The 141,615-nt window shown below is 40.6% G+C and overlaps 4 protein-coding genes across 6 annotated transcripts; 2 read left to right on the plus strand and 2 right to left on the minus strand.

Annotated features, from left to right (window-relative positions):
* Positions 1–44,357: 44,357 nt before the first annotated feature.
* Positions 44,358–46,654, minus strand: LOC133789414 (calcium-transporting ATPase 9, plasma membrane-type-like). The gene is made up of 6 exons (XM_062227293.1): positions 46,577–46,654; positions 46,270–46,380; positions 45,771–45,938; positions 45,282–45,341; positions 44,869–45,033; positions 44,358–44,629 (listed from the first exon to the last, which is right to left on the minus strand). The coding sequence occupies exons 1-6, from the start codon at positions 46,652–46,654 to the stop codon at positions 44,396–44,398; spliced, it is 816 nt and encodes a 271-aa protein (XP_062083277.1). The 3' UTR covers positions 44,358–44,395.
* A 5,973-nt stretch (positions 46,655–52,627) lies between these two features.
* On the plus strand, positions 52,628–55,582 carry LOC133787645 (probable polyamine transporter At1g31830). 3 transcript variants are annotated; one of them, XM_062225562.1, is made up of 3 exons: positions 52,628–53,002; positions 53,660–55,109; positions 55,192–55,582. In XM_062225562.1, exon 2 carries the CDS (start codon positions 53,702–53,704, stop codon positions 55,091–55,093), a length of 1,392 nt encoding a protein of 463 aa, XP_062081546.1. In that variant the 5' UTR covers positions 52,628–53,002; positions 53,660–53,701; the 3' UTR covers positions 55,094–55,109; positions 55,192–55,582. The 3 variants fall into 3 exon arrangements, with proteins under 3 accessions (XP_062081546.1, XP_062081545.1, XP_062081544.1); XM_062225561.1 differs by having other exon boundaries at positions 52,628–52,843; XM_062225560.1 differs by lacking the exon at positions 52,628–53,002 and having other exon boundaries at positions 53,025–55,109.
* A 21,851-nt stretch (positions 55,583–77,433) lies between these two features.
* On the plus strand, positions 77,434–80,145 carry LOC133787681 (pentatricopeptide repeat-containing protein At4g35130, chloroplastic). The gene has a single exon (XM_062225563.1). The coding sequence runs from the start codon at positions 77,603–77,605 to the stop codon at positions 80,072–80,074; it is 2,472 nt and encodes an 823-aa protein (XP_062081547.1). The 5' UTR covers positions 77,434–77,602; the 3' UTR covers positions 80,075–80,145.
* A 1,934-nt stretch (positions 80,146–82,079) lies between these two features.
* On the minus strand, positions 82,080–82,974 carry LOC133787698 (uncharacterized). Its single transcript, XM_062225564.1, has one exon. The coding sequence runs from the start codon at positions 82,820–82,822 to the stop codon at positions 82,310–82,312; it is 513 nt and encodes a 170-aa protein (XP_062081548.1). The 5' UTR covers positions 82,823–82,974; the 3' UTR covers positions 82,080–82,309.
* Positions 82,975–141,615: the final 58,641 nt, after the last annotated feature.

Genomic DNA, 141,615 nt, shown 5'->3' on the forward strand with positions numbered 1-141,615 from the left:
AAATACCCATTCAATACAATCAGTAATAACAACTTGTAAATACAATCATTTAGGTTGAAGAAAATGATCATTGGATCAACCTGGGGCCGCTGCCCTAACCAATTAGCCTTAAAGCCAATTCTCGGGGCCTACGCCCTAGCTACGTGACTGTAAAGTCACCTTGGGCCCTCGCCCTTAGCTCTCTCTCACTAGCCATAGAGCTAGCCCAACCCCATTGGTTCAATATCGACCTTAGAGTTGATCAACGTAATAGTACATTACTTGTTTAGGCCTACGCCTTTCGACCAACGCGCAGCACGCTATTATCGTCCTTGACTCATAAGTCAAGCCCTGATCCAGGATTACATACCTCAATATAGAAAACAGATGTGGATAGGCACATTCCAATATCTAAGCATACATGTACATTAATCATCTAATACCACTGAATAATCATTTTCCACAACACTAAACATATCCATTTAACGGGGCCACATGCCCTAACCACAGAGTTCATGCAACGATCATAAAACACTTAAGCATTTATCAGCAAACATGTGAAACAATAGCCTAGCATAAACATCCTGGGACCCAAGCCTTGATCATGATAATGTACAACAGTCGGGCCAAGCCCTAATCACATATAACACGTATTGGGTGCAGTTTTCTTACCTCAGGTCCGAGTAAGTGTAAACAAGAAGGACCCTCGAGCACGATCTCGGGTTCCGAGCCCCTAACGATATCCTAAGTCACAACCATAAAATAGGATTCTATTAATAACGAACGATCAAAGGCTTTTGGACTAAGTCCTAGGCGCCGAGGCCTCGGGTTCCACCAAACCGAGTAGTGGAAACAATCCCGAGCCCTAAGGAAAAAGTTCCATTTTAAAATAAACTCCCCAAGGCAAAAATGCCCAGGCGGGCTGCGACTTGCCCCCCTGTGGATCGCAACGCGCCCCTCAAACAAGCCTCCTCCTCTCCTTTGTCCAGAGGCACGAGCCGCGACTTGGCCTAACAAGTCGCGGTGCGCCCCCCTGGCAGAGGCCTCCCAAAGTGCCTGGGCTCAGGCTGAGTCACGACTTATCAAGAACAAAGTCGCAACTTGGCCCCTCAAACCCATAAATTCCTCCATTTTCAGCCGCCAAATCCACTCCTAACTATACCAAAATCACCCTAATATCATAATTCAACCACCCCAACAGTTCCAATACCTTCCCAACAACAAAACCCAACATAAATTCAGTCCTAAAACTCATTAAAATCACACTTCCAATCTTTGAACCTAAAGGTTCAAGACTCTTCAAACCAGCCAAGAAAAATACAGAATTTAAATGCCAAAATCATAATTCAAAGCTTACCTCTACTAAAGGTTGAATCCACAAGCTGTTACTGAATTAATCCCCAAGATTTTAGCTTCAATTCTTATGATCCTAGCCCAAAATCTCCCTTAGTTTCAATGGTTCAAGCTTAGAAGTTCTTGAGAGAGAAAAAAAAGAGTGAATAGAGAGAGAGAGTCGGTCTAGGCAGTGAGCTTCTAAGTTTATATGCTGTTTTGTCTTTTGTTTAATTAAGCTTATCTAACTTAAGCTAATCTCAAGGCTCGAGGTACCAAAAATGTCCACGAGGGAAAAATGGTAAATTTTCCCAATATTCTCTCCTAAACTTTCTAACTTCAAATATATCTCCAACTATTTATTTTCATAACCCAATTAAATGCCTAATACCCAAAATACCCCTTGACTCGCCCCGAGTCAAGTATTGGGTCCCGTTGTAACTTTCCCGCTAACTTGCTCCCTAGGATTGCCTCTTGCCGAGTAACCCAAATAAACCCACATAATAATGTGGTCTCTCACATATATGCACATAAATACACATTTATGCCCGCAATGGGCCAAATTACCAAAATCGTCATTCTAATCAGAAACGGGCCCACATGCATATTTAATACCCCTAAATATGCGCAACTAGTCATACTATCAAATAATTCACATAATTACAATTAATATAAAAAGTAAACACATAATTTCATATATTGTCATCCTAGTCCCCTAATCAAGGCCCTAAGCCTTATTAGGTAATTTTGGGATGTTACAACTATCCCCTCCTTACAGAAATTTCGTCCTTGAAATTTTACCTGAACAGCTCGGGAAACTGAGCTCACACATCTGCCTCCAGCTCCCAGGTCACTTCCTCGACCTTGCTGTTCCTCCATAATACCTTAACTAAAGGTATAGTCTTGTTCCTTAGGACCTTGTCCTTCTTGTCAAGAATCTGAACTTGTTGTTCTTCATAAGACAAGTTTGCCTCCAATCCTAGATCCTAATAACTCAGTACATGTGTTCCATCTGACACATACTTCCTCATGGAAATATGGAATACATTATGCACACTAGACAGTGCAGGGGTAAGGCCAATATGTAGGCCATCTGCTCGATCCTCTCCAGGATCTCAAACGGTCCCACAAACCTGGGGCTCAACTTGCCCTTCTTTCTGAACCTCTTCACCCCTCTCAGAGTTGAAACCCTAAGGAAGACATAGTCTCCCACCTGGAACTCTACGTTCCTCTGCCTTGGGTCAGAATAACTCTTCTACCTACTCTGAGACGTGAACATTTAAGCTCTAATCTTCTCGATAACCTCGGTGGTCCTCTGAACTGCATCTAGACCTAAATATTTCCTCTCACCCATCTCATCTCAGTGAATAGGATATCTACACTTCCTACCATACATCATCTCATAAGGTGCCACCCCGATGGTAGACTAGTAACTGTTGTTATAAGAAAATTCTATTAGAGGGAAATATTTAGTCCAGAACCCTTCAAAGTCCAACACACACACTGTAATGCCCCAAATTTCTTAATAAGGTTTAGGACCTTGATTAGGAGGCCGGGAGGGCCATAATTGATTTATTATGATATTTAATGATCATATGCGTGTTAATGTGAATTATATTATTATATGATGATAAATGCATGCATATGGGTGTATTTATAATTATAAGGGCATTTTGGTAATTTGGCCTGTTGAGGGCATATTTGTAAATTGGGTGCATATTGTAATTTGTGAATGAGATTTAATTATTATGGAGATATATTCGAGCTATTCGACATGAGACGGTCATATATAATGGATTAGCGGTTTTGTCATAACGGGGTCAATTTTGGGGTAATAGAAATGTTTATTTGGTGATAGATTGGGAATATTTGAGATCAGGGTGAAATTCTGGAAGTTTCGACTATAGTGTCCCCGGGGGTGTTTTCAGGACCCCAAGCACTAGGTTTTATTTTAGGTTACTTAAGCTTGAAGTAGCTTGACAGATAAGAACATACGTTAGAAACTTCTCGTTCTCTCTCAAAACAGTTCGTTTTACCGTTTGAGCCTTTTTGAGGAAATATTGAGTTCTAGGAGTCGGAATCAAGCGAGGGTCGGGGCATAGCGATCCTAGGAAATATTAGAAGCTTCTTAACCGAAGGATTTGACGGAAAACAACCCAATCAAAGGTAATCTAAGTTTGAAGTTTTAAGTTTTTACAGTTTTAAAGCTTAGAATTGGACTTTGTTGATTGTTGAGTTTTTGGTCGGTTTGAGCTTTGGGTTTTGAGGGTTTTGGAGTATTGGGAAGCTTGGGAACTTTTATTTGATGATTGGGGAATGTTTGGGTATGTTTTTGGAGGATTTGGAGTGCTTGAAACACGTTTGGGAATGGCCCAAGGTTGGGGGTCGCGGCCCTGTTCTTGTGCGCCGCGGCCCTAGTTCGATGAAGCAGGTGTCAGGAATTTGTGCTTGCTGGGCGCCGCGGCCCTTGATGGAGGGCACTGCGGCCCTTGCCTCAGAGAACCCTGGGGGCCGCGGCCCAAGGTGCTAGGGCCGCAGCCCTTGCCCTGTTTTCACCCTGTTTGCTCGTTTTGACCCCGGGAACTTAGCTATGGGCCTCGGGAGTGTCCCTACTACTTGGATTAGTTTGGATTGATCTCTTGGGGGCTATATGTTGGTGTGAAACCTTTGATTATCATGTCATTGATGGTGTTCCATATATGGTTATGATTAGGTGACCGCTAAGGACTTAAAGGTTGATCGTTCTCAAGGATCGTTCTTATATTGGTACTAGCTCGAATCTGAGGTAAGAAAACTGCACCCTGTGTATATGTGACATGCATGGCTATTATGGATGCATGTTGGTTGGTTATTGAGCATGACATGCATGGCTATTATGATGCATGTTGATTGGCTAATGAGTATGACATGCATGGCTATGATTGATGCATGTTGGATGTTTAAATGTAAACATTGTTAGCATAATGAATGCTTGGCAAATCTTGCCCATTTGCATATGACTATTGTTGAGGCATGCTGGATAATTAAGTGTGATGCATGTAATGCACGAGAAACATGTGATAGGGCATGCCATGAACGATGAATATGAGATTGGTCAGAGCTTGAGTCTCTGAGTTTGTGCATGATCATGACTGTGCTAGAAACTGTTTAGTAAGCATGCTGAATGCCCAATTCTTGGATAACTGGCATATGATACATATTGATAGCATTGCTTACTTGTGTATGGTACTGACTAACTAGTCAGATCGACAAAAGTGTTAGTATCAGCTGTGAAGCTGTGACTTACTTGTCAGGTTCGGCAGTGATACTGGACACAGGTCAGGAAGCGCTGACTTACTTGTCAGAACGGCCTTAGCGTGAATCACACAAGCCAACAGAGATTAGATCTAATCGACCACTAGCATTGAATGACTCAAGGAGCATTAATGCCTGACCGACCTAGAGGGTCGATGAACAAATAGAGCTTGGAGGCTAGTGGCTTCCTTAGCAGCCACTCTCCCGCTAGAATCATGTGATGTGCACCCATTGGTTTGAAAGCTTTATATTCAGTGTGATTATAATGATAATCATTTGATAATGTTTATGAAAAGTGTTATGTTTTCTTGCTGGGCTTCGACTCACGGGTGCTATGTGGTGCAGGTAAAGGCAAGAGGAAGCTAGACCATCCTTGAGTTGGAGGGCTTAGGTGATGACGTGTACATATGCAGCTGCTCGTCCGTCACGGCCGATGTTTAAAGTGGAACTAAGGTTGAACCCTATTTTGCCGCTTAGAACGGCCTGTTGTAAATATTTTCTGTAATAAACTCTGAATTGTATTTTCGGGATCCCAATGTATATGTTAAACGTTCTAGTGAAACGTTATATCTTAACCAAAATGTTTAATCCCTAAACCGCTAATCATACTTAGATCACGATTTTGGCCAAATGACTCGATTAGCGAGTTTAGCACTATTTACAAGGCACACCGTAACGGTCCCAGGAGTTGGGGCGTTACACACGCTCTTAGCATGTCCTCCAATATATGGATAGTCCTCTCAGACTGACCATCGGTCTGAGGATGATAAGTTGTGCTGAATTTCAGCTGTGTACCCATCGCCCTCTGCAAACTCCCCAAAACTTGGAAGTAAAGATAAGGTCTCTATCAAACATGATAGACCTCAGAGTCCTATGAAGGCAAACTATCTCTCTCACATAGAGTTCTACATACCGATCAACTATGTAATTCGTCATCACTGGTAGAAAATGAGTTGATTTCGTGTACCGATCCACAATGACCCAAATAAAATCATGCTGGCCTACTGTCATGGGCAAGCCTACCATGAAATTCATCATGATATCCTCCCACTTCCACTCTGGGATATCCAGAGGCTGCAACAGCCCTGCTGACCTGCTAACAGGTCAGGCACCTTGCCACATACTTGGTCACATCCCTCTTTATGCCAAGTCACCAATATAAGGCTCTCAAATCTTGATACATCTTCGTGGTTCCTGGATGAAGAAAATAAGTGGTAGTGTGAGATTCATAAAAAATCTCTCATCTGACCTCGGTATCCATCGGAACGCAAATCAGATCCTTATATCTCAGTAAGCCCATACTCGACATCGTATATTCCTTAACTACTCCAACTAGGACGTCCTCCCTAACCTACCCCAACTGTGGATCTTCTAACTGTCACCGCTTGATTCTCTCCAAGAGAGTAGAGTGTAAAGTGATGTTGGCCAACCGACCCACCACTAACTCAATCCCTGATCTAGTCATGTCATTAGCCAGCTTCCTCGATATCTGTCTGGCACTATACAGCTGTCCCGACCTCTTCCGGCTTAAGGCATCTGCTACCACGTTGGCCTTCCCAGGATGATAGAGGATCTCACAATCATAATCATTTACCAACTCTAACCAATGTCTCTACCTCATGTTCAGATCCTTCTGAGTGAAAAAGTATTTCAGGCTCTTGTGATCAGTGTATATCTCGCACTTCTCACCATACAATAATGCCACACCTTCAGTGCAAAAATAACTGTTGTTAGCTCTATATCATGCGTGGGGTATCTCTGCTCATAGTCCTTCAACTAACGTGATGCATAGGCAATCACCTTTCCTGTCTGCATTAGGGGTGTTCGTGGTGTGGGTGGTGCGGTTTTTCTCTAATTTTTTGGACTGCACTGCATATGTGGTTTGAACAATTTTCCAAACCATAATTCACACCACATAGACCTCAAACTGCATAAACTGCACCGCAAAAATGCGGTGTAGTGCGGTGCGGTGTGGGCGGTTTATACCTATCGCCAAATAATTTAACAAAATAATTAAATGTACAACAACCTAAAAAACTTTAAGCAAAACAATAAAAATATAACAAACTAATAACAAAGAAAAAATGTAATATAAAAGTAAATATTATTTTAATTAAGGAGGAATATATTTAGATTGAAGTAGAATATGTGTTCGCATCCCATGAAACATTATATTTTTTTTCTAGATAATGAGTATATTATATTATACTAAATAAATATTTATGCATTAACTTTAAATGTAGTAAAATTGAAAAAAATATATATAAAAAAGTCAATATATATAATGATGCGGTACGGTGTGGTTTGAACCGCATTTATAAAATTTAAAACCGCAAACCGCATCGCACCATGCGGTTTGGCAAAAATACAAACCGCAACCGCACCTTGAGGCTTAATTATTCCAGAAAGCATTTCCTATAATCTGTGAGAGATCCCTTAGTGCTTGAGTTAGGGGGAAATAAGCTTTTGGACAAAGATTTCAAACCTTGTTCAAGTTGGTGATCCCCAACACTCTTCGCTTTGGTTGTGTGAGTGAGAGTATCTTATTATTTTGTTCTTGTTCTTATTTTCTTCTATTGTTTTTCTTCTTATCATTCTTGTTATATTTACTTGTATCTTTGCTTAAGAGTTTAATCTCATCTACATCTTTCTTTTTACTACCTCAAGTTTATTTATATCTTTTTGTCAAAAGTTGTATTTTCTATTTCAATCCTCTTCTTCTTCTTTCTCTATATTTATTTGTATTTTCAGTTATAGAGTTGTAACACTCTTTTTAATCAATTTTTATTTATTTGTAATATTATTGCATTGAGTTGTATTTTCTTACTATTTCCATTGAGGCAAACACTATTTTTCCTAACATTCAAAAGTTTATCCCTTGTTTGTTTCAATGGAAGGTGAGACCATCAAGATAATGAATCAAGACCTAATGAGGTTAGATAGGCTTGATGGGTCAAATTTCACTAGGTGGCAAGACAAGGTGAGATTCCTTTTGACCACTCTCAAAATCGCCTACATTCTAGAATCCACTCTAGAACCTCTCCCAACGCCATCCGACAAGGACACTCCCGAGGAGGTGGAGAAAAGAAGGAAGAGGGAGTAGGACAATCTTCTTTGTAGGGGTCATATCCTCAACGCCCTTTCTGGTAGGCTCTATGACCTCTACACCGAGACCAAATTGGCCAATGAGATATGGGATGCACTTGAGACAAAGTTCAAGGCGGAAGAGGAAGGTACCAAAATTTTTTTGATATCTCAATACTTTGATTTCAAATTTTTTGGTGATAAATCTATTCTTCTCAAATTCTTGAATTGCAAATAATTGTTAACAAATTGAAAGTGTTAAATATTGAGCTTCCCGAGGCCTTTCATGTTGGTGCTATGGTGGCTAAATTACCACCAACTTAGAATAGCTATTAAAAAGAATCCTTCATAAAAATAAGGATTATTCTTTGGAGGAAATCCAAAAACATATTCGAATCGAGGAGGAATCGATATGTAGAGATAAACTTGTGGAGGGGTCTAATGGAGAGAATTCCAAAGCAAATCCGGTGTCACAACCAAAACATCCCAAAAAACAAAGGGAAAAAGGGTAACGAGAAACATTTGTGTCCAAAAACCAACCCAAACAAGTTTAAGGGTGAGAAAGGTCCTTGCTTTGTGTGTGGGAAAAAGGGTCACTATACTAGAGAGTGTAGGCATAGAAAAGACCAACAAGGACCTAAGGTGAATGCAATTCAAGAGGAAAACATAGTTGCTACCCTTAGTGAGGTGAATGCGGTCCAAGGCAAGGTGAAAGGGTGGTGGTATGATACATATGCCACCGTCCATGTCACCTATGACAAATCATTGTTCAAGACCTTTGAAGAGTCAAAGGGCAACCATGAGATTCAAATGGGCAATGAGGGCAAATCCAAGGTACTTGGCAAAGGTACCATTGAAGTCTTTTTCACCTCCGGCAAGAAAGTTACATTAGTGAATGTACTTTATGTTCCCGAAATGTGTAGAAACTTGGTAAGTGGTGATTTGCTTGGCAAGCCCAGCATTAAAGTCGTTTTTGAGTCCGGTAAACTTATACTTACCAAATCAAATGTATTTTTGGGAAAGGGGTACTCTTGTGAGTGTATGGTTAAATTGTGCACCAATGATGTAACTTTCAATGTTATCAATACACATGTTAATTCCACCGATATTGTTGAGTATGATTCTTTATTTTTGTGGCATCTTAGACTATCGCATATAGGTTTTTCAACCATGAAAAGAGTAGTAAAATGTGGTATCATTGCATGCAATATTAAAAACTATGGTAAATGTGAAACATGTGTTAAGGCAAAAATGATTAAGAAACCATTTCCTAGTGTAGAAAGATCATCTAATTTACTAGATTTAATCCATAGTGATCTTTGTGAATTAAATGGTGTTTTAACTAGAGGTGGTAAAAGGTATTTTCTTACTTTTATAGATGATTTTAGTAGATATACCTATGTGTTTCTTTTAAAGCATAAATATGAAACTTTTGATGCTTTTAAGTTATATAAATTAGAAGTTGAAAATCAACTAAATAAAAAGATTAAGGTGCTAATAAGTGATAGAGGAGGATAGTACTTCTCTAATGAATTCAATACATTTTGTGAAGAAAATGGTATAATTCATGAGTGCACTGCACCTTATACACCATAACACAATGGCCTTGCCGAAAGGAAAAATAGGACTTATCTAGAGATGATAAATTCTATGTTGGTGTTTTCCAAGTTGAACTTCAACTTATGGGGTGAAGCGCTTTTAACCGCTTGTCACATTCTTAATAGAATACCGATGAAGAAAAATGAGATATCTCCATATGAGTTATGGAAAGGAAGAAAACCCAACATAGGGTACTTCAAAGTGTGGGGGTGTCTTGCATATTGCAAGAAAAACAAACCTAATAGAACAAAGTTAGGTTCAAGAGCCATAAAGGGTGCTTTTGTTGGTTATGCCAACAATAGTAAAGCTTATAGGCTATTAGACTTAGAGTCTAATATTGTGATTGAATCTAGAGAAGTTGAATTTTTTTAGAATATGTTATGTGACAACAATTCTCAAGATTCAACATCTCTAAAGGAGAATTTGTTATATGAAAACAATTCTCAAGCTTCTACATCCAAAGTTGATTCTCAAGAGGAGAACTCTCAAAAGGATGTAAAGCAACCCTTTGAACTTAGAAGAAGTCAAAGGCTAAAAAATCATAAAAGTCTAGTAGTGTATGAGATAGATTCTCAACGAATGTCATTCTACATGGTAGAAGGAAATAGAGAGGAAGTCATTAGGAAAATTCCTATTGTACTTCTCGTTGAGGATGATCCTAAGACTTATAGGGAAGCTATACAATCGAGAGATAGTGCATTTTGGAAAAAATCCATCAATGATGAGATGGGTTCCATTCTTTCCAACAACAATTGGGAATTGGTAGATCTTCCACCGGGATCTAAGCCAATTGGGTGTAAGTGGGTATTTAGGAGAAAATACCACACTGACGGCACTATCCAAACCTTTAAAGCTAGATTAGTAGCTAAAGGGTTTAGGCAAAAAGAGGGTATCGATTATTTCGATACCTATGCGCCTGTTGCAAGAACAACTTCTATAAGAATTTTGTTCACATTAGCTTCTATACACAACTTGTATGTTCATCAAATGGATGTCAAAACGACATTCCTTAATGGTGACCTCAATGAGGAGGTCTATATGGAATAACCTAAAGGGTTTGTCCTACCAAAATAAGAACATAAAGTATGTAGACTTGTAAAATCCTTATATGGATTGAAATAATCTCCTAAGCAATGACATGAGAAATTTTATCAAGCCATCATGTCTAATGGGTTTAGACATAACAATGGAGACAAGTGTTTGTAATCCAAAACTTGTAAGGGATATGTGATCATTGTTTGCTTATATGTGGATGACATGCTTATTATAAGTAATAGCATGAAAGGGATAGAAGAAACGAAGAGGTTTCTATCATCAACCTTCAAGATGAAAGATCTTGGAGAAGTTGACACCATACTTGGTATCAAAGTAAAGAAACATAGTGGGGGTTTTGCATTAGGGCAAGCCCACTATGTTGAGAAAGTATTGAACAAATTTAACCATCTCAAGGTTAAAGATGTCTAATGTACGCTTGCCAATGTACTAGACCTGATATAGCATTTGCGGTAAGTAAACTTAGTAGGTTTATAAGTAATCCAAGTGTAGATCACTGGAAGGCAATTGGAAGAGTCCTAGGTTATCTCAAGAAAACCAAAGGACTAAGCATTCACTACTCCAAATTTCCTTCAATTTTAGAAGAATATACAGATGCAAGTTGGATATCCAATCTTGGGGACAACCTGTCCACAAATGGTTGCGTATTTACACTTGGTGGATGTGCAATTTCTTGGGGTTCCAAGAAACAAACCTGTATTTCTCATTCCACTATGGAAGCAGAGTTTATAACTCTAGCTGCTACCGGCCAAGAGGCCGAATGGTTAAGGGATATGTTGATAGAGATTCCCCTAATCAAAGAGAATGTATCTACTATATCGATACATTGTGATAGCCAAGCGACATTGGCTAGAGCATACAGCGGAGTGTATAATGGGAAGTCTAGAAAAATTAGTCTAAGACATGGATATGTAAGAGAATTGATTCAAAGAGGAGTCATCTCAATATCCTATGTGACAACAAATGAAAATCTGGCGGATCCTTTCACTAAGCCACTAACGAGAGATTTAGTGGCTACATCATCTCGAGGGATGGGACTTAAACTCCTTAAAGAGACTCACGATTGATGGTAACCTATCTTAACACTAGTTAATCAACTAGTGTTAGGTTCATTAGGTAACAACAAGTCAATCAAGTGAATATTAGTTGTACTCAAAACATGTCCCATCTGAGATATTGAGTACTTATGTGTTACCAAAGTTAAGGGTTAAAAACGAAATGTTTTTAATAGAATTCAGTCTTATGAAGACAAGTATTTTTGGTAACAAAATACTGTAAGAATTCTACCTATATGGACCTAGAGGTTGTGCCGCCTCTCATGAGAAGTGGGAGTATTCCCAAGAACGACCATGAATGGAAAGTGCACATGGCCATTAACGATGCAAAGCGAGACATAGAGGTCTCAAGTAAACATCGCAAGGTGTGTGTTATCACCGATTTGTTATTATGAAAAGATGGTTCAATGCATAATGCAACCAAATTTTTGACAAATTTTGTGATAATTACACTATAGTAAAGTTCAAGTTGAAAGATACTTTACTTTATGCACTATTGCAATGAATCCTATAAGAGAGAGTTCTTATTTAATTAAGTGGGGGAGATGTTATATTTTAAAATATAATGATTGATTAAATAAGTGTTACAATAGATAACTATTTAATCTAGTGGGGGAATGTTATATTATTTTATAATATAATGTAATATTATATTATATTATATTATAATATAATATAATGTTTTAGATTAAATAAATGTGACAAAGAGTGTCACATATTGTAACATATGATAGAGAGTTACAATATTTAGATATATGTGATATATCCAAATATGTAACATATTTGGTGTTACAAATTTGTAACTTCCAAATATTACCATTTATTGTGTAAATTTGGTGTTACACAATATTGAGATGAATTTCATAAAGCCATTTGAGAAATGACTGTTAGAGATATGATTTTAACCCCAATAATATGTTTTGGGGGTTACAAAATCATTTGGGAGGGTTTGGAATCGTTTGGAAAAACAGCACAAAATTTTGTGCTGAAAATGGTCAGTGGCCGCGGCCAGTGGGACAGAGAGTAGTGGCCGATGCCACTAATGTCTCTGGCCGCGACCACAGGCCAAAACTGACTATTTTTTCAGTTTTTTCAATCCTTGTTGAACGGCTCAAATAACTCCCAAATCTCATTTTTAATTCCATATTAATCCAATTAAACATTGGTAACAGCCATGTGGGTTGGTGGAATTTGAAATTCAAAGGATGTCTCTAAACTCTATAAATAGGAGCCTATAGCTCACTTGAAAGACACAACTTTTCTATCCACTAGAGCACTTGGCTAGAAACACCGTGAGGCTTGATTATTCCAAAAAACATTTCCTATAATCTGTGAGAGATCCCATAGTGCTTGAGTTAGGGGGAAATAATCTTTTGGACAAAGGTTTTGTGGATGCTCAAAATTCGCCACCGGTAAAGAACCCACACCTAATGCCTAAGGTCTCCGAAAGGTCCAAGGCAACCATGTTTGAAGTTCATTTGAACCCTCAAATTATTGCTCAAAATGACCCTGCTCAAATTGACCAAAATGACCCAAGCGTCCCGCGCATGCCGCCCGCGCGCCCCGCCCCCGCGCGCCCGGGCCCCCCGCGCGCCCGCGCCCCCCGCGCGCCCCTCGCGCCGCGCGCCTCGCCCCCGCGCGCCCCATGTCACGGGCTGACATTTTGACAGCGGAAATGCCCGTGCAGCACCTTGACTCCTTTGAGCCAAGGTCAACCTTCCAACTATTCGAATAACAATGGGCACATTTTTCGCGCGACCGTGTGTCTGTGCACACTTCTGTCTCTCGAACAACTCTCGCTGAGTCATGCTCTCAAGCATCTATGAGTGCAATCATGCATCAAGGCTATCTAGCCAAGACACCACACTGTCCATAGGTTCTCACTATGGCAAGGCAAATCCCAACACCAATGCTCACCCAGACATTCGCAAGTCAAGGTAGCATGTGTGGCTAAGAGCCAACACCAAGCTGACGTGCCAACACCTCCCATCATGTCCCATTCGATACTATCCGATTAGTTCACGTCACAGACCAAGGACTCCCATACGTCCATGGTCCAATCCTCAAGGCACCATACCATCATGCATGTTGGCAGGCCCTCGAGACTGGCTGCCAGACTAGTAGCACACACTGGACCTCTGTCCTACTCAAGCATAGTGCACCCTCCAATGCTTGCATGCTAACAAGTCCCACGAATGACTTCCCGTGCCATCTCGTGTCGAGATTCGTGGCCATGGCGCACCACGACATCTCTCGAAGGTTTGGGCCACGTTCCATGCAAGCGGCATCCCGGCAAGCCAAGGGAACCGTACCCTTAAACCTCTGGCAGCACACTTCGACGCACTACCGGGGCGGCCCGGTAATGTCCATGAGTACTCCTACTCATGGAGACCTATGAGTCCCCTCGTGGTCCTCATATGCCCGCCCTACTAGTCCTACCAACTAGTAGTAGCTCACTTGACGCACCTGCGCCAGGGGGTGGTGGAGAGCTGACACCAGGTGCTCCCCCTACAAAGAGCCTTTTAAGCTTTTAGCCTTCTACCAGGAACATATATGATTTTCGCTTGGGAGACATATTTGGCTTCCAGCTCGCCAATTCTCCGGATCTCCCAAATCCGATCATACCATTGCGTTCATTGACCCTTCAATATGGAACCTACCAAGTCTCGTCCATTTCCGGGCAATATTGAGGATATTTACGAAAATGCCACTGCCATACAAACTAGGCATCAGCATGCTCACCAGCCTGCACCCTCGCGTGCGCATCTGACCGAGCGCCATCCTAGCTTGTAACGTGCCCTCATGGCCGACACGTTACACTCTCCCACACTTCAATTTTCGATGCCCTCATCGACAGACCGCTGCCCAATCTTCCTGCCTCGACTCCTAAGCTCACTCCATGCTTCTTCCGAATCTTGAGTCTACACTAGTCCCACTACCACTGTAGAACCACCAACTTGGTGATGATCTCCCACGTCCACCCTTGGACTCGATCAAGGACCCCATGCTATCTTCGCTATTCAGAATGCTCCCATGAAGTAGTGTCGCTGCACTCGAATACTCCTTGCATACATGAACTCCTCCGAGTCCATCACGATGTCCCTCCAGTCAACCAAGCAGCCCTTGGAACACTGACCCCAATGCCAACACATCTTTTGATTGTTGATTTCCCGCCAATTTTCCAATGCCTACTCTTATTGACAAGGACGAAATTAAGGTGCACCCCTCAGGGTGAGGTTCGCAAACCAACCGTTCCCAACGGCACCTACGAAACATCCTTCCATTGAAGGCATGTCTCTCTTCAACGTGGCACTCGTGCCAACTATAACCTTATGCAGTATCTAGTATATCCTTGCACACAGACTTCGCGAAGTATTCTCCCAGACTTTTGGCCCTCCGGCCTTACTGCATACCCAAGGCTTGATGCGAAATGGCCACTCCTGACCATAACCATAACTGCTACTCTGAGCTTCTACAATGTGGTCACTGATCTGACATCATTCGAAACCACTGCATTGCCTTCTAGCTCGAGCTCATGCTGACTCTCAGCATCGTGCCTCAAGTTCTGCACCCAAATCAACCTTGCCTAACTCTAGTTGGCCTGTTGAATCTTGACCAACTTGACTGCACTTTACCTCACCCTTGAGGTCTGAAGTTGTCCCAATCCGCTATCTCCCTTCGGCCTATGTTCTCTGAATCATTTGGCTTGTGTTCCCATAAACACGTGTCTCCATAAAACACTAAGCATGTCCCATAACATGCTGCAACACCTGCCCAATCTTGGTCTCAACCTAGCCCTTGCATACTGTCTATCTGCAGTTTCAATTGGTCACCTGACCTACTCGCATCAGTCATGCATGTCTGCGCACTGTAAAACCCATCTGTTGTTGTGTTTCTCTCTAGATTCACACACCAAAACTGAACAAGTACCCTGACCCTTCGAACATATGAATTAGTGGGCTCGCCCACTTCAACTTGGGAATAAATTCTCTTCTCGAGGTGTACCTCTTAAGGTATAGCTCGCAAGCTAACCGCTTTCTCTCGTGCGGTCCCTCGTTCCATTTATCACTTTTGAAGATGATGTTGAACTAATGTCTCGGCCATTCTGACGCTTCGCTTATCGACATCTCTACGTTGCCTTAGTACCTGAGTCCTGTTGACTTTCACCTTAGGCAAACGTTGCACTGATGTTACCTTAGTACCTGAGTCCTGACAGCTTTCACCCTAGGTAACTGGCTCTGTCTCTGTCTCTGAGTCTCCTTGACTTTACATTCTGAACAACTAACGATCTCCATGATAACTCATCTCGATGCTTTTGTAATGAAACATTGGTCTGCTATTTGGATGTTTGAACCGTGAAGGTCTCTCCCCCACTTCAACTGTTGGCGTCCTCGACAACTTGCCCACGCGCAAGAACGTCTGACCGCCCCAAATTTTCATGCACACAACAAATCTAGAAGTGCCCCCCGTAGGATGTGACTCTCGAGTCAACTACTTCGTGTAGCACCACTGTCGATTCCCCTATACATGCACCGTCCACATAGTTATCCAACTGCTCTATACTAGCATCTCGCCCCTCCGGACAGCTTCTCTCGGCTTCTATGATCACTAAGTCCCAATAGCAAGGCCCTCCGGCCCACATTTAAACCCAAGCACCATCTCTGCCTCCTTAAGCCTTCTTGTAGCACTAAGTTTCCTTGACGCGGCCCTCCGGCGCTCTCGAGACTCTAGTACTATTCTGACCACTGCGCGCGGTCTACTCGGCCCTGCTGGCCTTTGATGCATATATTTCACAACATAGCATATCTTACAATGCCTTAGTGTTGCTCACACAAGATAACATCTCTGTGAGCCAACACATCCCACTCAATTGTCTCAGCGCCTCCCCTCCGGACCAGAACAAGTAAACATGCAAACACTTCCAAGTACGACTGCCCTTTGACGATCGCGGCCACGACCACCTTGGTCTCCCTGTGATGCCATTTGGCACACAAGTAGCAACTGAAGCATTCCATGCTCAACTTTATCTAGATCCCCAAAGCTGTCCACTCTCGACTTCTGTCGTGACTGACAAGCGTCTGACGGCCACTATTATGCTCACTCACTCTTGCGTACAAGTTCCCTTTTCAACAATAGCGCTTCACGCGACGTACACTGTCACTTAGGCAAACCTGAACTAGTGAACCAAGCATAAAACCTTTACCTCTCGATCAAACCTTGTCTCATGTCAATGAGTTCCAACTCTTTTGTAGCACCTCTCACAATTGCACGTGGTTGTTGTCTTTCTAGCATCTCTAAACTTTGATTTGAAGCAGCCATAACTTGTCCCCTCTCTAGGATGTCCAGTATTCCCACGAAGAAGAGCAACCAAATCTCATCCCGTCTCAGCCTACTGATCCTTTCTAGGTGACTAAAAGGCTCAATGACATCTGTCCAAGCATCCAGACCTTTATGGTCCTTCAGCACGCTTACATCCTTTCTAGGATGGGCCAACCAGGTTCACCCCAACTTGAGATGAACCTGGCTCGGATACCAACTGTCACGGGCTGACATTTTGACAGCGAAAATGCCCGTGCGGCACCTTGACTCCTCTGAGCCAAGGTCAGCCTTCCAACTATTCGAATAACAATGGGCACATTTTTCGCGCGACCGTGTGCCTCTGCACACTTCCGTCTCTCGAACAACTCTCGCTGAGTCATGCTCTCAAGCATCTATGAGTGCAATCATACATCAAGGCTATCTAGCCAAGACACTCACACTGTCCATAGGTTCTCACTATGGCAAGGCAAATCCCAACACCAATGCTCACCCAGACATTCGCAAGTCAAGGTAGCATGTGTGGCCAAGAGCCAACACCAAGCTGACGTGCCAACACCTCCCATCATGTCCCATTCAATACTATCCGATTAGTTCACGTCACAGACCAAGGACTCCTATATGTCCATGGTCCAATCCTCAAGGCACCATACCATCATGCATGTTGGCAAGCCTTCGAGACTGGCTGCCAGACTAGTAGCACACACTGGACCTCTGTCCTACTCAAGCATAGTGCACCCTCCAATGCTTGCATGCTAACAAGTCCCACGAATGACTTCCCGTGCCATCTCGTGTCGAGATTCGTGGCCATGGCGCACCACAACATCTCTCGAAGGTTTGGGCCATGTTCCATGCAAGCGGCATCCGGGCAAGCCAAGGGAACCGTACCCTTAAACCTCTGGCAGCACACTTCGACGCACTACCGGGGCGGCCCGGTAATGTCCATGAGTACTCCTACTCATGGAGACCTATGAGTCCCCTCGTGGTCCTCATATGCCCGCCCTACTAGTCCTACCAACTAGTAGTAGCTCACTTGATGCACCTGCGCCAGGGGGTGGTGGAGAGCTGACACCAGGTGCTCCCCCTTCAAGGAGCCTTTTGAGCTTTTAGCCTTCTACCAGGAACATATATGATTTTCGCTTGGGAGACATATTTGGCTTCCAGCTCGCCAATTCTCCGAATCTCCCAAATCTGATCATACCATTGCGTTCATTGACCCTTCAATATGGAACCTACCAAGTCTCGTCCATTTCCGGGCAATATTGAAGATATTTACGAAAATGCCACTGCCGTACAAACTAGGCATCAGCATGCTCACCAGCCTGCACCCTCGCGTGCGCATCTGACCGAGCGCCATCCTAGCTTGTAACGTGCCCTCAAGGCCGGCACGTTACACCCCGCGCCTCGCGCACCCCGCGCGCACCTCGAGACACCACCAGGAGGCAAGCATCTAGCGGTCCCCAAAAAAAGCCTCACACAACAGTCATGCCGTGGTCCTCGTGATGGCTTCCTCTCACATATCAGGCTCGTCCTTAAGGGTGTCCACGTGGTGACCATGGAGCAAGGAGAGTTTGAATACGGTTGGTACGGTGTCCACACCAGACTGGTAGCTGGAGTACAAGGATGGTACATGGTCAGGTTTTCGTCAGCACGCTTATGAGGTCAGTTCCTGACAAGTCGTGGAGGCATAATATGGTACCAAGACAAGAGCACTTTTGCAGGCCCTGACACGTACTAGAGCAGACCACCACTCTCCCAACACCACTACCACCTGTACTGATATCCTGACAGTGTACTCATGTACTATTTTGTCCTGGGGGACCACTATGTACAAAGGAGCCATTATGTCTCCAATATAAATAGATGATCACTCCTCCAGAGGAGGGGTTGGAAAATTGATTGTATGCAGAGGCTATTAAGCAATATACATTTTTCACTCCATTGTTCATCTGTGTTCATCCTTCCATGAGTTCATTCTAAGTTTTTATTTAAACATCGGTGCATTTACCTTTGAGGTTTCCGACTTAATTTCGTTGACGAGGTTTCACCGTCAACAGTTTGGCGCCGTCTGTGGGAAGAACAAGCATCAAGCCAGTGTTCTTCCATCACTTCCAACAAAGAAAGATGCTAAGACGTTCAAAATGCCTATGGCAAGTACAAGAGGTTGAGGTTCGCCGAGACGGAGTAGAGCGGAGGGCTTCCAAGAAAGACCCCCCTCTGCTCGAGCATGGAGGTGGACCGGAAGAACCTCTTCCCCCAGGGGAGGAGAGGGAAGCATCGTCCCCAGCTATCCAGCCAAACGGAGGTCATTCAGAGCCACTAGTGTATCCACTTAATCGGCCCCGGTTGACCCCACGCTAAGGCCACCAGGACCCCGATCCCTCGACGCACTGGCCAGGCAAGGGTTCCGGGGTACGCCCGGTAAGTTCCTGCTCAAGGACGAGATTCACGAGTTGCGTAAAAAGACTCGAAGGCTGGAAACCATGATAGAGAACATGCAGGAGGTTTTAAATGACCTACTGCAAGGGAAGTCAAGCATACCCCTCCCTAAGCGTAAAGGGAAGGAGTATGAAAAAGGGGAAAGCACTGTCCCCGTAGACGATGGGGGAACCAAACTTTCCACCAGTAAAACCCCCCAGACAAAGTACCAGGAGGGACCTAGGCCAATGAAATGTCCCCAAGAGCCAAGACGGAGGGAAGATGATGGTCGTAGGAACGAGGCCGAAGTCCCCTCAAAAGAAGCACCCCCTGGCCTAAGAAAAGAGCCCCATGGAGAGAGGTCAGAAGTAAGAGGCGTACCCCCCGCGGTGCCCCCGAGGGACACAACCAAGGCAAGGGATCAGCCCGAGAACACGCAAAACTCCTTATGCAAAAAGAGGAGGGGACTAGACACCAAAATGCGAAGCCCTCGGGGCAAGATCACCACTGCACTTGGGGGGCACATGGATGATGAAGAATTTGACCGTGAGTCACCCTTCACAAGGGAGATTCAGGTTGAGTGAATGCCCACTGGCTTCAGAAAGCCTCGCATGACTCCGTACGAGGGTACTACTGACCCTAAATATCATTTAGACTCCTTCAATAGTCTGATGAGGTTAAGGGGGGTCAATAACAGGGCAAAGTGTCATTGCTTCGTCGTTACGCTTAAAGGAGTGGCGTATAAGTGGTTCAAGAGGCTAAGGCCAGGAACAATCAAATCATGGCAACAATTCTCTGATGAATTTCTCCAACAACACCATGCAGCCTGTGATTACGTCATGCCAACTACCAGCCTCGCTAACATAAAACAAGGCGAGAATGAAAGTCTGAAGGACTACATCCATAGGTTCAGTATAGAAGCTACAAAGGTGAGAGGTTTAACCAAAGCGGAGCACAAGATGGCTATTACAGCCGGAGTTCGTCCAGGAAGCAAGTTGTGGGGTAGCATGCTCAAAAGAGAAGTTTCAAATTTGGAAGACTTCGAGAGAGAGCACAGAAGTACATACGTGTGGAAGAGGGCCATAAGAACTTATATGTGGAAGAAAGCGAACCTTCCTTCAGTTGTCCTACTACCAATACGTCTGAAGATTCCATATAGAAGGGGGCGTCGTGCTAGAGGGGTCGCTAACCAAGCTTGAGATTGAACGAAGACCATCTAGCCATGAAAAGTCCCGACCCGAGGGGAGATCACCTCAAAAATTGAAAAAGGGTCTCCAAAGTAGACGCCTGCAAAAAGGGTCTCCAAAGTAGACGCTTGCAAAAAGGGTCTCCAAAGTAGACGCTTGCAAAAAGGGTCTCCAAAGTAGACGCCTGCAAAAAGGGTCTCCAAAGTAGATGCCTGCAAAAATGGCCTCCAAAGTAGACGCCTACAAAAATGGTCTCAAAGAAGATGCTTGCAAAAAGGGTCTCAAAGAAGACGCTTGGAAAAATAGTACTATGCCTAATGACGAGAAGGACGCTTCGCGCAAGATATAACAAGCGCGCGCAAAAAACATATAAAAGGATAACTAGAACCCAAGGGGTCAATATATCCTTATAGATACGATCAAGGTCCACCAAAGAGAGACCTATCGAACCACCTTTCTCATGGCCTCCAAAGGACCTCGAGCATGACAAATATAAAAAATAAAAATAAATAAAAAAATCTCCAGTGCATGGTTAAAATACAAGACTAAAGGTCACTTAGTCACATTATCAGGCTCTAACATGTAAGTCTTGTGAAACCGGAAGATTGTCCCAAGGAAAGCATCACCTTACGAGCCGTGAAGTATGGCCTGGCTAGGCTAAGAGGCCAAGCTACGCGTCACGAGAGGACAGGTGCACGAGGCCCTCCCATGGCGAGGCCCCGCTTATCTTGACGCTAAGAGATGTCGAGGGCACCAGAGCTGTGAATGTAGGAATTCTTCTTTTGTGAATTCCATCCAAGAGAGCAACCCTCGCTACGCGAGGCTCACGACTGGCCTCCTACGCACCTCGTCTCTATGCGAGACATCGCGTCCTGCCTCCAAGTGATCGCATGGGGTGCGGTCTCGCTAAACTTCTCGTGTCCGACATGCATAGACTCATGCATCCGAACATAGATCCCAAAGGGTCGCCTAGCTTTGCGAGACATTCTAAGGACCCTGAGTTCGGCACCCTGGAGTTCGGCTGCTAGGCTGGTGACCTATTCCAGCAACATCGTGGCCTTGGCAATTGCCCTCTTCTGCTTTTTCGATGAGGAAGAAATTTTCGCCAAGGCCCTTTCTAACATAGATCTGGTTTCAGCAAGCTCCTAGACCTGAACCGCAAGACAATCCCTCTAGGCATTAGACATGGAAAGGATATGAGCTGAGTCGACAAATCGCTGAGCCACAGTATAGGCCTCGCATGGAGATATAAGAATTAAAGAGAATAGTCTACCAGAGAACCTAAAGGTCCTCTCCTAGACTGGGGGGCAAGTGTGGATGCTCAAAATTCGCCACCGGTAAAGAACCCACACCTAATGCCTAAGGACTCTGGAAGGTCCAAGGCAACCATGTTTGAAGTCCATTTGAACCCTCAAATTATTGCTCAAAATGACCCTGCTCAAATTGACCAAAATGACCCAAGCGTCCCGCGCATGCCGCCCACGCGCGCACCCTGTGCGCACGCCGCCCGTGCCAGCGCGCCTCGCGCCTGTGCGCCCCGCGCGCCTCGTGTCACGGGCTGACATTTTGACAGCGAAAATGCCCGTACGGCACCTTGACTCCTCTGAGCCAAGGTCAGCCTTCCAGCCATTCGAATAACAATGGGCACATTTTTCGCGCGACCGTGTGCCTCTGCACACTTCCGTCTCTTGAACAACTCTCGCTGAGTCATGCTCTCAAGCATCTATGAGTGCAATCATGCATCAAGGCTATCTAGCCAAGACACTCACACTGCCCATAGGTTCTCACTATGGCAAGGCAAATCCCAACACCGATGCTCACCCAGACATTCGCAAGTCAAGGTAGCATGTGTGGCCAAGAGCCAACACCAAGCTGACGTGCCAACACCTCTCATCATCCTCCATTCGATACTATCCGATTAGCTCACGTCACAGACCAAGTACTCCCATACGTCCATGGTCCAATCCTCAAGGCACCATACCATCATGCATGTTGGCAGGCCCTCGAGATTGGCTGCCAGACTAGTAGCATACACTGGACCTCTGTCCTACTCAAGCATAGTGCACCCTCCAATGCTTGCATGCTAACAAGTCCCACGAATGACTTCCCGTGCCATCTCGTGTCGAGATTCGTGGCCATGGCGCACCACGACATCTCTCAAAGGTTTGGGCCACGTTCCATGCAAGCGGCATCCCGGCAAGCCAAGGGAACCGTACCCTTAAACCTCTGGCAGCACACTTCGACGCACTACCGGGGCGGCCCGATAATGTCCATGAGTACTCCTACTCATGGAGACCTATGAGTCCCCTCGTGGTCCTCATATGCCCGCCCTACTAGTCCTACCAACTAGTAGTAGCTCACTTGACGCACCTGCGCCAGGGGGTGGTGGAGAGCTGACACCAGGGGCTCCCCCTACAAAGAGCCTTCGGAGCTTTTAGCCTTCTACCAGGAACATATATGATTTTCGCTTGGGAGACATATTTGGCTTCCAGCTCGTCAATTCTCCGAATCTCCCAAATCCGATCATACCACTGCGTTCATTGACCCTTCAATATGGAACCTACCAAGTCCCGTCCATTTCCGGGCAATATTGAAGATATTTACGAAAATGCCACTGGCGTACAAACTAGGCATCAGCATGCTCACCAGCTTGCACCCTCGCGTGCGCATCTGACCGTGCGCCATCCTAGCTTGTAACATGCCATCAAGGCCGGCATGTTACACTCTCCCACATTTCAATTTTCGATGCCCTCATCGACAGACCGCTGGCTAATCTTCCTGCCTCGACTCCTAAGCTCACTCTATGCTTCTTCTGAATCTTGAGTCTGCACTAGTCCCTCTACTACTGTAGAACCACTAACTTGGTGATGATCTCCCACGTCCACCCTTGGACTCGATCAAGGACCCCATGCCACCGTCGCTATTCAGAATTCTCTCATGAAGTAGTGTCGCTGCACTCGAATACTCCATGTATACATGAACTCCTCCGATTCCATCTCGATGTCCCTCCAGTCAACCAAGTAGCCCTTGCAACACTGACCCCAAAGCAAACACATCATTTGATTGAAGCTTCCCCGCCAACTGTCCAATGCATACTCTTATTGACAAGGACAAAATTAAGGTGCACCCCTCAGGGTGAGGTTCGCAAACCAACCGTTCCCAACGGCACCTACGAAACATCCTTCCATTGAAGGCATGACTCCCTTCACGTGGCACTCATGCCAACTATAGCCTTATGCAGTATCTAGTGCATCCTTGCACACAGACTTCGCGAAGTAGTCTCTCATACTTTTAGCCCTCCGGCCTGCCACTCCTGACCATAAGCATAACTGCTACTCTGAGCTTCTACAATGTGGTCAATGATCTGACATCATTCGAAACCACTGCATTGCCTTCTGGCTCGTGCTCATGCTGACTCTCAGCATCGTGCCTCAAGTTTTGCACCCAAATCAACCTTGCCTAACCCTATACGACATGTTGAATCTTGACCAACTTGATTGCACTCTACCTCACCCTTGAGGTCTGAAGTTGTCCCAATCCGCTATCTCCCTTCGGCATATGTTCTCTGAATCATTCGGCTTGTGTTCCCATAAACACGTGTCGCCATAAAACACTAAGCATATCCCATAACATGCTGCAAAACCTGCCCAATCTTGGTTCTCAGCCTACGCCCATGCATACAGTCTATCTGCAGTTTCAATTGGTCACCTGACCTACTCGCATCAGTCATCCATGTCTGCGCACTGTACAACCCATCTGTTGTTGTGTTTCTCTCTAGATTCACACACCAAAACTGAACAAGTACCCTGACCCTTCGAACATATGAATTAGTGGGCTCCCCCACTTCAACTTGGGAATAAATTCTCTTCTCGAGGTGTACCTCTCAAGGTATAGCTCGCAAGCTAACCGCTTTCTCTCGTGCGGTCCCTCGTTCCATTTATCACTTTTGAAGATGATGTTGAACTAATGTCTCGGCCATTCTGACGCTTCTCTTATCGACATCTCTACGTTGCCTTAGTATCTGAGTCCTGTTGACTTTCACCTTAGGCAAACGTTGCACTGATGTTACCTTAGTACCTGAGTCCTGACAGCTTTCACCCTAGGTAACTGGCTCTGTCTTTGTCTCTGAGTCTCCTTGACTTTACATTCTGAACAACTAAAGATCTCCATGATAACTCATCTCGATGCTTTTGTAATGGAACATTGGTCTGCTATTTGGATGTTTGAACCGTGAAGGTCTCTCCCCCACTTCAACTGTTGGCGTCCTCGACAACTTGCCCACGCGCAAGAACATCTGACCGCCCCAAATTTTCATGCACACAACAAATCTAGAAGTGCCCCCCTTAGGATGTGACTCTCGAGTCAACTACTTCATGTAGCACCACTGTCGATTCCCTTATGCATGCACCGTCCACATAGCTATCCAACTGCTCTATACTAGCATCTCGCCCCTCCGGGCAGCTTCTCTCGGCTTCTATGGTCACTAAGTCCCAATAGCAAGGCCCTCCGGCCCACATTTAAACTCAAGCACCATCTCTGCCTCCTTAAGCCTTCTTGCAGTACTAAGTTTCCCTGACGCAGCCCTCCAGCGCTCTCGAAACTCTAGTACTATTCTGATCACTCCACGCAGTCTACTCGGCCCTGCTGGCCTTTGATGCATATATTCCACAACATAGCATATCTTACAATGCCTTAGTGTTGCTCACCCAAGATAACATCTTTGTGAGCCAACACGTCCCACTCAATTGTCTCGGCGCCTCTCTTCCGGACCAGAACAAGTAAACATGCCAACACTTCCAAGTACGACTATCCTCTGACGATTGCGGCCACTGCCACCTTGGTCTCCATGTGATGCCCTTTGGCACACAAGTAGCAACTGAAGCATTCCATGCTCAACTTTATCTAGTTCCCCAAAGCTATCAACTCTCGACTTCTGTCGTGACTGACAAGCATCTGACGGCCACTATTATGCTCACCCACTCTTGCGTACAAGCTCCCTTTTCAACAACAGCGCTCCACGCGACTTACACTGTCACTCAGGCAAACCTAAACTAGTGAACCAAGCATAAAACCTTTACCTCTCGATCAAACCTTGTCTCATGTCAATGAGTTCCAACTCTTTTGTAGCACCTCTCCACAATTGCACGTGGTTGTTGTCTTTCTAGCATCACTGAACTTTGATTCGAAGCAACCATAACTTGTCCCCTCTCTAAGATGTCCAGTATTCCCACGAAGAAGAATAACCAAGTCTCATCCTGTCTCAGCCTACTGATCCTTTCTAGGTGACTAAAGGGCTCAACGACATCTGTCCAAGCATCCAGACCTTTATGGTCCTTCAGCACGCTTACATCCTTTCTAGGATGGGCCAACCAGGTTCACCCCAACTTGAGATGAACCTGGCTCTGATACCAACTGTCACGGGCTGACATTTTGATAGCGGAAATTCCCGTGCGGCACCTTGACTCCTCTGAGCCAAGGTCAGCCTTCCAGCCATTCGAATAACAATGGGCACATTTTTCGTGCGACCGTGTGCCTCTGCACACTTCCGTCTCTTGAACAGCTCTCGCTGAGTCATGCTCTCAAGCATCTATGAGTGCAATCATGCATCAAGGCTATCTAGCCAAGACACTCACACTGCCCATAGGTTCTCACTATGGCAAGGCAAATCCCAACACCGATGCTCACCCAGACATTCGCAAGTCAAGGTAGCATGTGTGGCCAAGAGCCAACACCAAGCTGACGTGCCAACACCTCTCATCATGCCCCATTCGATACTATCCGATTAGCTCACGTCACAGACCAAGGACTCATATACGTCCATGGTCCAATCCTCAAGGCACCATACCATCATGCATGTTGGCAGGCCCTCGAGACTGGCTGTCAGACTAGTAGCATACACTGGACCTCTATCCTACTCAAGCATAGTGCACCCTCCAATGCTTGCATGCTAACAAGTCCCACGAATGACTTCCCGTGCCATCTCATGTCGAGATTAGTGGCCATGGCGCACCACGACATCTCTCGAAGGTTTGGGCCACGTTCCATGCAAGCGGCATCCCGGCAAGCCAAGGGAACCGTACCCTTAAACCTCTGGCAGCACACTTCGACGCACTACCGGGGCGGCCCGATAATGTCCATGAGTACTCCTACTCATGGAGACCTATGAGTCCCCTCGTGGTCCTCATATGCCCGCCCTACTAGTCCTACCAACTAGTAGTAGCTCACTTGATGCACCTGCGCCAGGGGGTGGTGGAGAGCTGACACCAGGTGCTCCCCCTACAAAGAGCATTCTGAGCTTTTAGCCTTCTACCAAGAACATATATGATTTTCGCTTGGGAGACATATTTGGCTTCCAGCTCGTCAATTCTCCGAATCTCCCAAATCTGATCATACCACTGCGTTCATTGACCCTTCAATATGGAACCTACCAAGTCCCGTCCATTTCCGGGCAATATTGAAGATATTTACGAAAATGCCACTGCCGTACAAACTAGGCATCAGCATGCTCACCAGCCTGCACCCTCGCGTGCGCATCTGACCGAGCGCCATCCTAGCTTGTAACATGCCATCAAGGCCGGCATGTTACACCTCGCGCCCGCGCGCCTCGCGCCCGCGCCCCTCGCGCCCGCGAGACACCACCAGGAGGCAAGCATCTAGCGATCCCCAAAAAAAGCCTCACACAACAGTCATGCCGTGGTCCTCGTGATGGCTTCCTCTCACATATCAGCCTCGTCCTTAAGGGTGTCCACGTGGTGACCATGGAGCAAGGAGAGTTTGAATACGGTTGGTACGGTGTCCACGCCAGACTGGTAGCTGCAGTACAAGGATGGTACATGGTCAGGACTTCCTCAACACGCTTATGAGGTCAGTACCTGACAAGTCGTGGAGGCATAATATGGTACCAAGACAAGAGCACTTTTGCAGGCCCTGACACGTACTAGAGCAGACCACCACTCTCCCAACACCACTACCACCTGTACTGATATCCTGACAGTGTACTCATGTACTATTTTGTCCTGAGGGACCACTATGTACAAAGGGGCCATTATGTCTCCAATTTAAATAGATGATCACTCCTCCAGAGGAGGGGTTGGAAAATTGATTGTATGCAGAGGCTATTAAGCAATATACATTTTTCACTCCATTGTTCATCTGTGTTCATCCTTCCATGAGTTCATCCTAAGTTTTTATTTAAACATTGTTGCATTTACCTTTGAGTTTTCCGACTTAATTTCGTTGACGAGGTTTCACCGTCAACAAGTTTCAAACCTTGTTCAAGTTGGTGATCCCCAACACTCTTCGCTTTGGTTGTGTGAGTGAGAGTATCTTATTATTTTGTTCTTGTTCTTATTTTCTTCTATTGTATTTCTTCTTATCATTCTTGTTTTATTTACTTGTATCTTTGCTTAAGAGTTTAATCTCATCTACATCTTTCTTTTTACTACCTCAAGTTTATTTGTATCTTTTTGTCAAAAGTTGTATTTTCTATTTCAATCCTCTTCTTCTTCTTTCTCTATATTTATTTGTATTTTCAGTTATAGAGTTGTAACACTCTTTTTAATCAATCATTATTTATTTGTAATATTATTGCATAGAGTTGTATTTTCTTACCATTTCCATTGAGGCAAACACTATTTTTCCTAACACACAACCCAGACCCTGTCTCGAAGTGTCACAGTAAACCACAAACTTACCTTGATCTGTAGGAAGGCTCAAAACTAGTGCAGTTGTAATGCCCCAAAATCCCTAATGCTGCTTAATGGTTGGATTAGTAGGCCGGGAGGGCCTTAATGGATTTATTATGTCATTAAACTATTATGTGCATGTTTATGTGAATTATATTATTATATGATCACATCTCATCATAAGGGCATTTTGGTAATTTGGCTTGTTGATGGCGTAATTGTATATTTGTATGCATGTCAGTGAACTATTGTTGACTCCACATTATAATGTGGATTTGTTCGAGCTATTCGGCATGAGATGATCTTTGAATACAAATTTTCGGTTTGGTCATAACTGGGTTGAATTCGGGGCTCGAGGTGAGTCTCGAGATGATTTGATGATTAGAGCATTACCGGAATTAAATGGTAATGGGATATGATTTTATTAGTATTTGAGAGTAACGGGAATTGGAGGGCGTTAATTATCATTAACGAGATAGGTGGGAAAGGACGGTTTTTCCCTTGGGGGCTATTAAGAGATGAATTAAGCATGGGGGTATTTTGGTCATTTGACCTAGGCTATATATAAGCTGAAGGCTGTAGAAAATAGAACCAAAATAGAGACTCCTTTCTACCTTTCTCACGATCATCATTTCTCTTCTCCTTCCTTGGAATTTTTGAAGCAAGTTTGGGGATTCAAACTTGGAGATTGAAGCTTGAGGTCTTAGGCTAGTGTTCATCCATTCAAGAGGATTCAACCTAAGCTTAAGGTAAGGTTTTATTTCAAGTTTATGGTTCCTTGCTCTATTTTTGGGTTGGTTTTAAGATTTGGATTTTTTATCATGGAAATGGGAATTTGATGAAGTTTTGATTGGTGTAAGGCTTAGGTTTTGATGGTTAGATGGTAGATAAGTTATGGTAATAGTTGGTGGCTTTGCTTTGTGATATTGGGAGTGTTTTAATAAGGTTTTGAAATGAGTTCGAAGGGGAAAAATAGGGGGTTTTGGCTGAGTTTCAGGTGGGGCCGCGACTCTGTTCTAGAGCACCGCGGCCCAGGCTTGCTGAAGAAGAAAGGAGGAGCTGCAGGGCCGTGACATGGTGAAGGAAGGTTGCGACCCGTGTTGGGGTTTGGAAGGTTTGCCGCTTCTGTTTGAGGAGCCGGGCCGTGACATGGTGGTGTAGGGCCGTGACCCTTAGTGGAATTTTGGCCAAAATTGAGTTTTTGGCTTGGGGAATTAAACCTTAGGCCTCGGGATCGTTCCTACTACCCGGTTTAGTAGGATTCGATGTCCCGGAGGCTAGGTTTTGGTTCGGGAACCTTTTGTAATTCATTTTATTGATGGAATCCCATAATTGGTTATGACTAGGTGACCATCAAGGAACTAAAAGGTTGATCGTTCTTAAGAGTCGTTCTTTTACTAATTCTCGCTCGAACTAGAGGTAAGAAAACTACACCCTATATATGACATGCATGGTTATAATTGAGGCATGTTGACTGTTTAAATGGACAATGATTGCATATCAAATGCTTATCAAATCTTACTTACTTATGAATGGCACTGACTTACTATTCAGAATCAGCAATGGTGTCAGATCCGTCTGTGAAGTTGTGACTTACTAGTCAAGTTCGACAGCGGTACTAAGCACTGGTCGTATGTTACTGACCTATGAGTCAGGAGCGGCTAAGTGTCATGAACGCAGAGCCGATAAATATTAGAACTAATCGACAACAACATTGAATGACTCATCATGAGCATTAATGCCGGACTGACCCCAAGTTCGATGAAAACTAAAAGTGCTTGCCTAGTTCCATGACTAGTTACTCGGAACCAGGGCAAGAAGGCCCAGGTGACTGTATCGTCACATGGCTAAGGGTGTGGAACCCACATTAGTGACTCCATGGTTACTCAGTTGGTTTACATTGGTGACTTTCTCATTAGTCACTTATCATGTTTAAGCTAGTGACTCGATCTCTCATTTGTAAAGGGTACGGAACCCAATTTAGTGACTTTTACAACTATCACTCCTCTATTTAGGGCTATAAGTCCTGGATGATTATTATGATCATCATTTGATATTATATTCATGCAGTAATGAGTTTCTTGCTGGGCTTTGGCTCATGGGTGCTATGTGGTGTAGGTAAAGGGAAAGAAAAGCTCACCCAGCCTTGAGTGGAGAACTTAGGTGGCGATGTGTACATATGTGGTCGCTTGACCACCACGGCCAAGGAGTTTCTCAAAGGGACTAGAGGTTAACCCTATTTTTGCCGCTTAGGTCAGCGGGTTGTAAATGTTACACTGTAATGACCATTTTGTATTATAAATAACTTGTAAACGTTTTTATGGGCCCATGAACAGTTTTATGTTTTAAATAAAATATATCCTGGCCTTCAATGGAAAAAGATGCAAGCAACTTTGCCAAGAAATGCGACAAATGCCAGAAACACGCTAACTACACTCGGAGGCCCCCAAATGAGTTAATTAGCCTGACCAGCCCCTGGCCCTTCGCTATCTGGGGGATAAACTTGATCGGCGCCCTTCCTGCGGGTAGGGGATGGGCGAAGTACGCAGTGGTAGCTGTGGACTATTTCACCAAGTGGGTTGAAGCGGAGCCACTTGTGAAGATAACTGCCAAGCACATCACCTTATTCGTCAACAAATTCATTGTCTGCAGATACGGAGTGCCCTACAAAATCATTTCTGACAACGGCACCCAATTTGAGGGGGGGCCTTTGAGGAATATTGTAGGGAAAGGGGGATAAAGAGAAGTTTTTCAGCAGTAGTACACCCACAAGCCAATGAGCAAGTGGAGGCCATTAACAGGGCTCTTAAAAAGAACCTGAAAACCAAGTTAGAAAATATGAAAGGAGCCTGGGTGGAAGAGCTGCCGAATGTGCTATGGGCATACAGAACCACCCCTCACACGACCACTGGAGAGTCCCCATTCTCCTTAGCATATGGGTGCGAGGCCGTCCTCCCAGTTGAGATGCAGGTGAGTTCCTTCAGGGTACAGGCGTATGGAGACAAGGCCAATTGCGTAGCTCTGGCTGAGACCTTGGACATGCTAGAAGAGAGAAAGGAAAAAGTACAAATGAGGGTGGCGGTATACCAACAGCGCGCAGCAAGGTACTACAACTCGAGGGTGCAAGAGAGAACTTTCAGAGTTGGCGACTTGGTGCTGAGGAAGGTACTCCCCAACAGGCGAGACCCAGGAGCAGGAGTGCTTAGGGCGAACTGGGAGGGGCCCTACCAGGTTGCTTAGTACATACCCCCAAACACTTATAAGCTGGCACGCATGGACGACACCATCGTACCTTGAGCATGGAATGCGGAGCACCTTAGGAAGTACTACCAGTAAGGCGCCCACGCCCGGTGCTAAAAGGACAGGTTCTCAAAAGTGTTGCATGTTATCTTAGTATGGTAGAGAAGAATCAAAGACGTTACTTAGATAACCTCCTGAGTAGGTGTGAGTTTTTTTTTATTTTCTATGAGAATCTTATATGTATCGCTGTAGCCAGAATTCTATGAATGAAACTGTTTGCAACTTCATGTGTTACTTTCCTTCGCTACGCAAGCATCAGCCAAAGTGCTCGCCGAAATAAATTTCACCAAACACTTGGAGGGCAGGACAGGAGGCAAAAACATGCAGCTAGCAAGGGGAACCTAAAAAGGGCTCCTAAAAAGGACCCTCTAACGGAGGATCCTAAAAAGGACCCCTTGCCCTCCTAAAAAGGAGGCTCCTAAAAAGGACCCTCTACCAAGAGGATCCTAAAAAAGACCCCTTATCAGGAGGACCCTATGCACCAGAAGGATCCTAAAAAGGGCCCTCCATTAGGAAGACCCAAAAGGGACCGTGCCCCTAAAAAGGACCCTTTAACGGGGATCCTAGAGGGACCCCCTATATCAGGGCCTTAAGCGAAGTCCTTACAAGGCATCCCCTGGGATCACAAGGATTAACTACCCTTGTGAACATCAACGAGGCCATAGGGACTTACAAAAAATATATATATATGGTAACGACAATAATAAGTCTAGAGCGGTCACCAAGCCGTCTAGCCAAAAAGGGTCCTAAAAGAGACCCTTGCAAAAATAGTACTATGAATAACGACGAGAAGGACGCTCCTCACAAAAAAAAAATAAGCGCGCGCAAGAATATATAAAAGGATAGCTAGAACCCAAGGGGTCAAAATATCCTTATAAAAGTAATCAAGAGGCACCAAAAGAGGTCCCAGTGAACCCTTTCACATGGGTTCCAAAGGACCTCCAGCCTGGTAAATAAAAGAGGGGAACCAACCAAACCCCATCATACAGGCTCAAAAGGACCTCAAATGCAGTAGAATAAGAGATAAATAGCAACACATATATACATACATTGAAAAAGAAATTTTTGAAGACATTACAAGAGTTACAAAAGAAAAGTAGTAATGACAATCATATTACAAAGGCTCAAAATACAAAAAAAAAAAAAAAAAAAAAGAACGTACACCCATGGTGGGCTAGCTGACAAAAGTTATGAAATAAATACTTCAGGGCCTCCTACCACGAGCAATCCACATGGCCGCTCGAGCGACGGCGTGCTCACCAAAAGAAGAGAAATCAAAATTGGGATCCTGCCTCCACACGTTGTAAAGGGCACGATCTATGGACCTATGCTCAATGGCAGTCTTCTCCGCCTCCAAGGAAGCATTTCTCTCCTGGAACGTGGCGATGTCGGCCCTAGCAGCCTGGAGTTCGGCCCTGATAGCCTCGACTTCGGCCTCCAACTGAGTAACTCTCTGCTGCGACGCGGCCGCGATGGTCTTGGCCCCCTGGAGTTCACTCTCCAAGCTGGTAACTTGGCCCTGTAGCTCCTTGGCTTTGGCAACCACTTTCTTTCTCTTTAGTAACAAGTTGGCAAGTTTGGTCTGAACCCTTGATAACTTAGCCTTGGTTTCATTAATCTCTCTCTCAAGCTTCTAAGCCCGTGTTGCAAGACGGTCCCTCTCGGTGTACGACGCGGAAAGATTGCCAGCCGAGTCGGCAAACCGTAAAGCCACAGTATAGGCCTACACAAGAAAGTTAACAACAACAACAATAAGTGACAAAAACAAAAAAATATATGCATAAACACCTATACATAATAGGGCCAACACGAGGTGCGGGAACTCACCCAAGTCATGGCGCACCTTAGGTTTTGGCCAAGGTCCGACTGAGCCACATTCCCAAGGCCATTCCAGTCAGATACAGGGAGGCTCGAGTCAAGTTAGGTGTATCGCTGCCCGTAAGACGCTGCCATCCGAGTCACCCAGGGCTCCCCATCCGCACCAGGGGCGCCTGGCTGGATGAGGACAGACGACCTGCTCACCGAAGCGGGAGGGGACGCGGTGAAAGTGGAAAACTGAGGCTCTGGTAGATCAGAGGGAGGTTCCGGAAGGTCGGCATAGTAAGTCCCCGATGATCCAGGGTCGAGATGAGCCTGAGGGAAGGCGTCGTAGCCCTCAGGGTCAGGGCAAACATAACACCTCGGTGCGACACTCTGGTCTCGAGATTGGAAGGCCATGTCTTGGTCATAGGAGTCATAAGGAGGGGCTCCCCCGGGGGACAAGGATCGCTGGTCAGGTCCCCCGCGTTCAAGGGGGGCTTCCCCCGGCTCCTCCTCAGCCTCACCATCGTCTGGGAAAGGCTCAGCCGGCGCAGCCATTGTCTTCTTAGACCCAGAAATCGACCACAGGAACTTGGGGTTCGAAACCGGGGACAACTGGTGGAGGTTGAGATTTTCCATGGTGAATAAGAATATTGCCTTCTTCATGGCGGGGTCAACATTAATGAGGTCCTTCACGGCGTCCGCCTCCGACCCAACGACCGCAGGAACAGAAAATTGCTCTGCATGATCCACGCCATTGTCAATGCGAACATAAGTACAAAACAGTTAGTTCTAACAAAAAGAAAAAGAGGACCAGGGTACTTACTAGGGGTGGCGCGGAAGTGCTCACAGACAGAGAGAGGGCCCTCTACGAAGAAAAATTCTTGTTTCCAAGACCCCGTATTGGACACTGAGCCCTCTATCAAGGGGAGCTCATTATTGGCATTTTTCAAATAGTAGAAGCCCTTGGACTTGGGAGAGGCCATGAGGTTGTACAAGAAGTGGACCTCTTGCGTCGTAGGAGCACGTTTAGCCAGTTCCTTGAACACCACAAAAAGGCAGCTCAAGGTCAACCAACTGTTGGGTGACAGCTGAAGGGGGGCCAGGTCGAAATAATTAAGGACCGCTACGAAAAATGGGTGCAAGGGGATGGTGCCACCCGCCTTCAAAATGTGCTCGCTCAAAGCCACAAGGCCGGCCCTAGGGCGGTCAGCCCGGCATGTCTCCAGAGGAGCGTATAAGGCGTATTCTGGGGGAACACGATAGTGCTTCACAATTTCTTTCAATTTATTCTCGGACACATGCGACACCAGCTCGGACGCCAGTAAAGGAGCGCTGTCCTGTTCCTGGATAGATACCTGTCGTCGTGCCCTTGGCATATCTACAAAATCAAAAGAAAAATGTGAGGAAGAGACAGAACACTTGACCCTCCATTTTTTCTTCCTAGCAAGAGCCTTCCATCGAGGGAGCGACTGCGGAAGCGCTGAGCTACGAAAAACCGAGACTAGGGGCTGAGGAGAAGCGGAGGCAGCCTTATGACAGTCATCAGGCGAGGATGGGCTGGAAGGCTCGGGTGGAAGGTGTCCCTCCATAAACTCCAACTCCCTCTGCAACTTTAAAAGGGTCACCCTAAGGCTCGCTACATGGTCACTAAGGTCTGGGGGGAAAGGTGCTCTGTCTCCTCCCGACACCGAGTCAATTTCGATCTCCACCACCCAAATTTTACGCCTAAGTTCAGCCATGTACTCAAGATGACGGATACGGGCCTTCCTTAAGGAGTCATAGTCCTGGTAGGGGTTTTCCTCAGGGGACTCTGAGTCTGAGGACAGGTCAATAAATTCAACCCCCGGAGGTATGTCGGACGGGCCGTCACTGGCCATGAGACCTCGTCCCAAAAGCAAAAAGGGGTTCACGTATAAACAAGGGGATGGCTACAAAACACAAAGGAATGGGCTTAATACCTCTAGATGCAAACGCCATAAATGACCCACTACAAAGTATAAAAAAGAGGGGCATGCAACTGGGCAAACTCACTGCGAGCTCAAGCCATGGTACCCCATCCCGAGTGACGCTAATTTGGACCCAATGAAGACCAGGGAAAAAGAGAATATACCTCAAGATGTAGAAATTAGAGGCTGTCGAGGCTAAAAAAGGAGGTCGAGGGCCAAAAGCACCAAATGGTCGAAAATACACGTCTGCAAAAATAGACAAAAATGATGTGTTAGCCTCCAAATAGACATACCAAGAAATTGGCTCATATATATATATATATATATATATATATAAAAAAAAAAAGAGATGAAAAAATAAATAGAGGGAAACTATGGCAAAAATGTGGGAGTGGGGGATTGAACCCCTTACCTCTTGGAAGGGGAAGGATTCTCAAAACCACTAAGCCAAAGAAGTAAGGTGAAAATAATGAGACATGGATGAAGGCCTATTTATAAGAATCAAGGAGAATAGTCTACAAGAGCACCTAAAGGTCCTCTCCTAGACTGGGGGGCAAGTGTGGATGCTCAATATTCCACGCCCTTAAAAGACTCAAAGTGTATGCTCAGGTCCCATAAACATCCAAAAATATGGTTGAGTTGGGGTGACCCCGAGCCACCATCGCCTCTCATGCGGCAGCCCAGATGGCCTCACGCCCCTAAGCGCCTCACGCACCAGCGCCTCGCAAGGCCCTTCCCCTTCGCGTGCCAGCATCAGGCGAGGCCGCCCAGCGTCTCGCGAGGCCCTTCCCCTTCGCGTGCCAGCATCAGGCGAGGCTGCCCAGCATCTCGCGAGGCCACCTCCGCCTCGCGCGCGAAGCACTCGCCTCGCGTCTCATGCACCTAAGCACCTCCGGAGCTACGCCTCCAAGGGACTCACGAGACATGGCCATGTCTCGCCTCGCCACGGTCATGCCATGAGGGCCTCGCGAGAGAGCATCCAGCACCCTTCATCCCGAGATGGAATCTCCCATGGAGACCTATGGAAACCCCACCGTCTAGATGGGAAGGTCCAAGTATGATTCTGAAGGGTCATGATGGTACAATCTCGTACGGGGTACGGCTTGTAAGGTCCCGTACGTCTGACCGTGGCACTCATGCTAATCAGGTAGTGGGAGCACTAGAAGAAAGGACATGGCCTGCATACTCCCAATCAGATGTCAGAGTCGACACCACTACCACCTGCACCACTCCTCTGACATGGGTACGGACAAGTGGTGGAGACGTCCTCCTGGCACTCGTCCCTGTACTGGTTGTACGACCACAACCTCTGAAACCACTCTCCAGACAGTGTACCTATGTGCTGCCTGGTCCCCTGGACCACCTTGTATCAGGGGCCATTAGAGCCTACTATAAAATACACCCCAATTCCACATGGGAGGGGGTTAGAAATTTTACTGTAGCAAGGCCACCATATTGAATGCAAATTGAGTTCATCATTGCTCTTTGGAAATTGTTCTTCGAGTTTACACTTAGATTTCTAAAACTTTTCTTTTGATAATCTTGACTTTGCGATTTTTCTTACTTAACTTAGTTGACGAGTTCTCACCGTCAACAGTTGGTACTGTGCATGGACCTCGTATACCTATTATTTCTGTTTTGAGGGCTAGAGATCTATTGCAAGGAAGTTGCATTGGATTCTTAGCCAGTGTGGTTGACACCACTTAGGTCGTGCCAGTAAGACCAGAAGAGACCAGATTAGTCTGTGAATTCCTGGATGTGTTTCCAAAAGATTTACCAGGGTTGCCACCACACAGAGAGATTGAGTTCATGATAGAATTGGCACCAGGGATAGAGCCAGTGTCTAGAGCACCTTACAGAATGGCCCCAGCTGAGTTAAAAGAATTGAAGGTACAGTTGCAAGAGCTGTTGGATTTGGGTTTTATTAGACCTAGTTTCTCACCTTGGGGAGTGCCAGTTTTGTTTGTAAAGAAGAAAGGTGGTTCTCTGAGGATGTGCATTGATTACAGAGAACTGAATAAGTTAACAATCAAGAACAAGTATCATTTGCCAATGATAGATGATCTATTTGATCAGTTGCAAGGTAAAAAGGTATTCTCAAAGATAGACCTTCGTTCTGGTTATCATCAGTTGAGGGTCAAGGAGGGAGACATACGGAAAACTGCTTTTCATACCAGGTATGAGAATTATGAGTTCTTAGTCATGTCTTTTGGATTGACTAATGCCCCACCTAATTTTATGGATCTGATGAACAGAGTGTTCAAGGATTATCTGGACCAGTTTATGATCGTCTTCATCGATTATATCCTAATTTATTCTCAGTCTGAGTCAGAGCATGAAAAGCATTTGAGATTGGTTCTACAGAGATTGAGGGAACACAGACTGTTTGCAAAGTTCAAGAAATATGAGTTCTGGTTATCTCAGCTATCTTTTCTTGGGCATATTGTCAGTAAGGAAGGGATTAAGGTAGATCCAGCAAAGATCGAGGCAGTCAAAGATTGGCCAAGGCCAAAGAATGCTTCTGAGGTTAGAAGTTTCCTTGGATTGGCAGGTTATTATAGGCGTTTCATGGAAGGGTTCTCAAAGATTTCTATTTCACTGACTGAGCTGACACGCAAGAATCAGAAGTTTGTGTGGTCAGACAAGTGTGAGAATAGCTTCCAGGAACTGAAGCAGAGGTTGATTACAGCTCCAGTTCTGAGTCTTCCAACAGATCAAGAGAAGTTTGTGATTTACTGCGATGCTTCACATCAAGGTTTGAGTTGTGTTCTGATGCAGTCAGGGAAGGTGATTGGTTATGCCTCACGTCAACTGAAGGAGTATGAAAAGAGATATCCCACTCATGATTTAGAGTTGGCAGCTGTGGTCTTTGCTTTAAAGGTATGGAGGCATTACCTTTATGGGGAGAAGTGTGAGATCTACACAGACCACAAGAGCCCAAAAAACTTCTTCACGCAGAAAGACTTGAATATGAGACAAAAGTGTTGGCTGGAATTAGTAAAAGATTATGACTATGAGATTTTGTATCATCCAGGAAAACCCAACGTGGTAGCTGATGATTTAAGCCAGAAGGGTCCAGGGCAGATTTATGGTGCGAGGCTGATAGCAAGAGAATTAGTAGATGATATGACTGTTGGGTTTTATGCCCTTATAAAACCATGTCGGACATGTAGCATGATTTCATATTATCAATAAAAGTAGTAGAAATCATTTAGTTTGACAACCGTATTGCTTGCTTGTTTTATTACATGATTATTGAAATAATACAAACATTTATAAAATCCCGAACATATGGATAGTTACAATTATAGTGACTAGGTCACAGTGGATTATAGTTGTAATTATATGTTCAAAAGAACGAGTCCTAAGATTAGATCAGTGCATTGGATTTTCACTGATTAGGCAATCTACGATATGATCTACTTACACATTCAGGGTGTGATGTCTTGTCCAAGGCATCGACCAAGTAGATAAGATCGGATGTATTTAGTTACATCGGACTAGGACCGATATTGATTATTGATTGATAAATAAGTATCGTTGTTATCAAATCTAATCAATGTCACAACGTTGACCATATATTAAGCCGATCTTAATTCTGAGTGATAATATTCTGCTAATTATATTATTTAAATCTTTTGACTTGTTCGTTACCAGCTTACCCTACGGTCTAGCCTATACTTACATCTTGAAGATTTATTAGTGTAATTGAGTGGGAGTATTATTCATAGATACGAAATCTATAACTTCTGTATGAGAAGTGAAAAGATGATTTCCTTAATTGCTTTGTTCAAAAGGTTAAATGATTGAGATCTCATTTCTGTGATTAAGTTCACGGAAATATCATTTATAAGGAACTTAGTGGGAGTTAAGGATAAAATACTGATGAGGGGTAAAACGGTAATTTGCACCCAGCTCGTTAGTAAGTCATCGATAGAGGATTGACTGATTGTAATGGTTATAACAATGGATAACGTATTTATGGTTTTGAAAATACGTTCTATGAATTCAAGAGTTCAATTCCGAGTCTATAGTGGAGTCACGATGAATTAATAAGGTAGTGAAATTATTCGTAAATAAATTCACGGTAACTTGTTGGAGCTTGATTTCATGGATACATGGTCCCCGCATCACCTTTGAGTAAATCATCTAGAATGTCTCAATTAATTGATTTAATTATCAATTAGGATTTTTAAAGTTGACTAGGTCAATTTTGGAAAATTTACAAAGATATGAGATTTAGAGAATAAAAGAGAATATTTGGGTAAATTTATTAATATTGATAAATTGGTATCAATATAAATAAATAATATTAAATCAAGTTTCAAATTATAATTAGTTAATTTGAATAAGGATTTAATTAATTAATTAAAAAAATAAATAAATAAAAGGTTTTGAATTTAGGCCCAGTTGGGATTTAAATTCAAAATAAAGAGATTGGGCCCAAGTTCATTTATGGCAGCCCAAGGCTTTTAGTTTTGTTTATTATTTTTAATTAATTTAAATTTAAATAAATCTCATTAAGTTGCCTATATAAGGAATATGATATCTAGGGTTTTTAGTAGCAAGTCAGTCTCAGTTGATTTGGGTAAGTGAAAACCTAGACACTCTAATCCTTTCTTAGCCACAATCTCTTCTTCTTTTCTAGATCTCTATCTCATGTGTTGAGAGCCAGCCCACACTAGTTCTAGGTTGATCAAAGGCTTGGTGAGGAAGATTGTGTTGCTGATCTTGTTCAATCTCTTGATAATACTCTGCTACAGAATGGAATCAAGGGTTAGAGAGATTGAAGGATGGAGTTGTTCCAGTTCCGCTGCGTAATGTAAGTTTTTACTTTACTTTGTATTTGTATCAATTTCATAGGAGCATGTTCTAGGAATTTGCATGTTTGTGTTGATAATATGTAAATTGCATGAAACTAAATAAAGATCCTGCAATTAGTTTTTCCTACAATGACCAGAGCTGGTATAGAGTTGCTGGTGGGTCAGTTGGCCAATATTACGCTACAGTCTACGCTGTTGGAAAGAATCAAGGAAAGTCAATTGGGTGATCCACAACTGATCAAGATTAGAGATGATGTTTTGGCTGGAGTGTCCAGAGATTATACAGTGTCTGATTTGGGCTTGCTGAGATACAAGGGTCAGATATGTGTTCCGTTAGACACTGCATTGAGGCGAGAGATTCTGGATGAATCTCATACTGCACCTTACTCTTTGCATCCAAGCACCACAAAGATGTACCAGGATGTGAGATCATTGTATTGGTGGCCTGGGATGAAGATGGATGTAGTGGAATATGTGGCTAAGTGCTTGACATGTCAACAGGTCAAGGCTGAGCATCAAAGGCTGGTAGAGTTATTGCAGCCTCTGGATATCCCATAGTGGAAATGGGAGGACATCACGATGGATTTCGTGGTGGGGTTACCCAGGACTATTGGACAACATGACTCTATTTGGGTTATTGTGGATCGCTACACCAAGTCAGCTCACTTCTTGCCAGTGAGGACTACATATACAGTTGATCAGTATGCAGATCTCTATGTGAGAGATATCATGCGCCTCCATGGAGCACTGAGGCCGATCGTGTCAGATCGGGACCCCACTTTTACTTCCAAGTTTTGGGGGGAGTTTACAGAAGGCTATGGGAACACAATTGAAGTTCAGTATTGTTTATCATCCTCAGACAGATGGATAATCTGAAAGGATGATTCAGATATTAGAAGACATGCTGCGAGCATGTGTGCTAGACTTTGGTGGATCCTGGAGTAAGTATCTACCTTTGATAGAGTTTTCCTACAACAACAGTTATCAGTATACCATTGGAGTTTCACCTTATGAGATGTTTTATGGTAGGAAATGCAAATTTCCCATTCATTGGGATGAGACAGGGGAAAGGAGATACTTGGGTCCTGAGGTAGTTCAGAGGACCAATGAGGCCATTGAGAAGATTAGAGCTTGGATGCTCGCTTCTCAGAGTAGACAGAAGAGTTATGTAGATCCCAAGCGCATGAATGTGGAGTTTCAAGTGGGAGACTACATTTTCCTTAGAGTCTCACAATGGAAAGGGGTGAGGAGATTTGGGAAGAAGGACAAGCTAAGCCCTAGATTTGTAGGTCTATTTGAGATCCTAGAAAGGATTGGTTAGGTGGCTTACAGGTTGGCCTTACCTCCGGCATTGTCAGCCGTGCATAATGTGTTTCACGTTTCAGTTCTTCGGAGGTATGTATCTGATGTGACTCATGTTTTGAGTTATGAAGATCTGGAGCTTGAGGCAAATCTCTCCTATGGGAAACAGGCACTTTAGATACTTGACAGGAAGGACAAGGTCCTCAGAAATAAGACGATACATTTGGTTAATGTATTGTGGAGGAACAGCTAGGTCGAGCAAGCGACCTAGTAACTAGAGTCAGATATGCAGAATCAGTATCCTGAGCTGTTCAGGTAAATTTCGAGGACAAAATTTCTGTAAGGAGGGGATAGTTGTAATGCCCCAAAATCCCTAATGCAGTTTAATGGTTGGATTAGTAGGCCGGGAGGGCCATAATGGATTTATTATGTCATTAAACTATTATGTGCATGTGCATGTTTGTGTGAATTATATTATTATATGATGATAAATGCATGCATGTGGGTCCACATCTTTGGTAATTTGGCCAGTTGAGGGCGTAATTGTATATTTGTATGCATGTTGGTGAACTATTGTTGAGGCCACATTATAATGTGGATTTGTTTGAGCTATTTGGCATGAGACGATCATTGAATACAAATTATCACTTTGGTCATAACTGGGTTGAATTCGGAGCTCGGCGTGAGTCTCGGGATGATTTGATGATTAGAGTATTACTGGGAATTAAATGGTAATGGGATATGATTTTATTAGTATTTGAGAGTAACGGGAATTGGAGGGTGTTAATTATCATTAACGGGATAGATGGGAAATGACGGTTTTGCCCTTGGGGGCTAATAAGAGATGAATTAAGCATGGGGGTATTTTGGTCATTTGACCTAGGCTATATATAAGTTAAAGGTTGTAGAAAATAAAACCAAAACAGAGACTCCTTTCTACCTTCCTCACGATCCACTACAAGAAAATGGGGTATTTACCTACCAATTGTAAGTGTAGGCAAAACTAACCTAATGGTGGGTAATATGGTTTACCTACCAATATTGAATTGGTAGAGACTGGTAGGTAAAGGTTAGTAGGGAAAGAGTATTTACCTACACTTATGGATACTAGTAGGTAAAAGAATCAGTGGACCCCACTAAGTTATTTGATGAGTCATCAGATGACGTGTTTGATAACTTGTCATCCTACGTGTCTGCTGACATGGTTTCCATAGTAGCATACACATGGCATACGTCAATACCGCCACTTGGCATCTTGTGGTTACTCCATGTGTCAAACAATAATTTGTCCACGTGTCATTTGATAATTAGTACATATGTCATCATTTGATATTGACCACGTGGGATCATTTTATTAGTCCACGTGGCATCATTATTATTGGTCTACGTGGCACAATATTATTGGACCACATGGGGTCATTTTATTAGCCACATAGCATGATTTTATTGGTTTGTTACATAATTTATATTTTGGTCAAATTTAATGGTTGTGTAAGTAAAAGATAATAACAGTTATTTATAAATATTCTATATTAAAAATAAACTAGAAAAAAACCATACAATCATCTTGTGACTACGGAATCGAACTCAAATAAATTATTTAACATTAATAATAAAATAAACATACACATATTATAAAATATTCATTGCTTATTAAAGATGAGTGTTAAAGTAATTACATTTCATAAAAAATATCAACAAGTCTATTACAAGTCTATTCTTCACTTTGAGATTATTACGCGAGAGCATCCTTTTTCTCGAACTTATGAATGTCGATGATGGCTTTGTGAGGTGGACAACGACGATGGTTGGAGGTGGGGTTCGGGTTGGCAACAATGGGAAAATATAATTAATCTCAACACAATAATTATCCCCAATTTAATCATCATAAGAATTTCAGAAAATATGACTTGTTATTATGGGCATTTATGACACTTGATATACCAGCATATATTAAAAACAAATACATGAGCACATCAAGTCCCATAATCACTAACATAAAATAAAATCATTTATCAACATCACAAGCAAAAAAAAATCAAAGTAGCATAATGATCCAAATCAGAAAAAGAAAATATAAGTCAACATTCAAAACTACTTTTAATAGGCAATATGCATCGAAAACTAGAATTCATGTGATAAAACAAAGAATTTCATATGCAGTATATATGAACATGTAAACAATGATGAAGATAATACAAACTAGATTCAAAGTTTAACATAAAAAAACTCAAAATAAAAAGTAGATGTCTCTTCTCCTTTTTAAAAAGAAACATAGATTCATGTATATAATCAATGGACAATTGCTAAACTCTGTTTCAAACAAAAGTAATTACTTGACAGATTTAAATTTAGGATGGAAAAGTGGTGAAGAAACTGAAATGGACAATGCACTATTAAGTGAAGAGTCTCTGGCTGGCTAAATACTCCTGGCATCTCAAGCAAATCAACCAAATATTCCCTGGAAGATTACACAAATATGTCCAATGCTATTTATCATTCATGAAGAAACATATAACATTTCTAAAGTTTCTTTTAAGATCATAATAAACAAAGCAAACAGTTTTCTATGTAGCCAAAAGATAATCGGCCTTTCATAATACACTTTTTCTTGACCTTGCATGCCTAGACATGAAATAGCCTTTAACTGGCCGTATAATGTAGACCATCCTAAATTCATGCTTAACTAACCATGCAGCTCTTTCACCAGCTTCCAACCCCATATTTAGTTTCTTATGCCTAACGTTTTGCTTCAAATTATAATAGCACAGACATGTACATTGTAGGTCATGAGTAACAAAATAGTGTCAAGTTTTATGCCACCATTGACAATAATAAATAAAAGAACACCCACTAGAGAATAAACTACAAAACGTTCAGCCACTAGAGAATTTTTGTTTTCTTTCCCTTTTCACAAGGAAACACCAAACAAATCAGGACATAGAATTGATAAGGTGCATTACTCCAACATGTATATTGAGTGTGGATAACGTTTGTACCCATTGAATAACTTGTAATAATTGTTCTGATACATTGAGAATGTAGTGTGCAAACTTATGACAAGTTTATATATATGCATGTATGTATAATTTTAAAAAGATGTAAGCAGTAAGCAGACTTGGGATACAACATACAAATATAGCATTCAATAGAGGTAATGATCCATGATGAAGTTAAAAAACCACACATGCATTATTTGTGAGTTATGAATATTAATTATCAATCTTCCATTAAATTTAGCACATTGTCAAGACATTTCATATCCTGGAAAATACAAGCACCAAATATCCTATTAAGAAAATACAACAAACTTCTTTTTGCACAAAGACAACAAACCTCATGAAGTGCAGGAGCATCATTAGTGCCATCTCCAGTTACAGCAACAACTTCTCCTCCCTTCCCTAATGCTTGGAAAAGCAAAAGCTTATCATTTGGGGAAGACCTTCCCATTACCTGTACGATTTCCTTACATTTAATCACAATTCATAATTGGTGTAATATTTTTCCAAATTTTCTTGTATTTATTAAATATCTTATTAGTAATACAAGTAGTTTTGTTTAAAATAAAAATCATAATTTGTCCAAGCAAGCAGAAGCATACAATTCATGTTGCAACAAGTTGATTAATAAGAAAAATTCAGTTGAAGATGCAAAACTACAAAGCTCGGATTTTCTTTATTTTGAAACCATACCGTTATTTTCTTGGCAATTTGTTCCCTCTCCCTTTCAGATAATGCACGGAAATCCTTTCCTTCAATGAGTGTAGGATGAGTAGCATCTTTTATCGAATCAAGTATCCCACACTCCAAAGCAATTGCCTTGGCTGTTTGAAGATTGTCTCCTGTAACCATGCGTACCTAGACAGTGACAAACATGCAATTCCCATTAAATTTTTTAATCAACTTACTAGGTACAGCAGTAAATACACTAGCAAACTTGACTCTCAAATCATATATTTGTGTACTAGCATTGGAAGAAATCTCTATAGTAATTTGCTTCCATGTCCACTATTCTTATTTAGATCAAGTAATCAATAAAAAGAAAATGACAATACATATATCATTAAAGTTGGGGAAGCTATTGTTGAGAATATGCAATAAACTACCTTAACACCGGCAGCCATGCATGTTTTCACTACATCACTGACACCATCACGACAAGGATCCTACATACAGACATGGTATTAGCTTACATACCAAAAGATAATATAATCATTAAAATTTGAAAGTTAGCATTGGAATCCAACCCAATATCTAGGAATTGTACGTTTTTATTATGAGATAAGATAAAACACAACCTTGACCAATTTGAAGATGGAGAAAAGGCTTGCATTTGATATTTACGTAAAGTTTGCATATATAACCCTGTGCTGCTTTCCTCACAAAACAAAATAATTAAATCCTAATTCACACACTCATAATGACCTGGTTACTGCTGCACTACCTTTTTGAGAAATGAACATTTTCAAACTCACAAAAAAGGGATGAACCCTTTCCACATACCACAAACAAGATAATCCTTTTCACATAAATTTAGAAAGAAGAAAGAAAAGGTGTGTTTGCAGTTGAATTAAAAAAATTGCTTTTGTGCATACTTTTATACCGACAATAGCAAGCAAGGTAAGTTCTTCTTCAGGTAAAGCCCAATGACTCAATTGTTCTTCCTCTGAAGGTACTTTGTCCAACTCGTAGGACCTGTATGCAATGGCAATACATCGCAGACTATTTGCAGCCATGTTATCAATAGCTGTCTTGAAAAACTCCTGCAATAATAACATAAAAAAAAATTGATCCAAATCGTTTGGAGACGAATTTGAGTATAAATTAATTTAATTTTCAATCAGGTAATTATCAAGGTGACAGCATTTTGTTTAATTTCCAATTTTGATTCTACAAAATATTTCAAAGTGATCTGATAAGTATAAGATATCAAATCAAAATATGCATTGAACTACCGAAAATGATATATCCATTATGAACTTTAATTTAAGGCAACATATGGCTTATTGGTATTCATAGATTCCATTGTTTCCCTTTCAATTTCACATCTCAATACATCCTTATTTCATTTAAAAGAAAATCACTATTCCTAACCTTTTCTTCATCAATGGACTGCACACAACCATTTGAATCAAGATACCCTGTACACGAGGCCAAGACTATCTCCGCTGCTCCCTTCCAATGTATATGCACTTTTGAGTCCGCCTACCATGAAAATAAAACATAATATTGTTAGTAATCTCAGGTGGTAAGATAAGCAGAAATAATTAGAAATTAAAAAATCTCATCTGCTATCTAAGAACGACAAGAACATTTATACCCCACAGCTCAAACTACATGACTCCAGAAATTTTATCATAGCATTCCTCCTATCTACCCCAACAGAGAGAAAAAAACTTACCCAACACTCATGGACGCCCCACGCCTTACAGTCGATTGAGCCAATGATGTTGAGTCCCTGGCTTGCGCCTGCATCCATGATGCCGAGCCCAGCCACATTGTCGCGCCGCTACCTACACCGCCACCCACGACCCCTCTGCGAGACTGAGCCACCCACGACCCCTCCACGAGACCGAACCACCCAAGACCCCCGAGCCCCAATCATATGCGACGTTTTCCCATGACCGGCCCCCAAGCCCCCCACCGTTTGCCCAATACCCACGATCGTTGGCCGTTGGCCCTTCATCGTTCGACGTTCGTGTTGTTCGCCGAGCGTGAGGGAAAGGGAGTTGAGAGAGTGAGTGTTGCGGCTGAGAAGTGAGAAAGATAGAGAGATAGGGTTTAGGGGAAAAGAAAAAAAACGTGGGTAGGTAGAATTTTTAGTTTTTATTTTAATTTTAAATACAAATTTATTATAAATATATTTTATTTATATTTTTTCCAACTATGTACACACGTGGCATGCCACATGTTATACAATGTGTACACATCATATTATTTACTCCATATAAGCTTCCAAATAAGCATTTATAATAATAAAATAATATACTGAAAATAAAAAATGGGGGAAAATTGAGCGGGAATGGTTAAAAAATTTCCCTCCATAATATACGTAGGTAAAGATCATTACCTACTGATATTAGTGGTAGGTAAAGCTATGTTCCAAAATATAATATAATGGACTAGCATTTACCTACTAATATTATCTACCAATAAATATTGGTAGGCAAAACATTACTTTCCCTACCAATATATATTGGTAGGTAAAATATTGGTAGGTAAATATCAGATTTCTTGTAGTGATCATCATTTCTCTTCTCCTTCCTTGGAATTTTTGAAGCAAGTTTGGGGATTCAAACTTGGAGATTGAAGCTTGAGGTCTTAGGCTAGTGTTCAGCCATTCAAGAGGATTCAACCTAAGCTTAAGGTAAAGTTTTAGTTCAATTTTATGGTTCCTTGCTCTGTTTTTGGGTTGGTTTTAAGATTTGGAGTTTTGATCATGGAAATGGGAATTTGATGAAGTTTTGATTGGTGTAAGGCTTAGGTTTTGATGGTTAGATGGTAGATAAGTTATGGTAATAGTTGGTGGCTTTGCTTTGTGATATTGGGAGTGTTTTAATAAGGTTGTGAAATGAGTTCAAAGGGGAAAAATAGAGGTTTTTGGCAGAGTTTCAGGTGGGGCCGCAGCTTTGTTCTAGAGTGTTGCGGCCCAAGCTTGCTGAAGAAGAAAGGAGGAGCTGCAGGGTCGCAGCATGGTGAAGGAGGGCCGCGACCTATGTTGGGGTTTGGAAGGTTGGCCGCTTCTGTTTGAGGAGGCGGGCCGCGGCATGGTGGTGTAGGGCTGCAACCCTTAGTGGAATTTTGGCCAAAATTGAGTTTTTGGCTTGGGGAATTAAACCTTAGGCCTCGGGATCGTTCCTATTACCTGGTTTAGTAGGATTCGATGTCCCAGAGGCTAGGTTTTGGTCCGGGAACCTTTTGTAATTCATTTTATTGATGGAATCCCATAATTGGTTATGACTAGGTGACCGTCAAGGAACTAAAAGGTTGATCATTCTCAAGGGTCGTTCTTTTACTAATTCTCGCTCGAACCAGAGGTAAGAAAATTGCACCCTATATGTGACATGCATGGTTATAATTGAGGCATGTTGAGTGTTTAAATGTGGACAGTGATTGCATATCAAATGCTTCAAAAATCTTGCTTACTTGTGAATGGCACTGACTTACTAGTCAGAATCGGCAATGGTGTCAGATCCGTCTGTGAAGCTGTGACTTATGAGTCAAGTTTGACAGCGGTACTGAGCACTGGTCGTATGTTACCGACCTATGAGTCAAGAGCGGCATAAGCGTCATGAACGCAGAGCTGATAAAGATTAGATCTAATCGACAACAACATTGAATGACTCATCATGAGCATTAATGTCGGACTGACCCCAAGTTCGATGAAAACTAAAAGCGCTTATCTAGTTCCATAACTAGTTACTCGAAGCCAGGGCTAGAAGGCCCAGGTGACCGTATCGTCACATGGCTAAGGGTACGGAACCCACATTAGTGACTCCATGGTCAGTCAGTTGGTTTACATTGGTGACTTGCTCATCAGTCACTTATCCTATTTAAGCTAGTGACTCGATCACTCATTTGTAAAGGGTACGGAACCCATATTAGTGACTTTTACAACTGTCACTCCTCTATTTAGGGCTATAAGTCCTGGATGATTATTATGATCATCATTTGATATTATATTCATGCAGTATTGAGTTTTCTTGCTGGGCTTTGGCTCATGGGTGCTATATGGTGTAGGTAAATGGACAGAAAAACTCACCCAGCCTTAAGTGGAGAACTTAGGTTGCGATGTGTACATATGCGGCTGCTTGACCACCACGGCGAAGGAGTTTCTCAAAGGGACTGGGGTTAACCCTATTTTTGACGCTTAGGTCGGCGGGTTGTAATTGTTACACTGTAATGACCATTTTGTATTATAAATAACTTGTAAACGTTTTTATGGGCCCATGAATAGTATTATGTTTTAAATAAAATATATCATTTCCTTTTGATTGGTTTTCACCTTAGCCTATTAACAACACCTAGATGCACGTTTATAACCAAAGAACTCGATTAACGAGTTAAGCACGGTTCAAAGCTAACAATAACGGTCTTGGAGTAAACAGGGCGTTACAGCGGTGATCAAACTCTCCTTGAGCTTCTGAAAATTGTCTTCACTCTTGTCCGATCAAACAAATTTCTGATTCTTGCATGTCAACTCTGTCAATGATGACGCAATCTTAGAGAACCCTTCCACAAAGCGTCTGTAATATCCCGCCAAACCCAAGAAACTCCTGATCTCTGAAGCATTCTTCGGTCTTGGCTAATCTCTGACCACTTCAATCTTCACTGGATCCACCTTAATACCATCTTTATTGACTATATGACCCAAGAAAGTCACCTGTGGTAACCAAAACTCGCATTTCTTGAACTTCGCATACAGTCTGTGCTCCCTCAACCTCTGTAATACCAATCTGAGGTGATGCTCGTGCTCTGTCTCCGTCCGAGAGTATATCAATATACGTCAATAAAGACGATCACAAACTGATCCAGGTATTCCTTGAACACTCTGTTCATTAAATCCATAACTGTTGTCGGGGAATTAGTCAATCTAAATGACATCACCAAAGACTCATATGCCCATACCTAGTGCGAAAAGCTGTCTTCGGTATATCTTCCTCCTTGATCCTCAGCTACTGATAACCAAATCGAAGACCTATCTTAGAGAATACCATTCTACCCTACAACTTGTCAAACAGATCATCAATCTTTGGCAAAGGATATATGTTCTTGATAGTCAACTTATTCATTTCTTTGGAATGATTGCACATCCTCAGAAAACCATATTTTTTCTTCACAAATAAAATCAATGCGCCCCATGGCGAGAAGCTGGGCCTGATAAAACCTAAGTCCAGTAACTCATGTAGTTGAACCTTCAGTTCCTTCAGCTCTACTGGAGCCATCCTGTAAGGTGCCCTAAACACTGGATCTGCCCCTAGCCCTAATTCAATTACAAACTCAATCTCCCTATGTGGAGATAATCCTGACAGGTCCTCTAGAAACACATCCAGAAACTCACAGACTAACCGAGTCTGTTCTGGTCCCACTAACACGACCTGAGTGGTATCCACCACACTAGCTAAGAACCCTATACATCCCCCCTGTAATAGGTCTCTAGCTCTAAATACTAATATCATAGGTATACGGGATCCATGCAAAGTGCCAACAAAAACAAAGGGTTCTTCACCCTCTGGCTTAAAGGTTACCATTTTCTTCTTACAGTCTATCTATGCCCCATACTTCTCTAACCAATCCATACAAAGAATTATATCAAAATCGGTCATCTCCAACTCCACCAAGTCAACTGATAACTCACTGCCATCCACAGTAACTGATAGTGACCTAATCCATCTCCTGGATACCACTAACTCCCTAGTAGGCAATATCGTACCAAACCCCACAGTATAAAAATCACAAGGTCTACACAACTCATCTATAATCCTACTAGCAACAAAAGAATGCGTAGCACCTGAATCAATAAAAACAGTATAAAAGGTTCCAGCTCTAAAAAGTTGACTTGTAACTACCGAGGAACTAGCCTCAGCACTATAATTATTTTATATTAAGTGAAATTAGTAACAAGTCAAAAGTTAATTATACTTAATTTATTTAAATTGTAATTATTATTTTTTCTTCTCACAATACTTTTAATTATAGACTGATAGTTAGATAAATATTTGAAATGAATAAAAAAATATAATATTTAAATATTGTCAAGAAAATATATTTTATTTATAAATTTGGATTAATTAAAAATAGAGTATAATTACATTTGACATTATATATACATAAATATTGTAAACATTAAAAGATATATAAATATTACTGTAAGATATAGAGATATTATTGAAAGTGAGAGCAAATATTTAAAATGAATGGAAATATAATATTTAAAGGAGAAATTACATTTTATATGGGATTTTTAATAGAGTGTGCAAAAATATGGCTTTTTTTCAAAAAAAAAAGTTAATCTATGGCTTTTTTTAATAATTTTCACTTTTATGAGTTTATTTTCCCATATATTTCTATAAAAGTTGGTTTATGCCATAGTTTTACTCTTAATCAAGTTTTATTAATTTGGAAGGGTATGTTTGTAATTTGATTATTATTTTTTTAGCTTATTTGTTTTTATTATATTGTTTTTATATTACGAATTTTATATTAAATTTTTCTTTGGTTGTTTTGCAATTTTTTTTGTAATATGAATTGTTTTTAAAATTAATTTTTATTTATTATAAACATGTTTTTTTTTATATTGTACGTTTTTTTTTTCAAATCCGTGAAGGTAACCAGTTACCCTCATGAATATACACACAAAGAACACAAGGGTAACCAGTTACCCATTCACGTTTTCATATTTTTATTAATTTTCTTTCCAAATTTTGGTATTCCTATAAGTGTTACAGTAAAAAGAAAATACTGAAAAAATTTATTTGAATTTTTTACATATAGTGAAAAAAACTATAAAAAAAATTACAATAATAAAAGATAATAAAGAAAAAAATAGTAAAATAATTATGTAATGTTAAAATATATGTGTGAAAAAATGAAAAAAAAAATTGAATGAGAAAAGAATAAGTACAAAAATGAAAAAAAATATATGAAAAAAAACAAAAGAAATGATGAATGAAAAAAAGTAGATGAATAAATACAAATGAAAAGAAGAAGAAGAAAAATAATGAAAAAAAGAAAAGAAAAAAATATGAATGAAAAAATTGGTAGAAAAAAAGTGAAAAAATGGAAGAAGAAAAAAAGCTCATATGTGTGAAAAAAGGAAAAAAAAAATAGAAGGAGAAAATAATAAATACAAAAATGAAGATAAAATATAATGAAAAAAAGAAAGAAAACTAAAAAAAATATGAGAAAAAAATAATACAAATGGAAGAAAAAAATAGATAAATGAATAAAAATGAAAAGAAGAGAATAATAATGGAAAAATTGAAAGAAAAAAAAGGATGAAGGAAAAAATTAGTAAAAAAAAAAGGAAAAAATAGAAGAAAAAAAATAATAACTAAAAATATAATAAAAAAATGAAGGAAAAAATTAAAAATTAAAAAATAAAATAAAATTATCTTCAAAATTAAAAAAAATATAACTATAATAAAAAAAATATAGTATTTTTATATTTTAGTTAGCTACTAATTGTGATTCCAATAATTTAACTTTTTCTTTAATAAATATTTCCATACAAATTAAAAATATATATATAATTCTCATATTTTTACACATTAATAATATAAAAATTATATTTTAAAAAAATTTCCAATATTTAAATGATATTATAATGGAAAAGTTAAAAGTTTTGACTATGAATTGTAAATGATAGTGTAAAACAATGGTTAGGAGTGCTCTGAACATACTTAGTTAAAAAATTAAATTGTAGTTTCAACAAGAGAGACAAAAAAGAAAAAAACGTGGCGAATTATGAGTGAGAGGCTATGCTGTCTGTGACTGGAAAAAGTGAGAAGAAACCAAAATGGATCGATAGGAGACAACTTTCGGAGGAAGGAGTTGCGTTTGTAAAATGGGGACGCGTGGTGGAGTACTTCTCGAACTCACTTCCCTCGCTTTCTGACTCATCACTCTTCCATCATCTCGCAACTCACGCCCTCCCCTGCTTTTAATGGTTTCTATCTTCCCAATTTCTTCTTCTTCTTCATAACTTTGAAACAATTCTGTCTGTGTTTACATCTCTATTATACGACATCGTTTTCTCCTTTTTTTGCTTCTTGGGTGTCAATCTTTGGGTTCAAATTGGTGCTTAATCTTCGACCCAAATAGAAAGGTACCATTTTTATTAATCTTGAGTGTTGCCGATATGACAAGTGATTGTTAATAATCTACTCTCACTGATGTTTACTTCGTTTCTTTGTGCTGTTTTGGGGAAAACCCACGTTTCTGTTTCATTCAATTTCGCTTGCTGTCATTCATCTGTGCCAGGAAATGCCCACATTTGATTGAAATTTGCGAGAGAAATTAGATTGTTGTTGTGTGATAGTTATTTTCTTACAAAGAATTCTGAGGATTTTTCTGAATCTTTCACCATGCAAAAAAGCTTAAACATACGCCTTTTTTTGCAGATTGATATTACAAAATGTTTAGTTCTCTTAATTTCTCTTTTGGGGTTTCACATGCCTAACTGTTTGCTTGCTTAGCTATTTGTCATGATATGTATACCTGCTTTGTTCATTTTATTGATAATCGTTTTGGTATCCTCTAATATGCTTTTGTATGGGCTTGAGCTTGCGTAGAATCAGTGGGGGTTATAAACTTAGGATGTCTTTACATTGTTAAAACTAATGGTTGATTCTCACTTTGAGAGCCTACCATTTTGTGTAATTGTCCTTGTAGGCCTGAGAAACAGGTTGTATACTTGCATTGTATGTTTTACTCTATTATTCCCCCATATATGTTATGGTTCAATTTATGATTTTACATGCAGAAGCAGAGAAGTGCATTGACTTGGCAAACTTCCTCTCCAACGATGGAGTACAATAGTGATGTATACGTTCATTTAGGAGAAGGCTCTTCTCCTAAACTAGAGAGAATTCAAAAGGTTTCAATGTTGCCTCTTGTGTTCTTGATCTTCTATGAGGTCTCAGGGGGTCCATTTGGAGTTGAAGACAGTGTGCAGGCTGCTGGTCCCCTCTTAGCCCTTCTTGGTTTTCTGGTTTTTGCACTCATATGGAGTGTTCCTGAGGCCTTAATAACTGCTGAAATGGCGACCATGTTTCCGGAAAATGGTGGATATGTTGTTTGGGTTTCATCAGCGTTGGGTCCTTATTGGGGCTTCCAGCAAGGTTGGATGAAATGGCTGAGTGGGGTCATTGACAATGCTCTATACCCCGTTTTATTCCTAGACTATCTAAAATCGGGAGTCCCCGAGTTGGAAACTGGATTATACAGAGTAATTGCCATATTGTGTTTGACTGCATTTTTCACTTATTTGAACTATAGGGGCTTGAGCTTAGTGGGCTGGGTTGCTATTTTACTTGGAATATTTTCTCTACTTCCTTTCATATTTATGGGACTTGTTGCAATTCCTAAGTTACAACCCTCAAGATGGCTTGTGGTGGATATGCAAAATGTGAACTGGGCATTGTACTTGAACGTTTTGTTCTGGAATCTCAATTACTGGGATTCAATTAGTACTCTGGCGGGGGAGGTAGAAACCCCGAGCAAAACGCTTCCAAGAGCTCTCTTTTATGCTCTTATTTTGGTTGTATCAGGATACATTTTTCCACTTCTGGTAGGAACAGGAGCTATCCCGGTGGATCGTGAACTCTGGTCTGATGGCTACTTCTCAGAAATTGCTAAAATACTAGGTGGTGTATGGTTAAGATTTTGGGTCCAAGCTGCATCTGCTTTGTCAAACATGGGGATGTTTGTAGCTGAGATGAGCAGTGATGCTTATCAGCTTCAGGGGATGGCATACCGTGGGATGCTTCCAGCATTCTTTGGCAAGAAGTCTCGGCATGGGACTCCTATTATAGGAATTTTATTTTCTGCATCTGGTGTGATTCTACTTTCATGGATGAGTTTTCAAGAGATTGTAGCAGCGGAGAACTATTTATACTGTTTTGGAATGATAATGGAGTTCATAGCATTTGTCAAGTTAAGGATGAAATATCCAGCTGCATCTCGGCCTTATAAGATCCCCGTCGGTACAACAGGTGCAATTATGCTTTGTATTCCCCCGACCCTACTGATTGTTGTGGTCTTAGCTCTTGCTTCTTTGAAGGTTATGGTATTAAGCATCTTTGCTGTGATAATTGGGCTGGTTATGTATCCTTGTCTCAAGTACACTGAGAAGAAGAGATGGTTAAGATTCTGTGTGGCCCCTGACCTTCCTGATATCGGATCAGTACTGCAATAACCGGCGGCGAAATCTGGTAAACCATTTTTAAGATTTTCTTTACCTCTGAGATTGGTTGCTATCTCATATACATGATCATCGTTATCTCCTTCTTGTAGATATCAGGAGAATCTTTTATGTAAAAAGCATGTGGACAAGAGTTGAGTCTTATTCAAGAGTGTTGTGGTGGTGAGAGAAAGTGAGCTGTGTAGATTAAGCAAATGGATAAGATGATATTATGCTAAAACACAATGATGGCAACTTCAAGAGATATCAACATAAGAAATGCTCTTACCATTGCCACGAAACGAAATAACGATGTAATGGTTTCCATGAGGAGCTCAGCTTAATGTTGTTACCGTTGAATGACTCTTGTTCAGGCTCCTCTAAAGGGAAACTGTGTAACTTTTTGGCTTTATTTTATACTATTCTGTTAAGTTGATGAGGCTGAAATGCTGGTAGACTTTGATCAAGCTTTTACATGTTAATGCCATGCCATTGTTGATTTCACCAACTGACTTATGAATAATGTTTTTCACTTTATTCTTTTTAAAGATACTCTTTGAAAAAAAAATTAAAAAAACGATGACACCTTTTTCTTTTGTCTCTTAATTGGAAAAATCAACTGTTTTTTAAACATTAATTGTTTCAACTTTCAGGGGAAAATGAACATCTAACTGCTCCTGATAAAACTTCAATTGCTGTAAAGATGTTGATGGTCGTATATTTGAAAAAACAAATCAACACTATAAACGTTTTTTTCCCCTTCTAGTTGTGGATATATATTGAAAAAATCCCAAAAAAAATTAGGTAGAGATGTATTGCTAGTTTCATAAAGGATTAATTATTGAAAATATATATTTTTTAATGTCATTTTCCAAAATAATATTTTTTAGTAATTTTTTTGTAGTAAACTTTCAGATAAGTGTTGCTTATATTTGAAAGGTATTAAGAGCATCTCCAACCCATTACCTTATTATGGTGTTGTACCAACACCAAAACTAAAGAATCTTAACACCATATTTTTTTTCTATTCCAACCACAATACTAAAAGTTACACAAAAAAATATATTATTTATTATTATATTATTATTTAATAATAAATTAAATTATATGTGTATTTATAATTTAAAAAACTCAAAATAAAATATAAACCCAAATAATACTCATATGTTTATATATATAAATATATTTATCTTAATAAAAAAAAAATGTCGTGTGAACAGTGCACGACATATATGTTGTGACACTGTTCATAAACGGGTAAGTGCGGGTATTTTTGGAGTTGGGTTGGGGCTGGATTTGTGCTCTCCACGGCATATATTGCCGTAATCCCGTGTGATTGCAGTTGGCCTAAGTGTGTTGAAGGCTTCGAGTATGTCTGACAAGTCACTTTGTAAGAAATTATGAAAAAATAAATAATGCACAAAGTGATTAAAAACTCATTTTACTAAGCGTTTCTATTTAAAAATTATTGAATAATTAATATTTTAGGTTATATACTATTTTACCTTTATATTTCATGTGTTTTCACCTTAGGAATTTTTCAAAAATATAGTTTTTATACCATTAATGTTCAAAAATATAAGAATTATACTTTCTTTGGGAAAATTTATTAAAAAAAAAATTAAATAATGAGAATCATAATTAGTAGCTAACTAAAATATGAAAATGTCATATTTTTATCATAGTTATGTTTTCTTTTATTTTGAAAGTAATTTTATTTTATTATTTTCAATTTTTTATTTTTTTTTTCATTTTTAATTATTTTTTCAGTTATTTTTTTTCATTACTGATTTTTCTTCCATTTTTTCATTTTTCTTTTTTTATTCTACCAATTTTTTCCTTTATCATTTTTTTTCTTTCCATTTTTCTATTATTATTTTTCTTCTTCTCCTTCTTATTATTATTTTCATTTTTATTCATTTATTTGTTTTTTTCTTTCATTTGTATTTTTTTTCTTCATATTTTTTCAGTTTTCTTTCCCCCTTTTTTTTTTCATTTTTTCCTTATATTTTTCTTCATTTTTGTATTTATTATTTTCTCCTTCTATTTTTTTTTTCTTTTTTCACACATTTGACCTTTTTTTTCTTTCTTTATGTCTTCTTCCATTTTTCTTTTTCTTTTTTTTTTTTCATTTTGTTCTACCAATTTTTTCATTCATATTTTTATTATTTCTACTTTTCCATTATTTTTCCTCTTCTTCTTTTTATTTTTATTCATTCAACTGTTTTTTTTCCTTCATCATTTTCTTTTGTTTTGTTTTTTTTTTTTCATATTTTTTTAGTTTTCTTTCTAATTTGTTTTCCTTCATTTTTCTTCATTTTTTGTATTTATTCTTTTCTCAATCCATTTTTTTCCCCTTTTTTTCACACATATTTTAACATTACATAATTATTTTACTATTTTTTTATTTATTCTTCTATTATTGTAATTTTTTTATTGTTTTTTCCACTATATGTAAAAAAATTCAACTCAATTTTTTCAGCATTTTATTTTTACTGTAACCTTTATAGGAACACCGAAATTTGGAAAGAAAACTAATAAAAATATGAAAACGTGAATGGGTAACCAGTTACCCTAATGGGAACATTCAAATCTAGAAAAAAAAAATTATATGAAAAAGATGGGAGAGAAGGGAAAAAGGGTGGATCTGATTTTTTTTCTTTCTATCTTCATATATGTGGTAACTATTTACCTTCACATTCTGATATGTGTATATTTATGGTTCTTTATGGTAACTGGTTACTCATGTTACTATAATCATAGTTACTTCTTCTTCCTTTTTTTAATGAAGTGTTCTCCCTCTTTTTCCTTCAAATTTGATGTTTGTTTTCATATTTAATATGAGTAACCCGTCACCCCTCTCATGGTAACTGGTTACCCCTCTTATGGCAGAAAGTTACTCCTTGCAAGATAACTGATTACCCCTCCTAATACATCTTATTTAACCTAGCTCTATAATTTTTTTTTACAAATCTGTCAAAGATCAATCAAGCAATTGTTTACCTTACCCAAAATTTGAAAAAAGAAACGTACAATCTAAAAAAAAAAGGAAAAAATGTTTATAATAAATAAAAAATAATTTTAAACACAATTCATATAACAAAAAAAATTGCAAAACAACCAAAGAAAAATTTAATATAAAATTAGTAATTGTTGACGCCATTTTTCGTCAACTTAAAATGTAGAGCACGTAAACAGTAAAAACTATGGCAAGAATAACACAGTAAAATAATGAGAGTTTTTTACGTGGTTCAGCAGTTAACTCTGCCTAGTCCACGAGTCTTTTTTATTAGAACTTAGGAAATTTCTGGAAATTCTTCAGGGATGAATTCTCCAGATCACAAAATTTCGGTCATTTACAAAGGTACATGACTTCTCTATTTATAGAGGAGATCTCATAATACAATCTCACACGTTTCAGGAAGTTATTCTGTTCATTAATAAACTTAATGACTTTAAAGTTTGTAACTCCTATATACAAGGAAACATCCCCTGAAGACCAGGGGCGCATAACCGACTAGTTAATATCCCTTTATTGTAGGGAAGTTACAACAATAAATATCTCTTGAATGCATGGACTGCGTCTCCTCAGGTGGCCTATTAAGCCGTTCGAGATCAGCAATCAACATCATGCCAGTCTGGGTCTCTGATTGAATTACGAGTTGTATTACTTTCCCAAGACCAGCTCGAAGTGGGTAAATACCACTGAGGCCACCTTACTCCGAGCTCGTACTCATGCCAAGCTCGATCCACTTGATCCGAGGCTGCCCAACAATGGATACACTTCGATGTTCCGTTTTCGAGCTTATATCGACTTCGAGGCTACCTATCTTCGAGGTTGCCACCTGCCTCGAGGAGTTGGCGTCTAGATTACGAACATGTATTTTAGCTATCGCGAGCTCACACCTGACGGATCCAGCTTTCGAGGTCACAATCTCAAGTCTCGAAATCTGGGTGTAACATTTTGCCCCCTCAAAAGTATTAGTTTGAATCCTATGAGAAGAAAACTTTTGAACTACTTTCTTCAGGAACCGCACCGTCACACATACTCGAGTATGGACACGCGTTAGTTGAGTATTGCCTATTCAAGGTACTTGAGTACCTTGTAAACCTGCCCACGATCGTTCACCTGCCACCTTTACAGTACCATCATATCACTTATCCCTGACCGTCGGATTTGGCACGGAATCTGGCCAATGGCTTAGATTGGGTCGACTTTCAACATCTCCATGGGCCTATAAATAAGCTTCCAGTCGTCTTCTTCATTTTTCCCTTACATTCGAAAATATTTTAGAGAGAAAATACCAGAGCCATTCTTGTCCGATTCTTGCATGTTCTCCAAGCCGAGAAGACAAAACACGGTTGGACTTTTTGAATCGGTGAGATCGTACTTGCAACCGCTCGTTCAGTCATCCATTTCTCTATTCCCACTGATTACATTGTGTAAGTATCTGATCTTGGCTTTATATATTTTTTGCTCTTTTACGTGTGTTTCTGCCTCTATTGCATCTTAGTCACTAGACCTGTGTTGGTTCATTCTTTAGTTTAATGCACTAGGATGCTTTGATCAATAGATATTAGGTTTAGGTTTCCACATTACTGGTTCTAAATCCAGTTCATATGTAGGAAGACTCAAATATGGTCTTTTTCTGAGTTTTTAAATTTTTGAGGACCTATCTTGCACACCAAGATATTGGGTACAAAATCTGGGTTTTAAAGAATGCACGATTCTAAAAAATATCATCTTTTTAATAACCGCCATGTTTTTTCCCTGATATTTCGGGATTTCCCACAACATGTCCACCTTCTTTCCTTTCGGTAAAAGACACGCTCTGAGATTGGCCTCATCCTTTGGATCGAGCTTGCCTTGTAGCCTCGATCATTCGAGCTTAGGTATTATTTCTCATTATTTCTTGCTCGCTTGGCCCTCACCCTTTTGCTTTCTTGTTAGATGCTGCAGAATTCGGGAAAGTGGTGGGGGTCAAAGCTCGCGATTCCTTATTCACCAATAACTCCAAGCCCGGAGTCTCCTTTTACTCGGAACCAGTGTTTAATTCGACAGCACAAACTGAGGCGTGAGCAAGAGGACACTCAAGATCACTTCCGACGTCAGATAAACGAGGTCGAAGAAGGGAAAAGGAAAATACTAAGGGTCGCCCTTCACCCGGATCCTGATACCGAGCCTAGACCGATTCCCCTCGACCCTAAGCTTAGAGTGACAGTTGCCTTCAAACCAGGTGATCTGTAGTTTTCACTGATGGGGGAACCCTCCACTTCGCAGCTGAGGAGGGAATTCTTCGAGGCCAAGCACTACTGGAGCTCGGTCACGTCGCTAGGACAGATATCTGATATTCTGGCCCTTCACGGCTTAGGGATGTCGGGCTTGCTTAGGTGCCGAGCTCCGACTGCCCACGAGCGGAGCTGCCGTGCTCCGGGAGATGGAAACCCTGACAGCAGACTGAGGTATGCGGCTTGGAGCCAGGAGCACATGAAGGCAGGAGTTATCCTTCTGTTGAAGTCCTTCTTTAAAGGCTTCTTGGACTATGTTGGGCTAGCTCCCTTCTAGCTCAATACCAACTCTTATAGGGTTCTGTCGGCCCTAAGGTCGCTTTACCACGAGCTGAAGTGGGAAGGGCCCTCGCCTGTAGAGATCTTATATCTCTTTTGTTTGAAAAGTAATCCCTCCCGAGCTCGGGGAGGAGATGGCATCTACTATCTCTCGAGATATCCCAAGGAGAAGAAGATGTTCGAGGATCTTCCTAATCATCCTCCTGACTTCAAGAAGGCCTTCTTCTGGAGAGATGGCCTAGCCCCGTCTCGATACTACTCGTTCAGACGGATTCGTAAGTACCTCAACCTATTTCTTTTATGTGCTCAAACTTTGTTTTTAGTCCCGTACTTAGTTGAAATGCATTTGCTTTTCCAGCCAACTATCATCGCCCTGCTCCCACCGATGAGATGAAGGAGCATAGAGAGACTCTGCTCCAACTCCCTTACGGCAGGAGATCCTTCTCCTATCTCCTGGACGAAGACAAGCTTCGAGCATGTGAGCTCTTAGGGGAAGATCAGTTTACATCGGATTGGTCCAATAAGAAATACACCCGATGGGTGCTCGTTCCTTTGCCAACCGACAACCTCCCCCCGAGAAGAGATGCGAGGCCCCCATCTCTAGCCCGTCATAGAAGTCCACAATCGGGGAATGAGGCCAACGATGAGGCCTCGAGCTCGGGCTCCGATGAGTAAGGTACAGTCATCCTTAGCTCGAATATGTGGTCTCCGTCACTGCTAAAACATAAACCCGATAGGTTAGTTTTGTGTAAAGACGATAGGAACCATTTCTATGTATGGTCTTGGGTAGATGATAAGGTTCATAGGTTTGATAGTTGGCTCGGGACATACGACACCATGTATAGCTTGAATGAGGTGTGGGATGGAGTAGTCGTTCATTATGGAACTAATGACTATAGGGACCTTTCGAGATTGACTTCCACCTATAGGGAAGGCACTCCCCCAGCCTCTTCTGAAGATAGAGGGATTTCTTGGTCGCCGAGCACGAGCTCAGGGGAGAGTTCCAGTTAGGTTTTTCTTTACTTGTTCTTTATTCTTTGTCTGTTAGTACCATGCTAAATCTTTATTTGTGTAGGTGCCATGGATTCCGACCTTGATGCCGTGCTCGCTAGTGGCGAGGGGGACTCAAAAGAGTAAGCGCCCAAGAGGCTCGCGGAGGTCGGACCGACCCTCCAAAGTCCTCAAGCGCACTAAGAAGACTCCACCAGCTCCGACTACTGCGAGCACAGCCGAGGACCCGACTGCCCAGGTCAACGCATTCATCTCAACCGCTTCTTTCGCGCTTCCCCCGGTCAAAGTCCACCCAGTACTCGGCCCACCCCCGAAGAAGCCCTCAACTTCCAAGTCACATATGTTGTCGATCCGACCTCATGTTGATGAGTTCGCGATTGACAATGCTGCTGGTGCCCACGGGGCTATACTTGGTTCGGACATCCTGTCTCGGGTGGGTCAGAGCCTTGGTGGTTTCGACGCTGAGCATTGGGAGTTTTTGAATAAAGCTCGGGACTGCAATACTCTTTATGACAAGAGTATTGAGCTTATTGCCGAGGTAAATTTTCACAACTTACTTTTAATTGTTTATGTGCCTTAGCGTATGTTCTAATTCAATCTCTTTGTGTGTCAGGCTCTTGTTGTCTCAGCTCAGCTTAATTATAAGCTGACCAACGAGGTGCACTCGAGCATGTCTTTGGCCCAAGGGTCGAAGGATCTTCAGCTTAAGATGGCTGATGAGCTCAAGGCTGCGAAGATAGAGGTCGAGGCTAAGACAGCCGAGCTTGAAAAGGCGAATGCTCGGCTTGCCGAGCTGGAGAAGGCTAATGCCAAGCTTGAGGAGGAGAAGGCCGCCACTTTCAAGATAATCGAGAATTAAAAGGCTCGTCTCCTTGCCGAGTTCAAAGAGAAGAAGGACAAGGCGGTTGATCTAGCCATGTATAGGATCTGGGCCAGCAACGCTGACCTCGACACTAGCTTCCTAGGCTCTTTCGAGGCAGGATTTGTGGCCAAATGGCAGGCTCGGCTTGAAGTGGAGGAGGCTCCTCGGGAGACTCAGAAGGGTAGTCATGCTATTCGTTCTGGAGAGTTTAGTGTTGCTGATGCTGAGAAGGCTAAGGAGACTGCTCCTTCATAAATCTTACCTCGGGGCTGCGTCCCTTTATTTTTGTAATTGTTTTAATTTATGCCCGTAGGGCCAATTTCTCTTTCTTTTAATATATATGCTTTACATTTCTCGGTACGAAATATTTTGCACATCTTATATTAAAGAGTCGTATATGCTTGTTTAATCATACAAACATAGTTTGGATTTAAGCTCGAGGTTCAATGCATTCATGCACAGTTTGCTCGAATTATCCGCTTCCAATCTCGTTATTTATCAAGGTCGAATATTACTTTAACCATGCACCCGAAAGTACTTGTATGGTGTGTAATGCAAACGGTTTAGTTATACCTTACTTTTTAGCTACTTTTTCTCGTCCTCGGTTATCTCTCCGAGGTTATGAGGTCGAAACTATTGTTTTGCAAGATACTCCAGCCTCGGTCTCGGCTTATCCGAAGTGGGTTATGCTCCAACTTACTGCCGATTAGTTTTAGCTGGTTTGTTCCAAACCTATTAAGGTTGTGTTAGGTTTGTAATCCACACACTTACATTTTAATATAGTTTGGTTATATCCAAACTGTCTTAGCTCGCGTATTTGGTTATGTCCAAATACTTGTATGTTTTTTTTTATGTTTGATAGCTTGGTTACATCCAAACTGTCTTAGCTCGCGCATTTGGTTATATCCAAACACTTGTACGTTTTTTTTTTATGCTTAATAGCTTGGTTACATCCAAACTATCTTAGCTCGTGCATTTGGTTATATCCAAACACTTGTACGTTTTTTTTTATGCTTGATAGCTTGGTTACATCCAAACTATCTTAGCTCGCACATTTGGTTATATCCAAACACTTGCATGTATTTCGTATATGTTATTTTATTTTTCAAGCTGATGGTATATATACCAATGATGCCCCCTTAATATCCTATGAATGTGACCATAGGTTATTAAATTAAGAGAGATTGCAAAAAAAAAATGAAAAAACATAACATATTAAACGAAATAAATCTTTATTTGGAAAAATCCAAAAATAGACAAAACAGTACAGATAAACAAGCATGGTTATAGGCAACATCCTTCCTATACTATTGATAGTAAGGTCATAGGTGTTAGCCATTCCATGCTCGCAGTACTAGACTTCCATCCAATCTCGCCAACTTGTAAACACCGGGTTGGATGACTAACTCTATCTGGTAAGGTCCTTCCCAATTTGGCCCAAGCACACCAGCTGCTGGATCTCGCGTTGCCAAGAATACACGCCTTAGCACTAAGTCTCCCACACCGAATTTTCAATCCCGAACCCTTTTGTTGAAGTACTTGGTAGCTCGCTGTTGGTATGCAGCATTTTTTAGCTGAGCTTCATTCCTTCTTTCTTCAATCAGGTCAAGAGTTTCTTCGAGCTGAGTGTGGTTCGAGGCTTGATCTTAAGCGAGGGCTTGAATTGTGGGAATTTCAACCTCAACTGGCAACATAGCCTCGCAACCGTATGCCAGAGAGAACGGGGTATGTCCTGTCGATGTTCGGGCCGTAGTCCTATATCCCCATAGGACTTGGGGCAAATCTTCGGGCCATCGTCCTTTTGCTTCTTCCAACTTTTTCTTCAGCGAACTCTTTAGAGTTTTGTTTACAGCTTCAACTTGGCCATTCGCCTGGGGATGGGCTACTGACGAAAAACTCTTTATTATTCCATTTTTTTTGAAAAAGTTGGTAAACAGATCGCTGTCGAACTACGTTTCGTTGTCGGATACAATTTTCCTCGGCATCCTGTATCGACATATGATATTCTTCACTACAATGTCAAGGACTATTTTGGAGGTTATAGTTGCTAACGGTTCAGCTTCTGTCCACTTCGTGAAGTAATCTACGACGACTACCGCGTACTTCACCCCGCCCTTGCCAGTTGGGAGAGAGCCTATGAGGTCGATTCCCCATACCACAAATGGCCATGGGGAGGTCATCATAGTCAGCTCGGACGGTGGAGCTTGAGGAATTGTGGCGAATCGCTGGCACTTATCACACTTCTTTACGTACTCAAAAGAATCTGACTTGATGGTAGGCCAGAAATATCCTTGGCGTATGATTTTCTTGAACAAGCTATGCCCCCCAGTATGGTCTCCACATAACCCTTCGTGAATTTCTTCAATGATTTTCTTGGCTTCGGGTGGAGTCAGACACTGAAGTAATGGCATGGAATATCCTATTCTATACAACCTTCCATCCATAATGGTGTAACGGGGGATTTGATACATCAACTTTCGAGCCTGGTTCCAATCTTTCGAAAGGACGCCGGTCTCGAGATATTCGACTATCGAAGTCATCCAGGTAGGCTCGGAATCAATCATACACACGTCTTCCGGCTCTGGCTCGTTAATACTAGGTGCCGAGAGATGTTCAATTGGTACGATATTTAGCTCATCATTCTCGGTGGAGGTAACGAGTCGAGCTAAAGCGTCCACATTCGAGTTTTGTTCTCGGGGGACCTGTTCTATTGCATAGAAATCGAAGTGTTCCAATGTTGATTTTTCCTTTTTTAAGTAAGCTGCCATTCTTGTACCGCGGGCCTGATACTCTCCCAAAATTTGGTTAACCACTAGCTGGGAGTCGCTGTAGCAATGTATTGCTTTAGCATTGAGCTCCTTGGCTATGTGAAGTCCCGCCAGTAAAGCCTCATATTCGGCCTCGTTATTTGATGCGTTGAAGTCAAATCTCAAGGCAGAATGAAATCAGCTTCCTGCAGGAGTGATCAAAATTACTCCTACCCCCGATCCATTTTCATTAGATGACCCATCAACTTAAAGTTTCCACAGCTCGTGGGCCGGGGTTATAACTTCATCACTGGTCATGCCAGTACATTCCACTATGAAGTCTGCCAAGGCTTGTGCCCTAATGGTCGTCCTTGGATGATAGGTGATCTCGAATTGCCCGAGTTCAACTGCCCATTTAAGAAGTTGACCTGAAGCTTCTGGCTTAGACAAGACTTGTCTTAGTGGTTGATCAGTTAGTACATGGATCGGGTGCGCTTGAAAGTAGGGCCGAAGTTTCTGAGATGAGTGAATTAAGCTGAGAGCTAGCTTTTCCATCAAGGGATATCTCGACTCTGCCCCTAGTAACCTTTTACTAACGTAATATACAGGCCTTTGCACCTTATTTTCCTCTCGTACGAGCACTGCACTTATGGCGGGCTCGGTAGTGGCAAGATATAAGTACATCACTTCTCTCATAATAGGTTTTGATAAGATAGGGGGTTCTGCAAGGTGTTTCTTAAGCTCCTGGAAGGCCAACTCGCATTCTTCCGTCCATTCAAATTTCTTGCCTCCCCTCAACAGGTTGAAAAACGGAAGACAACGGTCTGTAGATTTCGAGATAAACCTACTTAGTGTCGCCATTCTGCCGGTCAAACTCTGGACATCTTTGTATTTTCGAGGTGAGGGCATATCGATCAGGGCCTGGATCTTGTCTGGGTTAGCTTCCATTCCTCAAGCATTTACAATGAAACCCAGGAATTTTCCTGAAGATACTCCAAAGAAGCATTTCTGAGGGTTAAGCTTCATGTTATATTTCCGGAGCACCACAAAGCATTCTTCGAGATCATCAACATGGTTATCGTTAAGTTGAGACTTGACTAACATGTCGTCAACATAAACTTCCATGTTGTTCCCTATTTGCTCTGAGAAAATCATGTTCACGAGCCGCTGGTATGTGGCTCCAGCATTTTTGAGCCCGAATGGCATGACGTTATAATAGTATAACCCTTTATCTGTTATGAAGCTCGTATGTTCCTGGTCGGGGGCATGCATGGCAATCTGGTTATATCCAGAATAGGCATCCATGAATGACATTAGTCCATGCCCTGCCGTGGCATCCACGAGCTGGTCAATCTGTGGTAAAGGAAAGCAGTCCTTTGGACAGGCCTTGTTGAGGTCCGAGTAGTCAATGCAGGTTCGCCATACCCCATTGGGCTTTGGGACCAGTACCGAATTGGCTACCCAATCAGGGTAAAAAGCATCCCTAATGAATCAGTTTGCTTTTAACCTGTCGACTTCCTCTTTCAGTGCCTTTTTTCTATCGTTGTCCAGTTGTCTTCGCTTTTGTTGCTTCGGTGGGAAGCTTTTATCGATATTTAGCGCGTGGCTCACTATATTCGGACTTATTCCTACCATGTCCGAATGTGACCACGCAAAGACATCCTGGTTTTTCTTCAAAAAGAAAATTAATTGTTATTTAGTTTCTTCTCGTAGATGTTTCCCGACCTTTACCATTTTCGAGGGATCTGATTCTTCGAGCATGATTTCTTCGAGCTCTTCTAATGGTTCGAGATCAGCTTTTTCTTCCACTCTTGGATCGATCTCTTCATCTATCTCCAAGACCGTCCCGTACTTATTTTGGATAATGATGAGTGCTTGTTCGCTCGCCTGTTTATTTCCTCTTACGGAAATTCTATAGCATTCCCTTCCGGCTAGCTGGTCTCCCTTCAGCATCCCGATGCCACTAGAAGTCGGGAACTTGATGGACAGATGCCTTACAGACGAGACTGCCCCCAGCCCTACTAGGGCGGGTCTCCCGAGCAGCACGTTGTAGGCCGATGGTAGGTCCACTACTACAAACTCCATCATCTTGGTTACTGAGACTGGGTAGTCTCCCAAGGTTACCAGGAGTTCGATGGACCCCATACAGGCAATCCCTTCTACTAAAAAACCGTACAAGGTCATTGCACATGCTTTTAGGCCTCGAAGCGCGAGTCCCATCTTTTCTAAGGTGGCCTTATAGAGAATGTTCACTGAGCTCCCATTATCTATGAGAACTCGGTGAACTCTCTTATTCGCGAGCTAGAGAGTGATGACCAGTGGGTCATTGTGGGGAAACTGAACATGGGACGCGTCGTCCTCAGTAAAGGTTATCGGCTGAGATTCAATCTTTTGGCATTTTGGAGCTCTAGGTTCGGGTTCATAAGGAGACCCGTCCCCAGTTTTTAGCTCGTTCACATATCGCTTTTGGGAATTCCTGCCCATCCCTGCGAGATGAGGCCCGCCCGAGATGGTTATCACATCTTCTCCATCAATTGGAGGGGGCCTATCTTCTTCCCTTGCTCTGGAATTATTGTTTTGAGCAGGTTGCGGTGCAGCTGCCCTCTGGCTAGTAGAAGCCTAATTATTACTCTGGTTTTTGACATACTGTCTGAAATAGCCTCTCGAGATCAATCCTTCAATCTCATCCTTCAACTGCCTGAATTCATCAGTAGTGTGACCAGTGTCTCTGTGAAATCGACAGTACTTATTGGAGTCCCTCTTGGACTTCTGATTTCTCATGGGGTCTGGGCGCCTGAAAGGGACCTGGTTTTCATTAGCCAGGTATATATTCTCCCGAGACTCGTTGAGCTCGGTGTACACTTTGTACACGGAGAAATACCTTTCCCTCTTCTTCTTCTTTCCCCCTTCTACCTCGGGGTCACTCTCTTCGTTCTTCTTTCTTTTTGAAGGGTTTTCTGCAAGAGGCTTTGAAACTGGTGGGTTCGCCGAGGTTGAGGCAGAGTTTACGTTTATCGTTGTAGTTACGGGCTGAGAAGTCATATTCAGTGTTGACCTCGCCTCCTCTACATTGACAAACCTCTGAGCTCGCTTATTAAACTCGGTTAAGGACCTCACTAGTTTTCTCTGCATATCGTCCCAGAGAGGACTCCCCGGCATTACTCCAACTTGGACAGCCATTAGATGACCGCTGCCATCCACATTTCGAGCTCGGGCAACTTCCAAATTAAACCTCGTAAGGTAGCTTTTCAATGTCTCGCTTGGCTGTTGCCAAACGTTGGTTAGAGTTGATGCCTCGGGTCTTACCCCAATCATGGCTCTGAACTGTTTCTTGAAATCCTTTGATAACTGATCCCAAGAAGTGATCGAATGTATTTTATATTTTTCGAACCAGCTTTTTGCTGGTCCTGTAAGCGATGCTGGAAATAACATGCATCTGAGCTCGTAACCCACATTACTTACTCTCATTAAGGTATTAAATGTACTCAGATGGCTGTACGGGTCGGACTTCCCCTCAAAAGGCGGGACATGAGGGATTCGAAACCCTTGAGGAAACGGAGTGTTGGAAATATGGGGAGCGAATGGCTCGAGCTCCTCGTCAGAATCCTCATCTCGACTCCGACCTCGCTCATTTTGCAGGAGCCTAAAGGCCTTTTCCAGTTGATCAATTCTTTCTTGAACCGGGTCTGCAAGGGATCTCGCCTGAAATTGGCTATCATTGATCACAATTCTAGGCTCGTGCCTTCGCAGGGGATCTTTGCGCCCATTTAGGCGATCTCTCAGGTCCGAGTTCGATGAATTACTGCTACCCCGATTCTGATTCAGATGTTCCCGCAGGTCGCAGCGGTTCCTATGGTTTCCAATATTTCCTCGACCTTGATCATACACGCTGACTGATCTAGTGTCTCCTGAATCATCACTGGCAAGGCTCGTTGCATGATTATTCCGAGATGGATCTCTTTCATGCTGCCTCGTCTCCGCAGTGCGAGACCGAGACACCTGACTTCTTGTAGGCTGGGCACCTCTCCGTTCCATGAAGGCTTCTCTATTTCCTTGTTTCCTCCCTGCACACCTTTCCTCATCACCTCGAACTGGCTGAGCATTCCTGCGAGGCGGTGAAGGGTATCTTATAGGCGATGGAGGGAATCATATGGGTGAGGGTGGCTGCCACCCATTTCGAGGCCTAGACGGTCCTGAGTTCGCCCGTGTTGGGTCGCTAACATTCTGCGTGTTACCAGGGATTTGAGTCCGAGCCTCTGTAGGGACTCAGTTATTCTCAGTTCCCTCTGGTACCTCCGCAGTTGAATTAACCGGAGCCCTAGCTCGAGTACTTCTTCGGGGTCTCGAGGGAGCGAATTGCTTTGCCGGTGCCGGAGGTTGCTCTGGTCTCCTTGTGGCATCATTTTTTCGAGGTCGTCCACGAGGCCTGTGAGGAGGAACATGCACGTCCCTCGGAGGTGGGGCTTGGTTCTCACGCGGAGGTGGGGGCTAAGCCGCCTGGGCCTCCGCAGCTAACCTAGCCAATTCCTCGTTTCACTTATTGGCCTCGGCCAACTGTTTTTTCAGCTGTCGATTTTCAAGTTCCACAATGGGGACGTACCGTTCATTATTATAGTACATGTCCTCATCCCTTGGGACTGGAGGTCCCCGAGAATCGGAGGACTCGCTTCTCTCTTCAGTCTCTGGATTTACCATTGGATGCTTCCCAGGGCGTCTTGGATAGTTTTCTTCAGGAATATTTTGATCATTCGCGGCCATAGCTGTTCAGGGATCGTACTGCTTAAGGCTCTCAATAAAAGCACCAAACTGTTGACGCCGTTTTTTGTCAACTTAAAATGTAGAGCACGTAAACAGTAAAAACTATGGCAAGAATAATACAGTAAAACAATGAGAGTTTTTTACGTGGTTCAGCAGTTAACTCTGCCTAGTCCATGAGTCTTTTTTATTAGAACTTAGGAAATTTCTGGAAATTCTTCAGGGATGAATTCTTCAGAAATTCTCTCCAGATCACAAAATTTCGGTCATTTACAAAGGTACATGACTTCTCTATTTATAGAGGAGATCTCATAATACAATCCCACACGTTTCAGGAAGCTATTCTGTTCATTAATAAATTTAATGACTTTAAAGTTTGTAACTCCTACATACAAGGAAACGTCCCCTGAAGACCAGGGGGCGCATAACTGACTAGTTAATATCCCTTTATTGTAGGGAAGTTACAACAATAAATATCTCTTGAATGCATGGACTGCGTCTCCTCAGGTGGCCTATTAAGCCGTTCGAGATCAGCAATCAGCATCATGCCAGTCTGGGTCTCTGAGTGAATTACAAGTTGTATTACTTTCCCAAGACCAGCTCGAAGTGGGTAAATACCACTGAGGCCGCCTTACTCCGAGCTCGTACTCATGCCAAGCTCGATCCACTTGATCCGAGGCTGCCCAACAATGGATACACTCCGATGTTCCGTTTTCGAGCTTATATCGACTTCGAGGCTACCTATCTTCGAGGTTGCCACCTGCCTCGAGGAGTTGGCGTCTAGATTACGAACATGTATTTTATCTATCGCGAGCTCACACCTGATGGATCCAACTTTCGAGGTCACAACCTCAAGTCTCGAAATCTGGGTGTAACAGTAATATAAAAATAATATAAAAAAACAAATAAGCTAAAAAAATAATAATCAAATTACAAACATACCATTCCAAATTAATAAAACTTGATTAAGAGTAAAACTTTGACATAAACCAACTTTTATACAAAAATGTGGGAAAATAAACTCATAAAAGTGAAAATTCTTTAAAAAAAAGGTCATATTTTTACACACCCTATTAAAAATCTCATATAAATGTAATTTAGTAAAAGTTCAATGTATATATATTTTTACAAGTATATGTTTAAAATATCATTAAAACTAAAAAAAATATAAAATTGTATATACCCAATATTTTATTATATTTTACACTTATTTTAATTAATATATTCATGTGTTTTTATTAAGTTTTTATGAATGTTATATAATTTTTTTAAATAAATAAATAATATTATATATAAAAAAAGAATGACATAAATATATTAAAAGAAAAATTAAAGCAAAACATTGTTAATGGTTTTTAAAAAAAATAACATTTTAGATCACAAACTACATATCCTATATAAACATTCATGATATTACTCAAATCACACATCAATGATTGGATATTAAACATGTTTATTCTTGATAGAAGATAACTGTTATTTTAATTGCTTATTTAGTTACGCAGCCATACTATTTGTAGACATACGATACTTTTATATTATGTATTTATTATGCATTATATATTATTGTAATATTAATATTTTATAATATATTAATTTATATTAATATAATTACTCAATATAGAGTTTTGTATTAAATATTATTGTACTAATAATGTTTTATAATATTTGAATTTATATTAATATTGTAGCTCAAACCCTGCAAGGGTCTAGTGCGTGATAAAAACCCTATATATGGTGACATGAAGTTTTATGGTGTCATCCAATAAATATGGGAACTTGATAACCGTGAATTTAACATGTCGATGTTCAAGTGTGAGTGGGTGGATAACAAACATGGTGTGGAAAAAGAAAAGTTAGACTTCATTAAAGTTTATTTGAATAAAATAGGACATAAAGAAGACTCATTTATAATGGCAACTCAAGCCAAACAAGTGTTCTACGTTGATGATCCTACTTCATCAAGATGGTCAATAGTGCTTGCTTCACAACCAAGATACAAAGTGGACGACGACGATCAATGTGACTTCGGTGAATTACAAACTTCTGAAAAAGAGTGTGGTAATATCCTTGAGTTTGAGGGAGTTGAAGCAATTATTGGGCCATAAGACGGTGATGGAATCTGGATTGTAAGATTTCAATTTTTTTAATGACATAACATATTATCTTTTACTTTAAATTTACAATATTAATCTTAAAATTTTGTCACACTTATAACGTTTCCTATGTTGTAATATATTTTGTATTTCCTATGTTGATAGGATCATGGACCCATTTGATGATCATCTTGAGGAGCACTTAGAGGTTGATCCCAACAACCAGGTTGATATTGATTGCATGGATGTACCAACCGGTGTTGATTCCATGGATACTCATGACCACGAGGAAGGGGATAATGGTGAAGAGAACGCAGAAGGTAAAAGAAAGACACATAAGCGTACACGAGGCATAGTGCAATTGGCAAAGATTATAGCAGATTAAATAAAAGGAATCAAACGCCATTTGAGGTTCAACAGCCGAGGGCAATCGATCGAGACCCCAAACAGAGAGCTTCCGTGTTATTTAGGAATCCAAGCTAAAACAATGGTGCCAATTAACATAGACAATTGGCGCAATGTTCCTCAATCAGTATTGGATAGCTTATGGAAAGATGTCTAATGTAAGACACTTCACAATGTTTTGAAATAAATTAATGAATATTTTATCATTTTCTTTTGCTTTCTAATATTTCTTAAATAATGTGAAGCTAGCTTTCCACCTAAATGAGAAGATGCAAGAATATATTATGAGCTCAGTTGGTACTAAGTGGAGACATTTCAAAAGTAATTTGAACAAGAAATTTGTAGTCCCTTACGTTGACGACCCAAGTCTATTAGAAGCAGACCCTCATATTCTCGATAAACCTCCACCACGCTATCATATATAAGAAACACATTGGAAATAATTTGTCAAGAAAATGACATCCAAAGATTTTCAAGTTGTTAGAAAATTACAACAAGACCATTGTAATCATTTACAGTACTTTCATAGGACTTCACGCCATAGCTATACTGAATTGGAAATTGATTTAGTAAGTAAACATATAGAATGATTTATGTCTAATTTTATATTTTCTTCATTTAATCTTTAAATTAACACAATTCTATTATATGCAGCAAGCTAAATAGGGCACAACTCAGCTGATAGATTGCTCTATACTCTGGAAGAAGGCTAGAAATGATTCTTCTAGTAACTATGCCACCTAGCATGACAAGATTATAAATCCTATTTGTTTTACTAATTATATGAATATGAATTCAAATATTATAAAATATAAAATATTATTATTATTATTTTTATAATATTTAATACAAGACTAGATATTTAATACTTATATTAATACATAATTTTAATTTTTATTAAAAAAAGTATCATTTATGCTTAAAATTATATTATATATACAATATATTTTAAAAAAAATTATAAACAATGTTTTGGTTTTATTTTTTATTTAATATGTTTATGCCATTATTTTATATATAATATTGTTTATTTATTTAAAATTTATATGACAATGATACAAATTTAATAAAAATAATTAATAAATTCTATAAATAAAATTAAGTAAACGTGCATTGTACATTGCTTGTATCTAGTATTATTATAATAATGATATTTTATAACATTTGAATTTATATTAATATAATTACTAAATATTTAGTCTAGCAAAATTTTATAAAAATTAGGGTTATATATTATTGTTGACGTCGTTTTTCGTGAACTTAATTATGTAGAACAATTAAACAGGAAGAAAAGAAAAGAAAGATATTTTTACGTGGTTCGGCACTTAAAATCTGCCTACGTCCACTAGTCACTTTTATTAACTTGTCTATGTTAAAGCTTCAGGAAAGTCCAATTTCATAGAGCGTTTTTCAGTACAGAGTTGCGTGTGAGTACAAATGACCAAATCCAGACTATATATAGACTTGGTTACAAGAATATCTTCCCACAAGTTTAGGGAAGTTACAACATATATTCAAATATAAATTCAAATGAATATTTGAATAATAATAATAATAATAATAATAATACAACTTAAATGCATTATTTAAATGAAGATCCCATAAAAAAAAAAATAGGGATTCAATACACGGTTTAACCCAATCCCAAAGAAATAGGAATTTCCTAACATCTTTTCCGTGGGTATGTTAAATGCGTCTTCGAGCTTAAACACTGCTTCAATGCACTTTCGAGATCATGTAATTTCGAGCTCACTCTTTCAGTTGTTTCCACCTGATTAGTGCTCAAAAATATCATTTTATTAGTCTTAAAGTTTAAAATTAATTAAGTTTTAATTAATATTTTCATGGATATATTGTAATATATTTTATATTTAAAAATATTAATTTTAATTTAATTTGTGTTTAATTTTTAGGAAATAAAATGTATTTTGACACAAACAAAAAGAAAGAATAAATAAAGAATTATAATTGAAGAAATGATAAAAAGTGGCATTTTTTAAGGTGACTTAGGCCCAAAACCGACCCCAAATAGCCCAGGCCCAAGCCTTCAGCAGTGCCCACGTGTCCAAGCCGAGCTACGAAGCCAAGTCGAGCTGCTGAGGCGAGCCGTTTGACGCCTGCCACCTGATGCGCCTGCCCTGTAGGTCCCACCAGCTACCACTTCCTCTTGACACGGTCCCACGCCGTCTGACCGCCTGGCATGCCTGCCTACCGAGCCAACAAGCTGATACCACGTCGCCCAGCTGTCCCCCACGGCCCAACACCACTTGTCCCACTTCCATCAGTTTTTGTAGCCACTTTCCCACTATTTTGTACATGATTTTACACATTTTGAGTCATATTTTCACTATAAATAGAGAGCCAAATGCAGGGAAAAAATCATCAGATTTTAGAGTGAAAAAATACACTTTGTTGTTTTGTTGTTTTTCTTATTTCTAGCTTAGTTTTGCTTGTTTTAGGTGAGAAAAATGAGTGAACTATTCTTTAAATATTTGTGAGGTTAGAGTGTAGTTGTTTTACTTCTCATTAGCAATAGTGATATTGATTCTTCTTATGCTTCATTTCCAAATCTCATTAATTATTTTGTTTCTCAACTTCTAATTTCTTTTCTAAAGTTATTTAGCATCTTTTACATAAGTTCAATCATGCTTTTCTTATGTAACTTAGATTGTTAATTTATTTTAGTATATTTGTTATATTGTATGTCTTTTACTGCATTCCGCCAGTGATATTTTGTTGCTCTTGGATATATAATATCATATACTATGAAATTAGGAGTTAGATTCAATTTAATCTCGATTAATTAATTAGTGCTTTTAACATATACATCTTTCAGTTGCAATTAATGGTGTAGAATTGCAACTGTGTTTTGAATTAATTTCAATATTAGATTAGGATTTACAGCACTGCATCTCTACCTTACCATGCTCTTTATCTGATCAATTTCTCTAATCTATCATTTTAATTTCACAAAATTCATCTATTCAATTCCATTACTTTATTTTTATCTTTAACTTTACTAATCTAATATTTAGTTGTGTTTGCCTCTTTGTGGATACAACATAGCTTGTTTACTACTTCGACCGCTTAGGAGTTTATTGGGCGATATCTCCACCTCATTGCTCGACTAGTTTTCGAACTCATCCTTTTGGGAGGAGACTTCTGCCTTCGAGCCTACAAGTCATGCTCATGTGCTGATGACGTGGCTCTGGAACTTCATGTTTATTTGTGCAAGTATAATGTCAATACTTGTTAACTTCGAGCTTACAACTTACGGACCTATATTTCGAGACTATTTATTTAATATCGAAATTTGAGTTTAACAATCATTATAATAATATTTTATAATATTTTAATTTATATTGATATAATTATTAAATATCTAGTCTTGTACTATATATTGTTATAATAATAATATTTAAATTTATATTAATATAATTGATAAATATCTAATTTAATATTAAATATTATTATAATAATAATATTTTATAAAATTTAAATTTATATTAATATAATTAATAAATATCTAATGTTGTTTTATAATATTTAAATTTATTATATTTAATTAAATATTTAAAATATTTCGTTAAAGTTAAATAGACAAACTATTAAAACAAAAACAAAAAAATTCTAGAATATAAAAGTGATATTTATTTTGTCTCTATTGTCCAAAATTCACTCACAAAAATGGGCTAACATACAAATTTCATCATCAACACCAACAACAAAAGAATATTATTTTGCGAATGAAATTCCGTTTTTTTAAGATTACCAACTTAATTATTTAAATTAAATAATTAATTGTTAAACTATTACAGAAATGTTTGAACAGACACCAGATATGTTTAAACAGTTTGTGACCAGAAGATAAAAACGAACATAAAGTAAAGAACACACGAATTTTTACGTGGTATCAGCAATCTTTGCAGATTGCTACTAGTCCACGAGGCCACGCCCAGAGAATGAAATTTATTAGAAGAATATATAAATGATTACAAAACCAAATTGACTTATACAAATAAAGACTCCCTCTTGAATTTGTCGCAACTGTTGTAATCTAAACTTCTAATCAAATTTCTGAAGTGCTAAGATCTTGAACTCCCTTCAAATCATAACACTTGCACTTTTCCTCCCGAAAAGTGACTCACGAACAAGACTTCTCCCGAAGCTTGATGACCAATGTCCAAGTGTGTTCAACCTGCACAATTAACACAAAGAAAACAATACAGAAGTACACTGTAATAAACCACTAAGAACTTGCTGGACTCAAGTTCTTCACATAATAAAAAGTCTCTCTAAAAACTTGAAAAATATTTGGAAAGTAATACCCAAGAGAGATTATCAAAAACCAACGACTTAAGGATGATTATATACTGTTTAGAATCCCTTTAGGTCGTGGAAAACAAATCAGGAATCAAACAGCCAATAAATGGAAAATCTTCCAAAACAGGAAAATCAGAATCTGTTCAAACAGACTCGCAATCCGTTCAAACAGATTCATTGAACCTGGACAGATTTTCAACCCAGTTTCCTTACATAAATAAGGAAACAATATATCCTTTATTATTGCAAGCTGTACACGATTTCTGGGTAACCAATTCAAATAAATAAATAATAATTTTCCAATTCAAGAAAAAGATATTCTTTTATAGGAAAATATATATATTTATTTTATTAACACATAAAATAAAAATCTGAACATTACAAAACAAGTAACTACCCATTTTCGAAATTCACCACAAAATATTTCAAAAGAGGAAACTACTAATTTCGAAAATATCATTTTAATTAATTTTGTCATAATTATCAAAAATGCCAATAAAGGATTTTCCAACGAATGTGACTACCATTATAAAATGCTGTCATTTTGGTAAATTCCGCTACCTTTTCATTAAATAAAGAGAGTTTTTGCATGTGGAATCTAAAAAATTGGCCTCTTTTATAAGTCACTAAAAATCTCATCTTGCCAGTAGTTTATTAGACATAGATAGAGACTGACTGAGGCTCACTGTATCTTTCTTCCTAGCCATGAAACTTCAACAAATTTTGACTATTGGAACTGTGATGCAACTAACCATGAATGAATGATTCTCCAGTGCTTCCAAATATGGCTGTAACATTATCTCAGTGTAACTACTACTTCTACTACCACCACTCCATAGCTCCAAGAAAAGTTCCCACAACAACACGATTGAACGATTCCAAACCCAAAGAAGGCTCCGTCGTCGTTGTTAATAATAACCCAAGAGCTTTGAAACCTTATCGTTTTGGTAGAAAGAACTCAAGGACTTTACAGACCTCAATCGAGCAACCTCAAGATTTGTCGCTCACGCACGCTCTTCGAACTCGCATCGATTCTGGGCACATGAGGGATGCGCTTTCTATGTTCGAGAAAATAAACCATTCTGATGCCTATACTTGGAATCTTATGATTCGAGGGTTTGTGGATAATGGGTTTTTCTGGGAAGCCATTTGTTTTTATCGTAGAATGGGAAGTGAAGGGGTTCCAGCCGATAAGTTCACCTACCCAATTGTTATCAAGGCATGTGGTGCTTCGCTTTCGTTAGAAGAGGGAGAAAAGGCTCATGGGAAGTTGTTTAAGATTGGGTTGGATTCAGATATTTGCGTTTGTAATTCGCTCATTTCTATGTATTGTAAGCTTGGTTTTATTCGGTGTGCAGAGAAAGTGTTTGAAGAAATGTCTGTCAAGGACTTAGTATCTTGGAACTCTTTGATTAGTGGATATGTTATCGTTGGGGATGGTAGAAGCTCTCTGGCACGTTTCTTGGACATGCAAGTGCTTGGAATGAAGCCGGACAGGTTTAGCATGATCAGTTCTATTAATGCTTGTTCTATAGAGGTTTTTATCCGAAGTGGGAAAGAGATTCATAGCCAGGTTCTCAAATGTGGGTTTGAATTAGATATTATGGTTCAGACTTCCCTTCTTGACATGTACAGCAAGTGTGGAAGGGTGGACCTTGCAGAGAGATTGTTTCATGAGATTTCTCTTAGAAATAATGTGGTTTGGAATGCAATGATTGGTGGGTATGTTCTGAATTCACGACCTTTGGAGTCATTTGCATGCTTGAGAAAGATGCGAGAAGCTGATAACTTGAATCCTGATGTTATTACATTTGTAAACTTGCTCCCATCATGTGCACAGTTAGGAGCTTTCTTGGTCGGTAAATCGATTCATGGTTATGCCATTAGAAAAGGGTTTCTCCCTCATATTGTTTTGGAAACAGCTTTGATTGATCTCTATGGGGCCTTTGGCAAGCCAAAATTAGCAGTGTATATATTTGATCGAATGACAGAAAAGGGTTTGATAACATGGAATTCCATGATTGCTACTTTTGCGCAAAATGGGTGGAATACGGAAGCATTAAAACTATTTCAAGAACTTTTGAATAAGCCTCTCATACCAGATGCTATTACTATTGCAAGTGTGGTACCAGCTTATTCTGAAGAATCATCACTCAGAGAGGGAAAGCAAATTCACGGTTATATCTCAAAATTTGAACACCATAAAAATTCATATATCTTGAATTCACTTGTCTACATGTATGCTAAATGTGGTGAACTACAAACTGCCCGAGAAATTTTCAATGGGATTACCCATAGGGATGTGAGTTCATGGAACACTATTATCATGGCTTATGCCATTCATGGATTTGGAAAAGAATCGATTGAGTTGTTCTCTATGATGAGAGACCAGGAAATCAAACCTAATTACAGCACCTTTGTTTCCTTGTTAACATCTTGCAGCATATCTGGTATGGTCTATGAGGGTTGGAAGTTCTACAACTCAATGAAAACAGATTACAAGATTGATAGTGGAATAGAGCACTATGGCTGTATCCTTGATCTTCTCGGCCGAGCAGGCGATTTTGACCGAGCCAAGAGTTTTATCGAAAAAATGCCGTTGGCACCGACAGCCAGAATCTGGGGATCATTACTTACTGCTAGTAGAAACCATAGAAATATTGAGCTTGCTGAACTTGCTGCAGAACAAATTTTTCGCATGGAACATGATAATACTGGTTGTTATGTTTTGCTTTCTAATTTGTATTCTGAAGTTGGAAGATGGGATGATGTAGAGCGGATCCAATCTCTCATGGAACAAAGAGGATTAAGAAAAACTGTTGGGTGCAGCCTTGTTGAGACCAAATATAGGACTCACAAGTTCATCAATGAAGATAGGTCACACGTTGAAACTGACATGATCTACCATGTCTTAGGTATACTCTTGAGAAAGATAGAAGAAAACAAAAGTGCTCATGGCTGCATCACCAAGTTCAGGCCACTAGACTTGAAGAATAAAAGATCAAACTCCCCAGATTATCACAGCGTAAGATTAGCAACCTGTTTTGGGTTGATCACTACAAAGGTTGGAAGCCCAGTTCTTGTACGGAAGAACACAAGAGTTTGTAGAGATTGCCACGGTGCTATAAAGAAGATCTCAATGATCACCAAAAGAGAGATAATAGTAGGGGATTCTAAGGTTTTCCACCATTTCAGAGATGGTGATTGCTCATGTGGTAATTATTGGTGAACATGATGAACACCTATACATATTACATGTTGTATCAATTAAATGTCTACTAGAAAAAAAATGTTAAATCATCCTTGCAAAGAAGTCTTGTGAACATATACAATGATAATTTTAGGCGAAAAATGGACTTTTCAGAATCGATCCGTGGTGTAAGAATGATAGAAGAAATAGTACTGAAGATAAGCGACAAATAAAAAATAAGTAATGATAGGAACATACAAATATTGTGTAGTATAGTTAAAAATAATGTGGTCCTATAAAATTAAATATATTTATTTGTGTCTAGTAACACTCAGTAACAAAAATTGCTTAATTGGAAAACGTAGACAAAAAAAAACTGAAAAATATATTTTCCACTTATAGACACAAAAAAAAAACTGAAAAATATATTTTCCACTTATAGACACACAAAAAAATTGAAAAATATTTTTTTCCACTTATAGACTGATCATCATTTGTTTCTTAAAAAAGAAAGAAAGCGTGTAGTATCTTGATTGTGTTAATGAAAGTCAAACTGATAAGTTTGAGAATATGGATAATATCATCCTACTCAAAGGCCAATTCCAATGAGAAATGAGTTGGCATTGTTTGGCTTTAATTTAAAAGCACTTGATAATAAATTCAATATGCTATAACATATTTTAATTAATTAGTTGAAAATATGAATAAAATAATCAAAATAAAAGTTTCATTAAATTCAAAATAATTTATTTTATTTTATTAAAAAAAAAACATTTTATTTTAGAGAAATAGACGAATACTTTACTTTTTTAACGGCATAATGTGACATTTTAGGTCAACTCCAACCCAACTTCAAAACAGTATATATATATGATGATACTCCCTCCAACCCAACTCCATATTATATCTCATTTAGCTGTTTGTGAACATTGACATAGAATATATACTGTGCACTGTTCACACGACAAAATAACTTTTTTTTTCTTATTTTAATATATAGATATATATTATATCTTTTTTTTTTAAATATATTCTTTTAGTATAAATTTTAGTATTGTGGTTGGAATAAAAAAAATATAGTGCTAAAATTCTTTAGTTTTGATATTGGTACAACACCATATATGATGTTATGGATCGTAGTTACCCTCACCATAACATAATACTATTACTTAAGCAGCTTCTTCTACTTTATAAAATGAAAATTCAGCATAATGTGAATACTATTACTTAATATTAAAATCTACGTAACACCATTGATGTAAGGGAACCTTAACTCAACAAAACTAGAGTATATTATTATAGTATTTTATGAGTGTTAATTCATCATCATCACTTTTCAAGAGTCTACAAGTAAAAGAGCCCTAGCCAGTAGCCAACCGCACATCCCACTAGACTTATCCAAAAATCCTATAAAGCAAATTACTTTTCTTGGGTCTATTAGATAACGGCAAAGCTACTTAATTTAAGTTTAGAATATGATATTTTCTAAAAAAATAAAATTATATCACACTATTTTTTTAATTTGTAAGTATTTATCATAAATATGATATATCTATAAAAAAAATGACCAAAGAATAAATGCAAAGTGATGGGAGTTGGTTCAATATAATTGGGAGTCCAGAGATAGAAAATCATCTCCATTCTTCACTTTCAGTATTTCTAACAAAGTACTAAATTATTGATGTATTACTCAAATATAACTTATTTTACAAAAAATTTATTGTAACGGTGCGTGTACCAAATTTGGCATATGCTAAAAATTTAATTAAACTTAATACATAATATAACATGATATATATTTTATATTGTCATAAATATTATATTTATTTATTTATATATTATTTTTATTATTTTAGTATTATTTTTATCGATATACTTCTTACCTTTTACAAGAGAGTGTCACTATTTACACAATTTATGCATCACTAGTATAAATTGTATTTTTTTTTTTTAGGGGAGTATAAATTGCAATTGATTTAGTAATTTATAGGTTAGAATTGGCTACAAATTGGCACGTGAAAAGGCTAGTTGTACAAGAGAAGAGTAAGAAACTGAAAGTCAACATCTCTTTTCATGAATCATATGTTCCCAATAGTCACAAAATATTCTATTCAATCCAATTCAGAACCCAAAAATTAAATAAATAAATAAAAATGTCTATACAATTAAACACAATCACCCCAAAAATCACTATTTACCCTTTTTTTTTTTAAGTATCTATCTTGAGTCTTGATATCTACCAGTCAAAACTCAACGACTTTCCGAAAATGCCCCTTAACTCTCAGTGAACTTTCTCATCGTTTCCATCTCATCTTCTTCAACTTCATCGTTTTGAACCCCCAAAGCCTCCCTTACCGTCTCCAAAAAGACGTCGCCCAGCCCCTCAAAGCAACCCCACGCGCCACCGCACAAACACTTCTCCTTTAGCTTCCCCAGCAGCCCCTTGCTCTCAATCTCCGGCCTAATCGACATCGGCTGGAGATAAGCCATAGCCGCGTGCTTAACCAGAGGATTCTTGATTGGAATTTCGTGCCAGCTTGAAGTAGGCGTCGGAGACATAATCGCCGGAGACGACGAAGACGATGGCAGAAGGTCCTTCAGGCTCGTGTACTCTACGAAGTGTCCGGTAACCGTAGCCGTCGCCATCTCTATGTCCGGAATCTGTAACTCCGGAGTTTTGAACCCGTTGAATGGGAGATTGAGAGAATGAGGACTTGAGATTGATTTTCGCGGCGGTGACGAGTAGTCCGTACCTGAAAAATCCTTAGTTTTGGCGGCTGCTTCCATGGCCGTCAAATAGAAGAAAAAATCAACAATTAATCATAAAAAAAATAAATTATATTTAGAGTTAAATAAAGAAGAAGGACTAATTTGGTTTTCTTTTGCAGGACAAACATTGGATGATTTTCTCGGAAAGATGGAGAGAAAGAGAATATATATTTTTAGGTAATATATTTTTATTCACACAAATTCAAATAATACTAGCAACAATAGTGATATGTGAATTTGGTTATGCAACACGTGGAAAATATTTTCATTTTTAGTTATTTATTTTTAGGAAATATTATATATTATGATGTTACTTGATTGAGGGTTCTCGATCTAAGTCCTTTATTATTATGATTTTATAGTATGATATCTATATAATATTGTTCTTGTTGTATTATATATGTTATTGTTATTTGACTCTCTCTCTCTCTTTTTTTTTTCTTTTTCTTTTTCTTTTTTTAATGGGGACTAAAAAATAAGTGATGAAGAATTATTATAGAAAACGATTTATCAACTTGTATAATGAAAATTAAATAAGTAAGATAAGATAAGACAAAGATGATGGTTGAAGATGAAGATATGATTGCCAAAATGTTGACATCTCTTGTGTATGGACTATCGACTATTGAGATGAGATCTATTCTTACCACTTTCACAGGCGATTGATTACGGTCACTGCAGAGAAGAATACAAATCAGAGAAAACACTATCTGAATTGAATCAATTGTTCACCCATATACTTCTGTATATTTATAGGTAAAACTTACGGCTAATTTGAATAGACTTAAGATTATTTTGAATTCAAATTATAAGATTTTATACTATCTTATAAGTAAGTGAATCATATTTGTTCAATTACAAAGATGAAAAATATCTAAATTAATATATATAAATATATTCAAATTTAAAATACAATTAAAACAATATTTATAGATAATTTAGAAGATATTTGACTATTTGTGACTCAACTAGTACTTAGGGTTATGATTAGTTCACGATTAAAAAACTGTATTTTCAAAAAGTGTGATTTTAAAATGGAAATCTAGATTTAGTGATTGAAAACATGTTTATGAAATTGTGATTGGTTCATGTAAACCGTTTTTTAGTTTTAAAAAACATAATTTGTGATTGGTAAAATATTCAAAAATATAACAAAAACAAAATATGTAATTGGTAGAGCTAAATTTAAAAAATATTTTATATGATATAACATAAACATAATTAAATGGTTTATGATATTAAATTTGAATTTGCCAACAAATTTAGTTAAATAAAATTTAAAATTAGTGCATTGATTGAATTTATAATGCTTGTATATTCTCATAATTTTTTTTAATCATAGTTATATTTTATTTGATTAATTAAGTTATATTATTATAATCAAACCACATTTATCCAGCAATATAATTTCTGATAGTTATATTCAAATGCATGCCAATTTCTAAATATAGTTAATGTCTCTTATTGGTTGGAAATAACATTAATTATGACAAAAAAAAAACTAAATTCAAAATTAATGTAGAAAAAAATATTTATATGATGGTGACTTGCTATACTAAGTTATTATGTTGCCACATCATCATAATTATTAGTACCCATCTATGGGTAGTAACTATTAAGAATTCTTCCATTATATATATATATAAGTTGAACTAACATGAAATCAATCGGGAACTTATTTAAAAACTAAATATGTACAAGATCAGATCATGGATACAAATAAATTCATGATCAAGACCAACAATATCAAGCATTTCCTCCTTAGTACTTACTGTTGTCAGCTGCTGAAGAGAAAAAGAATCAAGGATAAAAATATGTTATTTGGGTGTTCAGATTAGATTAGAAGTTAGGAAATAGAATTTGCAAAAAAAAAGTTTGGAAATAGAGAAAACTTGATTTTAATGTTTTTAATTTTACAACAAAAAATCATACTTCTGATTTGGATTTTATTTTTGGAAACATGCTACCAATCAAGAATTATCATAGGTACCACATGTTTTAAAATTTTGAAATCATAAAATCTGATTCAAATACACTACTAATCAAGCCCTTAATATCTTTATTGTTTAACCCAAATTAAATTCAGGTTAACTTCACTTCATCTATCTATCATATACCGCACAAAAAAAAAAAAAAACATAAGATCACCATGATTGCATCACAAGTTATTCTTTCATTTGAATGAATTAATAATCATCCAACTTAGTTAAGGCATTGTACATTTTGGACCTGATATTTTATCTAATTACTTGTTTAAACTTTATGTTTTGATAAATTATGTTTAGGATCATATGTTTTGTAAAATAATTTAAATAAACTACTAAATCTAATTTTGGTCAAAGTTGTTTAAACAAAAATCACAAATAATTGACCAAATTAATAATTCAGGATAAAAACACAATTATTCTCTCTAATAACTATAGTTATATTCAATTTTTTGTCATAAAAAATAGGTTTAAAGGGTTTATTTGAATTATCTTACTAAACATGAGGTTCAAAAAGTAATTTGTCAAAACACAATGTCCAAAAAAGTATAAACATTTTAGTTAATAGTAATAAAAAAACGCAAACACGCTTGATCTGGGTTGACACAAATAAAGTAGTTTTTATAGGTGTAAATATAGTTAATGGCTATTATGTATGTGATGTTTCTCTCATGAATCACTTACAATCTAAAACAAAATTAGGGGTGACGATCGATATTTTGGTAAAAAAAATTCAATTATAAGATCAATTTTCGAGTCGTTAGTGATGTGATGGGTTCAGAGAAGCAAGGAAAGTGGTCGAGAAGTTGAGAATGAAATATTATATTTGAAATTTTTTTGACCAAAATTGGGTTTAAGGTACTATTTTGTTTCATTTTGTAAAACACAGGGTCTGAATTGTCATTTAACAAAACAAATGGTTTGATCGGTAACTTTTGCAAAATACAAAGTCCAAAATGGTATTTACCTTTTTTAGTAACTATTTTTTATTTTTTTATATTAATTAATTTAAATTTCTTTGACTAATTCTTTGTCCTATTAATTTTAATTTTAGTTTAATTTAATTTAATTTTTTTGACCTAATTATATTAATGCTAAAATATAATATATATTAATATTTACAAATTTCTTATTTGACTTCAATTTGAAATAGACTGATAAATGGTTATTTCACATTTAATATTTAATTTTCCTAATTTCACAATTACAAGTTGGTTCTTATTTCTTTTTACACATTACATTATTCATATATCAAACCTAATATGATAGATTTTAGTTATTATGTTGTTGATGTTATTGTGTTATTTAATGTTATTATGTTATTATTAAAGTTATTCTTTATGTTGTTTTGTTATGTTAAGTATTGTTTTATTGAGTTCTCAAAGTTGTTGAAAACTATTACAAATGTTGAAGTATGAAGCAGTTTTAATTTTAATTTTTTTATTGTATTTATAGGGTGAAATATTTAATTTTAAATTATTTTTATTATTATTATTATTTAACATGTTTATATTACTTTTTTTTACTTTATTTCATTCTTAAAAGTTCAATACTCACATCAATTCTATCTTTTGGTATTTTGTGTAGGTTGTTTTGTTATCAAATGAGAATGTGTAACTTTAACGATTTTATTAACAATAGTTGTACTTCACAGGTTGCTTCTAAGTTATACAAACAAAATGCGTGGAGTAGATGGTAGAACTGAATTGAATTCTTTGGCTAAATCTTCCGGTGGATGTTGTGGGCACATATTGTTTGGCAGTTATGTCTACTTTTGTTAAAAGAGCTACATTTTATAATGATTTTGGGTCTTTGTTGAAGGTTATAACAAGTTTTTTATCTAGATTTTCATGAGTGTCCCTAATCCATGATTCGTCATTTCATGGTTAGCTGTGCATGCTCTTAGGATGGAAAGACAATTTGTTTAGTTTAGAAAATATCCCTAATTTTCTTTGGGATATTTATGTTATTTTTAGTTGTACGACATTATGATATTTATCAATGAAGTTATCATTGCAAAAAAAATAATAATAATAATTTCATACCTAAAATTTAATCATCTATTAATTGAATATTAAATATTTTAATAAGTGACTTTTAACATATTTAAAAATAGCATATTGTAAAATATAAACATTTTACTCTGATCAAATTTAAACACTGATTACACTTTTATTAACACTAGTAGAAGCAATGTACAATGCACGTTTGCTTGGTTTTAAAGTTGTAAACATTGTCTATAATTTTAATAAAAATGAATTCACAGTTTTTAAAATATATATATATATAATAGAATGAATTATAGTTCTACAGGATATATAAATATTTATATCAATAATCTCTACATATATGACATCTAAGCCTAACGTTGACATATATATATTTACATGGTTACATGACATTTATATAAAATACAATAATAATTAAAAAGAAATTAATAATGGAAATAAAGTAATAATAGAAAAGGTCATAGTGTAGATAATAGTATATATGCATAAACTATTTTTAGTTTCTAATGTATCTCATAATGTCCTTTGATGAATTTGATGAAAAAAAAAGAGTTTCAATCACTTGATAAACAATAAATTATCACACAATTTTATAAGATAAAAAAATGATATATATGTCTTTATTATTTTTAAATAAATGTGATTAAATTATTTAAATTATTATAAAATATTTTAAAATATTATAATTTAATTATTTATTTAATTAATTAATTTTTATTTAAGTTTATGTTTATTCTAATTTTTTTAATTTTGCAGTGACAACAACAAACTATATATTATATGTTTAATATAATATTAAGTTTAAGTTTAATTAAATTTTATTTAAGTTATTAAATATATAATTTTATTATTTTTAAATAATTATTATTGTAAAATATTATATTTTAATTTGTTTATTTATATATTTAATTTTATTTAAGTTTAAATTATATTTACAATCTACCGTTAAATATAAAAATATTCTATTAAAATTAATGAAAAAACTGTTAAAACAATACACACTTTTTATATAGAAGAGATGTTGTGTTTTAAATTTTAGGGTAATTTACATTATTAGCAGAATTTTAGAAAGAATAAAAGTAAATTCATTTATATTGCGTGTAACTTTTATTTCATTTTTACTATGTTGCTCTTTTTTATTTGTACGGTATTGGTGAGGTTAGGTTTGTATTTGTCTCTCTCAAGTATATACCTAACAAGAATTATTGATTTAACGATTTTTAAGTATTTATTTTTTGTTAATTTTAACATATAAACAACTAAAATCCTTAAGTAAATATTTAAATTTGATCTGATTATATATACATATAGTTAAAAATAATATCATAAATATATAAATAGAGAAAGAGTAGTGTTACTTTCTCATAATCCTTCTCTGTGGTAGTGATTAATAAAAATCATTATGGTTAATGATATTCTTTCTAACCATTAGATCATGATCTAATAATTATATAAACAGAAAAAAAAAAAAAAAAGTAATGTTACTTTCTCATAAGCATCTAGCATGTGGGTCCTTTTGTATGGTAGTGATTGAAAAAAGATCACTAAGGGTAATGATATTGTTTCTAATCTAATCTATTTTGTTCACGTAGATGTACCAAAAAGAATCACCTTTCAATTTTTGAACAAATAAAAATTGATTTTTGACAAAAAAAATTGTGAGAAATTATATAAAAGAAAAAATAAGTGATGAGATAGAAAATTAGGAGACAAAAAGTAAGAAAAGCAAAAAATGAGGAAATAAAAAGTGAAGATAGAGAAAATGAGAAGATAAAATGTGAAAAAGAAATCGACGAGAGAGAAACTAATGTGAGGAAAAGTAATGAGAGAAAAAATAATATGAGACAACAATAATTAAAATAAATGAGGTGAGAATTTAAAAAATATAGACAAAAAAATTTAAGAATAATATAAAATAATTTTTTGTTTTCTCAATTTTTTTTTTTTGTTTTTAAAAATTATTTCATGAAGTAATGCCAAATCTTCTTTAATTACTTTGCTTTATGAATTACTAGGTGCAATGCATGTTGCTTGTTTTTATGATTGTTATATAAATTTTAAATAAATAAACAATATTATATATAAAAGAATGACATAAACATATTAAAAGAAAATTTTAACTAAAACATTGTTTAAGATTTTTTTTAAAATAATATGATAACATTTTAGTTCACAAACTACTCATATTTAAGATATAAAACAGTCATGATATTATTCAAACCACACCTCAATGACTGGAGAAGAAACTCTTTTATTCTTTATTGAAGATAAATGTTATTCTAATTTCTTAATTAGTTACACAACTGTTATACCCAAATTTCGAGCTATGTTAAATGTAACCTCGAAAGTTGGATTCACAAACGAATGGACTCGTAAGGTTTAGAGTATGCTCCAGGACTAAATATCGAGTCTGCAAGACTGAGACGACCTCGAAGTGTTCGCGATCTCGAAAGGTAGCTCCGGAGACGCATCTATCCTCAGGGATGACCTCGGATCAGGGGTTCCGAGCTCGACGCACATACGATCTCGAAAGCCGTGTAACCTCGGGAGATGTCATCAGCTCGAAAGTTGACGAGAAACCTGGGAGGCTAAGGCCTTGGGGATATATGATAAAAACTGTGAATATCTATAAGTGTTGTCCATAAGAGACGTAATCTTCATTTATTACTGTAAATCCCCTAAAGTCATGGGATATTATTTGGTTAGTTATACGCCCCCTGGTCTTCAGGAGACGTTTCCTTTTATATCTGATTATAGGCATTTAAAGCCATTTATTTTATTTACACAAAAAGAGTAACTACCCAATATATGTGGGATAGTATTCTGCAACCTTCTCCATAAATAGAGAGGTCATGCACCATTGTAAAGGACCCGAAATTCTGAACCTTGAGAGAAAACTCTAAGGAATTCATGCTTAAGAATCTTTAGAGATAATCTTGAGTTTAATAACAGAGACTCGTGGACTAGGCAGATTTAACTGCTGAACCACGTAAAAATCGTGTTTTGTGTTGTTATTTTTTAATTGGTTATTACTAGTAATTGTTTACGTGCTCTTCTTTCATTGTTGACGAAAAACAGCGTTAACAGTTTGGTGCTTTCATTGAGAGCCTTAAGCATTCATCCCTGAAAAAGTCATGGCCACAAACAATCAGAACACACCTGAGGAAAATTACCCAAGACGTCCTGGAAAACAACCAATGGAGAACCCGGATGTTGAAGAGAGAAGTGGGTCTTCTGATTCCCGGGGACCACCTCCTCCACCAAGGGATGAGGATATGTACTACAATCCGGAGCGGTACGTTCCTATTGTGGAACTTGAAAACCGGCAATTGAAGTAGCTGTTGGCAGAGGCCAACAAATGGAATGAGGAGTTGACAAGGATAGCCGCAGAGGCGCAGGTGGCTCAACCCCCGCCTCCGCGCGAAAACCAAGTCCCTCCTCCAAAGGACGTGCATGTTCCTCCCCGGAGACCCCGTGGGCGTCCACGAAAAGATGCTGCCACAAGGAGGCCGACTCAACCTCCGGCACCAGCAGAGCCATCTGCTCCACCTACGCCCCAGAGGAGTACTCGGGCTCAGGCCCCGGCTAACCCGCTTGTGGAAGTGCCTGCAGGAGCTGAGAATAACCGAACCCCTGCAGAGGCTCGGACTCAGGTACCTGGGAGCGCACCAAATGCGACCGACCCATCTCGGGCAAATTCTGGACCCTCTAGGCCGCGACAAGGGTGGCAGCCACCGTCGCCTATATGGTTCCCTCCGTCACCCATAAGACATCCTTCGCCCCCCCCCCCCGCAGGAACGCTCAACCCGTTCGAGATCAGGATGAAGGGCGTGCGGGGGAAAGACAAGGAAATAGGGAGACTTTCCAGGAGCGGAGAGGCGCCCCATCTGAGAAAAGTCAAACGTCTCGGTCTCGCACGGCGGAGACGAGGCGATGTGGGAAGAATCCATCACGAAATAACCGAGCAATGAGTTTCACCAGTGATGAGTCCGGAGATACCAGGTCGGTCAGTAAACATGACCGATGTCGTAATAATACTGGAAGTCGCAAGAATCGTCCCGACCTGCGAAATCACCTGAACAAGGGTCGGGGTAATGGAGATCAAACAAATCCGGACCTGAGGGATCGCTTGAATAGGCGTAGAGATCCCTCGCGGAGACGCGAGCCTGGAATCACGATCAATGACAATCAATTCCAGATAGTACCTCATACTGACCCAATCCAAGAAAGAATCGATCAGCTCGAAAAATCCTTTAGGCTTTTGAAGAATGAGTGAGGAAATGGTCGATATGAGGACTCTGACGAGGAGCTCGAGCCGTTTGCTCCCCATATTTCCAACACTCCATTTCCTCAAGGGTTTTGGATCCCTCACGTCCCAACGTTTGAAGGAAAGACCGACCCGTGTAGTCACCTGAGCACATTCAACACTATCATGAGAGCCAGTAACGTGGGTTACGAGCTCAGGTGCATGTTGTTTCCAACATCATTGGCAGGACCTGCCAAAAGTTGGTTCGAAAAATATAAGAGACACTCAATAACTTCTTGGGAACAGTTGTCTAAAGACTTTAAGAAGCAGTTCAGAGCAATGATGGGGGTCAGACCAGAGGCATCCACCTTAACTAACGTCCGACAACAGCCGGGCGAAACACTAAAGAGTTACCTAACGAGATTTAATTTGGAAGTCGCCCGAGCTCGGGACGTGGATGACAGTGGGCACCTAATGACTATCTGAGCTGGTGTATTGCCGGGAAATGCCCTTTGGGACGACATGCAAGGGAAACCGGTAAGGTCAATAACCGAGTTTAACAGACGAGCGCAGAGATTTGTCAATGTAGAGGAAGCGAGGTCGACGCTCAATGCGACTTCCCAGCCCGAAACTACAATGATAAACATCAACTCTGCCTCAACCTCGGCGGACCCAACAGCTCCAAAGCCTGCCACGGAAAACCCCTCCAAGAGGAAAAAGAACGAAGGAAGTAACCCTGAAGCCGAGGGAGGAAAGAAGAAAAAAAGGGAGAGGTATTTCTCCGTGTATAGAGTATACACCGAGCTCAATGAGTCTCGGGAGAACATATACCTGGCTAATGAAAACCAGGTCCCCTTTAGGCGTCCGGACCCGATGAGAAATAAAAAATCCAAGAGGGATTCCAGTAAGTATTGCCGGTTCCACAGAGACACCGGGCATACAACCGATGAATGTCGACAATTGAAGGACGAGAACGAAGGGTTGATCTCGAGAGGTTACTTCCGACAGTATGTCAAAAACCAGAGTACGGGTCAGACGGCCACGAGCCAGAGAGTAGCCGCGCCTCCGACGACGCAAAACAATAATTCCCGAGCTCGGGAATAAGACAGGCCCCCGCCAATAGATGGAGAGGATGTAATAACCATCTCGGGAGGGCCTCACCTCACAGGAGTGGGCAGGAACGCCCAAAAGAGATATGTTAACGAACTGAAGACTGGGGATGGATCTCCTTATGAACCCGAACCTAGGGCTCCCAAAAGTCAGAGGATTGAGACACAACCAATAACCTTCACCGAGGAAGACGCCTCCCATGTCCAGTTTCCTCACCATGATCCGCTGGTCATTACTCTTCAGCTGGCCAACAGGAGGGTCCACCGAGTTCTCATAGATAATGGGAGCTCAGTCAACATACTTTACAAAGCAACCCTTGAGAAGATGGGACTCTCCCTTCGCAACCTGAAAGCGTGTGCAACTACGTTGTACGGTTTATCAGGAGAAGGAACCGCTTGCATGGGATCCATCGAGCTCCCCGTGACCTTGGGAGATTATTCAGTCTCGGTAACCAAGATAATGGAGTTCGTGGTAGTAGACTTACCATCTGCCTACAATGTGCTGCTCGGGAGACCCGCCCTGGCCGGGCTGGGGGCAGTTTCATCAGTAAGGCATATGGCCCTTAAGTTCCCAACCCCTAGCGGAGTCGGGACATTGAAAGGAAACCAGTTAGCAGGGAGGGAGTGCTACAGCATCTCCCTGAGAGGAAAGAAACAGATGAGCGCACAAGCACTCGTCATCTTACAAAACAAAGATGGGACGATCTTAGAGGTTGACGAAGAGATTGATCCAAGAATTGAGGAGAAAGCTGACCTCGAACATTTAAAGGAGCTCGAAGAAGTTCAGCTCGAGGAAGCTGATCCTTCGAAAAAGGCGAAGGTCGGAAAACACCTCCCAGATGAGACAAAATAGGATGTCTTCGCGTGGTCACACTCAGACATGGTAGGGATAAGCCCGAATATAACAAGCCACGCACTGAACATAGACAAAAGCTTCCCCCCGAAGCAGCAAAAGCGAAGACAGCTGGACGAAGACAGAAAGAAAGCACTGAAGGAGGAGGTCGACAGGTTAAAGGCAAACCGATTCATTAGGGATGCCATTTACCCTGACTGGGTAGCCAATCCGGTGTTGGTCCCAAAGCCTAATGGGACGTGGAGAACCTGTATTGACTATTCAGATCTCAACAAAGCTTGCCCAAAAGACTGTTTTCCGCTACCGAGGATTGACCAACTCGTGGATGCCACGGCGGGGCACGGCCTAATGTCGTTCATGGATGCCTATTCTGGATATAACCAGATTCCCATGCACGCCCCCGACCAAGAACATACGAGCTTTATAATGGATAAAGGGCTATACTGCTATAATGTCATGCCATTCGGGCTCAAGAATGCTGGAGCCACATACCAGCGGCTCGTAAACATGATGTTTTCAGAACAAATAGGGAACAACATGGAGGTTTATGTTGATGACATGCTTGTCAAGTCTCGACTTAATAAGAACCATGTTGATGACCTCGAAGAGTGCTTCGGCATGCTCAGGAAGTATAACATGAAGCTAAATCCTCAGAAGTGCACTTTTGGGGTGTCTTCAGGAAAATTTCTGGGCTTTATTGTGAACTCTCGTGGAATCGAGGCTAACCCCGACAAGATCAAGGACTTGATCGACATGCCCTCACCTCGAAGGCATAAAGATGTCCAAAGTCTGACTGGCAGGATGGCAGCCCTAAGCATATTCATCTCGAAATCTACGGATCGTGGTCTTCCATTATTCAACTTATTGAGAGGAGGTAAGAAGTTTGAATGGACGGAGGAATGCGAGCTGGCCTTCCAGGAGCTCAAAAAGCACCTTGCAGAACCACCCATCCTGTCAAAACCCGAAACGGGAGAAATACTGTACCTATACCTTTCAACCACCGAACACGCAATAAGCGCAGTACTCGTTCGAGAAGAAGAGAAGGTGCAAAGACCCGTTTATTACATCAGTAAAAGATTACTGGGGGCAGAGTCAAGATATCCATTGATGGAGAAACTCGCGCTCAGTTTTATTCATTCGTCTCGTAAACTCCGCCCATACTTTCAGGCGCATCCCATCCATGTGCTGACTGATCAACCACTCAGGCAAGTCTTGTCTAAACCAGAAGCTTCAGGTCGACTTCTTAAATGGGCAGTTGAGCTCGGACAGTTCGAGATCACCTACCACCCGAGAACGACCATAAAGGCTCAAGCATTGGCGGACTTTATAGTGGAATGCACTGGAATAGCCGACGACGAGGTAATAACCACGGCCCACGAGCTGTGGAAACTTTACGTCGATGGCTCGTCAAATGAAAATGGAGCGGGGGCAGGGGTCATTCTGGTTACCCCCCCAGCTCGTGGTTAATCAAATCCTAGGAGAATACCAGGCTCGTGGCACAAGAATGGCAGCTTATCTGGAGAAGGAAAAATCCGCATTGGAGTATTTCAAGTTTTATGCAATCGAACAGGTTCCCCGAGAACGGAACTCAAATGCAGATGCCTTAGCTCGGCTCGCCACATCCGCCGAAAATGAAGAGCTGAATGTTGTACCCATAGAACACTTATCAGCACCTAGCATTAACGAGCCAGAAGAGGAAGATGTGTGTATGATCGAAACAGAGCCGACCTGGATGACCCCGATGGTTGATTATCTCGAAAATGGAGTTCTCCCAAAAGATCAGAACCAGGCTCGAAAGTTGATGTATCAACTTCCCCGTTACACCATTTTGGACGGAAAGCTATACAGAAGGGGATATTCCATGCCGTTACTTAGGTGCGTAACCCCTCCCGAAGCTAAAAAAATCATTGAAGAAATTCATGAAGGGTTCTGCGGAGATCACACCGGGGGGCATAGCCTGTCCAAGAAGATCATACGCTAAGGATACTTCTGGCCAACCATCAAAATGGATTCTTTCGAATACGTGAAAAAATGCAACAAATGCCAGAGATTTGCCACAATACCCCGAGCACCACCATCCGAACTGACCATGTTAACTTCCCCATGGCCTTTCGCGGTATGGGGCATCGACCTCATAGGCTCTCTCCCGACTGGTAAGGGCGAAGTAAAATATGATGTGGTCGCCGTGGATTTCTTCACAAAGTGGACGGAGGCTGAACCGTTGGCGACTATAACTTCGAAAAAGATCCTTGATTTCGTGGTAAAAAGCATTGTGTGCAGTTATGGGGTACCAATGAAGATCGTATCCGACAATGGAACCCAGTTCGATTGCGACTTGTTCACCAACTTTTGTGAAAAGAACGGCATAATAAAGATTTTGTCATCAGTAGCTCACCCTCAAGCGAATGGCCAGGTCGAAGCCGTGAACAAAACTCTCAAAAGTTCTTTAAAGAAAAAGTTGGAGGAAGCAAAGGGACGGTGACCCGAAGAATTGCCCCAAGTCCTTTGGGGATACAGGACCACAGCTCGAACCTCCACAGGACATACCCCGTTCTCTCTAGCATACGGCTGCAAGGCAATGTTGCCCATCGAGGTCAAAATTCCAACGATCCGAACTCAGATTTACGATCAAAGTTCAAACCACACTCAGCTCGAGGAAACCCTAGACTTGATTGAAGAAAAGATAGAAGAGGCTCAGCTGAAAAACGCTGCTTACCAGCAACAAACCATCATGTATTTTAACAAGAGGGTTCAAGATCGAAAGTTCAGAATGGGAGATCTGGTGTTGAGACGCGTATTCTTGGCAACGCGAGATCCAGCAACTGGGGTGCTCGGGCCGAATTAGGAAGGACCATGCCAGATAGAGTCAATCATCCGTCCCGGTGTGTACAAACTTGCGAGATTGGACGGGAGCATGGTACCACGAGCATGGAATGGCGAACACCTTAGACCTTACTATCAGTAGTGTAGGAAAAGTGTTGCCTATAACCATGAGTATCTATCTGTATTAGTTTGTTTGCTTTTTGAATTCCATCAAATAAAGATTTATTTCGATCAGTATATTATCTCTTTTTATTTTTTATTTTTGCAATCTCTCTTAATTTAATAACCTATGGTCACACTCATAGGATATTAAGGGGGCATCATTGGTATACATACCGTCAGCTTAAAAAATAAAAAATATATAAAGTATTTGGATATAACCAGATACGCGAACTTAGATAGTTCGGACATAACCGAATTAAAGTATCTGGATATAACCAGATGCGCGAGCTTAGATAGTTCGGACATAACCGAATTATCAAAAAAGTATCTGGATATAACCAAATGCGCGAGCTTAGATAGTTCGGACATAACCGAATTATCAAAAACAAAGTATTTGGATATAACCAGATACGCGAACTTAGATAGTTCGGACATAACCGAATTATCAAAAACAAAGTATTTGGATATAAACAGATACGCGAACTTAGATAGTTTGGACATAACCGAATTAAAGTATCTAGATATAACCAGATGCGCGAGCTTAGATAGTTCGGACATAACCGAATTATCAAAAACATAAAGTATTTGGATATAACCAGATACACGAGCTTAGATAGTTCGGACATAACCGAATTATCAAAAACAGAAAACGTTTGGAGTTAACCAGATGTGCAAACTTAACAGGTTTGGAACAAACCAGCAAAAAAAAAAAAAACTAATCGACGATAAGTAGGAACCTAAACCTACTTCGAGATAAATCGAGATCGAGGCTGGAATGTCTTAAAGAAAAATAGTTTCGAACTCTTAACCTTGGAGCAAAGACCGAGGATGAGGAAAAATGACTAAGCAAAAAAGATATAACCAAATCATTCACATTACATACCATATAAGTACTTTCGGGTTCATGGTTAAAGTAATATCCGACTTTGAAAAATAACGAGGTCGGAAGCGGATAATTTGAACAAACTATGCATGAATGCATTGAGCTTCGAGCCTAAATCCACAATATGTTTGTATGAATAAATAAACATAAATGATTCATCCATATAAAGTGTGCAAAATATTTCGAGCCAAGAAATGTAAAGCATATATAAGTCAATATTTAAAGAAATTGTATCAGCCCCGTGGGCATAAATTAAAATAATTACAAAAATAAGGGGACGCAGCCCCAATAGATGGTTTCTCCGAGATCAGATTTAAGAAAGAGGAGTCTTCTTGGCCTTCTCAGCATCAGCAGCACCGGACTCCTCAGGACGAATAGCATGGCTATCCTCCTGAGCTCCCTCCGAAACGACCTCTCGAGCAGCCTCTTCCTTCTCGAGCCGAGCAGCCTCTTCCTTCTCGAGCCGAGCAGCCTCTTCCTTCTCGAGCCGAGCATTCCACCTGTCAAGAAGTGTCGCCTCGTGAGGACCTAAGAAGCTGGTATCCAAATCTTCATTGTTGGCCCACATTCGGTACATGGCCGAGTCAACCGCCCGATCCTTCTTCTCTTTGTACTCAGCAAGGGGACGAGCTTTTTCATCCTCCATGATATCAAAGGTGGCAGCCTTTTCCTCTTCAAGCTTCTTGTTGGTCTCCTGCAGCTGGGTGATCTCCTTCTTAAGACTCGCGAGCTCGGCATTCTCCTTCTTAAGCTCCTCGAGCTTAGCTTTCAGCTTCCCGAGCTCGGTGGCCATGCCTTCACGTTCCTTTGTTCCTGCCTCAAGCTTTGCATTTGCTGCCTTCAGATCATCGCTCGCTTTGAGGTGGAGATCCTTCACCTCCTGAGCATGAGACCTGCTCGAGTGGATCTCGTTGTTCAACTTATAATTGAGCTGGGCAGTAAAGGCAAGGGACTGAAAAAGAAAAGAAAAAATCATCATTAACACCACGTCAGTGTGATTATAACCAAGAAGTAGGACTGTAGAAGGACACTTACCGCGGCAACGAGCTCGATAATCTTCTCATAGAGGACAGTGCAGTCTTGGGTATCGTTCAAGCATTGCCATTGGGGAGCTTCGAGACTGCCAAAGCTCTGGCCGATCAGGGACATGACATCCGAGACCAGCGTAGACCCATGGGACCCAGCGGCATTGTCGACCACATTTGCATCCATGTGGGTGGAAACTGATAGCTTCTGAGCTCGAGAAACAGAAGGCTTTCTAGAAGGCGGACCAAAGGATGACTGAACCACCACAGGAGGTTGGGGCTCAACCATAATGGAGGGACCGACCAGCGAGGATGGCGCCGCTGTGGAAGCGCCGGCCTGGGAAGTCGCTGCAGCGATGGAGCTCAAAACCGGCGGAGCAGGAGGAGGGGTTTTCTTGGACCTCTTGGGGCCCTTGCCCGACCAGTCAGTCTTCAGCGACCCCGCTCTGGGACGCTTGCTCCTCTTGGCACCACCACTTTCGATGATGTTGTCGAGGTCGGAGTCCATCTTGCCCGCACAAGTGACAACACAGTGTGAGTCAGTAAAAGAGAAAAGCATATAAGTTGTTTCAGTATCACACAGACATATAAAGTGATGATAGAGGAAACCTATCTGGAACTCTCCCCCAAGCTCAAGCTTGGGGACCATGAAATTCCCCCGTCTTCAGAGGAGTCGGGGGGAGTGCCTTCCCTATATGTGGGTGATAACCTCGAAATGTCCCTATAATCGTTGGTCTCGTACTGAACAACTATCCCGTTCCACACCTCGTCTGTAGTATACATGGTGTCGTATTTCCCGAGCCCACTATCAAACCTATGGACACAGTCGTCTACCCAACTCCATATGTAGAAGTGGTATCTATCATGTGGGCATGAGACTAACCTATTGGGCTTATGTTTTAGTAAGGTGGGGGACCACATTCTCGAGGTAGGAAAGGCTTTACCTTCATCTGAATCTGAGCTCGAGGCTTCGTCATTAGCCTCATTCCCCGACAGCGGACTCCTTATGCGAACTGGAAGTGGCGGCCATGCTTCTCTCCTCGGAGGGAGGGCACTTGTGGGCAAAGGCACCTGCTCCCAGTGTTCATAATTTTTATTGGACCAGTCAGAGGTGGACTGGCCCTCCCCCAAAAGTCCGCATTTTCGGAGCCTGTCCTCGTGTAAAAGGTATAAGAGAGACCTCCTGCCATGGGGGAGTTGGAGCAGGGTCTCTCTGTGCCCCTTCATTGTCTCGTCAGGAGTGGGACACTGAAAATTGGCTGAAAGATAAAACATATTTCAACTAAGTACGGATCTAAGAGCTAAAGTCCCGAGCACCGAAACAAAAATAACGAGAATACTTACGAATCCGCCTGAACGAGTAGTGTCGAGACGGGGACAAACCGTCTGTCCAGAAGAAAGCCCTTTTGAAATCAGGCAGATGATTGGGAAGATCTTCAAAGACCTTCTCTTTGGGATAGCTCGAAAGATAATAAAAGCCATCTCCTCCCCGAGCTCGGGAGGGGTTGCTTTTTAGACAAAAGAGATATAAAATCTCTTAAGGCGAAGGTCCTTCCCACATCAGCTCGTGGTATAGCGACCTCAGGGCAGACAGCACCCTGTAAGAATTGGTGTTAAGTTGGAACGGAGCCAACCCAACGAAATCCATGAAGTCCTTGAAAAAATACTTCAAGGGCAATAGTGCTCCCGCCCTCATGTGTTCCTGGCTCCATGCCGCGTATTTCACCTTGGCGTCGTGGCCCCCAGGGGCGAAGCAGCTTCGGTCGTGGTCGGACGGAGCTCGGCACTTTAAAGAACCTGACAAGTTGAGGCCATGGAGGGTCAAGATGTCAATTATCTGACTAGTCGAGGTAACCGAGCTCCAATAGTGCTCGGCCTCGAACATTTCTTTCCTCGGCTGTGAGGAAGAAGGTTCCCCCATTAGTGAAAATTGAAGTTCTCCTGGATAGAATGCGACAGTGACCTTTAGTGCAGGGTCGAGGGGAATCGGCCTAGGCCCTGAGTTGGACTCTGGATAAAGAGCCTCCCGAAGAATTCTCCTCTTCTTCTCAATAACCTCGTCTATCTGACGGCGATAATGAGCTTGAATATCCTCTTGCTCGCGCGCAAGCTTGTACTCCCTTATCCGATGTTGATTCCGGGCGAACAGCGATTCTGGGCTCGGGGTTTTTGGCTCGTAAGGGATTGTCAGCAACGACCCCCACCGTCTTTCCAGATTCTGTGACATCTAGCGAGAAAGAAAAAATGGTGAGGGTCATGCATGCCAAAATTACGAGTTCGAAAAGACGAGCTCGGGGTATAGGAACAAAATGAGCTATATATTAAGACCCTTATTAAAGAGTCAGGACGTGCGTTCCCCGAGAAAGGAAGGAGAGTGGATAATTTTTTGAAAATCCCGAAAATCAAGGGAAAAAAGAGTGGCGGTTAACCAGAAAAGGCAACCTTGGGTTTCGTGCATTAGCCAAAGCCAAAGTTTTTTACCCGAAATCTTGGTGTACAAGAAATGTCTCTTAAAATTCTAAAACCCAGGAAACAGGAATCTTGCTCAAACATCAAAACTGGGTATGAACCAGTGATGTAAATTCTGTGTTGGAAATCTAAAAAGCATAAGAGCCTATCAGATAGAAATCTCCTATCGTATTATGCTAAGAATGTAAACTAGTACATACAAAGACACAGCAAGAACAGCATGAACAAAAACTGACAAAATGGAAAACAAAGATTGCATACTTACACAATAATGGCGATTGCAGAGAGATCGTTGAATGAAGGAGAGGTTGCAAATAAGAACTCACGGACTCGAACAAACCAGGGTTTCTTTGTTTCTTCGGCTGAGAAAACATGTACGGGATAGATGCTTTATAGGAAGGTCTCTGGTTTCGTTTTTCTCTCTTTTCTTGCTCCTGGTGAACGAAAATAAAAAAAGAAGATGATGAGTGGGGTCTCATATATATAGATGGAAAAAGGGGATTAATCTGGGGCGTTGAATGAAATCCTTGCTAAATCCAACGGATGGGGATCAATGACAAGATGGCGCTGAAAAGGTGGCAGACGGATGATCGTGGGCAGGTTTCCAAGGTACTCAAGTACCAAAAATGAGCAATACCCAGCTGACGCGTGTCCATTTTCAAAAGTGTATGACGGTATGGTTCCCGAAGAAAGTAGTTCAAAAGTTTCCTTCTCTTAGGATTCGAACAAATACTTTTGAGGGGGCAAGATGTTATACCCAAATTTCGAGCTATGTTAAATGTAACCTCGAAAGTTGGATTCACAAACGAATGAACTCGTAAGGTTTAGAGTATGCTCCAGGACTAAATATCGAGCCTACAAGACTGAGACGACCTCGAATATGGTGACCTCGAAGTGTTCACGATCTCGAAAGGTAGCTGTGGAGACGCATCTATCCTCAGGGATGACCTCGGATCAGGGGTTCCGAGCTCGATGCACATACGATCTCGAAAGCCGTGTAACCTCGGGAGATGTCATCAGCTCGAAAGCTGAGGAGAAACCTGGGAGGCTAAGGCCTTGGGGATATATGATAAAAACTGTGAATATCTATAAGTGTTGTTCATAAGAGACGTAATCTTCATTTATTACTGTAAATCCCCTAAAGTCGTGGGATATTATTTGGTTAGTTATACGCTCCCTGGTCTTCAGGGGACGTTTCCTTTTATATCTGATTATAGGCATTTAAAGCCATTTGTTTTATTTACACAAAAAGAGTAACTACCCAATATATGTGGGATAGTATTGTGCAACCTTCTCTATAAATAGAGAGGTCATGCACCATTGTAAAGGACCCGAAATTCTGAACCTTGAGAGAAAACTCTGCGGAATTCATGCTTAAGAATCTTCAGAGATAATCTTGAGTTTAATAACAGAGACTCGTGGACTAGGCAGATTTAACTGCTAAACCACGTAAAAATTGTGTTTTGTGTTGTTATTTTTTAATTGGTTATTACTAGTAATTGTTTACGTGCTCTTCTTTCACTGTTGACGAAAAACGGCGTCAACAACAATCATACTATTTGTACACACAACACTTATATATAATATATTTATTATGTATTATATATTATTGTAATAATAATATTTTATAACATATAAATTTATATTAATATAATTATTAAATATCTAGTTTTATATTAAATATTATTATAATAATAATATTTTATACTATTTGAATTTATATTAATATAATTACTAAATATTTATTCTAACAAAATTTTATAATTATTAAATATTTAGTTTTGTATTATATATTGTTATAATAATGATATTTTATAATATTTAAATTTATATTAATATAATTAATAAATATCTAATAATATTTTATAATATTTGAATTTATATTAATATAACTAATAAATATTTATTTTTAATTAATTTTAAAAATATATTTTATTAAATATTTAGATTATTCTTTTAAAGTTAACAAAAAAAACTCCTTAAAACAAAAAAAAAAATCTGTTATCTACACATTTTTATGTTTAATAGATATTCTCAACAAAAATAATATTTAAAAAAAAAACAATCATCTAAATCTTCCCGTCAAAAATATTTCTTCAAAGTTGAAACTACATTTAACAATATAATTTATCACCGCTAGTATATAAATATATATATATATATATTTATATATATATATAAATGGGAAATTTCTTAGTCAGTTCGTCTATCGTTTTCTTCAGGCACATCTCAGGTCGATCCCATCTGTTTAACCTTTTCCAAATCATCAACTTGAAATCAACCCACTTTACCACCGTGGCTTTTGTCCATGCCAGGAAAGAACAAAACAAACCATAAATTTATATTCCTAGGACAATGAAAAGGAAAGAAAACAAAAATAAAATATGTGTAGTATATTTATTTAGATATTATAAATGTGAATTTAACATAAATTATTGGTTTATGTTAAATTTAAATTATTTTATTGCTTTCTAACACCATTAATTTTAAAGATATTTAAATAAGATAAATAAATAAAAAATAAAAATATAATAAAGTCATCTAAAAATGATAAATAAATTAAAAATAAAAATAAAAAAACAATAAATGAGTCATAATAATTTATAATCACCTATTTTCAAAATTTTATATCAAAATATTTAAATTACTCTATCAATTATGTTTTAAAAACTATAACTAAAAAATATTTATATGCTTACATTTATTCTTTTATTTCTTTTATTAATTATTTATTTTGTCACTTAAAATATTTTGTTTATCCAAACATATATGTAATAGTGACATAAGACATAAATTTACATATTTCTTATTTCCTCATTTAGTTTTTTTAATAAGAAGTTACTTACTTTAATTTCTCTAGCCATTAATTGATTAATATATATTTATATAAATTTTTGTTCACTTTAATTTTTTTTTAATTAAAATTTGATCAAATAAACATTTTAAATTCGTAGTTTTTATTTAGAATGTCTTAATATTTTATTATATTGAATATTTTTTCTAAAAGAAAATTAAAAAAATATTTAATTTTAAAATTAAAATCACCATATATAATATATAAATTAAAACATAAAAATATCAAAATTTAAATTATTAGGAACACTAAATTTTAAACTAATAAACAACATCAAATAATTTACGTTAAAACTAGAATGCATTATATTTTTATATGTAAAAAATGTGTATCTAACTGTTTACACTAAAGTGGCCAATGATGATGTGGCAGGATTGACCTACATATGGTAGGCACGTGGCAAGTTTAAGTGAACGAGTCATGTTCGATAATCGACCAAAGAGTTATTTATCAAGCCTCACGCTTAGGTGCGATCAGTTTGGTCGCACGCTTTCATTTACTGCCTTGTGGATACGCAATCTTGTACTATTTGCATTCATTGTATTTTCCTTTATTATCTTAATACGCATGTCTTAATTGTAATTAAGGCCCATGAGCCCATGTAACCCTCTTGAGTCTATAAATAAGTATCAGGGGCTCAAGGAAGAGACTTTTGAACTTTTGACTCCATAACTTTGTTCTTTGTACTCAGAGAGAAGAATATAGTGTGATTATTTCACCAAAGTTGTAATCCTCCCAAGGCTTGTGAAACTCATGAACCCTAGTTTATTGATCACAGTGTTGGGATTCAATATCAATAAGAACACTAAGTGGACATAGGTCATTACCATCCAATTGGGACCGAACCACTATAAATCGTTTCTGTCGTTTGCTTTTTCTTCTTGTTTTCATCTCATTTTCAATCGTTTATCTGACTCCGTGCTGTTGACCAATTTGAGGGTCAACATTCTGGTGCTTTCATTGAAAGTATAATTCTAGACTTCAAGAAGATCAAATGGCGAAGACATCCAAAAAGACGGGACATACTTCTGGCGCTGCAACCACCCAGCCTCCTCCACCAAATGTGGCCGAAGATGAACCAAAGTTGGATTTTAAGGAGGAGGAAATGGATTCTGAAACCCTGAGGACAACACTGAGTGTGTTGCAAGAGGAGTTGGCCAATCAGCAGAATGCGGCCGAGACGTTGGCGTTGCAACAGAGGGAAATCGAACTTCAATGCCAAGAACTAAATGAGCGGCAGACAGACATGGACCGCCGACAGAGAGATGCCACTACCGCCCTAGAAGTAGCCATTCAATTGGCTCGGGGGCAAACTGCACTGACTTTTCAACCGAATCAGCCACCAAACGCACCACCACAACGGGCCCCAAACCCGAGTCCTCCCCTTCAACTGGTGAGCCCTCAAAGGTCGGAGCAACCACCTGTTGCTCAACAAGATATCCCAATTCAGGATCCTGAGCAACAACCACCTCCTCGCGCTGGTCGGGATAATCTCCAGCGTCAAAGGCAGAATAGGGCCGGGCAACCTCCCCGAAGCCCTAGACACCCAATGGCTGATGAGCCAAATCCATCGAGCAGGGGGCAACATCCTTCTGCTAACATAAGGTATACCGAGTCAGGCTCTGCGGTCAGGGAACCCCCGCGGCATGATAATGCCCGGGGACCTACCGACCAACGTAGGCCTCTCCCTAACGCTCACAAGGTGCCAGCTTGAGGACGGAACAACGTGACAAGTCGGTCGTGCCATAGTCGGTCACAGTTCAGGGACGACCATGACTATAATGAAGCTAACACCAGAAGAAGGAATGCTGGTCGAGGGCGAGAATAAAGAGGTGGAGAAAGAAATCCATCGCCAAGAGACAATAGGCCTGCGAGCCAGAACGCTGGGGGGCAGCCTAGGCAGCCTAACATCTTCGATCGGTTAGGCGCCAGCGAGCAACGACGTAGAGATGATGACTTAAGGAACGTGCTCAACAACAGACGCGAAAGGCACGATGAGAACGCTTGCCCCCGCGATCCCATACGTCGTTGTAATGCCCCGAATTCTCCGATGAGTTTAGCGGCATGAATAGTAGGCCGGGAGGGCCATACTTGCTTAATTATGTTATTAATCGATTAAATGCATGTATATGTTGATTATATTATGATATGATGTGAAATGCATGCATATGAGTCCATATTTACAATTACAGGGGTATGATGATAATTTGGCCCGTTGAGGGTAATTTGTGTATTTGGGTGCATAACTTGATTTGTGAATGAGATTCTATTATTATGGAGATATATTCGAGCTAAGCAACATGAGACGGTTATTTTTAGTGGATTAGCAGTTTTACCATAATGGGGTCAATTTTGGGGTCATAGAAATGTTCATTTGATGATAAATTGGGAATATTTGAGATCAGGGTGAAATTTTGGAGGTTTTGACTATAATGTCCCCGGGGGTGTTTTCGGGACCCCGAGCATTAGGTTTTATTTGAGGTTACTTAAGGTTGAAGTAGCTTACCAGATAGAACATACGATAGAAAACCTTCCGTTCTTCCTTTTCAAAGTTCGTTTTACCGTTTGAGCCTTTTTGACGAAATCTTGAGTTCTAGGAGTCGGAATCGAGTGAGGATCAAGGCATAGCGATCCTAGGGAAGATTAGAAGCTTCTTAACCGAAGGATTCGACGGAAAACAACCCAATTGAAGGTAATCGAAGTTTAAGTTTTGAGTTTTTCCGAGTTTCTAAGCTTTGAATTGATTTTGTGAATTGTCGAGTTTTCGGTTCGTTCGAGCCTTGGGTTTTGAGGGTTTTGATGCATGGGGAAGCTTGGGAACTTTGTCTTGATGATTGGGGAATGTTTAGGGATGATTTTGGAGGCTTTGGAGTGTTAGAAACGCAGTTGGGAATGGCCCAGGGTGGAGTGCCACGGCCCTGTTCTTGAGGCGCCGTGGCCCTTCTTTGAAGAAGCAGGTGGAGGCCTTGTGCCTGCTGGGCGCCGCGGCCCTTGATGAAGGGCGCCGCGGCCCTAGCCTCTGGGAACCCTGGGGGCCGCAGCCCAAGGTGCTAGGGCCGCAGCCCTTGCCCTGTTTTCGCCCCGTTTGCTCGTTTTGACCCCGGAAACCTAGTTTTAGGCCTCAGGAGTGTCCTTGCTACTTGGATTAGCTTGGATTGATCTCTTGGAGGTTAAATAATGGTTTGAGACCCTTGATTATCTTGATTATTAATGGTATCCCAAATGTGTTGTGATTAGGTAACCGCTAAAGGACTAAAAGCTAAACTGTTCTCAGAGGTTGTTCTTTTGCTCATTCTAGCTCGAATCAAAGGTAAGAAAACTGCACCCCGAGTAAGACATGCATGGATATTTGTGAGGCATGTTGGTTTTGTAATATGGACATGGATTGAACATGGAATGCTTAGCATATGTTGTTCACTTGAGCATAGCACTGACTAATTAGTCAGGTTTGGCAAAGGTGCTAGTATCAGCTGTGAAGCTGTGACTGATTAGTCAGGTTCGGCAGTGGTACTGGGCACTGGTCACGTTGCACTGACTTGTTAGTCAGAATTGGCAAAGGTGTTAGTGTCAGCTGAGAAGCTGTGACTTATTAGTCAAGTTCGGCGGTGATACTGGACACTGGTCACTTGGCGCTGACTTATTAGTCAAGGATGGACTTAGCGTGGTTCACGCAAGCCAATGAAGATTAGATCTAATCGACCATTAGCATTGAATGGCTCAAGGAGCATTAATGCCTGTCCGACCCTGAGGGTCGATGAACAAACAGAGCTTGGAGGCTGGTGGCTTACCTAGCAGCCACTCTCCCGCTAGAAAAGAGAGCCTGGAGGCTAGTGGCTTACTTAACAGCCACTCTCCCGCTGGAAAAGAGAGCTTGGAGGCTAGTGGCTTACCTAATAGCCACTCTCCCGCTAAAATCATGTGATGTTCATTTGCTTATTGAAAGCTTTATGTTCAGTATGATTATAATGATAATCATTTGATAGTATTATTGAAAAATGTTATGTTTTCTTGCTGGGCCTTGGCTCATGGGTGCTATGTGGTGCAGGTAAAGGGAAATAAAAGCTCACCTAGCCTTGAGTGGGGAGCTGATGTGGTGGTGTGCACATATGCGGCCGCTTGACCGTCACGGTCATGGTGTTCTCAGAGGAACTAGGGGGTTTACCCTATTTTTGCCGCTTAGGTCGGCGGGATTGTAAATTTAAAACTGTAATGACCATTTTGTACTGAGAACCACTTGTAAATGTTTTGTTTAGCTCTGCAGAGCAGTTTGTAATAAAATCTCCATTTCCTTTTTATTGGTTTTGTACCTTAACCTGTTAATCATACTTAGAGCACGTTTTTGACCAAAGGACTCGGGCAATGAGTCAAATTTCCGGTCCACCGTTCACCGTAACTGTTCTGGGGTAGCCAGGGCGTTACAGTCGTGCATGCCCAAATCGATGCATTAAACTAGGCTGTCCAGTAGCTGGTGGGAAGTCGAACATCCCACATCGAGTACGATCGGAGAAGAGGCACTCCATTAAACCCCCATCAAATTCAAGATGTTAGTATTACCAAACTTTGATGGGTACGGGGACCCAGTATCTCGTGTCAATAAGTTCGAGATACAAATGGACATCCAGAAGGTGTCGGATGATGCCCGCTGCAGGATTTTTCCGGCCACCCTATCTGACACTACTTAGGAGTGGTTTTTTAAGTTCCTTCCTGCCAGCATAGTTTCATGGGAAATGTTCGTGAGGGAATTCTACGGACAATTCTACGCTAGTCGTGTGCACCCGACTAAGGCCAATCAACTGGTCGAGATACGCCAGAAGGAGGGAGAATCCTTAAAGGAGTATATCCAGTTCTTCATGCGAGCAGTTGCTAGGGCTAAAACTGTCGGAGATGAAGGGAAAATGATGGCCCTTATTGCTAGAGTGAGGCGCCATTCTCCCCTCTAGAATAGCTTAAGAAAGAATGGGGTGAAGAGTACCCAGGAGTTTCTTGATCGAGCAGATCGATACATTAAGCTCGAGGACATAATTGCCAACGAGGGGAAGTCGTCTGCAAAAGACAAGGGACCAAAAGAAGATCATGCTAAAGCCGCCAATGGGTCAGATAAACCCAATGGCAACGGCAAAGGCAACGGGAACGGGAATGGTAAAAATGGTGGAAAAAGGGCAAACGTTAAACCATCAACATCTGAAAATAAGTGCCCTAAAGGCAACAATGTAACGCCCTGGTTACCCCAGAGCAGTTACGGTGAACCGGAAATTTGACCCGCTACCCGAGTCATTTGGTTAAAAACGTGCTCTAAGTGTAATTAACAGGTTAAGGTGGAAAACTAATAAAGAGGAGTTGATATCTTTCATTACAAACTGCTCTGCAGAGCTAATCAAAACATTTACAAGTTGTTCTCAGTATAAAACGTTCATTACTGTTTTAGATTTACAATCCCGCTGACTTAAGCGGCAAAAATAGGGTGAACCCCCTAGTTCCTCTGAGAATGCCTTGGCCATGGTGGTCAAGCGGTCGCATATGTACACATAGTTTGAAAAGTAAACAATGTAAAGAAAAAGATATGAAAGAAAATGGAAGAGTCAATTGTATTATTCAGCCGTACATGACTAGATGACTTTTGGATATATATAATACAGATGGGTATGGAGGATTTACACATGTGAACAGAATATTACATAATCTTATCATAATGGCATAAAATCAAAAATCAATGCACCCAATATTATGACAGGTGTAACTTCTAGCTGTCAAATATTTTTATCCTTATCGCTTATTTTCTCAACATCCCCTCTCAAACGTAGCGGGGAGTGAACAACGCCAAGTTTGTCTATGAGAAAGTGAAATCGAGATGGTGTCAGACTCTTGGTGAGGCAATCAGCTATTTGATCATGTGAGGGCACAAAGCGAACTTCAAGCTGCTTCTGTAGAACTTTGTCACGAACAAAGTGGATGTCTAACTCAATGTGTTTCGTTCTAGCATGGTATACTGGATTCGATGCTAGAGCACTAGCACTCAAATTGTCACACCAAGTAATAGGTGTTGTGGAGCATGGCATCTTCAATTCACGAAGAAGTCCTTGTATCCAAGAGATCTCAGCTGAGACATGAGCTAAGGCTCTGTACTCAGACTCGGTACTAGAGCGAGAGACAACGGCTTGTTTCTTTGATGACCAAGACACTAATGTGTCTCCAAGATACACACAATAGGCTGCTACAGATCTTCTGTCATCAGGACAGCATGCCCAATCAGCATCGGAATATCCTGTGATGCTCAAGTGTCTGCTATACTTGATGTGAAGACCATAATTTATAGACCCCTTTAGATATCGTAACACTCTCTTGACAGCACTCCAATGAGCAGAAGTAGGAGCTTTGAGAAATTGGCTGAGCTTATTTACTGCAAAGTTGATGTCCGGTCGAGTGTGAGTAAGATACTGCAGTCCTCCTATAATGCTGCGATATAGACTAGGATCTGTCAGGAGAGTTCCATCACTGATGGAGAGTGTCTTCCCTGTGGTCATTGGAGTCGGGCAAGGCTTAGTGTTGAGCATGTTACTCCGTTCCAGAAGCTCCGTAATATACTTTGATTGAGTCAAATAGATGCCAGTGTCATCACGGAATACTTCAATTCCCAAGAAATAATTAAGACTGCCGAGATCCTTGAGAGCAAATAGCTTATTCAACTTTAGTGTAAACTCGTGAAGCTGAGTTGTATGATTACTGTTGACTAGAATATCATCCACATAAATGAGGACAATGATAATTGTGTTGCCAGAAAGAAGATAGAATAGAGATGAGTCAGCCCGAGAGTTATTAAAGTTCCAACTGATGAGAGCACCTTTCAATCGATCGAACCAGGCACGAGGATCCTGCTTAAGGCCGTATAGTGACTTGTGAATTTGGCAGACATGATTGGGAAACTCAGGGTGCTCGAATCCAGGTGGCTGACTCATGTAAACAGTTTCAGTGAGATGCCCATTTAAAAATGCGTTATTGATATCAAGCTGACGAATATCCCAACCTTTAGAAACAGCAATGGTGAGGATTACACGAACCGTGGAAGCTTTAACAACTGGTGAAAAGGTCTCTCCAAAGTCAAGACCCGGTCTTAGATGAAAGCCTTTAGCAACCAAGCGCGCTTTGTAGCGCTGAAATGAACCATCAACATTTCTTTTGGTTTTGAAAACCCATTTGCAGCCCACAATATTCATGTCAGAGCAATAGGGTACAAGAGACCAGGTATTGTTTCGAAGCAGAGCTGTGTGTTCCTCGGTCATGGCTTGATGCCATCCTTTGTGAGTAAGGGCAGACGCAACAGATTTAGGTTCTTCATGACTTGGCTGCCATTGAGATTGTCCAAGGTACACCTTGGGTTTATAAATGCCAGCCTTGGATCTCGTAATCATTGGATGAGATGCAACAGTTGGGACTGGGGGTGCATGAGCACTAGGAGAATCATGATCAGAATTTGTAGCAACTTCGTTGTTGTCATCAGACATCGTGGGGCTGCTAGTTGCATCAATCTCATTAGTAAACTCAGCACTAGTACTAATGTGATCATTGGGAGAATGTACTTGATTGTTGCTTGATGAAGGGGCACAGGAGGGTGAAGCTTCAGAGGCTGCCTGAGAGTGAGACCTATCAATTTGAGAAGCAGAAGGATGAGATGTGTTTGTAGGAGTGGAAATAGGCACATGTAAGAGTGTGGAAGCAGACCAAGAAGGAACTTCAACTAGGACTGACTGTTCAGGCCTGAAGTTGTTTAAAAATCCTGATTTGAATGGAAATTCAAGTTCATTAAAGATAACGTTTCGAGAGATATAAATTCTTCCTGTAGAACTTAAGCACTTGTACCCTTTGTGAGCCTCACTGTAGCCTAGATTGACACACTTAACTGAGTGAAATGAGAATTTATGAGACTGGTATGGGCGTATACATGGAAAGCAAGCAGAGCCGAAGGTTTTAAGGAATTTATAATCTGGAATACGAGAATAAATGACCTGAAATGGAGATTTTCCATTGAGTATTGGTGATGGAAGCCTGTTGATTAAATAGACAGCGGTGACAAAGGCATCCCACCAATATTTTAAAGGCATACTTGCCTGAGCTAGGAGAGTGAGGCCCATCTCGGTGATATGGCGATGTTTTCTCTCAGCTCGACCATTTTGAGCTGATGTGTGGGGACAGGAATGTTGGAAAATAATTTCGTGATCAGTGACAAGTTTGGCAAAGGATTGGTATTCCCCACCCCAATCTGTGTGTAATTTTTTTATTTTTCTCTCGAATTGGTTTTCTACCAAGGTTTTAAATTGAATGAAGGCTTGTAATGCTTCAGATTTAGCTTTGAGTGGATAAATCCATGTATTCCTACTGTGATCATCAACAAAGTGGATATAAAATCGAAAGTTAGTATTGGAAAGGATAGGTGCTGGACCCCAAACATCGGTGTGGATTAAATCAAGAGGAAATTGTGCTCTATTATTTGAAAGTTTGAAGGGTAAAGCATGAGACTTACCAAACTGACAAGCATCACAGAAACTATCATTTTCATTGCTTAAATTTTTTACATTCAAACAGTTTAAAACTTGACTCAAGATACGACTTGAAGGATGGCCTAATCTCCTATGCCATACTTCTTTTTTTGGAATTTAAAAATTTGGACTGACTAGACTGACTCGAATGAGAAAACAAAGCAAGTGTTGAACCCAACTTATTGGAATTAAGAGACTCAAAATGTTGAACTGTATATTTACTAGTTTGAGCAGCGGGTGTGTCAAATTGATAGATGCCATCCTTAAGCCTCCCCTGAAGTAATACCCTCCTTGTTTGCTTGTCCTTCACAAAGAAACAATCAGACAGAAATTCAATGAGCACATTATTATCCAATGTAAGTTTAGAAATGCTAACAAGATTTTTAGTGATTTTAGGAACATGTAGAATGTCCTTTAGTAGTAAGTTATGACCTGTTTTGGTCTTAATATTACCATTGCCAATATGAGCAATATTGAGGTTATTACCATCTCCAACTACCAAGTTATCCTTACCATGGTACTCTGTTTTCTGTTGTAGATTATCGACATTGGAGGTGACATGGTTGCTGGCACCACTGTCCGCATACCATTGGTCATTTTCGACCATCTCGGGCGTAGCTATAAAAGCTGAAGGGTTAGAAGACAATTTACCCTGAGTATTTCCTCCTGGTTGAGAGCCCATATAGCTTTCGTCATAGCTGTTGTAGCATATTGCAGCGGAATGCCCATACTTTCCACAAACTTGGCAAGTGGGCTTTTGCGACCCTAAACGACCACTGGATCTTCCACCTCTACCTCTAGACCGTCCACCACCTCGATTATAACCTCCCCTGTTTGCACTAGAGGAGCCGCTACTCTGATGGTGCCCTTGCGATTTGTGCATAAAATTTGCTTATGGCTGAGTTGAGTGGGGTAGTTTGAGCGTGCCAGAGAGGGAACTCAACCTTTCCATCTTGCTGTCAAAAGAAAGGAGAATGTCTTGGAGCTCTTGCCAGGAGGTAGATATGCGGGCCTCAACTTGAACAATGATTGGTAAGTACTCTAAATCCAAACTAGATAAAATATTAGCAATGAGATGTTTTTCAGGGTAAGGATCACCTGAGAGAGCAAGAGTATCAGCCCATTGTCGTTTCTGTCGCAAATACTCAGTCATGGATAGAGCTCCCTTCCTGGCGGTTTGGATCTTTGTTCGAAGTTCATCCGCACGAGACTTCGAGTGAGCACCAAAAAGTGCGGCAAGACAGTTCCATAGAGAATAGGACAAGTCGCACCCCATAACTTCGGCAGCAACGGACTCGGTCATGGAACCATAGAACCAACCGAGAAGTAACTGGTCATGAACAATCCATTGTTCAAATTCTGGATTGACGGTAGAAACGGCAGAACCTTCAATGGAAGCGGGAAGCAGTTCTGGAGGCTTGGTCTTGGAACCGTTGAGGAACCCATCGAGTCTGTGCCCTCGAACAATGGCAGTTATCATTGTTTTCCATAGGGAGTAGTTGTTGCGGTCAAGTTTTAGGGCAAAAGGCTGGTTGAGGAAGGTAATCAGAGGAGTGGAGGAAGGTGGAGACGAAGAAATATTTGATGCATGGGGGGCTGAACTAATGTGGCTGGCGGATGATTCTTTGAGGTTCCCAGATGTGGGAGTTTTGCCGCTATCGTTGGTAGCCGACATTGGCTCTTGATACCAAGTTTGAAAAGTAAACAATGTAAAGAAAAAGATATGAAAGAAAATGGAAGAGTCAATTGTATTATTCAGCCGTACATGACTAGATGACTTTTGGATATATATAATACAGATGGGTATGGAGGATTTACACATGTGAACAGAATATTACATAATCTTATCATAATGGCATAAAATCAAAAATCAATGCACCCAATATTATGACAGGTGTAACTTCTAGCTGTCAAATATTTTTATCCTTATCGCTTATTTTCTCAACACACATCACCACCTAAGCTCTCCACTCAAGGCTGGGTGAGCTTTTCTTTCCCTTTACCTGCACCACATAGCACCCATGAGCCAAGGCCCAGCAAGAAAACATAATACAACATGATATAATATCAACAAGAATCGTAGTAACCATCCAGGACCAACAGTCCAAACAAATAGGTGACAATCGCAAGAGTCACTAGTACGGGGACAACACCCTCCAGCCATGTGACAAACAGTCACTGGGGCCATATGCCCTGGCTCTGAATAACTAGCCTTAGACTAGCCAAGCGCTTATAATTTTCATCGACCTTCTGGTCGGTCCAGCATTAATACCCCATATGAGTCATTCAACGCTGATATCGATTAGATCTAATCTTCATTTGGCTCGGCATTCACGACGCTATGCCATTTCTGACTCTTAGGTAAGTAAAACACGACCAGTGTTCAACTCATTGTGAACTTGACTAATAAATCACAGCTTCACAGATGGGTCTAAAACCGTTGCCGATTCTGACTAATAAGTCAGTGTCACATACAGGTAATCGATATTCACTAGCATTTAATATGCAATCCATGTCCACATTTATCAATCAACATGCCTCAATACCAAACTCGCATGTCACATATAAACAGGGTGCAGTTTTCTTACCTCCTGTTCGAGCGAGAATTAATTATAAGAACAACCCTTGAGAACGATCAACCTTTTGGTCCTTTAGCGGTTACCTGGGCATAACCAATTATGGGATTCCATCAATAAAATGAATAATAAAGGGTTCCCAAACCCAAACCTAGCCTCCGAGACATCAAACACTACTAAACCGGGTAGTAGGATCGACTCCAAGGCCTAAGGCTTACATTCCCGAGCCAAAAAGCCATTTCTGGCCAAAAAGCCACTAAGGGCCGCGGCCCTCCTTGGCCATGCTGCGGCCCGCCCCTCAAACAGAGGTGGCCAACTTCAACACTCCTCAAGGGCCGCGACACTCCCTGGCCATGCCGCGGCCCAACCTCCAGTTCAGCCACAACCCCTGTTTTTCTTCCCTTACGATTTCTCTTGGAACCAACCTTTCAAACCAAGCTTAAACACCACCCAAACCTCCAATACAACCCCTAAACTTGATCTATATCACTCCCTTAGAAAAACCCAAGTTAAATCCCAACCAAAACTTCCATCAATTCCAACAATCCACCACAAAAACACAAGCTAAAAATTAAACACCAAAACAGAGTATACCAGAAAACTAATGGCTGGAAACTTACCTCAAACTCAGGTTGTGATGTTCTTCAATGGTGGAACACTCTCCCAAACTCCCAAAGTCTATTTCTCAAGCTTGAATCCTCAACAAGATCACCAAAAATCACAAACAAGTTGAAGGGAAAGGAAGGTACGGGTAAGCTCCAAACTTGCTCTGTTTTTCTCATCAATTTTACTGCTGAACTCAGTTTATATCTATCCTAGGGTTAAAAAGACCATTATACCCCTAGGTCATTTAAGGGTTTCTAAAGTCTCCTAAGGGCAAATCTGTCCTTTCCAACTTATCTCGTTAATCATAATTAACACTCTCCAATTCCCGCAATTCTCAATAACCCCAAACACCAATAATTCATATCTCGTTACCCTCTAATTCTCAATAACCATTAAAATCACCCTGAGACTCCTCCCGAGCCTCGAACTTAAACTTGTTATGACCAGACCGCTAATTAACATACCATGGTCGTCTCATGCCGAAAAGCTCGAACAAACCCACATTATAATGTGCTCTCAACATATATCACTGACATGCATACAAATATACAATTATACCCTCAACGGGCCAAATTACCATCACACCCTTGTAATTTAAATGTGGACCCACATGCATGCATTTAACATCATATTATAATATAATTCACATATACATGCATAATATCATTTAATGGCTTAATTAAACAAGTATGGCCCTCCCGGCCTACTAATCCCGCCATTAAACCATACCGGAGAATTCGGGGCATTACAAACAGGTACAAGCCGAGGTTCACCAACTACACGACCCTTGTCGAGAGTAGAGCAGAGGTTTACCAGGCGACTAGCGCCAATGTCCCTTACAAGCGACTAGCACCTATAAGGAAGGGTATCTCCAAGAGAGATACAACAAACAAATTTTGTTTCCACAACAACTATGGCCATGACACTAATGAGTGTAACCAGCTGAAGGACGAGATTGAGTTCCTTATCAGACAGGGACACCTGAGGAGATACGTACGAGCCACTGGAGGTTCTCAGTGAGAGGCTCAAGGAGGCAACGAGTAGGCGCTTGTACGCCAACGCTCGCCACCTTTACAGCCAGCTCATGTGGCAGGTACGTTGCTGACCATCTGTGGTGGCCCACACCATGCAGGAGATAGTGGGAAGGCGAGAGAACGATACACTCGGACTTCACGCCACGACCAAGACATTGAGATGCTGAATGTGGAGGAACGAATGCCCAAGAAGGCTCAAACAGAGGAAGAATTGATAACTTTCTCAGAGTTTGACGCTCAGCATGTTCGAATTCCTCACTCAGACCCCCTGGTTGTGGACATCTAGATAGCCAACATGATGGTCAAAAGGGTGTTGGTTGACACAAGGAGCTTAGTCAACATCTTGTACAAATCTTCACTGGAGAGGATGAAGTTGTCCGTGAAGGACCTGGAGCCATGCAACCAAACATTTATGGTTTTTCTGGCGAAGGGCTTGCGCCAATAGGGTCGATTAGGCTTACGGTTACAGGAGGAACTGCGCCCACGTACAGGACATTACTCACTACTTTTATAGTAGTTGATTGTCCTTCCGCGTACAATGCTGTAATTGGAAGGCCTATTCTGGTCGACCTGCGAGCTGTAACCTCGGTTTGGCACCTTGCCATGAAATTCCCAACCGACGCAGGGGTAGGATGCGTATTGGGAAACCAAGGAGAAGCGAGGGAGTGCTATAATTCCTCGATATCTAAAGCAAAGAGAGGTGGGTCGAGGGAAGACGTCGGAAAAGAGTTGTAGTTGCCAATAAAACACAAGCCCAATCAGGTGAGCACGTTACCAAATAGGGTGTTGCCCAAAGCGAGGATAGGGATTTGGATCCTCGCTTTGGGGATTTCGATGAAGAAGTAGGACCAATCGAGGACCTCGAAGAGGTCCAACTCGATGAAGCAGATCCAACCAGGGTTGTGAAAGTCGGTAATAACTTAGAGACAACGGCAAAACAAAAGCTGGTGGAATTTTTGAAGAAGAACCAGGAAGTCTTTGCCTGGTCGCATAAAAATATGGTTGGGATTGACCTAGCAGTTATCAGCCATGTCCTGAATATAGATAAAATCTTTCCACCGGTGCAACAAAAAAGAAGGTTGCTCGACAAAGACAGATCGAAGGCATTGAAAGAAGAAGTCAAGAAGCTAAAGGAGAACAGATTCATCAGGGTGGCATTTTATCCATCATGGGTCTCTAATTCCGTACTAGTACCCAAGTCGAATGGCAAGTGGAGAACATGCGTGAATTTCACAGATCTTAATAAAGTCTGCCCGAAAGATTGTTTCCCTCTCCCAAGGATCGACCAACTGGTCGATGCCACTTCGGGGCACGAGATCCTATCATTTATGAATGCATACTCTGGGTACAATCAGATCAGTATGCACCCACCTGATGAGGATCACACTAGCTTTCAGACTGATACAGGGCTTTATTGTTAGAAAATAATGCCCTTCAGTTTGAAAAACGCTGGTGCAACTTACCAGCGACTAGTCAATCACATGTTTAAAGAGCTGATCGGTCCAAATATGGAGGTATATATTGATGACACGCTGGTTAAGTCAAAAAAGGCAAAAGAACACATAGGGGACTTACAACAGTGCTTCAACGTCTTGAATAAGTATCAGATGAAGCTGAATCCCCTCAAGTGTTCCTTTGGAGTTGGATCAGGGAAATTTTTGGGATTTATAGTAAGCTCACGAGGTATTGAAGCTAGTCCCTAAAAGATCAAAGCCCTGGTCGATATGAAATCGCCAACAAAGATAAAAGATGTTCAAAGTTTAACCGGGAGAATCATTGCTCTAAGTAGATTTATCTCCAAATCGATGGACAAGTGCGTCCCATTTTTCAATTTACTTAGAGGCAATAAGAAATTCGAGTGGATGGAGGAGTGCGAACAGGCTTTTCAGGTTTTAAAGTCCCATATGTCGTAGCCACCAATTCCATCTAAGCCGATTGAAAAGGAGACTTTGTTCACCTATTTGGCGATCATAGACCATCCTGCTAGTGCTGTCTTGGTAAAAGAGGAGGAAAATGTGCAAAACGTTGTATATTATGTAAGCAAAAGGCTAATAAGAGCATAACTACGGTATCCTCCCATTGAAAAATTAGCCTAATGCTTGATCTTAGCCTCCAGAAAGCTGCGGCCGTACTTCCAAGCTCACCCCATCACGGTATTAACTGACCAGCCCCTACGGCAAGTTTTGCAGAAGCCAGAAGTTGCTGGCCGATTATTGAAATGGGCAGTCGAACTTGGATAGTTTGAAATTTCGTACTTACCACGAGCAGCTATCAAGGGACAAGCTCTAGCCGAATTTTTCGTAGAGCTCACTGGGCATCCAAACAGCAAACAGATAGAAGAGTTTGAACCTCAAAGCAAAACTCCCTTTTGGAAATTGGTTACAAATGGTTCTTCTAATGAATATCACGCTGGAGCCGGAGTAATTTTGATAACGCCTGAAGGGCATCAATTCCATCGCGCAATCTGATTTGACTTCACAGTGTCCAATAACGAAGCTGAGTATGAAGCCCTGCTCCCAGGTTTACGATTAGCTAGGGACATGAACATAAAGTCACTTGAAATCTATAGTGACTCCCAGTTGGTGGTTAATCAGATTACTGGAGAGTATCAAGCCCGAGGGCTGAAGATGGTTGCCTACTTGAACAAAGCAAAGGATTTATTGGCACAATTTGACAGATATACTCTACAGCAAGTACCTCGCGACCATAACTCAAACGCTAAAAGAAATGCTTCAAATCATTGCTATTTGTCTCGGACCTGTTCTAATAAAGTCGAGGCATTTCGAATTATTTGTTGACACGGACAAAGTCAAGGAAAACCCATGGGCCCATGTAACCTTCTTGAGCCTACAAATAATAATCAGAGGGCTCAAGGAAGAGACTTTTAAACTTTTGACTCCATAACTTTGTTCTTTGTACTTAGAGAGAAGAATATAGTGTGATTATTTCACCGAAGTTGTAATCCTCCCAAGGCTTGTGAAACTCGTGAACCCTAGTTCATTGATCACAGTGTTGGGATTCAATATCAATAAGAACACTAAGTGGACGTAGGTCATTACCATCCAATTGGGGCCGAACCACTATAAATCATTTGTGTCGTTTGCTTTTTCTTCTGGTTTTCATCTCATTTTCAATCGTTTATCTGACTCCGTGTCGTTGACCAATTTGAGGGTCAACACTAACGAATTCTTGTTTTAACAATTTTTTAAATAAAAATTATGATATTTTGTATTTCTTTGAAAACTATAGACAATGTTTTGACTTAATTTTTTTAAGGCTATTTAGGATTTTTACCCCCCAAATTATGACCAATACATTATTGTACCCTCTGATTTTTTCGAGCCATTAAAAATTACCCTCGAACTATTCACATTGTTATGAAGTGAGACTTTTGTTAAGTTTTATCCTATGTGGCTAACGGATTGCTGACTTGCTACGTCAGCGCCATGTGTATAATTTAAAATTAAAAAATATATATTCCTTATAAAATATTAACATTAACAAATTTTAAAAATTCAATAAAAATATATTTTTTCTTTTAAATTCTTAAAAGATTAATTTTTTTTAATAAATTCTTAAAAGATTAATTAAATAAAATCTTTATATATTAAAAAAATAAACTAAAAATGATCTATTTTTTTGTACAAAACTTAAACTAATATAATTTAAACTTTATCAATTCCATCATTCTTAAAAATAAATAATTTAATTTTGCCAAACAAAAAAAATATATATATGAGTTTCAATTTATTTTTTAATTTTTGAAAATGTTATTTTTTATTTAATGGGCTTCAAAAAGTTGAAAGAAACGTTGACCTCAGCGTTAATAATTCAGCCACCCAATTGGGAGCTTCCATTTGAGATTATGTGTGGCGCTAATGATTACGCAGTAGGAGCAGTCCTTAGGCAGCGAGTAGGTAAAGTTTCTCATGCCATTTATTATGTCTCTCGAACTCTCAATGATGCCCAACTTAATTCCACTCCACCGCTGAAAAAGAGCTTTTGGCAGTTATTTTTGCTCTAGAAAAGTTTTGATCTTACTTGATTGGAACTAAGGTAATTGTGTACTTTGATCATGCCACACTAAAATACTTGCTTGCATAGAACGATGCAAAACCACGACTTATTCGATGGATTTTACTGCTACAAGAGTTCGATTTAGAGATTAAGAATACAAGACGTGCTGAAAACTTAGTGGCGGACCACTTAAGCCGACTTATTAATGAAGAGGATTCATTGCCACTAGTTGAACAATTTCCTGATAAGCAACTCTTAGTAGTAACGAGTGTTATTCCTTGGTACGCCGATATTGTGAACTTTCTTGTTACTAAGCTAGTACAGGTAGTGTAACGTCCTACTACCCAGGGACCATTACGTTGTGCATTTTAAACAGTGCAAAACTCGTTAACCGAGTCATTTGGCCATAATCGTGTGTAATGACTCGACTATTTCTAAGACCTCGGACCATTAGAAACTACTATGACATAGCAACTGATTTGAATACATACATAATAAATAACATAACTTTATTTAAAACCCAAAATATTGTACCAATACAAAATAAGGTAAAAATATAAAATAAAATGTGATATGATATGGGATCCCATTGTTTATAAAACATAAAACATAAACTTTAACTGTTTAAATAATAATTGCGGAAATACATCAAAACATAATTTAAAAGACTAAAAAAACGTCATCCTCGATCGTCACACAATCCATTCATCCTCAACACACAAGCCAAGCTGTCATGAATCTTTCTGCCTTCCATATTCACTTTCCTGCATCATGCTAAAAATAAAGGAATGAGCCTAATGCCCAGCAAGGAAAATCTACTAACAACATACATCATAAACATAAGACTATAACATAAGCATATACTATAAAACATATGACGACTACAATATTAATGGCCATTAACTCATTAACATGGCATGTGATTTAATCATCTAGGTCCTCTGTTTACTAATCGAGGTAGGTTAGATCACAAGGTAGTATATGATAACCCATCTAGGTCCTCTGTCTACTAAACGAGGTAGGGTAAATCATAATTCTAAACCATGAAAATGATAAAAAATTCTTGGGGCTTTCTATCTAAGCAAGTCATATGCCCAAGCGACTACAAAACATATTCTTGGGGATTGATATCCAAGCAAGTCATATGCCCAAGGACTACAACATATTTATACATATACATATCATAGCATAAAACATATCATAACATAAACATATAAACACATATAATCTATCCTATTTTTCTTACAAAAAACTAGGATATTTGAGAACAAGAACGGGATTTGAAACACTCCTAAAACCAATAGTAAGAATGGTGAGTTTCTAAAGAAAAGATATGAAAAAGAGAACTAAACCATCCGAGTAGAAACTTACCGAAAAGAACCTTAAGTTTCAAGAAACTTAAACACCTAACCAAGAATCATAAACAAGAGTTAGGGTCTAAAAGAAAATAAAAGAAAACTTAAGAATCATGAAGAATTGAACTTAAAGATAAGAATACCTTGAATGATCTTATGACTTGATCTATACCTCGATACCAAAATAACTCTATATCTCACTTCCCAAGTGTTTAAAAAAGCTTAGATTGGAAAAGCTTTTCTCCCTAAACCCAAGTATTTCTCTCTATAGTAACCTTAGCAACTTGAAGGCTCTGAAGACTACTTGAAAAATGAAGAAAATGGCTGAGTATTAGGTCTTATTTATAGAGTTCAAGGAGTGAAACTAACCCTTTTTAATTTGAATATAAAATGAAAAAGATTTGAATTTTCGTTCAACAGATGCCTAGAACTCGGTCAAAATCGTTCAAAGGCAGGTCTAAGTGGTTAAAGTTGTTTTTAAATTTAAAAATCCTCAAGATTCAAAAATGATGCACAAGGGGCGATATATCGCCTAGACCATTTTCCCAAGCCTAAAACATGTATTTACACCTTTTTAGCATATTTTGAATTGATAAAACAGCTTTGACTAAGTCTAAACGTGATCCTAACAGTTTCTGGAAGGTTCTAGAGCTTCTAGATCTTTCTTTTAATTAAACTATTCATAAAAAATACTTAAATCCTTAAATAAACATGATTATGACAAGTGTCACATTCTTAATAATTCTATCTAAACCTTAGGTTATAATAAATAATATTTCTAGAACTAGCAATATTAATCAAACCTTATGTTATAATTAATATTTCTAAACTATGGGTTAAACTTATAAAATCCATAACTGTTGCTATGAGTTTCCAACTATGTCCCGGCTTGAACCAAAATCCACAGAATCTAACATACTACAAACTACTGCTAACTACTACTATTATCTAGCTAAGTAAAAATTCTAGGACACTACATCGTGTAATGTAGGGAGACATTGTGCATCTGTTTTTGGGCGCGCCGTGGCCCTTAAGGGGTTGGATCATGGCCCTAATTCAATGTTTTGGCCTTTTGATTGGTTCTTGGTTCGGGAACCCAAAAGTTAGGGCTCGGGATGGATTTTATCACCCCGATTGATAGAATCCAAGGTCCCGCAGACTAGAATTGTATCCCAAAGTAATTTAATGGATTAGAGCGTGATGGATAGCTTTTGTCAATTCAGCGAGGCTCGGACTAGAGGACTGTGCTAGGGATTTTGGTGCTCAGGAAGCTTGGGACACATGTAAAAAAATTGTTGTACCTGTAGAGCAGGGCGTGGCCCTATAGTTTGTATTGCAGGGTACGACCCTAGGTGATTGAATTGCAGGGCGTAGCCCTATTGTTTATGTGATGTATTTGTTTAAGTATTTTTTGGTTAAATGCTATGTAATGCATATTTGTGAATGAACAGGGAAGGCCGGGAACGGCGAAGGTCGAGAATGGCAGGAAGCCGAGTATACATGTGGAGTGCAAGGTCGAGTACGACAAAGGGTCAGGAGTGGCATTGAGCACGCAGAGTGCAAGACTTTAGGGTGAGACCCTTCTCGGATGCTTGAGTCATCCTCACGGTGTAGACCGCGAACCCAAGGCCTGGTAAAGCACCTGGGACGGCATGGCCGCTATGTGTTTAGCCTATTGGCTGCTTTGTTATATGATGATTGAGAGATATGCATATGTTAATTGTTTGTGTTGAGTTTTCTTGCTGGGCTTCGGCTCACGGGTGCTCTATGGTGCAGGTAAGGGCAAGAGAAAGGTCGACCAACCATGAGTATGAAGAGCGTGAAGCAATGTGTACATGTTCGGTCTGCCTGGTTGCCATGGCCAGGGGTATTTTTGGGAAATGTGATGTACTAACCTGAATTTTGTCGCCTAGTCAACCTTAGTTATATTTTGAGTTGTAAATATTTTCTAAACATTGTTTTGGGATCCCAGCTGTAAAACTTTCTGACATTTTCAATGAGTATCCAAATATTTTGTATTTAATGACTGGAACGGGTTTTATCTCAACTTAGCCACACTTTTAACCTAAAACCTCGATTAACGAGTGATTAGCACGTTTTAAACTCACTTAGTAACAGCTCTAAGGAAGTAGAGCGTTACAAGATGGCTAATAAGTCTCTCGCTCTGAGGTAGATGACTGATAAGTCCATCTCTGTGTAGATGACTGATAAGTCTATCTGTGACGCCCCACGCCACTATGGCTGCTTTCTGGAATGACGACTGGCCCTACAAACCAACACTAGTCTTTTCAGCGTGCTTTGTCCTCACTCACATGCTTCCTAGGAAAACTTCCCAGGAGGTCACCCATCCCTAGATTACCCCAGGTCAAGCACGCTTAACTTTGGAGTTCTCAAGTGATGGGCTACCGAAAAGAAGATGCATCTTGTTGATATAGGTAGTACCCATCAATCCATTTAAGCCATCTTCAACTGTGTAGTCCCATACCTACACAGTCTTAGAATCATCACACTTGACCTTCCCTAGGCGGTGTGGGATTGCATAGCTTACCCAGTCTTTCCCCTTACGGATCACGGGATTCTGACTGTCACAATCAACCCCCCTTACGGGCCCGACGTCCCCGTCGGCCACACTTCCGGCTGGGTCAAGGCTCTGATACCATTTGTGACACCCCACGCCACTATGGCTGCTTTCTGGAATGACGACTGGCCCTACAAACCAACACTAGTCTTTTCAGCGTGCTTTGTCCTCACTCACATGCTTCCTAGGAAAACTTCCCAGGAGGTCACCCATCCCTAGATTACCCCAGGTCAAGCACGCTTAACTTTGGAGTTCTCAAGTGATGGGCTACCGAAAAGAAGATGCATCTTATTGATATAGGTAGTACTCATCAATCCATTTAAGCCCTCTTCAACTGTGTAGTCCCATACCTACACAGTCTTAGAATCATCACACTTGATCTTCCCCAGGCGGTGTGGGATTGCACAGCTTACCCAGTCTTGCCCCTTACAGATCACGGGATTCTGACTGTCACACTATCTCTGAGGTCTCATACCCTCCTATCCATGTGATGTTTCAGTCACCTGAGCTTATAGCCCTGGCTCTATGTAACTAGCCTTTAGAATAGACAAGTGCTTTTGTTTTCATCGAACTTAGGGTCGGTCATGCATATCATGCTTATGATGATAATGCTTATGTCGATTAGATCTAATCTTTTCAGCTTGCGTTAAACACATAAGCCAATACCATACGACCAGTGCTCAGTACTACTGCCGAACTTGATTAATAAGTCACAGCTTCACAGTCAAAACTGACACCATTGCCGATTCCTGATTCATAGGTCAGTTCCATTCACAAGTAAGCAATGCAACCAGGCATATATCATAAGTCAAATATCCAAATACAAGGCATTCAGCATGCTTACTCAATAATCACTAACATAATTATGATCATGCACATTTACAAAGACTCAAGCTCTGATCAATCTCATATTCAACATTCATGCCATGCCCTAATCACATGTATCTTATGCATCACATGCATCAAATATTGGGTGCAGTTTTCTTACCTTTGGTCCAAGCATAGGTTACCAATAAACAAGCCACAAGCACCGTCCTGTTTCCAAGCCCCTAGTGATAACCTAGTCACAACCATAATATAAAACCTCATCAAAATGAGTAAATAAATACTTTCGGACAAAGTCCTAGCCTCTATGACGTCAAATCCTACCAAATCGGGTAGTAAGATCGATCCCGAGCCCTTAGGTTTAAGATCCCACGACTAAAAACCAACTCTGGGAAAAACTGCCCTTAAGCGTCGCAGCCCCCAAACCCTGTGCCGCGGCCCGCCTGCCCATCAGCAACCTTCACCTTCTTCATCAAGCCTGGGTCGTGGCCCAACCACGAACCCAACTGAAACCTCTGTTTTCTCCATTTTAAAACCTTCCAAAAACCTACCCAAACATCTCCAAATACAAAAATCAAAGTTCTCAAACATCCTAATTATCCAATACCAATAAAATCCAAGTTTCAATTCATTCAAAAACTCATCAAAACACAAAATCCAATCCAAGCTTAAAAACTTTAAAAACTTAGAACTTAAAACTTAAATTACCTCTGATTGAGTTGTTTTCCAGCTAAATCCCCCAACTAATAAGCTTCTAATCTTCCCTAGAATCTCTATGCCTCAATCCTCGCTTGAATCCGAGTCCTAAAACTCAAGTTTCCTTCAAAAATGCGATCGAGTGTCGAAAATGGAACTGAAGGGAGAGAGAACGTTCTTTTATAACTTTGACAAGTTACTTCAAGCTTAAGTAATGTAACACCCTAAACTCCAGGGACCATTACAGTGTGCATTTTAAACAGTGTTAAACTCGCTAATCGAGTAATTTTGCCATAATCGTGTAACTAAGTATGATTAGCAGTTTAGGGTTAAAAATTTTGGTTAAGATATAACGTTTCACTAAAAGGTTTACTGTATACATTGGGATCCCAAAAATATAATTTAAAGGTTCATTACAATAAAATATTTACAACCAGCCGATCTAAACGGCAAAACAGGGTTTAACCCTAGTTCCTCTTTCAACCCTCGGTCGTGGCATTCGAGTAGCCGCATATGTACACATCGTCACCTAAGCTCTCCAACTCAAGGATGGTCCACCTAAGCTCTCCAACTCAAGGATGGTCCAGCTTTCTTTTACCTTTACCTGCACCACATAGCACCCGTGAGCCGTAGCCCGGCAAGAAAACTCAATATGCTAATGAACAGTAATATCATGTCACAAAATCATATCTAACATGCCTAGAAATTATAACTCTATTCAAGCATGCAAATAAGTTCAGATAATGCTGGGGAATCTAGGATAAGAAATCCTGCCCTCCTAAATGGATGACTATCAAGTCAATCCTAATCAGATGAGTGATTTAACACTGGTGGTTCCATTAACCATAATGAGTGACTGACGAGCAAGTCACTACGGGGCTCAACACCCACAACCATGTGAATGATGACCATTATAATCATACAGAGCATATAGCCCTAAACAGATGAGTGAATATCACTTTGAGGTTCTGTTTAACCATAATGAGTGACTGACAAGCAAGTCACTACGGGGCTCAACACCCATAGCCATGTGACGAAACAGTCACCTGGGCTTTCTGGCAATTGCTCTAATCAGATGAGTGACTGACGAACAAGTCATTACAAGGCTCGACACCCACAGTTGTGTGACGAAGTAGTCACTTGGGCTCAGCACCCATAGCCATGTGACTAAACAGTCATTGGGGCTCTCTGGCCCTGGATCTAAGTGACTAGCCTTAGGCTAGACAAGCGTTTTTAGTCTTCATCAAACTTGAGGTCGGTCCGGCATTAATGCTCATTTGATTCATTCAATGCAGATGTCGATTAGATCTAATCTTTATCGGCTTGCGTTAAACACGCTAAGACCATTCTTGACTTATTAGTCAATACCAGGTGACCAGTGCTCAGTACTACTGCCGAACTTGACAAGTGAGTCATAGTTTCACAGTTAATACTGACACCATTGCCAATTCTGACTAGTTTGTCAGTGCCATGCACAAGTAAGCAATTCTACCAGGCATATATCATATGTCAAATATCCAAATGCAGGGCATTCAACATGATTACTTAACAATTGCTAGCATAATTATGATCATGCACAAACACAGAGACTCAAGCTCTGATCAATCTCATATTCAACATTCATGGCATGCCCTAATCACATGTTTCTCGTTCATCACATGCATCACATACTGGGTGCAGTTTTCTTACCTCTGGTTCGAGCGAGAAATAATAATTGAACGACCCTTGAGAACAATCAATCCTTTAATCCCTTAGCGATCACCTAGTCATAACCAAATGCAACCTCTAATTAATGAAATCAACAATTAAAGGGTTTTAACCTAAACCTCACTCCTGGGACCCCGAATTGTACCCAAACATTGAGTAGATTCGATCCCGAGCCTTAGAAATTGAAACCCCGAGCCAAAAACCCTTGAAAACACCCAAAACAGGAATCTGAAGAGGCAGGGTAGCGTTGTAGCGCTACCCCTTAGCGCCCCAGCACTACAACCAAGGCAGTCTGGCCCTGGACAGCGCTGTAGCGCCCTCCCTTTGTCGCTACAGCGCTAGGACCAGGTTGGAACATCCTTGGTTCTTTTTCCTTCGAGTTTTCCATTTCCAACCTGAAAAACAAGCTCTCAAACACCATTTAAACCCCCAAATGAACCCAAATATCATCTACACATGTCCTAGGCATCACAACCCAAGTAACCTTAGCCAAAATTTCCATCAAATTCTCAACTTTCCAACTCAAAAACCAAACTGAAACTCCAAATGAAAACAGAGCAAGAACAAGAGATTCTATGGTTAAAAACTCACCTCAATCACAGCAACACACCTCTTCAATGGTAGAGCATAACCCAAAACCCTCAAGGCTTGGTTCCTTAGCTTGGTTCCTCAAAAGAAGCTTCAAAATCCAAAGAGAAATAGAGAGAAATAGTGTACGGGAGAAGGAAAGGATGATGCTCTGTTTTTTCTACAGCCTTCTAAGCTTTAATGGCTAAAACATATCCTTTAGGGTGAAAAGACCTAAATGCCCTCATGCCTAAATAAAAGCCTTAACAGCCACCAAGGGAAAAATCGTCATTTCCCGCCTATCTCGTTAATTATAATTAAGACCCTCCAATTCCCTCTATTCTCAATATTCTCAAATGATAATAAATCATATTACCATTTAATTCTCAGGAATGTTATAATTCCTTAAATCACCCCGAGACTCATCCCGAGCCCCGAAATTAACCCCGTTATGACCAAACCGAAAAACTTACATTCCATGATCATCTCATGCCGAATGACTCGAATAAATCCACATATAATGTGGTATTAATCATAATTCACCCACATGCATGAAAATACACAATTACGCCATCAACGGGCCAAATTACCAAAATGCCCTTATAATTAAAAATGGACCCATATGCATGCATTTATCATCATATCATAATATAATTCACATAAACATGCATATAATTTTAATGGCACAATAGATCAATTATGGCCCTCCCGGCCTCCTAATCAAGGTCCTAAAACTTATTAGGAAATTTGGGGCATTACAAGTAACCTCAAGCAAATCCTAATGCTCGGGGTCCCGAAAACGCCCCCGGGGGTAAAATAGTCAAAATTTTCAGAATTTCCTCTGGTCTCACTAACCCCCAATTTATCATCAAATATTTATTCTCATTACCCAATAACCCAGTAATGTGCTAAATACCCCTTGACTCACTCCAAGTCAAGTATAAATCCCGTTGTGACTCTCCCACTAACTTGCTTCCTAGGATCGTCTCGTGCTGAGTAACCCCAGCATAACCAAATAATAATGAAGCACCACACACATACCACATATATGCCAAATATACCTGAAATTGCCAAAATATGAAAATTGCCCAATTAAATAGAAATGGGCCCACATGCATATTTAATACACCTAAACATGCATATCTAGTCATATTATGATATAATTCACATACTCACATAATGATACACATAAATATCTCATAATCATATAATTCCATAATTTGTTATCATGGCCCCCTAATCAAGGCCCTAAGCCTTATTAGGAAATTTTGGACGTTACAGGTAGACTTTACACAAGCTCAAAGGAACAAGTTGAATCATGATGCAAAACAATACGTTTGGGATGAGCCTTATTTATGGAAGCATTGTGCCGATTAAGTGATTAGAAGGTGTGTTTCTGACGATGAATTTCATTATAAACTCTCATCTCACATTCTTATGCTTGTGGATGTCATTTTAGACAAAAAAAGACTGCTTATAATGTTCTTGAGAGCAGATTTTATTGGCCCACCATCTTTAAGGATTCTTATGTTGTAACGCCCTACTTCCTTAGAGTCGTTACTAAGTGAGTTTAAACTGTGCTAATCACTCACTAATCAAGGTTTTTAGGTTAAAAGTGTAGCTAAACTGTATTGAAGGTTGTTTAAAGGAATTAAATATAAAAATGTGGTCATTCATTGAAAACACTAAAAGTTAAACATTTGGGATCCCAAAATAGTGTTTAGAAAATATTTACAACTCAAAATACATTTAGGGTAGACTAGGCGACAAAATACAGGTTAATACATCACGTTTCCCAAAAATACCCTTGTTACACCCAGATTTCGAGCCTTAAGAATTGTGATCTCGAAAGCTGGATTCGTCTGGTATGGGCTCGTAATGCCTAGAACACGTGTCTGAAACCTAGGCACCGAACCTACAAAGCAGGGGCAATCTCGAAGATGGTAGCCTCAAAATCCTCATCAGCTCGAAAGGCAGACATCGAAGTACATCTATTCTCGGACGACCTCGCATTAGGGGTTCCGAGCCTGACATAAGTATGAGCTCGAAGCCACATGATCTCGGGGAAAATACTACAACTCGAAAGTCATTAAGAGACCTGGATTAGCACGGAACTGACGATGTAGATAGATAACTTTGAATATCTTAGTGAGTCATTTTGGGGAGACGCAGTCTACATTTATTGTTGTAAAATCCCTATAATAAAGGGATATATATTATTCAGTTATACGCCCCCTGGTCTTCAGGGGACGTTTCCTTGTATATAGGAGTTACAAGCTTTCAATGCCATTAAATTTATTTACATATACGGAATAACTTCCCGAAATGTGTGGGATAGTATTCTGAAATCTCCTCTATAAATAGAGAACTCATGCACCATTGTAAAGGACCGAAATTTTGGATATTGAGAGAAACTCTGGAGAATTCATTCTTGAAGAATTTCCAGAAATCATCTTAAGCTCTAATAACAAAGACTCGTGGACTAGGCAGAGTTAACTGCTAAACCACGTAAAAAATCTTGTTTGTCTTATTGTATTTTTCTGGCCATAACTAATTACTGTTTTCGTGCTCTTTATTCACTGTTGACGAAAAACGACGTCAACATTTTGGTGCTTTCATTGAGAGCCTTAAGCATTCAGTCCCTGAACAAGTTATGGCCGCTAACGATCATAACGTTCCTGAAGAAAACTATCCAAGACGCCCTGGGAAACAGCCAATGGTAAACTCGGATGCTAAAGAGAGAAGTGAATCCTCCGATTCTCAGGGACCACCCGCACCTCCAAGGGATGGGGATATGTATTACAATCCTGAGCGGTATGTTTCCATTGTGGAACTTGAAAACTGGCAGTTGAAACAGCAGTTGGCAGAAGCCAACAAGCGGAATGAGGAGTTAGCAAGGATAACCGCTGAGGCACAGGCGGCTTAGCCCCCGCCTCCGCGGGAAAACCAAGCTCCTCCTCCGAGGGATGTACATGTTCCTCCCCGCAGGCCTCGTGGGTGTCCACGAAAGAATGCTGCCACAAGAAGGCCGGAACAACCTCCGGCACCAGCAGAGCCAGCCGCTCCCTTGAGACCCCAGAGAAGTACTCGAGCTAGGGCCCCGGTTAATCCACCTACGGGAAATGAGAACAACCGAGCCCCTGCAGAGGCTCGGACTCAAGTCCCTGGGAACACACAGAATGCAACCAACCCATCTCGGGCAAACTCCGGACCGTCCAGGCCGCGAAATGGGTGGCAGCCACCGTCACCCATACGGTTCCCTCCATCTCCTATAAGATATCCTTCACCTCCTCGCAGGAATGCTCAACCAGTTCGAGATGAGGACGAAAGACGTGCGGGGAGGAGACAAGGGAACAGGGAAGCTTTCCGGGAGCTGAGAGGCACCCTATCTGAAAAAAGTCAAACGTCCCGGTCTCGCACTGCAGAAACGAGGCGGCATGAAAGAGACCCATCTCGAAATAATCATGCGACAAGCCTTACTAGTGATGACTCTGGAGATACCAGATCAGTTAGCATGCATGATCGAGGTCGAAAGAATACTGGGAGCCGTAGGAATTGCTCCGACCTGCGGGAACACTTGAATCAGAGTCGGGGTAATGTTAACCCGATAAACCCGGACCTAAGGGATCGCTTAAGTAGGCGTAAAGACCCCCTGCGGAGACGCGAACCTGGAATAGTGATCGACGACAACCAATTTCAGGCAATACCCCTCGCGGACCCGGTCCAGGAAAGAATTGATCAGTTAGAAAAGGCCTTCAGGCTCTTGAAAAATGAGCAAAGTCAGGGTCGATATGAAGATTCTGACAAGGAGCTTGAACCGTTTTCTCCCCATATTTCCAACACTTTGTTTCCCCAAGGATTTCGGATCCCTCACGTCCCAACGTTTGAGGGAAAGTTCGACCCGTACAGCCATTTAAGTACATTCAATACCATAATGAGAGCAAGTAACGTGGGTTACGAGCTCAGATGCATGTTATTTCCAGCCTCACTGACAGGACCAGCCAAAAGCTGGTTCGAAAAATATAGAAGACACTCAATAACTTCTTGGGATCAGCTGTCTAAAGACTTCAAGAAGCAGTTCAGAGCCATGATGGGGGTTAGACCTGAGGCATCAACTCTGACTAACGTTCGGCAGCAGCCAGGCGAGACATTGAAAAGTTACCTTACAAGGTTTAACTTGGAGGTTGCCCAAGCTCGAAATGTGGATGACAGCGGTCATCTAATGGCTGTCCAAGCTGGAGTAATGCCAGGAAGTGCTCTCTGGGACGACATGCAGAGAAAACCAGTGAGGTCCCTAACCGAGTTTAATAAACGAGCACAGAGGTTTGTCAATGTAGAGGAAGCGAGGTCGAAAATTAATGTGACTTCCCAGCCCGTAACTACAACGATAAACGTAAACTCTGCCTCAACTTCGACGGACCCACCAGCTTCAAAGTCTGCGGGGGAAAACCCTTCCAAGAGAAAAAAGAACGAAGGGAGTAACCCCGAGGCTGAGGGAGGAAAGAAAAAGAAAGGGGAGAGATATTTCTCCGTGTACACTGAGCTCAAAGAGTCTCGGGAGAAAATATACTTGGCTAATGAAAACCAGGTCCCCTTCAGGCGTCCAGACCCAATGAGAAATCAGAAGTCCAAGAGGGACTCTAGCAAATATTGCCGATTTCACAGAGACACCGGGCATACTACTGATGAATGTCGACAGCTGAAAGATGAGATCAAAGGATTCATCTCGAGAGTTTATTTCAGACAATATGTCAAAAACCAGAACACTAATCAAGCGTCTGCGAGTCAGAGGGCAGCCGCGCCATAGCCCACACAAAACAACAATTCCCGAGCTAGAGAAGAAGATAGGCCCCCTCCAATTGATGGAGAAGACGTGATAACCATCTCGGGAGGGCCTCATCCCGCGGGCATGGGCAGAAATGCCCAAAAAAGATATGTGAACGAGCTAAAGACTGGGGACAGGTCTCCTTATGAACCCGAGCCTAGAGCTCCAAAAAATCAAAAGATTGAATCCCAGCCAATAACCTTCACTAAGGACGACGTGTCCCATGTTCAGTTTTCTCAGCATGACACATTGGTCATCACTCTCCAGCTCGCAAATAAGAGAGTTCACCGGGTTCTCATTGATAATGGGAGCTCGGTTAACATTCTTTATAAAGCCACCTTGGAGAAAATGGGGCTCACTCTTCGCGACCTGAAAGCATGTGCAACAACACTGTACAGCTTTTCTGGAGAAGGGACATCTTGCATGGGATCCATCGAAATCCCCGTAACCTTAGGAGACTACCCAATCTCAACAACCAAGATGATGGAGTTCGTAGTAGTAGACCTACCTTCGGCTTACAACGTGCTGCTCGGAAGACCCGCCCTGGTTGGGCTAGGGGAAGTCTCGTCTGTAAGGCATCTAGCCGTTAAGTTCCCGATCCTTAGTGGCATCGGGACATTGAAGGGAGATCAGTTGGCTGGAAGGGAATGCTACAGCATTTCCTTAAGAGGAAAGAAACAAATGAGCGTACAGGCACTCGTCATTGTTCAGAATAAAGATGGGATGGTCTTGGAGATTGATGAAGAAATCGATCTGAGGGTTGAGGAGAAGGTTGATCTCGAACCGTTAGAAGAGCTCAAAGAAATCCAGCTCAAAGAGTCCGATCCCTCGAAAAAGGTAAAGGTTGGGAAACACCTCCAGGAAGAAACCAAATAGCAACTAATTTGCTTTTTGAAGAGAAACCAGGATGTCTTCGCATGGTCACATTCGGACATGGTAAGAATAAGTCCAAACATAGCGAGCCACGCGCTAAATATTGATAAAAGCTTCCCTCCGAAGCAACAAAAGCGAAGACAGCTGGATGACGACAGGAGGAAGGCACTAAAGGAGGAGGTCGACAAGTTAAAAGCAAACTGATTCATTAGGGATGCTTTTTACCCTAACTGGGTAGCCAATCCAGTGTTGGTCCCAAAACCTAATGGGACGTGGCGAACCTGTATTGACTATTCGGACCTCAACAAAGCTTGCCTGAAGGACTGTTTTCCCTTACCAAGGATTGACCAGCTCGTGGATGCCACGGCGGGGCATGGACTGATGTCGTTCATGGATGCATATTCTGGATATAACCAGACTCCCATGCATGCCCCCGACCAGGAACATACGAGCTTCATAACGGACAAGGGGCTATACTGTTATAATGTCATGCCATTCGGGCTCAAAAATGCTGGGGCCACATACCAGCGGCTCGTGAATATGATGTTTTCGGAGCAGATAGGGAACAACATGGAAGTTTATGTTGATGACATGCTAGTCAAGTCTCAACTTAACGATAACCATGTTGACGACCTCGAAGAGTGCTTTGGCGTGCTCCGGAAGTATAACATGAAACTAAATCCTCAGAAGTGCTCCTTCGGGGTATCATCAGGAAAATTCCTGGGTTTCATTGTAAACGCTCGTGGAATAGAAGCTAACCCAGACAAGATCCAGGCCCTGATCGACATGCCCTCACCTTGAAGACACAAAGATGTCCAAAGCTTGACCGGCAGGATGGCGGCGCTAAGTAGGTTTATTTCGAAATCTAAAGACCGTTGTCTACCATTTTTTAACCTTTTGAGGTGAGGCAAGAAATTTGAATAGACGGAAGAGTGCGAACTGGCCTTCCAGGAGCTTAAAAAGCACCTCGCAGAACCCCCCATCTAATCAAAACCTATTACGGGAGAAGTACTGTACTTATATCTTTCTACTACCGAACACGCAATAAGTGCAGTGCTCGTGCGAGAAGAAGAAAAGGTACAGAGACCTGTATATTACATCAGCAAAAGATTACTGGGGGCATAGCCGAGATACCCCTTGATGGAGAAGCTAGCTCTCAGCTTAATTCATTCATCTCGTAAACTTCGACCCTACTTTTAGGCGCACCCCATCCATGTATTGAATGATCAACCACTTAGGCAAGTCCTGTCTAAACCGGAGGCTTCGGGTCGACTTCTTAAATGGGCGGTTGAACTCAGACAATTTGAGATCACCTACCACCCGAGGACAACCATTAGGGCACAGGCATTGGCAGACTTTATAGTGGAGTGTACTGGTATGACCAACGATGAAGTTATAACCCCGGCCCACGAGCTGTGGAAACTTTACGTCGATGGGTCATCTAATGAAAATGGATCGGGGGCAGGGGTCATTTTGATTACTCCCGCAGGGAGCAGATTTCATTCTGTCTTATGATTGGACTTCAATGCATCGAATAACGAGGCCGAATACGAGGCTTTACTGGCGGGACTTCGTATAGCCAAGGAGCTCAAAGCTAAAGCAATACATTGCTACAGCGACTCCCAGCTTGTAGTTAACCAAATCTTGGGAGAATACCAGGCTCGTGGCACAAAAATGGCGGCTTACTTAGAGAAGGAAAAATCCGCATTGGAACATTTCGAGTTTTATGCGATTGAACAGGTTCCCCGAGAGAAAAACTCAAATGCAGATGCCTTAGCTCGGCTCGCTACTTCCACCGAGAATGATGAGCTAAACGTTGTGCCAATAGAACACCTCTCAGCACCTAGCATTAACGAGCCGGAGGAGGAAGACGTGTGTATGAATGAGTCTGAGCCTACATGGATGACCCCGATAATCGAATATCTCGAGACCGGAGTCCTTCCAAAAGATCGAAACCAGGCTTGAAAGTTAATGTATCAACTTCCCCGTTACACCATTTTGGACAGAAAGCTGTATAGGAGGGGATATTCCATGCCATTACTTCGATGCGTGACTCCACCCGAAGCCAAGAAGATCATTGAAGAAATTCATGAAGGGTTCTGTGGAGACCATACTGGGGGGCATAGCCTGTCCAAGAAAATCATACTCCAAGGTTATTTCTGGCCTACCATTAAATCAGATTCTTTCGAGTACGTAAAGAAATGCGATAAATGCCAGAGGTTCGCCACGATTCCTCGGGCTCCACCATCCGAGCTAACCATGATGACTTCCCCATGGCCATTTGCGGTATGGGGAATCGACCTCATAGGCTCTCTCCCAACTGGCAAGGGCGGTGTGAAGTATGTTGTAGTTGCCGTAGATTGCTTTACAAACTGGACTGAGGCTGAACCGTTGGCAACAATAACTTCCCAAAAGGTCCTTGACTTCGTGGTAAAAAACATCATATGTCGATATGGGATGCCGAGGAAAATTGTATCTGACAACAGAACCCAGTTCAATAGCGACTTGTTCACCAACTTTTGCGAGAAGAATGGAATAATAAAGAGTTTTTCGTCAGTAGCTCATCCTCAGGTGAATGGCCAGGTGGAAGCTGTAAACAAAACTCTCAAGAGTTCGCTAAAGAAAAATTTGGAGGAAGCAAAGGGACGATGGCCCGAAGAATTGCCCAAAGTCCTATGGGGATATAGGACCACAGCTCGAACATCAACGGGACATACCCCGTTCTCTCTGGCATACGGTTGCGAAGCTATGTTGCCTATTGAGGTCGAAATCCCTACAATTCGAACTCACACTTACGACCAAAGCTCAAACCACACTCAGCTCAAAGAGACCTTAGACTTGATCGAGGAAAGAAGAAACGAAGCTCAGTTGAGGAACGTTGCCTACCAACAACGAGCTACCAGGTACTTCAACAAGAGGGTTTGAGATCGAAAGTTCGGTGTGGGAGATCTGGTGCTAAGGCGTGTATTTTTGGCAACGCGAGATCCAGCAGCTGGCGTGCTCGGGCCAAATTGGGAAGGACCTTACCAGATAGATTCAGTCATCTGACCGAGTGTCTACAAGCTAGCGAGATTGGATGGGAGCATGGTACCGCGAGCATGGAATGGCGAACACCTAAGACCTTACTATCAATAGTGTAGGAAGGATGTTGCCTGTAACCATGCTTGTTTATCTGTACTGTTTTTTCTACTTTAATATCTCATCAAATAAAGATTTATTTCGGTCAATATGTTATTTTTTTCTTTATTTTTGCAATCTCTCTTAATTTAATAACCTATGGTCACACTCATAGGATATTAAGGGGGCATCATTGGTATATATACCATCAGCTTGAAAAATAAAATAACATACACGAAATACATGCAAGCGTTTGGAGATAACCAAATGCACCAGTTGGGATGGTTTGGAGATAACCAAGCTGTCAAAAACGTACAAGTGTTTGGATGTAACCAAATGTGCGAGCTAAGGTAATTTGGATATAACCAAATCATAAAAAAAAAAAACATATAAGTGTATGGATTACAAACCAATCACGACCTTAAAAAGTTTGGAGCAAACCAGCTAAAACTAATCGACGATAAGTTGGAACATAAACCTACTTCGAGTTAAATCAAGATCAAGGCTGGAGTATCTTCTAAAAAATAGTTTCAAACTCTCAACCTCAGAAGGCTAACCGAGGATGAGAAAAAGTAACTAAAAAATGAGATATAACTAAACCGTTCTTATTACACACCATACAAGTACTTTCAAAGTTCATGGTTGAAGTAATATCTGATCTTGACGAATAACGAGATCGGAAGCGGGTAATTCGAGCAAATTGTGCATAAAGGCATTGAACCTTGAGCCTAAACCCAGACTATGTTTGTGCGAATAAACAAACATACGCGACTTTAATATAAAATGTGCAAAATATTTCAAACCAAGAAATGTAAAGCATATGTATTAAAATAAAAATAAATTGTATCAGCCATACAGGCATAAATTAAAGCAATTACAAAAATAAAGGGACGCAGCCCCGAGGTGAGGTTCAAGAAGGAGCCGTTCCCTTGGCCTTCTCAGCATCAGCGACGCTAGAACCCTCAGGACAAATAGCATGCCTATCCTTCTAAGCAGCCTCCTGAGCAGCCTCTCGAGTAGCCTCCCGAGCAGCCTCATCTGCCTCAAGTCGGGCATTCCACTGCTCTACAAACTTCGCCTCAAGAGGACCTAGGAAGCTGGTGTCGAGGTCGGCATTATCGACCCAAATCTTGTACATGGCTTGGTCGACCGCTTTTTCATTCTACTCTTTGAAATCGTTAAGGAGGCGGGCCTTCTCATTTTCGATTATCTCGAAAGTGGCAGTTTTCTCCTCCTCGAGTTTGGCATTAGCCTTCTCCAGCTCCGCAAGACGAGTTTTCATCTTTTCAAGCTCGACCTTCGAGTCTTTGACTTCATCAGCCGTTTTAAGCTGGAGATCCCTCGACTCTTGGGCCAGAGACATGCTCGTGTGCACCTCATTGGTCAGCTTATAATTAAGCTATGCCGAGACGACAAGGGCCTGAAACACAAAGATTGAATTAGAGCACAAGCCAAAACATAAGCAATTAAAGGTGAGTGGCGAAAAATACCGCGACAGTAAATTCAATACTCTTATCATAGAGAGTATTACAGTCTGGGGCCTTATTCACAAAATCCCAGTGGTCAGCACCGAATCTTGAAAGACTCTGACCCACTCGAGAAAGGACGTCCGAGCCAAGTACGGCTCTGTGGGTTCCAGTAGTGCCATCAAGCACGAACTCTTCGACATGAGGTCGGGCCGAAGGCAGGAGTGCCTTGGAGATTGAGGGTTTCTTCAGGGGTCGGCCGAGTGTTGGGAAAGTTGCGGCTGGAGGAAGCGTGGCAGGCGCGGTCGAGACAGATGCATCGACCTGGGCATTCGGATCCTCGGTTGTGCTCGCAGCGGTTTGAGCCGATGGGGTCTTCTCAGTGCGCCTGGGGATTTTAGATGGTCGTTCTGATTTCTGCGAGCCTCTCGGGCGCTTGCTCTTTTGAGCCGCCTCATCGCTGAAGAGCACGGCATCAAGGTCGGAATCCATAGCACCTACACAGTTCCAATCGAGGTTAGGCATAGTGCTAACAAGCTTGGAAGGTATAAAAAAAAACCAAGTAGAGAAAGACCTAACTGGAACTCTCCACCGAGCTTGAGCTCGGAGACCATGAGATTCCCCCATCTTCAGAAGAGGCGGGGGGAGTACCTTCCCTATATGTGGATGTCAACCTCGAAAGGTCCCTATAATCATTGGTCTTGTATTGGATGGCTATTCCGTTCCATATCTCGTTCAGGCTATACATAGTATCGTATTGCCCGAGCCAGCTATCGAACCTATGAACCCGTTCATCTACCCAAGTCCACACATAAAAGTGGTTCCTATCGTCTTTGCACAGAACTAGCCTATCGGGTTTGTGCTTTAACAGGGTGGGGGACCACATTTTCGAGCTTAGGATGACTGTACCTTGATCATCCGAGCCCGAACTCGAGGCTTCATCATTGGCCTCGTTCCCTGATTGCGGGCTCCTTCGGCGAACTGAAGGCGGGGGCCTCACCTCCCTCCTCGGGGGGAGGACGCCTGTTGGCAAGGGCACAAGCTCCCAGCAAGCATATTTTTTGTTAGACCAGTCCGAGGTGGACTGACCATCTCCCAAGAGCCTGCAAGCTCGAATTTTATCTTCATGCAGAAGATACGAGAGCGATCTCTTGCCATAAGGGAGTCGGAGCAGGATCTCCCTGCGTTCCTTCATGTCGTCAGAAGGAGTGGGACGGCGATAGTTGGCTGGAAAATAAAACACATTTCAACTAAGTATAAGCCTGTAGATAAATGTTCGAGCACAGAGATAAAGAAGGTGGGGCACTTACGGATCCGTCTGAACGAATAGCATCGTGACGGAGACAGGCCATCTGTCCAGAAGAAGGCCTTCTTAAAATCAGGAGGATGATTGGGAAGATTCTCAAACATTTTTTTCTCCTTCAGGTAGCTCGAAAGATAATAAAAGCCATCTCCTCCCTGAGCTCGAGAGGGATTACTTTTCAAATAGAAGAGATACAAGATCTCTGCTGGCGTGGGTCCTTCCCACTTCAGCTCGTTATAAATCGACTTCAGGGCGGACAGAACCCTATACGAATTAGTGTTGAGCTGGAATGGAGCCAACCCAACAAAGTCTGTGAAGTCCTTGAAGAAAGACTTCAAAGGCAGTAACGCTCTTGCCTTCATATGCTCCTGGCTCCAAGCCGCGTACCTCAGCTTGTTATCAGGATTTCCATCCCCTGGAGCATAGCAGCTTCGCTCGCTAGAAGTAGGAGCTCGACACCTTAAGGAGCCTGACAGTCTAAGACCGTGGAAGGCCAGGATATCATTTATCTGACCTAGCGAGGTAACCGAGCTCCAGTAGTGCTCGGCCTCGAAGAACTCCCTCCTCGGCTGCGAGGTAGAGGACTCCCCCATCAGTGAGAATTGGAGCTCTCTCGGGTGGTACGCAATGGTCACTTTTAGCCTAGGGTCGAAGGGGATCGACCTGGGCCCTGAATCAGATCCCGGATAAAGAGCCTCTCGAAGGATTCTCCTCTTCTTTTCTATGACCTCGATGATTTGGCGGCAATAGTGAGCTCGGGTTTCTTCCTGTTCACACGCGAGATCGTATTCACGAATCAGACGTTGGTATCGAGCAAACAGCGATTCTGGGATCAGAGTTTTTGGCGAGTATGGAATTGCCAGCAGCGACCCCCACCGTCTTTCCAGATTTTGTGACATCTAGCAAGAAATAAAAAGTGGTGAGGGCCATGCAAGCAAGGAATTACAAATACCGAGCTTGGTGGAACAAGCTCGGGAATGCTTGGGTACGAGACGAGATCGATCCTGGAGGCCCGATTAAGTGTCATGACGTGTATTTCACGTAAAAGGGAAGGAAGTGGATTTAATTTTTGAGAATCCCGAAATATCAGGGAAAAAGGTGGCGGTTGTTTACAAATGGTATTTTTGGGTATCGTGCATTCTTCAAAACCAAGATTTTGTACCCGATATCTTGGTGTGCAAGATATGGCTTTTAAATTTTGAAAACCCAGAAAAAATAGACCTTGTTTGAGTTTGTTCTACATCAAAACTGGATTTAGAACCAGTGACTTAAACCTAGCGTGGAAACTTAAACTTAAAAGCCTATCGGTCAAAGCCTCCTAGCGTGTTAAACTAAAAAATAAACCAGCACATTCCCAAAAATAAGAAAGCAACAAAGATAGAAACCGGCATAAGGAAAAATGTAAAAATCGCCAGATACTTACACAGTGATGGCGATTGCAGAGAAATCGTTGATCGAAGGAGAGGCTGCAGGTATAACCTCACGGTCTCGAACAAGCTGGCGGCCCTTTGTTTCTTTGGCTGGGAGAACATGCAAAAGCAAAAAGCTCTCTGGGATGGCTTTTGGTTTTATCTTTTTTCTTTTTTCTCTGATAAACGTAGAAATGAGGGGAAGAAGATGACTGAAGCCTTATATATAGGCTATCAGAAATGATAATAGAAGGAATGATCTGAGCCATTGGCCAGAATCCTTATAAAATCCGACGGTCAGGGACAAATGACGAGATGGTACCGAAAGGGTAGCAGGCGAACGATCATGGGCGGATTTCCAAGGTACTCGAGTACCTTGGGTGAGCAATACCCAACTGACACGTGTCCACCCTCAAGTATGTGTGACGATGCAGTTCCCGAAGAAAGTAGTTCAAAAGTTTCCTTCTCATAGGATTCGAACAAATACTTTTGAGGGGGCAAAATGTTACACCCAGATTTCGAGCCTTAAGAATTGTGATCTCGAAAGCTGGATTCGTCAGGTATGGGCTCGTAATGCCTAGAACACGTGTCTGCAACCTAGGCACCGAACCTACAAAGTAGGAGCAATCTCGAAGATGGTAGCCTCGAAATCCTCATCAGCTCGAAAGGCAGACATCGAAGTACGTCTATTCTCGAATGACCTCGCATCAAGGGTTCTGAGCCTGACATAAGTATGAGCTCGAAGCCACATGATCTCGGGGAAAATACTACAACTCGAAAGTCATTAAGAGACCTAGATTAGCACGGCACTGACGATGTAGATAGATAACTTTGAATATCTTAGTGAGTCATTTTGGGGAGACGCAGTCTACATTTATTGTTGTAAAATCCCTATAATAAAGGGATAT

Source organism: Humulus lupulus, chromosome 1 (assembly GCF_963169125.1).
Source record: "Humulus lupulus chromosome 1, drHumLupu1.1, whole genome shotgun sequence".
NCBI lineage: Eukaryota > Viridiplantae > Streptophyta > Magnoliopsida > Rosales > Cannabaceae > Humulus > Humulus lupulus.

Coding starts and splice junctions, on each gene's coding strand:
- LOC133787645 (XM_062225560.1), top strand. CDS start 53,654: ATGCAGAAGCAGAGAAGTGCATTGACTTGGCAAACTTCCTCTCCAACG.
- LOC133787681 (XM_062225563.1), top strand. CDS start 77,603: ATGAATGATTCTCCAGTGCTTCCAAATATGGCTGTAACATTATCTCAG.
- LOC133789414 (XM_062227293.1), bottom strand. CDS start 46,654: ATGGATGCAGGCGCAAGCCAGGGACTCAACATCATTGGCTCAATCGAC. Junction 45,939..46,269: donor AGTCCATTGATGAAGAAAAG/GTTAGGAATAGT, acceptor TTATTATTGCAG/GAGTTTTTCAAGACAGCTAT. Junction 45,034..45,281: donor GCATGGCTGCCGGTGTTAAG/GTAGTTTATTGC, acceptor GTCACTGTCTAG/GTACGCATGGTTACAGGAGA.
- LOC133787698 (XM_062225564.1), bottom strand. CDS start 82,822: ATGGAAGCAGCCGCCAAAACTAAGGATTTTTCAGGTACGGACTACTCG.